The 144179-nt window shown below is 32.8% G+C and overlaps 1 protein-coding gene across 1 annotated transcript; it reads right to left on the reverse strand.

Annotated features, from left to right (window-relative positions):
• Positions 1-14323: 14323 nt before the first annotated feature.
• LOC114332409 (alpha-2B adrenergic receptor-like) lies at positions 14324-107484 on the reverse strand. Its single transcript, XM_050653117.1, has 3 exons — positions 107329-107484; positions 27819-28353; positions 14324-15039 (listed from the first exon to the last, which is right to left on the reverse strand). Exons 1-3 carry the CDS (start codon positions 107482-107484, stop codon positions 14951-14953), a joined length of 780 nt encoding a protein of 259 aa, XP_050509074.1. The 3' UTR covers positions 14324-14950.
• Positions 107485-144179: the final 36695 nt, after the last annotated feature.

The following is a 144179-nucleotide window of genomic DNA, read 5'->3' on the forward strand; positions in this document are numbered from 1 at the left end:
ATGTGATATGTAAAAGTGAAAAGCTGAGAAAAAGTTATAAAATATGGATTAAGAATATTACAAAAAATATAAAAGCTGACCCAGTAAAAAAATAAAATGTTTTGGAAATTTCTTTAAATCGCTCTCCTGTAAACTAAGCAAAAGTGAGTTACAATGTTTTTCATATCAGGTGTCGAAATGTAGACCAAACCAAAGAAATTAAGACACGTATTGAAATAGCACGTGCATGATTCAAACTTAAAAAGTTTTTTTGTTTTCGGGATATAAGGTTAGAACTACGCCTAAGGATGCTTCGATGTTACGTGTTCTCTACTCTTCTTTATGGCTTGGAAGCGTGGACATTGAAACAAGTCTATTTAAATAATTTGGTTGCCTTTGAATTTTGGTGTTACAGAAGAATCCTACGAATATCACGGATTCAAAGAATGTCAAACGTGAAAGTAACTAGAAGGATAGGAAATCAACCGGAAATAATGCTAAATATGAAAAGACGTAAACTTGAGTACTTGGGACATAATGTGATGAGAGGGCAATAATACTCATTATTACAACTTATTATGCAAGGGAAAATCCAAGGAGAGCGAAATGTGGGAAGACGAAGAACATCCTGGCTTAAGAACTTACGGGAATGGTTCGAATGCAGTAGTGCAGGGCTATTTAGAGCAGCAGTCAACAGGGTCCGCATTGCCATGACGATTTCCAACCTTCGATAGAAGATAAAACTTAAAGAAGGAGAAGACAAATGCCAAACAGTTTAAAATAATTATTCGGGTGCTACATTATCGGCTATCTTAGGAGATACAATTATAGCCGATAATGTAGCTAATGTATCTCCTGATTAATCTATCTGCCTACATACTCGAAAATGTAGCCCCCGAATCATTATTTTAAATTATTTGTTTAATTTTCAGGTAAATGTCAACGGCATCCCAGAATGTGCTGGATAGCATATTCTTCTTCGTCTTCTGAGCCTTCTATCGTCCACTTTTGGACATAGGCCTCTCCCAACTCCTTCCATCGGTCTCTATCCTGAGCAACCAATTCGTTCCGGCTACCCTTTTAACCTTTGGATGACCAAGGGGGTAAATTTGGACCCCAGCGTATATTTATCTTTAATAAATTTAAAAGTATTTTCAATTTTTAACTACTCATTATTTTTTTATTGGACTTTAATATCACTCTAGATATCCTCATATTTTGTAATAAAAAAAATTCCCTATATTTTACGAATAAAAAATATATTCTTAAGTTGATATTTAGTAAAATACCGTCTATTATGTGGAATTTCAAGTCGTTTTACTCTGCGCGTTATCAAAATCTATTTTTAGACTTTGGTGCCTGTTATGTACGAATCATGACATTCCTGTCTTCTACAGTTAGTCATTATTATTATTTCCTGACGTATATTATTATAGTTTCTTAGTATTTTGTGTACATATAAGATATGGCCCGCAAATGTCTTACTGAGCCTGAGTTACAAGAAATTGTTACTGCTAGCGATTTTTATGATGATATAGAAGATGAAATATGTAGTAGCAGAAAACGAGGATGTATTGTTAGATGAAGATTTAAATGCTGAAAACATTAATTCCAGGTCATTTTTGACTTGGGGTCACTTTTTACCCCCGTTGGTCATCCGTGTAACAAAAAAAGGTTGGTAATCGGAATGTTAATATCATCAACCCAACTAATCTGTGGTCTTCCTCTCGGTCGTTTCCTTTCGTAAGATCTCCAGTGTTGTATTGTTGCATTTCAACGTTGGTCTTTTTATTTAGTAGCGTGGCCTGCGAAACTGCATTTAAGTTTGGCAACCTTTTTTGTTATGTCCTCGACTTTTGTTTTTGATCTTAACCAGTCGTTCCTATTTTTATCTGACAGACGTATACCTAACATTGCTTTTTCTGTTGAAGCTCGTTTATTCTTATTTGCCTTAATTAGGGTCCAGGTTTGACATTTATATGAATCCAGGATAGCATATTAATGACCAACAAAAACAAAAGCACCAAACAATCACCGATGGTATGAGCTAACTGGTTTGATCTTATGGTAAAATCTAAAGCACTGCTGTGATACCAACTCAATTTTTGCGCAAGAAATGTTTTTTATGAATTTTATTTCATTTATTAGAATTATTTTTCTTATTAATTTTTGGTAACCAGTTTCACTTTTTACGAAATTACCCACAATATAAATATATGGAATTAGTTTTGCTTTAAAATTACTGCTTAACATAGAAATTAATATCCTCTACTTCATCAATTCGTGTCAAATCATCGTTTAGTCCAATTTTACTATTAAAATACCGTAAACAATAAATATACTTTATAATTTCGTATTTTTGGTTTCTAGAATATCTCTTTGCCTTAGAACAATACATCTATTTCTTTAAACACACAACTTTCAAATAAGATCAGCATGCAAAATTAAAAATACAACATTTACGAACACATTTACATTTGACCAGAAATAAACACATTGTGAAAAGCATAAGATATTAAACAAACCAGTACACGTAAAAATAATGTTAAAAATATGTTAGATAAAAATTTAATACAATTACTTGTGTTAATATCATTCAGTTTTGTTCCATAATAAAAATCTCCGAGTATATTGTAAACTGAAATGCCAAGTTTTCAGAAAAGATAAATCAAGGTAAACTAAAGGGTTACGAAGTGTATTTTTTATTCTGAGAACTATATAATAATTTATAATACGTTTACAAAACCTATACTGCAGTCTAGGTGTTCTAAGGTGGTGTGTTATTATCCATTCTTATTAAGGGAGCGGTAGGCACCCCTAAAATGACCAGGTACTGAGCACGGTGGGGTGAATGGCTAATTTCAGTCACACTTTATATTTTTGATGGTACTGAAAACGAAAATGAGGTTTATTTTGAATTTTATGTGGGGGAACATTGTCAAAATCGCAATTTTACCCTAAAAATAAAAAAAAATAAAATCCTGTTTTTTGAGTTTACCTCGCTACGTCTCAGTTTCAATTTTATATTTTTTTCTGAATTTACTATAACGTATAAATCTCGCCTTCCTGAACAAAATGGTACGTGCTTCAAGCTTTCAGTCCTATTCTAATAAAGTTTATGACTTTTTTAAAGAAAAACGTAAAGATTCGTGAATTGGAAAGTTTAATCGCAAAATTTGAGTGACGAAATTTAAAATTTAGCTTTTTTATCACGTTTATGTTAAAACATGGAGTACAAAGAAATTTTCTGGAAAGTTTCAGATCAAAATGTTTTATAGAAAAAAAAATGGTGCAACTTTTAACCCAGCACCTGCCACGTGGGGTGCTACCAGCACCCCATAAGACATTTTCATCAAATATTTGGTATTTCAAGTTTGTTAACCGTGCTGTGCGTCATAGTAGCTTTCTATAATATTATATAGCATAGATCTGTTTGCGTTTGAAGTGGTTATTTAGTGTCATTCTGAACTTGTACCTCTAAAGTCAAATCGGGGTGTCATTATCTGCCAGTTTTAAATTTTAGTTTAAAGTTTTAAATTTTTTTTGTGTTTTTGATAAACAGGTCAGATTTATATTTTTTATTGTAATAACTGATTTAAATTATTATTATAGTCTCTATACTCAATAAATCTTAATTTTTTTAGATATTTTACTTCACTTAATTTATTATGGGTTGGTACTCGCTGATTTGCTTATAACACCTTTTTAATTTTATTTTTTAAATTTTATAATATATTAGTAGCTAATGAGTTAATAAAACAAGTTTTTTTATATACTTGTGCAACTCAACACATTATTTTGTTTATAAACAAGTAGATCACAGAAAATTTTTAAGGGGTGCTGTGAGCACCCTACGTGGCAGTTGACGCCTTGCAAAGCCACGTGGCAGGTGCCGTGTTAATAGCGACATTATAAATACCCAAAATAACGCTTATGTTTCGAGATAATGACCATGTGTGGAGAATGGCTAATTTTAGTCTTACATTATGTTTTTGAATTTTACGTGGGAAATATTGTCAAAATCGCAAGTTTACCCTAAAAATAAAAAAAGAAATCAGGTTTTTTGCGTTTAACTCGCTACAACTCTGTTTCATTTTAATATTTTTTTCTAAAGTTTGGGAAAGTATATATTGCTCACCTTTGTGAAGACAATAGTACCTTAAGCTTTTAGTCTTATTCTAATGGATAACAGTTATAAATTTTTTAAAGTCAAAGGTGCAGATACGTAAATTGCAAAGTTTAATCGCAAAAGTTGAGTACAAAAATTTTAAATTTAGTTTTTTAATTACGTTTATGTTAAAACATAGAGTACTGAAAAGTTTTAGATCAAAATCTTTTATAGAAAAAAGTGGTGCAACTTTTAATATCGAAATTACCTATAAATCCCCAAAATAACGCTTATATTTTGAGAAACTGACCATGGATGGTGATTGGCTAATTTTGGTCTTACTTTATGTTTTGGATGGTGCTGAAAACGAAAATGAGGTTCATTTTAAATTTTATGTGGGGAGCATTTTTAACCTAAAAATAAAAAAAAATGAAGTCACGTTTTTTTGCGTTTAACTCGCTACAACTCTGTCCCATTTTAAAGTTGTAGTCTAAAATTTTTACAGCATAATATATCTCTCACCTTTGTGAAGACTATAAGATCGGTTGTAGCCTGTCAGTCTTATTCGCATAGAAGTTATAAATTTTTTAATATAAATGGTGCAGATTCGTGAATTGCAAAGTTAAATCGCAAAATTTAAGTGACAAAATTTGATATTTAGCTGTCTAATTACCTTTTTGTTAAAACATAGACTCCAAAAAAGTTTTGTGGGGAGTTTTAGATCTAAATGTGGCATAAAAAAAATTCTGCAACTTTAATTTTAAGAAAAACGTGATTTAATTTTTTTTTATTTTTATGGTCAAATTGCTATTTTGGCAATGTTCCCCCACATAAAATTCAAAATAAACCTAATTTTTATTTTCAGTACCATCAGGAATATAAAGTAAGACAAAAATAAGCCACTCAGCACCCGTGGTCAGTATCTCGAAAAATAAGTGTTATTTTGGGGATTTATAACGTCGATATTTAAAGTTGGACCATTTTTTATATAAAACATTTTGATCTAAAACTTTCCACAAAACTTCTTTCTTCTCTATAGTTTAACAGCCATGTGATTAAAAAGCTAAATTTCAAACTTCGTCACTCAACTTTTGCGATTAAACTTTGAAATTCACGAGTCTACACCTATTACTTTAAAAAATTCATTACTTTTATTATAGTAAGACTAAAAGCTTTAAACAGGTAACGTTGTCTTTTGAAAGGCAAACAACATTTTGTACTGTACAAACTTTAGAAAAAAATATTAAAATGGAACAGAGTTGTAGCGAGTTACACACAAAAAAACGTGATTACATTTTTTTTTATTTGTAGTGTAAAATTGCGATTGTGACAATATTCCTTCGCCTAAAATTTAAAGTAAACTTCTTTTGAGTTTTTAGCATCATCAAAAATATTGAGTGAAACCAAAATTAGCCATTCACCACCCATGGTCAGTATCTCGGAAAATAAGCGTTATGTTGGGGATTTATAATGTCGCTATTAAAAGTTGCACCACTTTTTTCTATAACACATTTTTATCTAAAACTTTCCAGAAAACTTCCTTGTAATCTAAGTTTTAACATAGATGTGATTCAAAAGCCAAATTTCAAATTTCGTCAATCCACTTTTCTGATTAAACATTGCACTTCAGGAATCTGCACCTTTCACTTTAAAAAATTTATAACTTCTATTAGAACAAGAACGAAAGCTCGAAGCAGGTACCGTTGTCTTCAGAAGGGTGAAAACTGTATACTGTAAAAATTACAGAAAAAAATATTAAAATTGAACAGAGTTGTAGCGAGGTAAGCGCAAAAAACTTGATTTTATTTATTTTTATTTTTAGGGTAAATGTTCCCCCACATAAAATTTAACATAAATCCCATTTTCGTTTTCAGCATCATCAAAAACATAAAGTATGAATAAAATTAGCCATTCACCTTACCGTGGTCAGTATCTCAAAAAATAAGCGTTTTTTGGGGGTGTGTCGCTCGTCTATATAGGGTGACTTGCGCAGCGTAATTTTTGTAGTATTTATTTCAAAATTTGCTATAGAGAGTTCTTTGTAATATTAATACAACCGCTGGTTAAACCTTCCCCACATACCATTGTCGCAGATTGGTATCGATAATATCCTTCTTAATATGTTTTTTTTTTCAAAAGTATTAATAGTTATTTCATTTTTGGATTGTTGCTTATTTTACTTAAACTGTTTTTGCTTTTATTATTTTGCACTTAATATTTTTCTTTTTAATTATTGTTATGCGAAGAGACATACAAACTTATTTGCCTTTTAAAACTGTTTATATACTTTTAGCCTTTTTAGAATTTTAAAATGATTAAAAATAATTGAATTTTTACCATTTAAAAACAAGACATATCCTGTCATATCTAGCTTTTGCCATATCCTATCATATCTAGCATTTATTTTTATTGATACCTTTTATATCTTCACATTCTTAAATCAAATGCAGCAAGGCATTATTTACCTTTTGAATCCAAAAATTACCTGTAAGATTATTCTGAAAATTTTCATTCTAGTTTCCAAAATACTTGGAATTTTTATAAAACTCGTTATTAAAAGTTACCTATACTTTTTTGATATACCTAAATATGTAATGTTTGTCGTTAGCAACATCATAAAATCACCGTTTTAGATTTTCCGTAAATATAAACATCTTCATATTATCTTTAGAAGTTATCTTTTGATATAAGTTCCATTAGTTTCAACCAATTTTGAGCTAACAAAAGAGATTTTAAAGTAACGTTAAAATTGTCTAGATTAAAAAACCAGGATATAAGTTTGTAACCATTCGCAACTATATTTATTTGTATATACACTACATTTTTGTATTTTGTATTTGCGAATAATTCATTCAAACCTTTAGTAGAACCATGTGGTATTAAATTTTTTGATATTACAATTTTAACAGGGGAGTTGTTATAGGTATTTAGTAGAAAGCATACATAATGAGTGTATAAAACACGATGTATAAAACAAATTGCTATAAAAATGTGGAGCATGTTATGCTCAAATACCACAAAAAACACAAATACAAATTAGTAATAAAATTCTCTTACGAACGAACTTAAAAAAAATTTGTCACGAGACGAAAATTAAGATTCTAAAAAAGGTTTTTTTATTTTTATCTGTTTTATTTAAGCCCAGTTTACATAATATGACTAATCTCACAGCAGTTAAGTTTTCGGTTACATTTTATTTGAATCTGATAAATTTTATTTTTTAAAATAACTTTTGGTCTTGATTCAGAAACATCAGAAACGAAGTATAATTTTCAAATACTAGTTTGTTTATGATTATATGTTAGTGATATCTATCGGAGGTTAGATAACATCATCGCTATTTTTATTTTGTTTGCTGCTCAGAGGAAAAGTTTGATTATATTATGTTCCTGATGCGATACATTTTCTGATTTTATTATTTGCAAAGTTGTACAACGCCTGTTGAAAGTGGTGCCAATATATAGGCATTTTCAAATCCATTTTTTGTCCTTTATAATTTCTGATTTATCCCCTCTGTGGCTTAGTGGTAAGAGCGCCTACCTTTGAACCCAAAGATCCTGAGTTCGAATTACCTGGGTGGAGAATTTGTCATTTATTAAAGATTAATAAATGAAAATAGTTTCTATTTTTGTGGGATCGCTACTCACCGGAGGGACTGCAGACGTTCGGATACAAATAGCGTCTCTTTACACAGAAAATGGCGTCGACTTTGCTAAGTAATAAGACATTTACTCAACACACTTATTACAATAGGTAGCTGATTGGAAAAATCCAGTGTACCATGCCAATGGCCGTTAGTAAGTTGTCGAGGCATTAAGCTAAATAAAAAAAAATCTGATTTGTCCTATATTCTTCATGTGTCCTTCTTTCTCTTTCGAGCCTTAATAGTAATGGTTTTCACATCTTTTATTCCTCTAAATTTCTTTCCGTAGCAGTTTATCTGTATCTGGTTCATACTGTAAACCTCTCGGTTATATTTATCAGCAATGTTGTTCTCAATATATTATGTCCAATCCATTATGTCATAGACAAAGCAACTTTATATTTTTTACAGTGTTGTTTTTCATGATCTTTCTTTTGAGTTTCAGATATATTTTTATATCTTATGCCTACTCCCGCTATTTGAGTTTCTCATTATGTTACTCCTAGTTAATCTCCAAAACTATAGCCTTCCGTAATCAGCCATTTATGTGTCGCTGTGTCTTCTTTCATATCATCCTATCCTTCGTTTTGTGTTCAGTTATCTATTATGATCTCTTTTAACACCTCGCTATTGGTGGTTTTCTCTTCTTTTGTCCACACAGTATATCAAGTATTCGTCTTTTGTTTTTAAATAATATTTTTCTTTATCTATTTTCTATTCTATGTGCTTTATATCAGTCTTCAATTGCCGCCAAAGAAGAAATTCATGGTTGAATAACTTGCGAGATTGGTGGGGTACTGATACAAGCATGATATTTAGGGTGGCAGTGAATAAAGTTAAGATAGCCATGGTGGTAACCAACGTTCTAAAAGGACATGGTACATGAAGAAGGACAATTGCCACCTTACACTTATCATCAAGCCCTTGGTTATTATTCCTTTCTTTTTTTCTAGCATAGATTTTGCTGCAATTGATGTAGTTTTGAAATGAATTCTCGATTTGAAATGACTCGATTCAAGCTGTCTGTTTAACCCAGGTATGACAATGCCAAAAGGCACCGCTAGGAAAATATTCCAATTTGCGGTTCAGAGAACCGCAGGTCTTATGGCTGTTTTATAGAATTTTCCCTTCAGCTTCATTCGAATTTTTCTGTCACACAACACACCACTCGCTTCTTTCCACTTCTTCGTCCAGCCCTAATCCTACTGCATGCATCTCCATCTATTTCTCCATTACTCTGTAATACCGATTGTAGATACTTAAAACTATTGCTTTTCACAATTATTTCACCATGCAAAGATACCATTTTATTTGTATTAACTCCATCTTTAAATGAACATTCCAAATACTCTGTTTTATTCTACTAAGTTTTAAACCTTTTTTCTCCAGAGCATGTCTCCACTGTTCCAGTTTTTGTTCTAAGTCTCTTTCACTATTTCCTATTAACACTACATCATCAGCATACATTAGGCACCATGGAATGCTACCCTGTAGTTTTGATGTTATCTGGTCCAAAAACTAATGAGAATAAATAGGGACTAAGCACCGAGCCTTGGTGCAATCCTACTTTCACCTGAAATTTATCAGTCTCTCCCACAACGGTCCTAACACTAGTCGATACTCCCTCATACATATTATCTCTCACAATTTTTACATGTTCGTCAGGGATTCCTTTCTTATTGAGTGCTCACCACATAATCTCTGGAGGAACTCTATCATATGCTTTCTCAAGATCAATGAATACCATATGAACTTTGGTCTCTTTATTCCTGTATTTCTTTATCAGTTGCTCTACAATACATCAGAGTTACTCAATATAAGGAAAGCATGATATAAGGCACCTTATGCTTTCCTTATATTGAGTAACTCCATGAACGTCTCATTCAATTTAAATGTACATACTTTAAATCCAGTTGATGTTTTAAGACAAATTTACTTTGTTTTTCTCTTTAACGATTATTGCGCTTATTATATTTACCAAATTTTTCAACTTCTGCTGAAATTCCAAACACATTTTTTACGTTTCATCTTATCTCTTTTTTGTGTATGTGATGCTATACATACAGTGGATATTATATCTAATTCCTTTTTACCAGAGATTTTGGTCGATTTACTTCTTCCAGTTTTCTAAATGTACTATCTATAGGTCAGTATACACATGCGAGGCCAACTGTTAGCGAACTGCTCGCGTTCAGTTTGTGGAAAATATATTTACAGCGAACTCATTGCAAACTCATCACGATCCATGGAAAGCGACGAACCAACATTTGTGCGAAGTTTTTGTAAATAATTCATTTAATTTGTAATTTTATCTCAAAGTCAAGTTTTAAACGTAAATAAAGACAGCGATTATTTGTAGTCAAATATAAATAAAAATTGATTAAAATGTGTTTCTCACGTTTCTTATGTCTATCAAGCTGCAGATGTTCACTTATAATACTTTTTCATTTAAACAAAACTTCTTTAAATGAAAAACTTATGTCGGCTTAAGTATATTTAGGTAAATTTAAAACGATTTCCCGAATTTTAAATTTAGAGTGAGATAGTTGTAATATGAAGGGTTAAGGGAAAAAACAAGGAATGTCAGGTTATGTTTGTTTTGAGAAAATAGGAAATTTAATGTTTGTGACTACATATCTTTAAACCATTACACCGAAGAAATAGTATTTATTTTTATTTAGTAAACTTAAAGTACATTGTTTTTTTTATTTAAGAAAGACAAAGTCGCATCCACCCGAAGGTTATTTATTAAATCAAAAATTGGTAAACATTAATTACAATCTGTAAACAATTAAATCTTTGGAGCAATAATTGGATTCCACGCACTAACACTTTATTTTTGAAATGAACTTTCAGATCGCTAGCGACACTCTCTTTCTGATACATCATTAGTGATAGCGTTACGCGCACTAGTATTCTGCTTGTTCATATTTCCTTCTATGCCTATGTGAGAGGGTATCCACAGGAAGATTCTTCTGAAACTTTCTTGAGCTTCCATTAAATCGACCTTGATTCTTTTCTCAATGGGGTGTTTGTGGTATATATTTTGCATAGCTTTGACTATGCTAAGAGAGTCGGAAAGGACTAGACAACAAGGGAGGTTTTTAATATTTACACGTTTGATGGCTTTAAACAAACCAAAGAGCTCTGCAATATAGATGCTGGAATTTAGAGAAAGATGTTGAAGCATAGCTAGGCGATGGATAAATCCATCAATATTCTTTTGAAGTAGAAACTTAAATCTTAATGTTGACTTAATTGAGAGGTGTCACTTTCCCAGTCCGATGCCTCCTCATTACCAAGGTGTTTAAAATTTTTTTTCTTTAAGGGCGTGATTTTGCGTTTTATAGATCTTTCCTTTAAATGGGGGTAAACCTCAGTGAGCATATCGGTTAAGGCTTCTAGGTCTGTGGTATATTCCTTAATCGTGGCTATATGATCTGTTGATCCCGTGATATTCGTTAGGAGCATGTCAAGTTGATCAAAGTTTAGAGGGAAAGGTCGAGGGTGATTTTCTATGAAGTTTTTGGCAGGGTCAAATAAGAGAGAAAATGAGCGTTCAGAAGTGCTTGCTGAACTAATTTTAGCTTTTTTAGATTTTGCTTGGACTTTAGGCGGTGGAAAAATATTACGTTCTTTTGAAGATGGGTCTGCTTCAGGTGAAATAATTTCATCAAAGTTACGTTTTGGTTGATTGAATATGTGACTGTCCTTATTTGATGCATCTACTTTGTTCGGTTCCTTCGGGACATTAGAAATAGACATTTGTTCACACTGAGAAGGGTTTGTATCATTGGGTGCTTGCGAAGATATATTTGTTGCGCTGGATACCGATGCTTCATTGTTTTGGTTAGTGTTTAGTTGAGCTAGTGGTTCAGACCAATGGGATGCAATGTGACCTGGCTTCTTGCATCTAAAGCAAACTAAACTGTCTTGAGAAATGAATATTCTATATATCGTGTTGTCAAAAACAAGAGTAAATATATCTGGTAGTGTTAGACTGTGAGGACTGATATAGATTTGTCTTCGAAAACTAAGGATGTGATTGTACTCAGGCATAGAAGCACTAATTTTGAGGAATGTCATGGGGGAGACAGGAACTATGCCGATTTTTTGTAACTCATTGATTAGCAAGTCGTGCGGTATTGAAGGACATACGCCGGAGAGCACAAGTCGTTCCGCTGGTGTAAATAACCTTCTCGCTCTGACAATTTCACCTTGTATTTCTATTTGACCATGATTATTCATAAAATCATCCACCGTTTGTTTACTGGGATAAATACATACATATGCGATTGTTAGATAATCTAGAAGAGAAGATTATATTTTTCGGTTGAATTATATTTCCAAGTGGGAGAAGGTAGTCTTGAAGTTTGGTGTTTTCTAAGGCACTAAAGATAATTCCTTGGGACTTTAAAGGAAATTGCACTCTCGACGCTGCCAAAGAGTATGACTGTGGTGCGTTTATTTGACTTTGATGGTCTTGTATTGTAGAACTGTTTTGTGATTCCATGTTTGAATTCATTTCGATAAACGTTAAGTGAAAAGTAAGTCCGACCCTGTACACCTGCAAAAACAGGTATATGGGTCTTTACTAAAAGTGGTTATTTTGCTGGTAAAACTGGATTTGTTTATTGACAACAATAACAAATAATTGCAATTTGCTGACTTCAATGCTAATTTAACTGGATATTAGGTAACGAGCTTGTACACTTACAGTTTGTTTCCATATATCACTGAGATTCACAATTTATAACTTATATTAAACTTTGTTAATATTAAAAATATTCGGAGCCCACATTGAATACAACATTATAGTTATCGATGCAGGACCGGTCTCTCTAAAGTACATTGTATTTAATACATAAACTCATTTTAACCAAATTTTTAAATAACAGAGATAAAAAAATTAAAATTTACCTAACTACAAACGACACGTCACTGTCCTGTGTGGACTGTCCAAACGTCACGTTGTATTTTACATTACAATATTATTTTACGTTATAAACATTAGTTGCAACAGCTGATAGAAAGGCTAAAAACAAAATTATGGCAACAAAAATAGCAACAAAATTATAACAAAAGACAATGCAATATTTTTTGATAGTCTAATGCAATGGTCGCCTGATTTTTTGACTTTTTGCGAGCAGACTTTTTAAAATTATAGAATGTCTGTGCCTTACGTTTGTGTAACTAATTTTGAATTGTTAATTTACGAATCTCTGCAGCAACCTTGTCATAATTTAATGATTTTAATTTCGCCTGAAATTCATCACATGCTGAACATGTGTCTGATCTTGGGTAACCAAATGACAAATTAAATTTCGTGTTAACAATTTGCCGATATGTAACGTAAGAAATTTTAATGGTCGGATGTTTTTCTTTGTAATGTTAAAACTCTCTAGTAAATACTTTTTCTTAGATTTGTGTAAACTGTAATGGGATAATCTAGTTTTAAAAGACTTTGTGGTTATATATTGCTTCACGCGATTCTGGATGCAACTTTCTATGCTGGCAACTATGCTTACCACGTTTGTCTTGTCCACAAGTCCCTGTAGCTTTTAAATTTTTTTTGTAGGTGTTCAATTTTGCCCTTAGTTACACCATGCATTGACATGAATGCTTTAAAACACACATTAATTTCTTGGGAAACTCCATTACGCTTAACTCTAACTTTATTGGAAGTGCCAAAGTCAGCAATGAAGAAGTACTACGGCTACGGAGGATGAACACAACCGCAGATTTAGTCAATATCGTGAAAGGCCGTACTTGGGACTTGAGAAATCAAGGCAGATACGAGCTACTCCAATGCAGTTTACAAGGTAAAATTGAAGAAAAAAGGGCCCCAGGACCAAGAAGAATATCCTGCTTTGCTAACCTGAGAGCATGGTATAGAAAGATCTTAACACAACTATTCCGTATAGCAACCAACAAAGTCATCATCGCCAGAATGATCCGCTAACGTTCGGAACGGACAGGTATCCTAAGAAATAAAAGAAACTTCTAACAAACATAAACAAAGGAAACTAAACGATTAACTTAAAATAAAAACGTAGTTAATTTTTGTTTTTTTTTTCAAGTGGACTCTCCTTGTTTTTACCTTTCACGCGTGGACATTTCCAGTTTTTATCCTTCGCACTATTATTTTAAATAGGCATATTTATCGGACGGTCCAAATTATTATGTACCAGTCTACTGTAAATAGTAAATACATAAAATATCTGTTAGATAATGTCACTATCTCAATTTTTTATAAAGTGTGACATTCCCTGTTTTTTTCCTTCACCCTTCATATGGTTTTTATGGAATTATATTGCTTTTATGCAATGATATTCCTTTATTTTGGTTATTGCAATAGGAGCAGTTTTTGGACAGGTTGTATATTAGTGCACCCAATAGCTTGACATGTAACTCCGTTGCCATATCCTCAAATTTTTCATAGTATCACAAAACATGCATTTAAGAATAGTTTTGAAATACCAATAAAGTAAAGTATTTTAATACAGAAAGCTCAAAAGGGGCATTTTAAATCAAAGTTAGTTAAAGTTGTTATAAAAAAGAAGATCAACTGATAAAACTTTAATTTATTGGTGATTCAAAACTATTTTTCAATTTATTAACAAGATAAAAAACTTTATTGGTGTTTCAAAACTACATATTTTTTAAATGCATGTAATTTGATAATATGAAAAAATTGAGGATATGGCAACGGTGTTACATGTCAAGATACTGGGTGCACTAATATACAACCTGTCTCAAATTTTTATACTTATTTACTTTGACATCCCTTCTTGAATGAAAATTAACAGTAACTTATCAATTACGTTAATTTTAAGAATAAAAATTATTTATTATTTATCTATTATACTTATCACTGATAAGTACACTAGACAAATAAACTAAAAGATTAGAAAATATTACTGAATAGCTGTAACAATAGTTTTGTGTGTGCAGTATTTTGTTAGGGAGTTGCTGTATCAAAAAAAGTTGATTCAAAATAATTTAAATACTGGATACTCCGCAGTTCATGTTCTACCAAAGGTTTCATCAAACTCATACAAAACATTATAACCGAAACTAAGTATAGTTTCCTAGGATAAGATTTGGATAAGGATTGTCGAATAATGTTAATGTCGATATAAGGCGCTAGGTGCGCTGCGAAACTGTGCAGTGCGGATCCTGTTACCAACGCACTTGTAGCAGCACACATAGGACATACATCACTTAAATAATATCCTTCTGAATGCTCTTCGGAAATCCTTATTAAAAATGGTATAAATAACGGGATTCAGTGCCGAATTCATGTAACCTGGAAGAAAAAAATTAATCATTATATTTCGGTTAAACATGGACCTTTCCGAAGAAATTATTAGAATAATATCCCAATTATTAATTTATTGTTTTCCACGAAATAATAAACAACAAAATATACAAAACTGGAATACATTGTAGACTGGATCCTAAAATTATTAGAACCGCCTTATGAAGTAAAACATTTTATTTAAAACTTCATTGTAGATCTCTTGTCCGAGAAATTTACAGTCTCGTTTCTTTAGTCCGATAACGTAAATATGTTAATTACGGCAGGTTATGTTTTGATTACGATTACGCTGATTACAAAATTTTGGACAAAAGTAACAGGTGTAAAATTTATTGAAGGGTCCTTTATACAATACAATTAATATAGCACTGTCTGATAAAAATTGGGTATCAGATAGCCAGTGCGATAAATTAAGAGGAAACAGTAGCGATCAACAGGTAGCCAAAACGCTTTCCAAGATTGCAGCTGTAATTTTGAATATTTTTTCGAGATATTTGGCACACGTATTCGTAATATAATAAAGAATGGCAGTACAGAGCCCAATTTGAAAAATATATTAATATGTGGAAATTACTCTTTAATTAAATACAATATTAAAAAAACGAGCCTGTACCGCCATTAAGAAGAACAAAAAAATACACTTTCTTCAAATAATTTTTTTTATCCGATGCCTAGATTTTGTGTCATTTTGGAACTACTAAAATTTTTTATTTCATTAGTAGTTCCAAAATGACACAAAATCTAGGCATCGGATAAAAAAGTTTATTTGAAGAAAGTGTATTTTTTTGTTCTTCTTAATGGCGGTACAGGCTCGTTTTTTTAATATTATATTTAATTATAGAGTAATTTCCACATATTAATATATTTTTCAAATTGGGCTCTGTACCGCCATTATTTATTATATTACGAATACGTGTGCCAAATATCTCGAAAAAATATTCAAAATTACAGCCGCAATCTTGGAACGCGTTTTGGCTACCTGTTGATCGCTACTGTATCACCTTAATTTAAAAATGTTTTGTCCTGACAATTTAACTATTTTATTTGTTTGTAAGCAAAATTGAAGATAATATTTTTTTATGGATTTGTCAAATCTTTATTTTGATTCTCGGAAAATAATGTGGTTCGTCGTCATTCACCACTGGTTTCAACTTTAGATAAAAAATGATTCAACTGATTTTTAGATAAATCTGGCAAGAAAGGGTTAGTGCCCTCTGTGAAATAAATCAAGTAATGAGGATAAGTTATTATTATAATTTTCAATGGACTACTTTTTAAGTTCTTTGAGGTTGTGAGACAGTGGAAGAGTTGACAAGTTTAAGTAACTTTAAAAGCTCTATAAATGACTATTATAAAACGATTATGATTCTATAGGAATAAATATTAGGACAGCCATCAAGATCAGCAATGCTTAAAGTCCATAAATAAGCCTATTACTAATTTTACAGAGAAAACTAGAAGGAAAACGAGAACCAGAAAGGCGAAGGATTTAGTGGCTGAAAAATCTACGTACGTGGTTCAACATAACAACCACAAATATTTTCAGACCATCAGTGTGCAAATTACTACAAATCGCTACAAGAAGAAGAAAAATAATTGAGATGCGAGATTTATCGTCGAATTCGTGGTTTTAGTCGGCCCACTGGGTGCTACCTATTATCGCTGGACATTGACGTAATCGTCTTGAATTGTGCAGAGAACGATTGGATTCGGGTAGAAATGGCATAGAGTTGTCTGTAGTGATGAATATTGATTCTGTTTAGGGAAGCATGCTTGGTGAGTGAGGCTCAGAAGACGACGTGGTAAACAAGGAAATCTAGGTTTCTCGTTTCTTGTCGAACGGTTATGATATTGGTTGCCATCTTTTATGATTCAAGGTCACTCCTAATATTTGTCAGAATATACATGACAGCTCATCGGTCAGTAGAAGAAATTCTGAAACTTCTATAATCTCATACCCTACCTTCAGACGTTCCAGCATCCAGTTATTTCGGCATGACAATGCAAGACCATACATGGCGAGATCCACCGTGAACTTCTTTGAATAATCTGAAATCAATATTTAGGCCTGGGCTTAGAGATCCTCAGATATATCTCCAACGGAACACATGTGGGACATGATGATTCGGAAATTTTTTAATTTAAAGCCTTCTCCTTAGACTTAGGGAGGAGTTAATTAGGACATGGAACGAGATACCTCAGGAGGATATTGACCACCTAATTCTGTAGCGAATCCAAGTGTGGGTTGCCTAACTAGGTGCATCAACATAATCTTATTAATTTACGCCTGTAATTTGTTTCAGTCATATTTAAATTTTAATCGTTTGATTATTTTGCCTGTGTAGTCTTATAAAAAAATAATTCTAAAACGTAATAATTTATAATGGGTGTTTGGATATACAAGGTGTTTCATTAATAATTGTCCATATCGTAACTGGGGAGACCTTAGCACAAATCATAAAATACGAAGATTTAACGCAAAACACTTAAATAAAATATTCTTTCTTACCGAGATACAGAGGGTTTTAATACAAATGTTCTAAAATGATTTTAGCCCATTGTTAAAGAACCTTTTAATATTTTTTGTTTAAACTTACACACACTTTACACATGTTAGGTTACTTTGACTAGTTTTAAAAGATAGTTTTCCGTTGTTACCAGAGGCGTGCCGTAGGGATATATATTTAATTTTCACCACTTTCCACTCTCACAATCTACGCCACTGTCGTAATAATCATTTCAGCAAGTTTTTTTTTATTTCTTGTTACTTTTTCTTTGTAACATTACAAACGTCATATCTTTGCTATTTTATTTTTAAATAATTATTTTACCTTATTTCATTAATAATTATCTTCTGTATTCGTTTTAACTTGTTCTTCCGTTAAAAACCTGTTTGGCGCCAGTTCTATAGGCAACTCTCTTTTCATCTAAGTCATACTAAACATACTTCATAATCTTACATTCTAGCATCTGATCTAGTCTTGTCTTATATAGTCGTTATTTCAAATTTTATGTTCTGTGTTGTGTGTTTCGCTGATATGACAGTGACACTTCATCGCTCGCTGAGACCAAATGGAAAGGGAGGTCTTATTCCTAAAAAGGGGCTTGAAGTTCGAATAATATATTTTTTTTTCAACACTTATTCTCTTGGGGTGAGTTTTTATTCCAAGCCTGTATTGATTTTTTATAGTCGTTCTTTTATAGTCGATTGTCAGGTCATGGAGTTGGGGTGTTTACATTGTAAAATGACGTGCACCCTACCCTTCGTGCTATGGCATGCTGGACGAGCCATACAGCCTGTAGTCAACACCCCGAAGTATGAGCGGGAACACAAAGTGTATTAATACTCATACGCTTATGAAACACACCTGGCGGATCATAAGGGCCTTCACATTTTACTTTTTTTCAACTAGTCTTAAGTGAAATGTCTTTAATCTTTCCTATCGGCCTCTCTTGGCTACCTCTTCTTCTTCCGACCCCGAATGGCTATTAGGTTTCCGAGGGCAGACGGGTCACTATATTTCTTTCTACAACCTACCTGCTCTTCACCGAATGATTGCCGGTATAAGCAATCCCCCACTTACTGACCAACGGCTTCGGGCGGATGAGTTGGTAAGTGGCAGGGCACTCTTTTGTCCTGAAACTGAGAAATCGGTTTCGAAAGCGGATGAACCCTACAGAATGGTCAACGGTATAAGAATGCAGAACGCAACGGGAAACCACTGCATTAAAGACTCATGGAGTATCCCTAGAAATCGTCATGGCTTGCAGAAATGACAATCAACAACCTACTAATCATGGTTCTCGGATGCCAAGATTCGGCAGGGGAAGAAACAACAGTAACGACAGGGCTTCCCAGGCCGTTAGTCAGCGAAATCCCTGTTCCCTAAATATATACAAATCCACCTACAAAATCGCTACATGGAATGTAAGAAGTATGTATGAACCTGGGAAACTGAGGAATATACAGCAAGAGATGATGCGACTAGATATCGATATATTAGGAATAAGCGATACAAGATGGGTCAGTTCTGGCGAACTCAATAGAGGCAATGGGCGAATCTATTACTCTGGAAGCAGCGACACCCAACACAGATATGGAGTTGCTATGATCCTCAGTGAAAAGGTAAAGAGATCAGTAACAGGCTTCGTTCCGGCGTCCGAAAGAATTATAATGTTGCAGTTATTGACAACTCATGGAAAAATGAACCTAATTCAGATTAATGCGCCAACTGCTGACAAAAATGAGGAAGAAATAGAAAACTTTTATAGCGAACTTCAAAAAACATTACAGTTCACAGCATCTAGAGACATAACAGTGATCATGGGTGATTTCAATGCAAAAATTGGCGAAGGAAAATGCTACCCTAATGTAGGGCCATATGGACTTGGCGAACGAAATGATAGAGGGGATCGCCTAATAGAATTTTGCCAGGAGATTAATGTTATAGTCGCAAATACATAAAGAATTACCTAATCGACGCCTTTATACATGGAAATCGCCAGCTGACAAAGACAACAAAATCGTCAGAAATCAAATTGACTACATCCTAATAAAGCACAGATATCGAAACTCAATTCAGGCAGTAAAGGCATATCCAGGAGCAGACGTATCTTCTGATCACAGTCTTCTTATTGCTAGGTTTCTACTTCAACTAAAAAAGATGCAAAAAAGCCACAACAACAATAAACTTAACATACAGAAACTTAAGTCAGAAGAAACAAAAGAAAATTTGAAACATGAAATCAACACAAATCTAGATAGAAACCCAGGAAATAATTGCAACGTAGAACAGCAGTGGCAATTCTTCAAAACCTCGATATTAGAGCCAAGTAAGAAAGTACTTACAACAACCAAATGTAAGAAAGAAGAATGGATGACGAAGGAAATTCTAGAGTTGATGAATGAAAGAAGAAAAAACAAAACAAATAAGACCCGCTATAAACAGCTTCAAAACCAAATAAGAAGAAAAATTAGGGAGGCTAAAGAAACCTACTTCTCTGAAAAATGTAAAGAAATAGAAGAACTTCAAAACAGATATGACAACTTCAACCTACATAAAAAAGTCAAAGAGCTAGCCGGAATAGGAAATAGAAGAACCTCAAATATATTGCTCGACAAAAACGGAAATATTATAATGGAGACAGAACGAAAACTACGACGATGGAAAGAGTACATCGAGGAACTATTTCATGACCAAAGAGAAGCTAGTACATCCGTAGATAGCCAAACCGGAGACGTAGGCCCAGAGATAACCAAATCAGAGGTTAGTCAGGCAATAAACTCTATGAAAACTAATAAATCTGCTGGTCCAGATGAATTACCTAGCGAGCTGATAAAGTTGGTCAACGAGAAAAACTTGGACATAATAGTAGAACTGTTCAACGCTATCTATACTACGGGAATCATCCCTAGAGAAATGTTGACATCAGCATTTGTGTGTTTGCCAAAAAAAGTGAATGCCAAAGAATGCAGTGACTACCGAACCATAAGCTTAATGTCACATACCTTGAAAATTCTGCTGAAAATTATCCACGTCAGAATACACTCTAAACTGGAGCTGGATATTAGCGACACTCAATATGGCTTCCGCAATGGTATGGGCACCAGAGAGGCATTATTCTCCTTCAACGTGCTGACACAGAGATGTTTGGATGTTAACCGTTCTCTTTACGTCTGTTTTATAGACTACAATAAAGCCTTTGATAAAGTAAAACATGACCGACTCATGGAAATTCTAAAAACTAAAAACCTAGATGAAAGAGATTTAAGACTAATAACACATTTCTATTACAATCAGCGAGCAATAGTAAGAATATAAAAAGAAACATCTGAAGAAATGGAAATAAAGAGAGGAGTCAGGCAAGGCTGCATACTATCACCTCTATTATTTAACGCCTCTTCTGAAGAGGTAATGCGAGAAAATCTTGAAAATGAAACAGTCGGCATAAGAGTAAATGGAGTCTTAGTTAATAACATCAGATATGCAGATGATACAGTAATAATAGCCGGTAGTTTACAAGACCTGCAAATACTCATGAGTAAAATAGTAAGGTGTAGTAGGGAGTACGGACTCTCTCTCAATATCAAAAAGACGAAGTTTATGAAAATTAGTAAAAACAACCATAATACTAACGAAATCTTGATAGTAGAGGGCCAGCAGATCGAAAGAGTAAAAAAGTACACTTACCTAGGAACACTTATAACTGAAAATAATGACTACTCTGCAGAAATCAAAGTCAGAATCGAGAAAGCACGTTCTAATTTTATGAAAATGAAAAAGGTCCTATGTAGCAAAGATTTAAAATTAGCTCTTAAAGTACGCCTAACAAAATGTTACGTATATAGTGTACTATACTATGGACTGGAATCATGGACGTTAAATGTAGAGACAGTGAGACGACTTAACGCCTTTGAAATGTGGACCTATAGAAGAATTATGAGGGTTTCCTGGGTAGATAGAGTTACGAACAATGAAGTACTGAGAAGAATAGGTAAAGAGAAGGAAGTTGAACTTACAATTAAAGAAAGAAAACTACAGTATCTCGCACATGTGAGATACATCTCGCGGGGCGAGAAGTATGGCATCTTGCGACTCACAATGCAGGGAAAGATAGATGGCAGAAGAAGCATCGGCAGAAGACGAATTTCATGGCTGAAGAACCTCAGAGAATGGTTTGGATGCAGCTCAAAACAACTATTTAGAGCTACTGCCTCAAAAATTAAAATAGCTATGATGATTGCCAACCTTCGTAGCGGAGATGGCACCTGAAGAAAAAGAAGTCGTTTTTTCCTATACCTAACCTTCCATGTCTACGAGCACATGGTCAATTTTAAATACGTATTTCTTACTAATTTACGTATATATACGTGTAAATCAAATTTTAACTAGCATCAATCATAATTCAATTTAATTTACCCGTGCCATCTACTAGTTTTTGAATACTATTTGGCAAAGGTACATTTTGGTTATAAAATTCTTGATTGTCACTTATATGCATTATATCTTCTAGGTTTTTGGGATAAAAGATCACCGTCCTCCCTCCGGGAGCTTCAACAATCCTCAATCGCCGGCGATACAACAACGAGGAACAAATCATCTAGACCAGTGATTTCCAACCGGGGGGCGATCGCCCCCTTGGGGCCGATTTGAGATTTTCAGGGGGCGATAGAGCGAAGGGGGCGATATGGGGGGCAATAGAGAAAAGGGGGCGATAAGGTGGGCGATTAGCATCTGGGAAACGAGAAATTGGTAATAGAGAAGAAAAAACAATATTTTCGATCGGATATCCATAGGATAATAAAAAGTAATTAAATGTACACCAATGCAGGTAATAATAACACAAACATCTCGTCTAGTAACAGAGGGCTATGGATCATGATACAATTTAATTCTATAGGTAAGTAATACATTATAATTAATTTTGCATTTTCCTTTTATCGAGCTTTCGTATTGGGCGAACATCCGCACAAAAGAGAAAGGGATAGAAATTGGATAAGAATGATGAGAGTAGGTACCGACCCTGCCGATCTGACTCTAACAAAAAGTGTACGGCCGAAATTGTGGTCGTTTTGTCATCTATCTATCTTTTGCCCTTCATTTGTCCAAAGTTGAGCGTAGGCCTCCCTCTTATTTTTCACTCTTCTTCGTTCAGTGCTAATCCTGTTCATCTGGTCACAGCGTATCTTTTTGGGTCATTCGACCATCTCATCTATGGTCTGCCCTTTCCTCTTTTACGGTCTCAAGGTCTCTAGTGGATTATCGCTTCATTCCATCTTCCGTCTTTTTGTCTGTTGTTTTGTCATGTTTTCCACTAGAGAGTAGCTGCATGTTTGTTTAGATCTTTCACTTTGGTTTTATTTCTGACCCATGTATTTTTATTTTTGTCACTTAGCTTGATACCCAGCATCTTTCTTTCCATTGCACTTTGAGTATTGGCCATCCTTTCCATATTTTTCTTTGTGAAGGTCCATGTCTGTGCTTCATATGTAAATATTGGTCTTGTCACAGATGAGGTAAATAAAATTAAAGCAAAACCAAAGAATGATGGAATATTTCGTACACTCTGACACTCTGTAAAGAAAATGATGAGATATTTAATACATTTCTACTCCAGTACTACATACGGAAGTCCGCTGGCTTTCGAAAGGGAATTGCTTACGGCGGTTCTGCAGTCTCATGGATACTGTTATAGAATTTCTTATAACTACTGACCCCACACTGAGTACAGCACTACAAGAGAAGCGAAATGATATCGCTTAACTATCAGATATTTCTGAAAAATTTAATGGAACGAATCTGGAATTACAAAGGAAGAACATAAATATGGCCAAAGCGAAGGGAGTAGTCGGAGCATTCATTGACAAACTATATATTTTTGAAGAAAATATACAGAGAGGAGATCTGACCAAATTCCCCAGAAATCATCATGTGGTTATTCTGAGGATCTTAAAACATATTGCCTCCACCTTGGAGGGGATTTGAGGTACATAGCTATTAACCAACATTGAGCCAGACATAAAGAAATTATGTTAGTATCACCAGGCCCAAGGGAGAAATTAACAATTATTACTAACCATGTTCACCAACACGTGGACAAGATGCAAGAGGCACAAGATCGAAATAGAGGGAAAATTATGAGAGAGATCTATGTCCAGCAGTGGACAAGCGAAGATTGAATGATGACTTACCATGTATCATTTTACGAAATGTAAAAATAAATCAATATTGTACTGATTAATTTTTTGTTTCAATTTAATTGGGGAGGGGGGCGATTATAGTATTCACAACTGGTGAAACCTGTCTAAGGGGGGCGATCATGGGAAAAAGGTTGGGAACCACTGATCTAGACTGCAACAACTAATCTAGACTGCAAGTAACCAACACCTGTAGGCCTGGTGGCCCAGAACATCCACGTCGCCAGAGCCAGTTGCAGAACCAACAGCAGTACCATTCGACATCAAGAAGTTAACATGGAAGCAGATACCAAACGCCATAAGTATAATCCAGAAATTGTTAGTTTTTGGCAAGAATTTGAATGTATTTGTTAATGCATTTAATAAGTCACATTTTTATTCTATCTTTATTGAACAATAAACATGATTGGTTAAAATATTGTTTTGTTTGCTTCCATTCTGAATTTTCATAGTTCATGTTTAAGATTAATACAAGACGAATACACAACTTGGGAGACTGAGCTAAGCTAGGGTGAACGATAGCTATATTGGTTGGTTCAAATATTATTTTCGAATGATATTTCAATTAGCTGGGGTAGTATATCGTGTCATTTGTTTCAACATAAATATCATCCTTTTGTCTCATTGCGATAAAGTAAGTAGTTGTCAAGTTATTTGCGTTTAACATTTAACTACACGCGCTAGCGTACTTTGTACGCCAGATATAAGAATTCTACTGGAAATACACACACCGGCAAAATTAGCCGAACACGTTAAAAATGGGACATGTTTGATGTCTCGTATTTCATAAACCAGTGGTCCGATTTGAGTTATTCTTTTAGTGTGTTATAGCCTTATTATTTAAGAATATCGCTGTAATAATATTGTTGCTAGACAGGTAAATACCATTTTATACCGGGTGTACCAATCATACTGTGTTTTTTTTCTTAAAGTTTGGAACACCCTGTGGAATATTCTAGCATATGTAAAATATTAGAATTAATACTCGATTGTAGACTTAGGCTTGATTAACATTTTCCTTTTCGATTCATTTACTTATATATACTCATAGTAGGGGAGGAAAGTATACTAAATTTGCAGTTACTCGAGCGTTATGGAAACCTATTGGATTGTGAAGGGTATGTGCTAAAATCAGAAAAAGGTTAAGTTAAGTTTTCCATAAAGTGGGGGACTTTTCATTTTTTAATTTAATTTTCCATTTGAAACAATCATTTTTCTCCGATTATAGCGCTATCTATCCATAATTCGAATAAATATGTCGAATAAAAGTTGCTTATTTTTACGTAAAGAATCGAAATCTACAATAAAAATTGGGGCTCCTATTTAAGATTTTAAATTAAATACCACACCCCACCTCCGTGGTGGCTCGTGACACCCCACGGAGAGGGGTGGGGGGTAAATTAAAAATTATAAATACGAACCCTGCGATATTTTGCGAAATGAACATCAGATCGTAAAACTGCAAAATACACCTATTCAATATTTTTCAAAAATCTACCGAATGGCACCAAACACGACCCCCCACGGAGGTGTGGTTGGGGGTTACATTAAAATATAAAATAGGAGCCCCAATTTTTATTGCAGATTTGGATCCTTGACGTAAAAATAAGCAACTTTTATTCGCAACATTTTTTCCTATTTTGGATAAATAGCGCTATAATCGGAAAAAACGATTGGTGGAAATGGAAAATTAAATTGAAAAATGGAGAGTCCCACACTTTATGGAAAACTTAACTTAACTTTTTTTGGTTGTAGCACCCACTCTTCACAATCCACTCCAGGTCACAAGATCGCTCGAGTAATTGCAAATTTAGCATACTCTTCTCCCCTACTATGAGGATTTATTGATAAAAAACATGGCTAGTTGTTAGAGCACATAACTTTTTTATTTTCCAACATAAGCAAATGAATCAAAAAAGAAAATGTTAAGAAAGCATAATTCTACAAACGAGTTTAAATTTTAATATTTTATATATGCTGGAATATTCTACAGGGCGTTCCGAACTTTAAGAAAAAAACACAGTATGCTTGTTACACCCGGTATAAAATGACATTTACCTGTCTAGCAACAATATTATTACACCGATGTTCTTAAATAATAAGGCTATAACATACTAAAAGAATCACTCAAATCGGACCACTGGTTTATGAAATACGAGACATCAAACATGTCCCATTTTTAACGTGTTCGGCTAATTTTGCCGGTGTGTGTATATTTAAAATTTTTTTGACCTTGCTTATTTTTCTAACCTCTCACTGGAATGTGCTTTATAATTTGGTTTTAGTTTCGTTATAATCGGCGTTCTGGAAAGATCGTAATTTACATTTTATTATTTGTTGTTTCCGGTGGTGGACAATATATCCCAGGATTATATTACTATAAGTCGTAATATAAGTACATATTTTAATTGTTTTTTAGTCATTATGGCAAAAAATATATTTTTCTTTATAAACAATACTTTTTCTCCTGTAAAAAATCACATTTAAAAAAAATTTTTATTAGTAATTTTATTTATCATGGAATCCAGTTATTCCATGATTCCAGTTATAAATCCCAATTGGCTTACTGAAAAGGAACTCCAAGTATTCACTGATGCCGAATAAGGTTTATAACAAACAACTAATCGTATTTTTTCAAAAAAAAATTAAACAAATCCGCTGTTTTTAAGTGTATTTTCTTGTGGCGTACAAAGTACGCCACGCGTGTAGTTATGTTATAACTTGATGCGCGGATAGTTAAAGGTTAAAGATAATGGATTCCATAATACTATGTATTTTAAACTACATTCAATAAGATTATGTGTCTAAAATACATAATTTTATTGAATCCATTACATTAAAATGCAAATAACTTGAAAACTACTTACTCTATCGCATTGAGGCAGAAGTACGATATTTACGTAAAAATTAACGAAGAATCAAAAAAACACGCTGAAATGACTATTACGAGAGTGGCGTAGATTGTAAGTGGGGAAAAGGAAGTATATATCCCTTCAGCACGCCTCTGGTAACAATGGAAAAATATCTTTTAATACTAGTTAAAGTATCGTGTAAACTGTGTGTCAAGTTTAAATAAAAAATAATAAAGTGTGCTTTATCAATGGGCCAAAATCCTTTTAGAACATTTGTAATAAAACACTCTGTATCTCGGTAAGGAAGAATATTTTATTTAAGTGTTTTGGGTTAAATCTTCGTATTTTGTGCTAAGGTTTCTCCAGTTATGATATCGATGGCTTAGTGTGAAAACCTCGTATCTCATTAAATTACAATTTTACAGGAGAGGCAAAAAACTGATTTTCTGCATAATATAACCTAAAAACAAAAATTACCGTTACATATTTTTAATTCGAGCAAATTGAGAGAAATATCTGATATTGGCCTAGATCTAAAAGTGTTAAATGTTGCTATTAAATTGGAAAAACAAATATTAACTATGAAAAACACGTAAATATCCTTTCAGTATATAGAGCCTCTGCCCAAGTAACTATGATAACCTCGTATATCTTGATATATGTGTTTTTCATCTTAAATGAGGTTGTGTTTATTATTATTTACGAGGTTTTCATTTTTCGTAGCTTATTGCACACCTCCAAATACTAGGTTGATACAGTACAAATCTTTTGATTTAAAGTTCATAAAATGTTTCTGTATGCAGGACTACCTTTTACTGTTCACAAAAAACATTTCTCCAAGTCGAATCTCTCAAACAAATACTCCAAATTAAGTACCAAAATCTTGGTTATAAATATACCTGGTATTCACACTAAATAAAGAGAGCAATTGATATACGTGGTTTCTTTTTTTTGGCTGTAGAAAATAGTCTAGTGTATTTGGATTTTTTCTAACAGTTGTAAATCGTGAGATACAAGGTTTTCAAACTAAAACCACCAAAATGTCATTTTCGAAAAAAAAAATGAGATACGAGGTTTTCACACTAAGCCATCGATATGGAAAATTGCTAATGAAACACCCTGTATATCTATGTCACTTAATATAATTAATGGGTGTTTGGATTTATATCTATATCACTTAATATAATAGAATTTATGTAAATTGTTTAAAAACTTACCTAACCAAAATGCTGTAGAAAAACAGATTGGAGGAATATCGTAGGCCAACCTTAGTATATACATAAAGAAGAACGGCAGCCAACTTGCTATAAACGAACCCATAATAAGTCCTAAAATGAGAGTTGCTCTCTTTTCTTTCTGCCTCGCCAAACGCCTTTTTTCCCGCTCGGGGTCCTTAGGTTTATTCACTCGCGGTACTACGTACTCTACTAAGACTTGTTCACTAGTCGGCGATTTGGGAGGCTTCTCTTCGTTCCTGCTTCGTGGCGTGGGATGTTTGTTTCTCCCGAAGATCGGTTTGCACAATCTGAGCTTCAAGGGCTTAATAGCTGCGCACTGCGCAACCACACCCGAATCGGAACTGCTGGGATCGAACTCGCTCACCATATCGGTGTCGATACCCATCGATGGCTGTCGACTTCGCGCAAGCGCCGCGGCCTGCTGCTGCAACTCGCCGTTGACTGACAGCGTCGACCCGCTAAATTGACATTGCGCTAAGGGGTTGCGCACTACTTGACAACCTGGTGTAAGAACCTGCAACAAAATAAAACATTATTAAAATGATGGTAGTCAACAATATGGAAAAATAATTACACTTTTTATAATAAAACGTTTTCATTATAATATAAGAGCTGTGAGACATTTTTGAGTAGGTATTTTAGGCAACCTGAAAATTTTTCAGGTGACTTTTCTATGATAGCCTAATACAAAAATGCCGGTCTGGCTGGAGGGTAGCGGTTATTTTCCCCAAAAATCCCCCCCAAAGTTAAAAAAAGGGCAAAAATTGATATTACAAAAAATACCATTGACGTGACTTTAAAGTAAATTTAAATATTCAAATATAAAGAAAATAAACAGACCAGGCGATTTGAGGGCGATTTTAACTCTGCAAGATACTTGCATGGGCGTCCCAGGATTATTTTCAGGGGATGCATCTGAACTTCACAAGATTTCATCTGAATCTGTACATACTATTAACGAGTATAAAATATACAACTATACATGCATAGCTATGTACACTCCTTCCGGGCAGGGAGGTGCAATTGTTATTTTGACAGGGTATTTTTTAATATTAAAAATAAATATTCTAAAAAAGACAGGTTTTTTTTGGTGAAATTTTCCAACTGCCATGTGATCAAACAAATTACGGGTGCATATAAATGAAAAGCGCTATAGGTAAGCACCAGTGTGAGAAAGAGCGTATACCGATAGCTGTTTGCGTCCTCTGTTCTAACTGAGCGAGTCCGTTCGCTCGAGAAAAATCACGTGACCTAGCGATAACCATGTTGTTGTAACTTTTTCTTAATTAAAGGAAAATAATACGTACTATACAATACAGTGATGAGCAAGCTAATAACCGGCAAAATAGCTCAAAAGGTTGAAAACATAACACATTGCGAAACAAAAAGAGTTTCATCTCTTTTTGTTTCGAGATGTATTATGTTTTCCATCTTTTGAGCTGTTTTGCCGGTTATTAGCGCGCTCATCACTGTAGATTTTGCAAATATGATAGAAAAAAAAAACAAATGTATTATTATAAATATATAGGTAGAAAAGTATTAAACTATAGACTAAATTAATTCTGTGTCTTGTACTTCTTCTTCAAACTCCTCATCTGAGCTTAAATATTCATTCTCTTTTTCTTTGTTAGACTCCCCTCAAGACTCAGATTCGTCTTCTACCTAATCTGTAAATAGTTATAATATGTATTTAGAGTTAATTAAAAGATTATTAGTGATTAATTAATTGAGTTGCTACGTATTCTTTCTTTTAAAACCAATACTTAATACTTTTCCTTATATAACCAATCACATCAGGTTTTTTATTTCTTAGTATATGACCAAAGTAGCTCATTTTTTTCCTTCATAGTGTTGAGTATTTCTTGTCTAATTTTCATCTTCCTTAATGTTTCCGCGTTTGTTACGTGTTGTGTACATTATTTTTTTACATTATTCGATAACACCACATCTCAACAATGGCAAGTCTTTCTTCAGATGCGCCCGTGGTTGTGCAGGCTTCGACTCCGTACAAAATGACAGAGAATACGTAGCAAATCAATTAATTAATCAGTAATTAATTTTTAATAAATTCTAAATGCATATTACAACTATCTACAGTTCATGTAGAAGAAGAATCTGAGTCTCGAGGGGAGTCTGACGAAGAAGAAAAGAATGAATATTTAAGCTCAGATGAGGAGTTTGAAGAAGAAGTACAAGATTCGGACACAGAATTTATTTAGTTTATAGTTTTATAATTTTCTACCTATATATTTATAATAATAAATTTGTCATTTCCTATCATATTTGCAAAATCTATTGTATAGTACGTATTATTTTCCTTTAATTAAGGAAAAGTTACTTAAAAAACTATAATATATAACAATTACTCTAACGTTTCGAGGCACAACAACATGGGTATCACCAGGTCACGTGATTTTTCTCGAGCGAACGGACTCACTTCGCTAGAACAGAGGACGCAAACAGCTATCGGTATACGCTCTTTCTCACACTGCTGCTTACCTATAGCGCTTTTCATTTATATGAACCCGTAATTTGTTTGATCACATGGCAGTTGGAAAATTTCACCAAAAAGCTGCCTTTTTTAGAATATTTATTTTTAATATTAAAAAATACCCTGTCAAAATAACAATTGTACCTCCCTGTCCAGAAGGAATATACATAGCTATGCATGTATAGTTGTATATTTTATACTTGTTAATAGTATGTACAGATTCAGATAAAATCTTCTGAAGTTAATATGCATCCCCTGAAAATAATCCTGGGACGCCCATGCAAGTATCTTGCAGAGCTAAAATCGCCCTCAAATCGCCTGGCTTGTTTATTTTCCTAATATTTGAATATTTAAATTTACTTAAAAGTCACGTCAATGATATTTTTTGTAATAACAATTTTTACCCTTTTTTTAACTTTGGGGGGGATTTTTGGGGAAAATAACCGCTACCCTCCAGCCAGACCGGCATTTTTGTATTAGGCTATTATGGAAGAGTCACCTGAAAAATTTTCAGCTTGCCTAAAATACCTACTCAAAAATGTCTCACAGCTCTTGGACCATTATTTATAGGACCCAATATAGAATTATAAACTATTTTGTTGTTTCAATTTCTGTCATAAAAGAATTTGGTAATCGACTATATTTAAACTCATATAAACCAAAGAAAATATTTAAAATGGTATATATAATATTTATAATATATAATAATTAACTTATAAAACATGAACTTTAATTATATTAACTTTTAATTATTTATTTAAAAAATTAAAAAAAGATATACAACAGCTGGGTTTCGAACTTGGGACCTCTCGATCTGCAGTCTAATGCTCTACCACTGAGACACCATCAATTTGTAATTATCGATTTGTTGACGTATTTTAATATGGAATCTAAATGTCATTGCATTAGTCACATTTTTAAAATAAATGGTAATCAAAAAAATCGATTTATCCATAATGAAAAACTGGAACAAACATGTAAACCGAATGGAACCAGATAGATTAGCGAACATCTGTAAAAACAACAAGCCATATAGCAGAAGACCCGTTGGAAGGCCGCCTAAAAGATGGAAAGACAATGTACAGTCAACAACAACTGAAACAGAATAAGAGGCAGACAAACAGGAGTAATCCTAGTCGCAAGAAGAAAAAGAAGAAGAAGATTTATCCATATAATAGCAGTTAAATATTACATCTTTAGCGAGTTCTGAGCTATTCTGAAAATTTCAGGTGCCTAGGTAGCCTAGAACTCTGTTTAAAATGGAATACAAAATTTGCGGTAACAGTGACAAAGACGAAGACAAGATGTAAAAACGTTTTAAAATATAATACAATGTTGCTAAAAGAGTTTAATAATTAAAATTTTATGCTGCAAAACGAAATCAAAAGACGTTCTATATTTCAGTTTGTTCAGACAACGTCATGAAAACCCATTCGTTTCACTCTCATTAGAGATTCTCAGAGAGTGTATACATATGTACATGAGTAGAGGCAGTCAATGAAGTTAAAACATTAGATGAGGTAAATATTGGGTAACAATCAACCATAGTATTTTAATTTCAGTTATGTTTTTGTAACATCAATTCATAAAGATGTACTGCAATGAAATGCGTTTTGTTAATTTTTTTTTTCTATTCTTAGGCCCGGTTGTTCAAACGCTAATCAAGAAGTTGATTATAATTAAGTCCTCTTAACAACCATCAAATAACAACATCCCTCATTCGTACGTCAACCATTTGATTGTAATCAATTATGTTAATTATCATTATGATAATTAACATAATTGACTGATTAATTAATTATTAATTATTAATATAATTCATAATTCATTAATAAATCTCATAATTGTAATCAATTATGTTTTCAGCAACCCAAACAAAGTTGACATTGACAGTTGGTGACAGTAATTAAATATTTGATAATGATCAGTTGATTCCATTTTTGATTAGCGTTCGAACAACCGGGACTCATACTTTCATATGTCACTTATGATTTCACTGCCTGTTTCATAATGTGCTTCATTATGATACAGATTTTCATTACGATACAGATTTTTAACCAATAGAATCGCGGTAAAGGTGGTACACGAGCAGTGACCAATGACAAGTCAAATACCATACTCTTTGACAGTTCTCAATATGTAAACAATCTCACTAATTTAAAAATTAAATATTTTTAAATCTTAAAATAGGGGATGATGAAGGAAATCCAGATTTAGAAATTTGAACCACAAAAACTTGTAAAGAATATAAATATCTCGGATTTGTAATATCTAAAGAAGGAACTACCAATAGGCCAAGAAATGAAGAATTTTGGCTCGCAATTTTTTCGTCCAGCATGGATTTACTTTAAATTTCCACAGAAGGTAGGGAACAGCCCAAGGATCATTTTTTATATAATGCCGCTGTATGCTAAAACCTTGGGGGGTGGTTGCCACCCCATCTAAGGGAAGGGAATTTTTTGTTACATTTTAATCATAAAAGTCGATGAAAAATGTGATTCTAAGCAAAAAATGTTCTTTGTGTTTTCTTCGTAAAGCTAATATTTATCGAGTTATTCGCGGTTGAAAGTAAGAGTTTTTCGACGAAAAAATCGACTTTTTTAGAGGGATTTTTGAGAATAACTCGAAAAATATACATTTAATCAAAAAAAATGGAATAAAACAATTATATCTTTTAGAAACAAAACAAAATCCTTTTTTTATAAATTTTCTATGACCAAGAAAAACCGAGATACGGCATGTTAAAGGTTAGCTTTTTTCGTCAAATGCATAATTTGAAATATTCAAAGCTAAATAACGGGAAAACTTTGCATTTTTCGAAAAAAACTTATACAATCTATTTTCAAGCATACAATTAGGTGTTTCAAAAAAAGAAAGAAAAAGTGTCTAGCATAACAATTAAGCGACTTATGATCAAAATAACGTCGGTACGGTATGTTTAACAGTAAATGGTTGAGTTCAATTAGTTACCACTATAAACATCCTAGATTAACCGATAATAGTATAAAAGGCCCGGTTTCAGGTAAAATTTAAATATGTTTTCTGGTAAAATTTCTTTGCTTTATTATGGGAGTACCGTCTGGTCAGTGTTAATTGTCAAAAGACCAACTCTGTCTACCTCGGTTGCTTATCGCTCCGGGTGGGTCTTAACAATGGGCCAGGTCAGATAAATTTAATAATATTTACGACCGCACTAATTCAACTCAACCATTTACTGTTGAACAAACATACCTACTTTCTTCTATGAAAGAATCAGTGAAAAGAACCCCCTAAATATCCTCCTAATTAAAATTGATCTTTACCCTTCTGTAATTATTTTTAAATATGTATTATCAACACAATCAAGAAGTTTGACCCATGTAAAAGGCCTAATTTTAGAAAATTTGGAGTTTAAAGACAAATTGATTTTTTGCAATTTCGTAACTTTTACATTTTTCTTCAAAATATCTCCGAATATACTGTTGATACGAAAAAAATTATAAAACACTAAATTGTAGCTTTTGTAATAGCTAAAATTGTCCTGTACACAGATTTTCTATACAGTGAAAATTTAGCGAAGTATTATAGCTGTTAAAACCTCTATTTACGAGCAAACACCCCTTTATTCGAGCCCTTTAAACTCACCCCACTTAAAAACTAAGAAATTTTACGGAATTTAATTTACATATCGTTATAGCTCTTCAAAAACCCTACAAAATCATATTTGAAAAAACTTTTTGTCACAAAAAATAAAGGAGATATATATGTTTATAAAACGAATTTTTTTTTCAAAAAATTCGAAAGCCCGAAAATTCGAAAGAAGACGAAGATGATATCGATCTCGATGAAGATAACTAAAAAACTATTTGTATTTGTATTGGTATTTATATATGTAAATTCGTATTTTTGTGTAAATAAATGTTTGTGTACGTAATTCTACTTTTCTTTTGTATCTCTCTCTCCTGTCGTTTCCCCATTACTGAGGATCGTGATTTCTTCCAATATTCCTAACAATGTTTCTCCATTGGTCTCTATCTTCAGCTGCTCTAAAAGCTTCGCAGAATGAGTTTCCAGCTGAATGCTTTATTTGGTCAGACCATCTAGTTGGTGATCGTCCTCTTGATCTTCTCCCCGGAACGTTTCCAGAAACAATTAATCTCTCCAAACTGTCGTCACCTCTGCGGAATACGTGACCAAAGAATTGCAGAATTCGTTGCAGACATATTGTGGACAGCCTTTTTTTTAATATTGAGTTGGTTTAGAATGGAAACATTTGTCCTATGAGCTGTCCAAGGTATGCGCAGCATTCTTCTCCAGCACCACATCTCAGAGGCATCAATTTTTTGGCGCTCGCATGCGCGAAGAGTCCCTTTTCTTTTCTTTTGTATAGATCTATTAAATTACTGTTAAGGGGTGAAATATTATGATATTATATCCTAAAGCATAAAACAATCATTATTTAACCAATCAAAACCAAATTTTACCCATATTAAAGTTTACAATGTTTTTATATAATTTTTAAATTGAGGGGTAGTTTACACCCCAAGAAATAATCAACGCCCTTAAAAATGATATAGAATATGAAATACAGGGTGAGATGATCCTAATCCCAAATTGTTATGCCAATCGATGCAAGCCGAGATCATGCTTTTAGGATAAATAAATTCTTTATATATAGCTCCAACAAGGGTGGTTTTAAGGGTTGAAATATTATGATATTATATCCTAAAGCATAAATTATTATTGAAATAATGTTTTACGTTATAATATCATAATATTTCAACCCATAAAACCACCCTTGTTAGAGCTATATATAAAGAATTTATTTATCCTAAAAGCATGATCGCGGCTTGCATCGATTGGCATAACAATTTGGGATTAGAATCATCTCACTCTGTAGTTCATATTCTATATCATTTTCAAGGGCGTTGATTATTTCTTGGAGTGTAAACTACCCCCATTTCAAAATTATATAAAAACATTGTAAACTTTAATATGGGTAAAATTTGGATTTGATTGGTTAAATAATGATTGTTTTATACTTTAGGATATAATATCATAATATTTCAAACCTTAATAGTAATTTAAGAGATCTATACGAAAGAAAAGTAGAATTACGTACACAAACATTTATTTACACAAAAATACGAATTTATAAATACAAATACAAATAGTTTTTTAGTTATCTTCATCGAGATCGATATCATCTTCGTCTTCTTTCGGATTTTCGGGCTTTCGAATTTTTTGAAAAACAAAATTGTTTTATAACCTAATACATCTCCTTTATTTTTTGTGACATATCTGACCATATTTGGCATTGTGAATAACATTTTAAACTATAATATTATTATACTTTAGAACGTTATTTTATAATTTTTTACAATTAGGGGTAGTTTTTGTCCTTAAAAACCAAATGCGTACAACGGTTCAATATAGAAAATGAACTAGAGGGTGAACTGAGCCTAATCCCAAATTTTTGTACAAATCGATGCTGGACGAAAAAGCTTCATTTTCTGGCCTACAAAAAAGACATCGAAAACAGAACGCAGCAGAGCAAAAAGAGGTAAACAGTCTAAGCTCTCTACTATGGTCTAAAGATATAAGACAAAAAACGAAATTGACAATCTATCGTACATTGGTAGAGCCTATTATGACTTATGGGGCAGAAGTTTGGCAGATCACGAAAAAAGAAAAAGGATAGAAGTAGTAGAAATGGATTATCTAAGGAGAGTGGTGTGTGGTGTATCCAAAAAAGATCACATCAGGAATGAGGATAAGAAAGAGGACAAATACTGTATATTTCAGTGTAGATAGAATTGAAACGAGACAAATAGTGTGGTATAGTCACGTGAAAAAAATGAATGAAGATAGATGGCCAAAGAAAGCTTTAACCTTTAGCTACCCGCGCATCAAGTTATAACATAACTACACGCGTGGCATACTTTATACGCCACAAGAAAGTACACTTAATAACAGCGGATTTGTTTATTTTATTTTGACAAAATACACTTAGTTGTTTGTTGTAAACCTTATTCGGCATCAGTGAATACTTGGAGTTCCTTCTCAGTAAGCCAATTGGGATTTATAATATATATATTTGCTATGTGATTTTTTACAGGAGAAAAGGTATTGTTTATAAAGAAAAATATATTTTGTGCCATAATGACTAAAAAACAATTGAAATACGTACCTATATTACTACTTATATTAATATAATCATTACGTATATTATCCACCACCGGAAACAACAAATAATAAACTGTAAATTACGATCTTCTTAGAACGCCGATTATAACGAAACTAAAACCAAATTGTAAAGCACATTCCAGTGATAGTTTAGACAGATATACAAGGTCAAAAATTAATTTTTTAAATATATTGGCAGTAGAACTCTTATATCTGGCGTATAAAGTACGCCAGCGCGTGTAGTTAAAGGTTAAATTACATACCACAACAAAGAAGAAGAAGGGGAAGGCCTTCAGTTGCCTGGGAAGAAAATGCACGGCGCATCATGAGAGATAGAGCCATCAAAGAAGACGAATGGATGGACAGAAAACGATGGCGGTCGAAATGCGCGAAGCGGCAGAGGCTGTAGGAACCTCGCTTATAGATAGATGGATAGAAATATTTTTAAAAAATATCTGAAGATGATAAGAATATTAAAAATTTTTCCTCAAATTCATTTTAATAATTGTAATATTGAAAATATAAATGTATGAACAAAATAATTAATTTAACCATATAACTACTTAATTTGTTTGCGTTAAAAAATTAATAAAGTTGACTATTTTTTTTTTGTTGTGAATGATCATAGAAAAAATAGTGTATTCAACTTGCATTTAATTATCATTACGAAGCTCATATTCTATAAGAAACTCGCTTCATAATGACCATCATTAAATGCTCGTTGCATAATATACTATTATGTATGCATATTCTCGATTATGCTACAATTTCTACAAATTTAATTAAACAATTGGTGAAGAAAATGCACAGGAATGGGAATAGAACTTGGAGACAAGTATATAACAAATCTTTTCTTCGCAGACGATCAAGTGATTATAGATTATAGAGCAGAGTGACATGGATTATAGATTCGAAAGTTAACCAAAGAATACGAAAATTGGGGACTCACAATCAATATAAACAAAACAAACTATCTTAGAATAAAGGACGAAGAAAAAATACCCACAAATCTCAATTCGAGATATAAAAAAAATCGAAGAATTTAAATACTAAATGACCGTCATAGCGAAGGAAGGAACATCGAAACGGGACATCCAGCAGAAAATACAACAGAGCCGAATTAATGTGGTTTAAACAATAAAATCGTTAATTTGGTCTCCTAAAGTAGTTTAGAAACCAAAATCTACAGGTTGGTTGTAGAATCAATTCTGATATACGGATCTGAATGTTGGTAAATAATAATAGTCCGTTCTTTAACGGTAAAATATTACAAAACCTCTAAATTTTAAAGAACCGCTTGGATTGACATGGAATTTGGCATACACATAGCTAACAAGTCAAACAAAAAAAGTGATATTGTGCCGATATGTGCTTTTGCCCTGGGGGTGGTTTTCACCCCCTCTTGGGGGTGAAAAAATATTCGTCCAAAGAAAGTCAGGAAATGGATAAACTGGCTAATTTTAAGTAACTTTTGTTCTATAGAGTTTTTTCACTATGTCAATACTCTTCGAGTTATTTGGCAGTGAATATGTTCATTTTTTCAACAAAATAACCACGCTTTTAGACGGTTTTTCAAAAATAACTCAAATAGTAAGTATTTTGTCGAAAAAATATTCTTAACAAAAATATATCCTGTAAGAAATTTAAAAAAATTGTGTATATATCACGTCTCTACACCTAGTAGAAGCAGAGTTATAGGTAATGAAAAATAGGTTCATATTCGTTAATTTCCAAATGCAATACTTTAACGTGAAATAACCAAAAATGAAGCATATTTCGGGGAAAACTCATTTTAACTTATTTAAAGTGTTTAAAAAAAGCTTCATTTTTGTTTTATAAAAAAAAATTCTAGCATCAAAATTAAACAAGTTTGCTCAGAATAAAGTTAGTCTCCCTTTTGGTTTTGTTAAAAAAATCGAGAAAATCACCCCCTAATTAGTATCTTAAATGAACTTCATCGTTACGACTTCACAAGTTTCTTGACTCGTGTATATATTGTTTATATTATCTGTAAGTTTCATCAGTTCAAAGGACTTATTATTGAAAGGGCTGTAGTTAAAAGGAGTTGAACGAGTCACTGATCACGAATGTATGCAAATTTAGAAACACCAAGTCTTAATCAATTTTTGTCTAACAGAAAAATAAAAAATACATGATATTCAGAAAAGCAAATCTGACTTTTTCTGTTTTTCGAGATTTTTGGTATCTCTAACAATTTTTAAGTTATTTTCAAAAAAAGCATATTTTTCAAAATTTCCATTTTTAAAAATTTTACTTTGAAACCAAATTTTTTCAAAAATAAGCACTTTGAATCGATAAAACTTACAGATCATATAAACACAACATAAGTAAAATAATTTGTGGAACGGTAACGATTAGTTTCATTTAAGTTGCTAATTAGGGGGTGGTCTTCCCGATTTTTTTTGCAAAAACAAAAGGGACCATCCTTATTTTGAACGTAACTTGCTTAAATTTAATGCTAGAAACTTTTTGTAAAATCAGAAATAAAGCTTTTCTTAAACACTTTAAAAAAGTTATGATGGATTTTCCCCAAAAAGTGCTTAATTTTTTGGATATTTCACGTCGAAATATTCTATTTGAAATTTGGTGAATATGAGACCTAACGCCTACACCATTTTTTTACTTTTTTGTGTGCTATATTTTTGCAACATTTTTTTCGACAAAATACTTACTTTTTGAGTTATTTGCGAAAAACCGTCTAAAAATGTGGTTATTTTGTTGAAAAATGAACATATTCACTCGCAAATAACTCGAAAAATGTTGACTTGGCGAAAAAGCTCTATGAAGCAAAAGTTACTTAAAATTAGTCAGTTTACCCATTTCCGAACTTATTTTGGACATATATTTTTTCACCCCCAAGAGGGGGTGAAAGTCACCCCCAGGGCAAAAGCACACATCGGCACAATATCACTTTTTTTTCTTTGACATGTAAGCTATACGTATGCCAAATTTCATGTCAATCCAAGCGGTTCTTTAAAATTTAGAGCAAAAACCGTGAAAGAATGGACTATAATGAATGAGAAGAAAAAACTGGAAGTAGTAGAAATGGACTATCTAAGAAGAGCGTGTCTGATATCCAGACTTGATCGCATGCCAAATGACGAAATAAGAAGAAGAATAGGAAAAATTTACAATACCATAGATACAATAAAATCCAAACAGCTTTTATGGTACGGGCATATAATGCGAATGAGTTATGACTAAAACAGGCCTTAAACTATATTTCATGGAAAAGAAGAAGGAGAGGAAGACCAGCACTGGAATTTTCTCCTTCCTTAGGTACTGGCTCCTGTAAGAAGGTTTTCAATCATCACTGCTCTTCTTACTTTTGAGATTTTTGCTCTAAACAAGTCGATGAAACTACAATTATACCACTTTCTCAGATTATTGGGCCAGGAGATGCGTCTTCTTTCTACGGAGATTTCTACGGCTGTCGCCGCCTCTCCATACCCAGTTTCCAATTTTTTCTATCGTAACACGTATCTTCATCTAATTGCCTCGAATCCATTGCGTCCTGAATATTGTCCCTCCAGCTTCTCCGTGGTCGTCCCCTTCTTCTTCTCTCCGGTGGGACCCACTCTAATATTTTTCTCGGCCAGCGAGTCTCATTCATTCTTTTAACGTGCCCGAACCATGTCAGCTGTCTCTTTTCAATATCGTCCATTATAGTTTTTTCCACCTTCATACGTTCTCTAATTGTTTCATTTCTTACATGTTCTTCTCTTACATAGTTCTATAATGGGGACACTATCATAGGCTTTTTCTAGGTCGATAAGAGCGATGTGGGTTTCCTGATTTCTTTGTATTCTTTTTTCTAGTGCTATTTTTAAAGTGAAGAGATTGTCTACCGTTGAACGTCCCGCACGAAAACCAGCTTGTTCTTCAGCTTGCTTTCCTTGAATTTCTTGTTCTATTTCATTTCTTAATAGCCTGGAGTATAATCTTCCAATTGTGCTGATGACTGCAATTCCCCTATAGTTTTTGGGGTTATTTTTAGGTCCCTTCTTATGTATGGGAGTAATATGTGATGTTAGGCATTCATCTGGTATTAGCCATTATGGTTTATGTCAACACATATTATTCCCTCTCATAACGTGGCCGAGATACTGTAACTTTCTTGTCTTAATCGTATGCATGGTTTCCTTTTTCATCTTTCTGAAGACCTCAATATGTTATTCGGTCAACCCAACTTATTTTTAATATTCTTCGGTATACACACATCTCGCACGCTTCAAGCCGATCTCTTATTTCTTTCTTTAAGGTCCAGGCCTCCACACCATACGGAGGCACCGAAAACACATATGAACGTAATATTGGTATTTTTAGAGTTGCACGTCCTACAAATATTTAGGGGTTGGCTTCACTGACACTAATGACCAGACAAGAGAAATCAAGAGGCGAATAGAGATAGCGAGACAATAGTTTGTCAAAATGAAAAAGTTCCTATGCAGCCGGGACATAAATATAAACTTAAGAACAAGAATGTTGAGGTGCTATGTTTTCTCCGTTCTGCTGTACGGCATGGAAGCTTGGACGCTGAAAAAGACAAACATCAAAAACATTGAAGCATTCGAGATGTGGTGTTACAGGAGAATGTGGAAAATACCATGGACAGAAAGAGTAACAAATCAAGATGTTCTGCTGAAAATGGGGAAGGAATGCGAAGTCATAAAAATCATACAAACAAAAAAACTGGAATATCTAGGCCACATAATGAGAGGAGAAAAGTACTCTCTGCTAGGACTCATCATCCAAGGAAAAATCTCGGGAAAGAGAAATGTGGGACGTAGGAGGATTTCCTGGTTGCGAAATTTAAGAGAGTGGTATGGGTGCAGTTCAATACAGTTGTTCGGAGCTGCAGCCAACAAAGTTAAGATTGCTGTGATGGTAGCCAACCTTCGATAGGAGATGGTACTGCAAGAAGAAGAAGAGTTGCAAACTAAGATCTCTACTGCACAATACTTTTCTCATCTTGTTAAATGTAAATGTAAATGAAAAATCACTGGAATGAAGAGAAGGAATCAGAGGAATAATGAGGTGGCCTGCAAAATCTCCAGACGTGAGTCCAATTGAATATGCATGGGATGTGCTCTCCGGAACTGTTTATGCCAGATGGAATCCTCCTAGAACCCATCATGAACTTGCAATAATTGTCTGTAGAGAAAAATGGAAGAATCTGCCTCTGGAAATGAGTGAACGATTTGTTAGCATATTAGAACTCGAATCCAGCCTTACATCGATGCCCCGGGTGGGAATACACGATATTTAAATTGTTAAATAAATTTTAATAAGAAAAAAAAATTAGTTTTTAATTTTTTATTTATTAAAAAAACAGGATTTATTTTAAAACAAAAAATATGTGTCAACGTTATAATAAATTTTTTATAACTGATCTATAACAGTAGTTTTGAAAATATGTATAGTGGAGTCACTGAAGGTGGATAATATGAGCTCTATTATCTTCGATTCCGTTCAACCTCCATAGATTTGCATGAAAATTGGTGAGTGGTTAGAGGATATCTCAAGAAACAAAGGTGACATGGTGCCAACTTGCGCTTTTACCCTGGGGGTGGATGCCACCCCTTCTCGGGGTGAAAATTATTTTATTAAAAATAACCCCACAATTAGATAGAAGGACAAATTCTAAGCAAAATTTGTTATATAAAGTTATTAAAATAAATCAAAACTTTTTGAGTTATTAAAGATCAAAAATTTTAATTTTTCGTAAGAAACATGCATGTTTTTAACCGATTTTTCATAGATAACTCAAAAACTATAAGTTTTTGCAAAAAAGTTATTATCACCAAAATTGAAGCTAATAATAAGTTAAATAAACGCCTTGCTAAAAAAACTTTTAGTATTAACTGAAAGTGAATTATAGGTAATTTAATGCATATTTTTTTCGGCAAGTACCCAAATCTAAGTATTCAAGCTTAAATTAGGGAAAAATGATCCATTTTATAAAATAAACTTATTAAACATTTGTGAAAGTACTTAGAAATATTTATCAAACGAGATAAATTTTTCAAACTTTATCTCTTAAAAATTTTTCCAAAAAATGTTATCGTTTTTTTTTTAATACCTCCCTTAATTTTTAAAATATTTGATTCACCTAAAACGGTTTGAAAGTTAATTCCAAAGGCTATTAAAACACGTTAAATATAATCTTTCAGACCCTTTGCTTTTTTAAAACTCAAAGATTAAATGACCACAGTTACATGGTTCTCGTAGCAAAATTTAAGCTTTTTTATTGTCTTCAATTTTGATAAGAATAACTTTTTTGTAAAAGCTAATATTTTTTGAGTTATTAGTGAAAAACCGCTTTAGACCATGCTTTTTTTTACGAAAAAATAAAATCTTTGATCTTTAATAACTCAAAAAGTATTGATTTACGTTAATAACTTAATATAACAAATTTTGCTTAGAATTTGTCCCTTTATCGATTTATGGTATTATTTTAAATAAAATAATTTTCACCCCAGAAAAGGGGTGGCATCCACCCCCAGGGTAAAAGCGCAAGTTGGCATCATGATATCTTTGTTCCTTGAGGTATTCTCTAACTGCTCACCAATTTTCATGAAAATCGATGGAGGTTCAACGAAATCGGAGGTGAAAACCTTCAGTGACTGCACTAGTAGAAATAGCGGAAATTTTGGGTGTTGCATATATTCTGAAACAATGTGTATTTATAATTCAGATAAAAATAATAGTTACAGCTCTAAAACTAAATACGTTAATTAATAGACCAGTTAGGACAAGTTCCCTATATTTAGTTGAGAAAATTAAAATATAACACTATAATGACACTATTGATGTAGGTAAACAGCAATTAGTCGACGAAGAAACGGAATGAATATGCAGTAGCTTAATAGACGGTTAGAGTTCAGTCAGTCCTACCTGGTCAATTACATTCTGTGTATACACGCATCCCTCTGTAATTAGTAGACGCTGTTCTGAATAATACTCTAAGACACCTTTAAGCTCTGGGGATAATGTTCTTAATTATTGTTGCTCCAGCGGGTATGATCCTTTACTAGGGCAGTCCGATAAGTACTTAGCTTGTCCGCCCGATGGCGCCACTATCGCAAATGAAGTGTACTGTCATTTAATGCGTTCTCGTAGACGGCTAATGTCAAAATTTCAGCCAAATCGAAATTATATTATTGTTGTGATTGCGTGTGAAAATCAGCGTGTCCGCGTGTTTCAATAAAATGGAAAAAGAGCAATATCGGTCGGTGACTCGATTTTTGTTTTTGGAAGGTAAATCACACAGCGAAATCAAAGAGCGCTTGAATGCTGTGTACGGTGACTCTTCTCCTTCGATGGCAACTGTCAAAAATTGGTTTAATGAGTTTCAACGTGGACGAACGTCAGTTTTTCATGAACCACGAGTAGGTGCCCCGAAAATGTCTACCACGGAGAATAGAAGAAATCCACCAACTTTCCAGAATAGAGCAGGTGCATCTAGTAACATAGATATAACTCTATCGAATGTCGCAGCAGCAAACCTAGTTCTAGACTGGGAAGTAGTTGAACATGCAACAACAAGTGATCACAATCTCATAACGTTCAAATTGAGTAACCTAGAGCCACGTAATACGGAAATGTCTTCGTTGAGGTACAATATAAGAAAAGCGAATTTTGAACTACTTAGGTCTGAATTCCGTGCACCACGTCTGATACAAAGAGGGGATAATATAAATACTGCGACAAAAGAATTAACTAAAGCAATTAGAAAAGCAGTGGATCCAGCAATTCCAAAAATATCCAATAATAAAAAAGTGAAAAAACTTTGCCTGGAAGGAAAACCTCACGAGAATGAGAAGCAGAGTAAGATATGCGCGAAAGCGATATCAACGAAGTAGTATCTTTCTCGAGAGGCAAATACTTCTAGGAGAGTATAGAATATTAAAAAACGAATATAAAGAAGAAATAAATATAACGAAAGCGAGAAGTTGGGAAGCTTTTGTTTCAAGACATTTAGAATTAGATATGTGGGGTGTCCCATACAAAATTGTATCTAAAAAACTTAAATGTCCAACAATGCTTTCTACTTTACAAAAAGCAGATGGTTCATATACAAAAAGTTGGGAGGATTCAGCTGATACACTACTAGATGTATTACTACCCCCTGACGACTTAGAAAATGAAACAATAGAACAAAAAAATATTAGAACACTGATGATACAAGAGTATGAGATTCCAGAAGAAAGACAGTTAGAAGAATTTACTGAAGAAGAAATATATGAATGTATGAAAAACATGAAAAGAAAAAAGGCTCCTGGGCCAGATAACATTCATGTAGAAATTCTTCAGGCACTTTCAGAGTACTTAATACCTATACTCACTTCTTTATATAATGAATGTCTAAGACAACAAAAGTTTCACAACAACTTTAAACAAGCTGAAGTTATAATTATAAGTAAAGGAGAAGATAAAGATCCAACTTTACCTAAATCTTATAGACCAATATGCTTACTAAACACAATGGGGAAATTACATGAAAAATTACTTTGTAAAAGACTAAATCAAATAAGACACGAAACTGGACTTCATCCAAATCAATATGGCTTTAGGGAAGGAAAATCAACAGAAGATGCTATCAATAAAGTTTTTAATATAATTGGGGGGAGCATAAAGAAGTATGTTTTGATGATCTTTATAGATGTTTCTGGAGCTTTTGACAATTTATGGTGGCAGGCATTATTCGAAAGACTTCGACAGATGCATTGCCCCAGAAACTTGTACGGAAGTTTCAGAAACTATTGTCAAGACCGATATGCCAGCTTAAGTTGTCAAATGGATAAAAAGACGAGACATATAACTAAAGGTTGTCCACAAGGTTCAGTGTGTGGGCCTATTCTTTGGGACGTAATGTTAGAAGAACTGCTGGAACGGTTAGCTGTGGATCCTGAAGTTCTAGGGAGCATAGCGTATGCGGATGATTTGCTGCTTATCATAGATGCTAATTCAAGAAGAGAACTAGAAATAAAATCAAATGGAGTACTTGAAAATATAAATGAATGGATGAAAAGAGTTAAACTAACTGTATCAGAAACAAAAACAACATATAGCCTTATAAAGGGAAGACTTGAAAGAAATCCAAGTATACAAATAAGGGGGAAAGCAATAAAAAGAACAAAAATACCTAGATATCTTGGTATCATAATCGATGAACCAAGACTCTTTACAAACCATATAAATAGTGTCTGTGAGAAGGCAGCGAAAGTCATGCATTGCATTGCAAGCCTAGCACAAAGGGAGTATAGAATTCCGTTCCAGCATATGCGCGTATACCTGAGTACGATACTTGCCTCAATAATTGTAGGGTACGGTACAAGTGTATGGGCACACAGACTAACAAATAATACAAATATTGAAAAACTGAATAAAGCACAAAGAGGTTTCCTTGTTAGAATGACAGGAGCCTTCAGTACTACAGCAACATCAGCTTTAACGGTATTGACTGGTGTAATGCCCATGCACTTGGAAACACAAAAACGTGCATGTAGATATTGGCAAAGAAAAGAAAATTATGAAAAAATAATACAATTACTGGGAATAGAAATCAGAACAAAAAGAGAATTAGAAGAAATATTAAATAGAAAATGGCAAAACGAATGGGATAATTCCCCTAAATCAAAACGTCTCTATAATTTTATTCCAAATTTAAATAATATACCAAATTATTTTAACCTAAAAAAAGGATTAATCCATTTTCTTACAGGGCACGGTCCGTACCCTACATACCTACATAGATTTTACTTAAAAGACAATCAATATTGTGAATGTGGAGATATAGGCACACCAGAACACATAGTATTTATTTGCGAAAGACAAACAAATACACAAGAAATACAAAGAATGAGAAGAGACCTTGTTGGCATAAATATAGAAAATATAATACAAAATGAAGAATTGTTTAATACACTAAATAATTTAGCGGACATAATACCAAAGAAACAATTAGAATTATATAATATTAGACGAAGAAGAAATCAAGTAAATAATATCCAACCTCTATGAATTATGAATAAGAAATTATAAAAAAAAATTAAAATTACGTATAAAAATATAAAATAAAATATTGGAATAACTAAATAAATATTTATATAATAAATAATTAAAAATTAATATCAAATATAAAATAAAATAAAATAAATCAAAAATCAAAAAAAAAATATTAATAAAAAAAAATAAACTAAAAACCTGAAATTTCAAAACTCAATGGTCTGAGGCTCACCGAAATACCATTGAGAATATCATAAAGTCGATTAGACCTGCACTTAAAATTATTCGTGACTATTTTTAGATGAATAGTGCTGGCATTTCTCATCTGAGAATGAGAAATGGGAGCACTTTTATAAAAATTATATGTTCAAAAAAAAGTAATAATTTATCTTTTGTTTATTAGTTTTTGTTTAGTTGTTATTATTTGTTCATTAGAATTGTTTATTAGAATTGTTTACAATTTGTAGTTTTCATAATTAGTAGTAGATTAGGGCTATTGTTAATTAGTCAAATAGAAAAAATTCTTAAAGTAATAATATTGTAATAAACTACTGTAATCCCATCAGGAAACGACCTGGATTAGTCACAAGAGGCCAGGTCAATTGTGTAGTACTATAAATAAATAAATAAATAAATAAAACCACGGAGAATAACGTGACAAAAATCCACGGTCTTATATTGGCAGACGTCCGACTGAAGGTGCGCGAGATAGCTGACACAGTAGGCATCTCAAAAGACCGCGCATGGTCATATCCTGCATGAAATTTTGGGCATGAGAAAGCTGTCGGTGCGATGGGTGCCGCGTTTGCTCACTTCAGACAATAAGCGCAACCGTGAGACCACTTCAGAGCAGTGTTTGACGCTATTTAAGTATGATCCAAAGAAGTTTTTACGTCGTTTCATAACCGTCGACGAAACATGGATTCACTGGTATACACCAGAAACCAAGGAACCATCTAAAGAGTGGACAGCACCCGGCGAACGTGCTTTGAAGAAGGCGAAGACTGTCCAATCGGCCGGAAAGGTGATGAACAGCATTTTCTGGGATTCAAAAGGTGTGATCTACATCGACTACTTGGAAAAGGGCAAAACGATCACAGGGCCCTATTATGCCGAAATATTGGGCCGATTCGACGCTGAATTAAAGAAAAAACGACCCCATTTGTCAAAGAAAAAAGTTGTCTTCCACCATGACAACTCACCAGCTCACAACTCCGCCGTCAGCATGGCCACATTGGTCGAATTAGGCTACGAACTGTTGCCCTATCCACCGTATTCTCTAGGTTTGGCCCCGTGCGACTACTATTTGTTTCTAAACTTGAAAAATACACTCGCTGGGCAGAAATTTAAGTCGAGTGAGGAAGTCACCGCCGCCACGGAAGCCTGTTTTGAAGACCTCGAGAAAAGGTATTTTTCAGACGAGTTAAAGAAGTTGGAGCCTCGCTGGGTCAAGTGTATCGAGCTAAAAGGAGACTATGTAGAGAAATAAATTGCCACTTTTGGAAAATTTTCCTTTTTCTTTTGTAGTACTTCTACAGTAGTACTTTCTAAGTACTTATCGGACTGCCCACGTACATAGGCATTTTTCAGTGCGTCACACATGATAGAAAAAAACGTAAGTCCTTGATAATACACATTTATAACATTTATTCTATCATATTTTAGTTAAATCTGACAGTTGTCACATTTTATTTACAATTTAACATAAAAACAAATCAATTGTGTTTATTGCATTGATCAAATGGTATTTTCTTATTTATTGTACAGATACAGATAATAGTAAATAATACAGATAAATAGTCTTATAAATTGTAAAGATTATATTCGTAGATATATTATATAATTCGTATAAGTTTTTTTTTCGATTATAACGCCATCTATCGACAACTAGAATAAATGTTATAAATGTCTGTAATCACGGACGTGCCTTTTTTCTGTCACATACAATTTAATGCGTTAGAAAGAAATCGAAAAACTGTGACGCACTATAAGATGCCTATGAGAAAAAGAATAAGTCCGTGATAATACACATTTATAACATTTATTCTAACATGAAATTTTAGTTAAATCTGACAGTTGTCAAAATTTTATTTGCAATTTGGCATAAAAACAAATCAATTGTGTTTATTGCATTTATAAAATGGTATTTTCTTTGATTTGTATAATTTTATAAATTGTACAGATTATAATCGAAGATATATTATATAATTCGTAATTTTTTTTTCGATTAAAGCGCCATCTATCGAAAACTAGAAAAAAATTTATAAATGTCTCTTATCACGGACGTGCCTTTTTTTCTGTCACATACAATTTAATGCGTTAGAAAGAAATCGAAAAACAGTGACGCACTGAAAGATGTCTATGAGAAAAAGAATACACATAAGCATTAGAATTATAAAAAAGTACCAAGCACTTAACTTTATTACAGTTGAGTACGCGAGTCTTTACCCGTGCGTCATCACTTAAAGCATACGAAATAAGTCGGAAATCTATTTCACGCAACAACAACTGACAGAAAGTGGCTACTGTTCCGATTACGGGTTTTATTATAAAATTTGACGTTATCAAATATATAGAATGTCAAATGTAAGTTTTGCTTCAAAATTTTTGCGCAGAATTACAGCTACATTTGAAGTAGCTTAATAAATTCTTTTATTATTATTGATTAATAAATAAATAAACAATTTATAAAAAAATCCAATAACATATTTTATTTTTGTTATTTTATTCACTTTGACGGAAATCTAAACACGGGCATTTCTTTACTGTGTGAATGACGTTAGCTTTGTATGTTTTAAATATTAATTGCCTAAATATAATTATTTACCTTAAAATTTCAAAGCCCAATATAAAATTAGTTGTGAAAACAACTGTTTGTGTAATACAAAGAAACTTCAAAACGCAAAAATTCGACAAAAACCGCAAAAAGTTCAACTGACTGACAGCCACAAAATTAAACAAATCAGAAACGTTAAACAAATTGTGCTTAAAATATGAAAACATACCGAATCGTCTTTTTTTGTACCTATCTCTTTTCAATGCACTGAGTCTAGATGGTTCATAAAAATAACATGTGTTGTTACTTAATAACAAACGGCAGCTGGTTTGTCATGAGTTTCATGCATGGAAGAGAATGATGCTAGATAAAACGTATGTGTTTTATCTCGTCAGGTATTAATGACGCACGGGTAAAGACTCGCGGACTCAACTGTATTATTTTATTTTTACTACAAATTGACCACCATGTCTTAAAAAACGATACATTTATCAATTTTATAAAAATAATAATGAATAACATTTTCATTTCGTTGCAACATGAACCCAAAGCCTTCTTATATTTCAGTTCGTTTAGAAAGCGCCACAACCACTCTGACCGAACGGTTTTAAAACTCGTTAGTTTTTCATCCGAGAATGCATATTATGTAGCTCTCTCTAAACCAAACTGAAATAACCCAGACGACTAGCCTCGTATTACAACTAACGAAATGGCCTGGGTGTTATAGCGACATCTTCTAGATGCAAGTCAAAGTTTTCAAGTTAATAAAATGAAAAATAATATTATTAAATTAAAAACCTTATTAAATTATAACAAATCAATTGTGTTTATTGCATTTATAAAATGGTATTTTCTTTGATTTGTATAATTTTATAAATTGTACAGATTATAATCGAAGATATATTATATAATTCGTAAATTTTTTTTTTCGATTAAAGCGCCATCTACCGACAACTAGAATAAGTTTTATAAATGTCTTTAATCACGGACGTGCCTTTTTTTCTGTCACATACAATTTAATGCGTTAGAAAGAAATCGAAAAACAGTGACGCACTGAAAGATGTCTATGAGAAAAAGAATACACATAAGCATTAGAATTATAAAAGAGTATCAAGCACTTAACTTTATTATTATTTTATTTTTACTACAAATTGTCCACAATATCTTAAACAACGATACATTTATCAATTTTTATAAAAATAATAATGAATAACATTTTCATTTCGTTGCAACATGAAGGCAAAGCCTTCTTATATTTCAGTTCGTTTAGAAAGCGCCACAAGCACTCTGACCGAACGGTTTTAAAACTCGTTAGTTTTTTATCCGAGAATGCATATTATGTAGCTCTCTCTAAACCAAACTGAAATAACCCAGACGACTAGCCTCGTATTACAACTAACGAAATGGCCTGGGTGTTATAGCGACATCTTCTAGATGCAAGTCAAAATTTTCAAGTTAATAAAATGAAAAATAATATTATTAAATTAAAAACCTTATTAAATTATAAAGTACTATTAAATATTATCAGACTATAACATTTAAGTTTTAATGCATTCACTATTCTTTTTTTTTTCATCTATTTTTTCATTTCCAATCATATCAGGCAACTTCCAATATCCATTTATCCCAATTTAAAATAATTTTTTCACATTTTACATTTGTTTGATTTCAGTTGCAATCACATACGTTCATAAAGTTCTGCACTTAAATATATTTCATTTAGTTCAGTCTGTTCACTCCACTATCACCAATAGAAATCAATCTCATACTTCTATATTTCATATACTTATTCAATTTATATTCTTCATTACATACTGACACCAACCCACAATTTGACTTATACTGGTAGCTCTCATTCTAATTACTTTATTCACTAATCTACGTTGGTAGCCTATCAAGATACATTACTTCCAATTCATTCAGTCCTTTCAAAACTACATAAAGATGAATTAGAATTTATGTCACACATTTTAATTTTATTATATTATTACATACTTTTATTCATTCCACAATATTATACACAATCATTTCCTTCACACATATATCTACCTCACTAACAGTAATCTTTAGTTATTTAATTTTGTCAACAATATTTTCCAACTTTTAACAGACATAATTATTCATTGCAATAGTATACTAATAAATTTAACACAATAAAGAGCCACCTTTTGCATTATACTGTTTTCTCGCAATATTCTACCGTTTACCTTCAACCTGTTGCCTGCTTGCCTTGTTAGGCAACCAACAGTACATCACATAAAAATACTCTTAAATTCTGGTTTTTTTGGTTTGTTTAGCTTTGTTTTTCCACGCAAGTCTAATTATCTTTTATTATGTAGGGTATTTCCTTGTTTCAACAAAACTCAACTTTCATCTTTCACATTCGATGACGTCACAACTTAAACCATGAAATATATCTGCATTAAATTTAACGAATCTATAAGTTATTCTGAAATAGAGAGTTGCTAATTTAAACTTTACAGTAGATTTTATTATTCAAATAATTTAAATTATTTTTGCAGACAAACCTTTGCATTTTTTTTTAAATCCAAAACCAAATGAAACTTTAACCAAAAATTGGCTTTATCTTGTCATGTCATGTCACTCTTGTCAAATTGTATATCCACTTCCTAATTTCTCAGTTGATCTGTGCCCATTGAATTGGCAAGTACCTAGCATCTTCGAGCAGGGAACCATGGCACCCGTTTAGCATGTGTTCCACTTTATCTATCAACATCGACTTGTAGTCATTAAATTTTAATATATTATATTATGTAAACCATATACAATGAGGTTAACACTATTTACAGTGTGCTAGTTTCAAACTACTCGGCAGGATGTAAGTATTCCCACATTTTTCATTTTAACAGTCACAATTTTAACCTTTTGCTTTAACTAACGTGGAAATACTTCATTCTAGGCACTGAAGATGTTCTGTATAGAACGAAAACGTTTTGCAATCCATGACATTTTATAGTTTTAAATAAACGATTTTATACCAGAATACATCTCGAAGTTTTTACTTCTGTATTGGTTTTTTAAACTATGGTATGCAGCCAACTATTGGGATTTTCCCATTGATTTCTTATTAAATTATAAAATTATCCATTTTTCTTTATAGTTGCATTGTTGCAATCTGTCCTAGACATGCATTCTTTTAAAATAAGATATACTTACATATTTAAATATTAATAAAAATTAACTTAATGAGCAGAAAAAAATGTATGCTTTACAATTTAATAATGCTTGAAAAAAGCATCAATTATAATCTTAACTTTGGTTTTTTCCCTTGTCAGAACCTAGAGTACCTATCTGCGTCATATTTTCATTTGTTCTCTTTTATTTTAAAACGTTTTTATATACAGTAAAACCTGCCATATCCGGATCAATGTGGCGACAGACCGATCCGGATATGAAAAAATCCGGATATCAAGACCACTACTTCTTTTACAGTCTCTTCTCCTTCATACATTCCAGTTATCAACGCGGTCAATAACTTTCGTCGATAGACACGTTTTATAGATTCTATAATACATTATTTCGCCATCTTTTAGTTCTTCTTTTAGTGCGTTGTCCAACAGCAGGACTGCCTTTCTCGGTAGATTTCGGTAGATCCGGACGGCGCAGAACCGTCCGGATATGGGGAGGTCCGGATATGGCAGGTTGTACTGTACTTGGCTTCGTCTTTGTCACTATCTCCGCAAATTTTGTAATCCATTTTAAACAGAGTTCTAAGCTACCTAGGCACCTGAAATTTTCAGAATAGCTCAGTTGCTAACTTGCTAGCAATGCAATATTTAACTGCTATTATATGGATAAATCTTCTTTTTCTTTTTATCGCGACTAGGATTACTCCTGTTTATCTACCTCTTATTGTGTTTCAGTTTTTGTTGACTGTACATTGTCTTCCACCTTTTCGGCGGCCTTCCAACGGGTTTTCTGCTATACGGCTTGTTGTTTTTACAAATGTTCGCTAATCTATCTGGTTCCATTCGGTTTACATGTTCGTTCTAGTTTTTCATTGTGGATAAATCGATTTTTTTTTAATTTCAAACTATTTTAAAAATGTGACTAATGCAATTACACTTAGATTCAATTTTAAAGTACGTCAACAAATCGATAATTACAAATTGCTTGTGGCTCAGTGGTCGAGCATTAGACTGCAGATCGAGAGGTCCCGAGTTCGAAATCCGGCTGTTGCGTATCTTTTTTTAATTTTTTTGAATAAATAAAATTAAAAGTTAATATACTTAAAGTTTATATTTTATAAGTTAAATATTATATATAAATATTATATATTATATTATACCATTTAAAATATTTTCTTTTAGTGTAGGAGACAGAGGTTGAACCTCGCAAAATGGTCACTAGTCCGGTTTTATTTTTTTTCTGGTATATCAAGGGGTGCTTACTATGAGACTAACTTTTTCTTAAAAAATTTCGCCCCGGAACCCCACATTTTCATCCCTTTAAAGAGTGTAATTTATGGTTTTTGCGAAACGTAGCCTTTCCTGTACGTTTTGCAAAAAATTTACGCAATAGTAAAATGAAGAGGACTATATTTCCTACTATTTCTTTCCCGACAGCTTATTATGTCTATCACCCACCATTTAGCGGGGGTGGTGCCCCAAAGTTGACAACTTTTTAAAAAAGATGTTTTAAAAAAATCATTTTTCCCTAACTGTAATGAAAATTAAGACAAAACCCTGCGGCGATTAATCACAAATAAGTGGCTGATTTTTTGGTATAGGTTTCATTTAAGAGCAATTGCAATTTTTTTAATTACAGTGTGTTACAATTTAAAATTTAAGAAACCCGTTTTTATACCATCTGAACCGCCTATGCTAAAGTAAAAAACCTTTTAGCGATTATCCATGTACTGGCTTTATGTACAAATTTCTATAATGCACCCCAATTTTTTTCCGGGACCACCCAAAAAAAAGGAGAATTTATAAAGAAAGAGATTTTCTTGGAATCCTTCACACACCATGCCTTTTATTAAAATGCTTCATATATCGTTTTGTGCACGTTCTTATGACCCATGCATGGACACCAAAAGCGATTTCTTGATGCAACCCATGTAGCCAAAAAAAATAAATAAAGAGGGGGTTGAAAAAAACTTTTTTTTGCTTTTTGACCCAAATGGACATATTATGCTCCATCAATAAAGGTTTTTCATAAATATATATGATTATTGCAACATCCCTGCGGAAACTACCCCTATCCTTGAAAATAAAACGGCAGAAACTACCCCTATCCCTTGGAGAGCATGTTTTTACGATTTTCTCATTACCTATGCATTTTTTTTTTAAACAAAACTTATACAGAATTACAGACCACTATTTTCTCTACAAATAAGGTCCTATTAGGCCAATCAAGTTAGGTTTTTACTAGACATAACGAAAAAGACGAGGTTTGAAAGTTGAATTGTGTAGTATTAGATATTACAAAAAAACTACCATCTTGGGATTCATCAATTTTTTAGTGGAACATTTTTTAAATAAACAATCAAAACGTCAAACTTAGTTTTTTGCTCATAACTTAAAAACTTGTTTATTTAGAAATTTGACGTCCACAGGTAACTTTTTCAGAAAAAGAAGATACATCGAATGAGATACGCTAAATGAAAATCGGTTAATAAACAAAAAGTTATTTCAAAACGGGTGACAAAATCACTGTTTTTAAATATTGTTAATAACAATTTTATTATTTATTAAAATATGTTTTCATATACCTAAAATTGAGGGCATTATGGTGTTTGAATGGTGTGCAAAAAATGGTCCAGATCTGTTAAATAGTTTTCGCAAAATTGAATTTGTTTATAAAATTTTTTGAAAAACGAGCTAATTTCTGAGGCTGGTCCAGTTAATATGGTTGAATGTTTCTCAATAATCCGGGGCTCATTTCCTTCGTTAAGATATATACTAACAGCCTATGAAAAAAAATAAAAAAAATACATATACGTACACAAAATTATATGTTAATAAATAGCAGTTTTTAAGCTTATATACAATTACAATAATTTCGTAGAGGTTACATCAAATTAAATGACAATAAAAAATACGGAAAGCTGGTTAAAATACACATATTCTAAAAGAAATTTTTGGGTCCTATGACCCTTGGGGTCTGAGATGGCCCCTTTTTTTGAAAAAATCACTGTTACGTTGGCGACCGGCAGCAACTCCTAAAATTACGTTATACCGACCACAAAAATCAACTTTAAGGTGAATGACAAATTTTCGTGATTCCATATGTTTTCGAGGTCTTTGAATCCGAATATGGAGTTTATTTTTTTCTAGAATTAGTGGAACATGTTCAAAAATCAAATTTTATGCAAAAATGCGAAAAATCAATTTTGATGATTTTTCAATTTTAACTCACTGTATTTTTGGTCGCTGTAAATATTTCCTTTTGAAAATTTTACTGTGTTATCTTTGAAGTATTTAGATAACAATGAGATTTGTTTAAAATGATTAAACACATTAAAAGAGAGGTTGTTAATTTTTAAAAATTTTGTCGTCAGATTTCGTTAGTTTCATGTTTACTTTAAAAAGTTTAGTGACAAACTTTTTAGTTTATAATTTTAACTAACACAGAAATAAAATATAATTCATGAAGAAGTTTTCCAAAAAAATTTATTTAAAATATGCAATAGGAAAAATGTTATGTGACTTTATAGACGAGCGGCACACCCCAAAAAAAGCTTATTAGACAAAGCGGAAACGGCGGGTTCGTTGGGAAAAATATTCCCATGAGATATTTTTGCATAATCACATTCGTGAGACATCCCAGAATAAGGTTCAAGAAGTCGCCCACGAGAAAAGTAGGCCAATTTTAAAAAAAAATTTTTTTTTAATCAAATTGCAAAAAATCCATATTTTTGGCCCGTACTAATTTTTTTTAGGTTTTTTGGACCATTCCGGACAAAAAAGGTCTCTTATATTTTTTCTCTAAAGTTGATCTTTTTCAAGTTATAAGCAAGTTAAAATTTGAAAAACGCGAAAATGGCCATTTTTAAGACTTAATAACTCGGTGAAAAATTATTATTTTGAAAGTCAGAAAGTGACTAAATCAAAGTTTAAAGTCGCCGCTACATGATCCTGAAGAAATCTGTGTCATTAATTTAATACTAAGCTGTTATTTTTAATTAATAACAACGAGTGGTTAGATCGTATTGACGCTGCTGTAAATGTGAGTGCGAGTAAGATGCACAATTGGACTGCTGGAATGGCTTCTCTCTCGCACTCAGCATTTAAAGCCCCGCACACGTGCATGGCGCTTATTAATATTACTTAAAAATAACAGCTTAGTAATAAAATAATGACAAAAATTTCTTCAGGATCTTGTAGGGGGGGCTTTAAACTTTGATTTAGTTATAGATTGACTTTCATAATAATAACTTTTAACCGAGTTATTAAGCCTTGGAAATCGCCATTTTTCGTTTTTTTCAATTTTAAATTGCTTATAAGTCGAAAACGATCAACTTTAGAGAAAAATTATAAGAGACCTTTTTGTCCAGAATGGTCCAAAAAATTAAAGAAAAAATTGTACAGGCCAAAAATATTGATTCTTGCAAATTGATTAAAAAAAAATGTTAAAAAAAATTGGCCCACTTTTCACATGGGCGACTTCTTGAACCTTATTCTGGGATGTCTCACGAATGTGATTATGCAAAAAAATATCATGGGAATATTTTTCCCTTCGAACCCGCCATTTTCGCCTTGTCTATATTTCTCGAGATACTGATACTAATTTTGGTCATACTTTATATTTTTGATGGTGCTGAAAATTAGGGTTGTTTTGAATTTTACGTGGGGAACATTATCAAAATCGCAACTTTACCCTAAAAATAAAAAAAAAATCACGTTTTTTGCGTTTAACTTGCTACAACTCTGTTCCATTGTAATATTTTTTTCTGAAATTTTTATAGTATATATTTCTCACCTTTCTGAAGACAATGGGACCTGCTTCAATATTTCTGTCTTGCTATAAAGAAAGTTATAAATTGTTTGAAGGAAAAGGTGCAGATTCTTGAATTGCAAAGTTTAATCGCAAAAGTTGAGTGACAAAATTTAAAATTTAGCTGTTTAATTAATTTGATGTTAAAATCTAGAGTACAGAGAAAATGTTTCATAGAAAAAAAGTGGTGTAACTTTTAATCTTAAGAAAAACGTGGATTTCATTTTTTTTTATTTTTAGGGTAAAATTGCAATTTTGACAATGTTTCCCCATCTAAAATTCAAAATAAAATTCATTTCAGTTTTCAGCACCATCAAAAACATAAAGTAAGACCAAAATTAGCCATTCACCACACCGTGGTTGATATCTCGAGAAATGAGCGTTTTTTTGGGTGGAGTACCACTCGTCTATAAGGTCGCGTAACTTTTTTTCTGTTGCATATTTTGACTTAATAATTTTCCAGAGAACTTCTTCAGGACCTATGTTTTAATGCTGCGTTGATTAAAATTATAAATTAAACATTTTGTCACCCAACTTTTATAAGTAAACATAAAACTAATGAAAAAATAGTTTAAACAATTTTTCGGCCGCGGTAGCTCTTGGTACCCTCTGGATTTGTTATAAGGAAGTTTTTTTTGAGTAAGTTTGTGCAAAAAATACGAATCGGAATAATTTAGCTAACGGGGTCGACGATATAGCCTGAACTACACACGGATTCAAAATAGAGAAGAAAAAATGGCCTATACCTACCAATCGGGTTCTACTGTACCAAGTTTACTATTTTTTTTATCTATTGTACCACATTAAAATAATAACATTTATCTTATTTTCATTGCAAAATTATCCAAAACAAAGCAGCTAATGGGATCTATAAACCTTTTTTGAAGTGGCCTTTTTATTGTTATTTTTTAAATTTATTTATTTAAAATATAATTTTACTAAATAAATGTGCAACATAATAATATTCACAAAATTCAAGTTTCTAGCAAAATATATAAATATAATATTGTTGTCGTTTATTTTGTTCTAATTTCTACGATATTATTGTAATTGTGTATAAGCTTAAAAACTGCTATTTATTAACAATTAATTTTGTGTACGTACATGTAATTTTTTTTACTTTTTTTTCACAGGATATTAATATACATCTTAACGAAGGAAATGAGCCCCGGATTATTGAGATACATTCAACCATATTAACTGGACCAGCCTCAGAAATTAGCTCGTTTTTCAAAAAAATTTATAAACAAATTCAATTTTGCGAAAACTATTTAACAGATCTGGATCATTTTTTGCACACCATTCAAACACCATAATGCCCTCAAGTTTAGGTATATTTAAACATATTTTAATAAACAGTAAAATTGTTATTAACAATACTCAAAAACAGTGATTTCGTCGTCCGTTTTGCAATAACTTTTTTGTTTATTAACCGATTTTGATTTAGCGTATCTCATTCGATTTATCTTTTTGTTCTAAAAAAGTTACCTGTGGACGTCAAATCTCTAAATAAACAAGTTTTTAAGTTATGAGCACAAAACTAAGTTTGACGTTTTGATTGTTTATTTAAAAATTGTTCCACTAAAAAATTGACGAATCCCAAGATGGTAGCCTTTTTGTAATATCTCATACTACTTATTTCAACTGTCAAACCTCGTCTTTTCAATTATGTCGAAAAACGGCTTATTTTTTACTAACTTGATTGATCTATATGCACTTTTTTCATATAAGCAAATGTTACGGCACAGTGGCGCCGTAAACTTCCGAAATGCTTTGGCGGGCTCCAGTTTTTGCTTTTTTTCGTCACCTATTTGTTTTATGGATAATGAACTTATGGAAAATAAAATAACACACCGTCTGCTACACATTATGACCTATGCATATTTTATTTTTTTTTGCACCCTAAAGCCATAGTGGTGGCCCAAAATCAATTTTTGATTATTTTCTTTATTAATTTTCCTTTTTTGTGGGTGGTTCCGGGGAAAATGTGGGGGGTGCATTATACAAATTTTTAAATAACACTCGTACATGGATAATCGCTGAAAGTTTTTTTACTCTATCATAGACGGTTCAGATGGTAGAAAAATGTGTTTTTTAAAATGTAACATCCTGTAATTAAAAAATTTGCAATTGCCCGTAAATGAAACCTATACCAAAAAATCAGCCACTTATTTGTGATTAATTGCAGCAAAGATTCTTCGTATTTTTCATTATAGTTAGGAAAAAATAATTTTTTTTAAAAACTTTTTTTTTAATTTGTCAAGTTTGGGGCGCCACCGCCGCTAAGCGGTGGGTGATAGACATATGCTGTCGGGAAATAAATAGTAGGAAATATAGTCCTCTTCATTTTACTATTAAGTAATTTTTTACAGAACGTAGAGGAAGGGCTACGTTTCGCAATAACCACAAATTACCCCCTTAAAGGGACGAAAAGGGGGGTTCCGGGGCGAATTTTTTTTTTAAGTTAGTCTCATAATTATCACCCCTTGATATACTAGAAAAAAAATAAAACCGGAACTTGTGTCCATTTTGCGAGGTTCAACCACTGTTTCCTACACTATTTGGTTTATATGAGTTTAAATCTGCTAGAGAAAATATGCCTCTCAAATAGTCGATTACAAAATTCTTGTATGACGGAAATTGGAACAACAAAGTAGTTTATACTTTTATATTGGGTCCCATAAATAATGAAAACGTTTTATTATAAAATTTCTTTTTTTACAAAAGTGTAATTATTTTGTATCAGTCATAAAAATATATAATACGTAGTGGTAAAAAAACAGCAAAATCCTTAAAGGTAAGATATATAAAAGATGCTAATATATAATAAAAAATGAACAAATTCAACATTGTAGTTTTGAGTAAATATTTCCACAAAAATATTCATATATTCATGCCCCTATAATATTCTCAAATCCATAAAAATACTTCAAGTTGACTCGTTTTTAAGATACGCCATGTCGTTAAAAAGCCTATTTGCTGAGATAACAAAATGTATCCCACAAATTTCCAAGTATGAAGACCCTTCAGTGGAAGCCTTTAAAGTACCATAATGGCCAATACAAAAGTGTACCCTTTATAAAGCCCTTCGAAGTGTCACTCGATATTTATGGCGCCAGAAGAATGATAATAATGTATGAGAAATTCGCAACAAGATAGTGAGCAAGCAAGGGCTCCGAATTGCAAAGTTAAGATTAATTAGATTTCATTTTTTTATGCCGGATTTAATAAAATTTTCAAATTTTCAAACTTGTCTGACAGAAAATGAGAGATTTATTTTGCTATAAATAAAACTAAATAATACACATAGTTTCAAACGTTATGAATCGCCTAAAATTTTTGCTATGATTAAATATTTTCAGAGACCATTTTTTATATTACTGTTATAGATCATTTTTATTAAAAAATAGTAGTAGATAATGTTTTTTTTCTACAACCGTGTTAAAAATGCAATTTTTAGCACTCCATACGAGCGTTAAAAATGCCACTTTAAGGCAGTAGTGCTTTAAAAAAATTTTAAGGCACTGCAGTTAATGTCAAAAAAATATAAAAATGGAATGTCAGTCAAGTTCAAGTAAAAGTTCAAGGATATAGAATGGGAAACAAAGAAGTAAAAATACTCTGCTACGCAGACGACGCAATATTGAAAGCCGAAGATGAAGATAGTCTGCAAAGATTAGTCCACAGATTTAAAATAACAGCAAAAGAATTCAATATGACAATTTCATCTCAGAAAACCAAAACAATAGTAATCAGTAAAGAACCAATCAGATGCAAAATAGAAATTGATGGTATCAGTATTGAACAAGTAATGGAAGTAAAATACCTTGAAATTACATTGTCAAGTTACGGAGACCTAGACAAAGAAGTGAGAAATCAAGTACAAAAACCAAATAGATTGGCAGGATGCCTTAATAACACTATATGGCAAAACCGACCTATTAACACTGAGATAAAGTCAAGAATTTATAAAGCCAGTGTAAGACCAATAATGACATATGCATCAGAAACAAGACCCGATACAGCCACAACACAAAGACTACTGGAAACGGCAGAGATGAGAGTACTGAGAAGAATTACAGGAAATACACTGAGAGATCGAAAGAGGAGCGAAGATACAGTTGAGTCCGGGAACCTTTACCCTTGCGTTATCATTTAAAGCATACGAATAGTCGGAGAGATAGAAGCGGATTTTGTGCGTGATAAGTAATATGGAAAAACTATACGGGGATATGTTGAATTAGTTGTGTACATGACTTTCACCAACAACCGGAAACCAGAGTTGTGGCCGAGGGTAGTTATAAGGGGTCAAAGTCGCAGGAACGTCGCAAAAAAACCCTTGTATTTTTTATATTCACCCCTACCCCCACCCCTTTGTCGACCACGCAGCGTGCCACCCCTGGAGATTTTACTTAGTTACGTCATGACCTACTTATTCCCAAATTTTGGTGCACTCTGTCGATCATGAGCGCCACAAAAAAAAATAATAAAAACGGCGACTTTGACCCCTTGTAACTTTACTTAGTAATGTCATGATCTACTTATTCCCAAATTTTGTTCCACTATCTCAATCAGGAACGTCGCAAAAAAACCCTTGTATTTTTTATATTCACCCCTACCCCCACCCCTTTGTCGACCACACAGCGTGCCACCCCTGGAGATTTTACTTAGTTACGTCATGACCTACTTATTCCCAAATTTTGGTGCACTCTCTCGATCATGAGCGCCACAAAAAAAATAATAAAAACGGCGACTTTGACCCCTTGTAACTTTACTTAGTAATGTCATGATCTACTTATTTCCAAATTTTGTTCCACTATCTCAATCACGAACGTCGCAAAGAACCCTTTATATTTTTTATATTTACCCCTACCCCCACCCCTTTGTCGGCCACGCAGCGTTCCGCCCCTAGAGATTTTACTTAGTTATGTCATGACCTACTTATGTACTTATTCCGACATTCTGGTGCACTATCTCGATCATGAGCGTCATAAAAAAATAATAAAATCCGCGACTTTGACTCCTTATAACTACCCTCGGCCCCAACTCTGGCTTCCGGCCGTTGGTGAAAGTCATGTACACAACTAATTCAACATATCCCCGTATAGTTTTTCCATATTACTTATCACGCACAAAATCCGCTCCCAGCTCTTAGACTAGAAATAAGTCGATGATAAGTCGAAAATTCAAATTTACTAAACGCAACAGCAAGTGACAGTAAGTGACTTGCTGTTGCGTTTAGTAAATTTCAATTTCCGACTTATGATCGAATTATTTCGTATGCTTTAAATGATGATGCACAGGTAAAGATTCCCGGACTCAACTGTATTATAAGACAATGTAACGTACAGTGTATAAACGAAGGGACACTAAATAGAAAAAAGAATGGATCAACCACATAACCAGAATGGGGGAGACACGTGTGGTCAAAATAGCACGAGATAAATCACCAATCGCTAGAAGAAGTATCGGCCGACAGCGCAGAAGGTGGAGTGACAACCTTCCATAGAGGTATCGATCTGCCAATGAACAAGCAGAATTGCTTATAAAGAGGAAGAAGAAGAAGAAGAACAATTTGATCAATCATTTCTTGTGGAATATTCTGCTATTCTTTTCTCCAGGCAATTGTAAGTTTATAATGGGTTCTAGGAGGATTCCTTCAGATATCAAGAGCTTTGGAGAGCACATCCCATGTATGTTCAATGGGGTTCATGTCTGGAGATAAAGCAGGCCCCTCCAAGCGGCGAATACCTTCTGCCTAAAGATGCGCTTGTGTCCTATGTGGGCGAGCCTAATCATCCATAAATACAAAATTTTCGCCCACAGATCCTCGTTATAATCTCACATGAAGTTCTAAAATCCGTGTGATGTATCTTTGTACTGTTTATACCGTCAACAACCACCAATTCCGTGCGAAAGGAAGTATGGGACGGGTATGTGCTGTCTGTGCAGCTCGTTATGGCTCTCGCCAAATACATACAAATTCGCCGGCTATCACTATGTAAATTGATTCTGGGTATGAAAACAGCGAAACGTTAAAAAGCTGTTGAGGGACCTGTAAGTATGTATTCTTGATCCCACTGGAGGCGTTGCAAAACATGTCTAGGTTGTAGCTGAGTAATTCTTATTGGTCGACGACTTTTCAAACCTGACCGTAAAATTCTTCTCTTTATTATTTATAGCCAACGATACTCTGACCCCTCTAACATGCCTCTTTGGAGGGCCGGCACAGACATAGAACAATTAAGTGGAATTCTGGTATATCTATTCTGTTACTCATTCGTAACTCGGGATAGACCAGAGCGAGCTGTATTATGTATCGAATTTGTCTCCAGAAATCTATTCGATATCAGTGAGACATCATTCTAAAAATACACATTCTTAACACGACGAAGCGCTGTGAATGGCCTTCTTCGACTAAAGCGATAATTCTAAAGCGATGACGTCATCACGCCCAGACGGATAACACCACTAGTATGTTATATGTCCCCCATCCCCATCCAATGGCACTACAGCCCAAATCGAGCCTTGGCCTCCTTCAATAAGCTTCTCCAATCATTTCGATTTACCGCTGTTCTTTTCCATGAACGCGTTCCCAGGAAGTTCGTGGCATCCTCATCGACTTCGTCTTCCCATCTCTTTTTAGGTCTTCCAACAGGTCTTCTTCCCTGCATTCTTGCATTCAGCAACTTTCTGGGGATTCTATTCTCATGCATGCGGGCCACGTGCCCTGCCCACCGTAATCTCTGCAGTTTAGTGTGTTGTGCTAGAGTTGGTTCGCTATATTGCTCGTATATTTCTCTATTATACCTAATTCGCCAGTTGTTATTTTCCCTTATTGGGCCCAGTATCCTACGTAATACTTTTCTTTCAAACACATCTAATGCATTGGCAGATTTTTGTGTCACCACCCATATTTCGCAGCCATAACTTACTATGGGCCTGATTATTGTTTTATATACCCGGAGTTTTGTTTTCCGGTGTACGTCTCGCGAGTTGAATATGTGGCCCATCGCGAAATAGGCTTTATTTGCCAGCACAAGCCTTCTCTTTATTTCCGGTTCTTCTTCACTGCTTGCAACCAGATCCATTCCTAGGTACGTGAATCTATTCACATGTTCTATATCGTCAATAAAGTGTTGTTGCGCCGGTCTATTTGATCTGGTTTGTATGAGTAGTTTTGTTTTATTTGTGTTTATTGCTAGCCCTACTGCTTCTGCACTCTGTTTCAACTCAAAGTAGGTTTCTTCCGCTGCATTCACTGTTCTGCTCATTATGTTTATATCATCCGCGTATGCCGCTAATTAGGTAGATTTGTTTGTAAGTATGTTATTTCCGCTTACCGTCAACCGTCTAATTACATATTCAAGAACAAGATTAAAAAGCGTTGGAGCCAGTCCGTCGCCTTGTTTCAGTCCTTGCGTTATCGTAAACGCATCAGTGATATGTCCTTGAATACATACTTGTGCTTCTGTTTCTGTCATTGTCATTTGCACTAGTCGTATTAATTTTGATGGTATGCCAAATTCTTCCAATATATTAGGTAGAATTGTTGTATCTATTGAATCATGTTATATGTATAAGCCAAAAAATCATAACTTAAAAAAAATGTTAACTTGTTTCGGGATTTTTTTCCAAAATAGCCCATTTACAAAATAATGAATTTATTCCATTTGGTTTTGTCACACGTTATATGGAATCTTAATAAAGGGGCGTGTGTTGGGGTCAGTCCGTAAAAAGATATATCCTTAGAAAAACTCGAATAGGTATATGAGATTAAGAGAAGGCAAGTTACATGAAGAACAGTGTATATTTAAAAGATCTTACAATTTGAGCGGGGCATAAGAAAATGGGTGTCACAAAGTTTCACAAAAATTGATTCTATCCACCATTATATTTCGGTGTTCAATGTTTTCATTTAACATCGACGTCACCAACGATGTTAACGAATACCTAATTATCGATGGCAAAACATCAACCATCGATCGTTCAACATCGATATTTTTCAAACTTCGATGAATATCCTGCTCCCCTATATCGTACTACTTCGTATAAAGAATAAAAAAATTACAGTAAAACATAACCCAATTAACAATAAACTTAGAATAGCTTAAAAAAGTCACTTTTACTTAAAATCTTGTTATGTTACACAGTTGGTTGTCGTTTTGATTTCAAACCCTTTCTAACTTAAAAAATGATTTTATTAACGTTTTGACTTCCACTTCGGACGTCGTTGTCAAAATACAAAATATGTCTAAATTAAACAAATATGTTGTTGTTTAGTAAAAAGTTCTTCTAATAATTTAATTTAATCTGTCTCATTCATATCGGCAATTCAGACACAAAAATATATTATACATTTTAAAATATAAAGAAAATTAGTGAAAATATAAAAATACCATAAAAATTAACCCTGAATGAAACAGATAGTAAACAGAGCAAAATCAAAGAAGCGGATCTAATTATGCTAAATGAAACCAACTGTGTCGCAAATTCCTATCGTCAATAAGTCAATAACATATCGAGGATAGTACATAATTTATATTTTAATATTATTTATATATCCATGTATTATTTCGATTATTTATAATTTAAAATAACATACATATAAAATCAGAATTTGGTATTAGCTTTGAGAATAAACTGGATCTAAGACCAAATACTTACAATGTCAAGATAGTATCCTGATGTTTTTTCCTGATTTTCCCTCGTAATTTACTATGGAATTACTAACACCAGAATTTTACTGTCACCATAGTATGTGGTTGTCTTTTTAAAGACAAATCACATGCTATAATTTTTTTGTGACGGATGTTCTTGAGTTATGTTAATTTCATGTAATCAAAAGAACTATCTTTCAATAACGTCGTCCCAGGAACCCAACTCATAAATATTACTTATACTTTAAACTGTATAATTACGTCTGAATTGCCGATAAGAATGAAATTAAATTAAATATTATAAGAAGAATTTTTTTACTAAGCAACAACATTTTTGTTTAATTTAGTAAGGTTTTGTATTTTTAAAACGACGTCCAAAGTGGAAGTCGAAACGTTAATAAAATCATTTTTTAAGTTAAATTGTGGCTTATTTCCCATTTAGAATAATAAATTACATAAATACCACAAACAAATAGCTTCAAAACAATATCAAAACCTTTCGTTTAGTTTTTATAGTTTAAATTATTTTTCTTCGAATGTTTTAAAAAAGCGCATATCTAAAGGACATACCGGTAAAAAGGTCCTCTACTGACATAAAAACGATTCACAACAACTGAGATAAAATATAAAAATTTAATCCGTGAAAACTTATAACAATCTCATAAAACTTTTTCTATTGAAGTTGAATAAGCCTTCGAGAAGAGAATTAATGCGACAGTTTTATGAATGCTGTAATGTTTAACTTTTATTACATGCTCGAGTTATTCCCTCGGGAGAACAACAACGTTTTTTTAAATTTTATTACAACAAAAACTAGTAATTAAATGTGGGACGCCTGGTTGCATAAATTTTTATTTCGCTCCCGTTTTAAAAATAAACCTTACTTTATTACATGGATAAAGTTTATTTCAGAGAGACAACGAATTTTATTTTATTGATTATAAAATATAAACCACACAGCAATAATGCAAAATTAAAACAGGGCATATTATGTTAATAGTGCAGTCAGTGAGGGTATTTGGCTCCGAATTCCATCCTACAGCATCAATGTATTTAATATTTTCACTGTATGCAGGGAATAGCTCATGAAACAAAGTCTACCCTATACCCAATATCGCTTTTATCCTGGGGCTGGTTCTCACCCCTTCCCGGGCGTGGAAAATTTTTTGGTCAGAAGAAACACGGAAATAGCTAGAGAACCTAATTCTAAGCAAAAACTGTTCTATCATTCTTTTTTGAAAACTAAAAACTTTTTGAGTTATTCGTGGTTAAAATTTGCCATTTTTGTTGAAAAATTAGTTATACCTTTTCGGACGGTTTTTGAGAATACCTTAAAAATTACGCATCCAACGAAAAGAAATATATAAACCCTTTATGTAACTTATAAAAAAATCAAAGCGATTAATTTCTTCATAAATCTTCTAATTATAGTACAAAAAGAGATATATGGTAAGTGAAAAAAGATATTTTTTTTGCATGCTCAAATCGGTGTATTAAACATAAAATATCATGTAGATGGTCAATTATAGGGGTTAAAATATCTTTGTAGTGCTTGAAAAAACCTTTAAATTGTTGAATAGTGTAATAAAAGCAAAAATGAGAAGTATTAATTTCCCTAGAATATTGTCAACATATCCCGGTATAGTTTGTCCCTATTACTTATCACAAGTAAAATCCGCTTCCAACTCTTGGACTAATAATCTGTTTTGTAATTTATTTCGGATAACTCTATATGGCATGAAAAGCGAAAGCTATTTCTGAACGATTAAAACAAAATAATATACAGTGCGTCCATAAAGTAACGCATAAATTCATTATTTCGTAAACCGGCGACTTTAAAGAAAAATCCCGAAACAGGTCGATTTTTATTTTCAATTTCCGATTTTTTGGCATATATGTCATACTAGTGACGTCATCCATCTGGGCGTGATGACGTAATCGATGATTTTTTTAAATGAGAATAGGGGTCATGTGATAGCTCATTTGAAAGGGTATTCAATTCTCTATTCCCTAATATAAACATTAATATAATTATTTATACAAAGTGTCCAAAAAACATTTTTTTAATTAAAATAATTGAGACAAAAAGAAGAATGTATGTAATTTATCTAAGTCAAAATACGTGTTAATGTTGTTAGAAAACAGGAAAAAAATGTTTATTTGACAAATAAATATTGTTTTTCGCTTAAATTCAATGTTAAAGCTGCCACCCACCTGCCTCTTGCCTCTTGCCAGTTTAAAGATTTCGTTTAAGCGAAAATCAATGTTTATTTGTCAAATAATTTTTTTTTCTGTTTTCTGACAGTAGTAAAAGGTATTTTGAATTAAATAAATTACATAAATTCTTCTTTTTGTCTAAATTATTTTAATTAAAAGAATGTTTTGTTAAACACCCTGTATCAATAATTATGTTAATGTTTACATTATTGAATAGAGAATTAAATACCCTTTCAAATGAGCTATACCATGACCCCTATTCTCATTTAAAAAAATCATTGATTACGTCATCACGCCCAGATGGATGACGTCACTAGTAAGACAAATATGCCAAAAAATCGGAAATTAAAAATAAAAATCGACCTGTTTCGGGATTTTTCCTTAAAATCATCGGTTTACGAAATAATAAATTTATGCTTTACTTTATGGACGCACTGTATAAAGATGCATTAGACATTGAATTTAATAAAGATATAAATAAACATCAATCGTTTATAAAATTACCAATGATTTAAAACTTTTCCTACACAATAAAAATATTCAAAAAGTTTAAAAGCATTAAAACTTTTAAATCGATCAAACAAAAATCATCATGGATGATAAATCATGGAAACCAAAATATAATAAAAACTTTCCAATAAAATAATATTCTCAGGGCTAATTGATTTTAATGCATCACCATTAGTTTGTGGCTTCTAGTATTTTCTCGTTGCTTACTTTATCCAGGATAAAACAGGGAAAATAGATATGCTCAAAATCATATAAATTTTATAAATATTATTTATTCTTATACTATACCATAAATATCAGATTCAAAATGTATGCTAAAACTTAATCTGTTGTGAAATTTTCTTATCTAATAAATTAATCTTTAATTCTGCTCTCTCCTTTTTTATTAACAAAATTTCATTTAAATTATTCGTTCTTCTTCTTCTTTAAGTACCGTGCCCAAATTTTTAGGCGTGGGTAGCTTCCATAACAATTTGCCGATATCGTTCTCGATCTTTTGCGGCATGTAGTAATTGATCTGCTGATAAGCCAGTCCATTGACGAAGGTTTCGGAGCCATGAATATTTCTTTCAAACAATTCCTCTTTTTCCGTCGATCTTTCCATTGAGTATTAACTGCAGCATCCTGTATCTGCTACCTCTCATTATATGCCCCAGATATTCAAGTTTTCTCTTTTTTATCATCTTCATTAAATCACCTTCGCCTTGACCTACTCTGTTTAAGACTTCTCTGTTTGAAATGCGTTGAACCCAAGATATTCTGAGCATTCTACGATACGACCACATCTCAAAGGCTTCTAATTTGTTCATCATGTTAACCTTCATGATCCATGTTTCACATCCATATAGTAATACAGGTTTCTCCCCCGATTCGAACTCCACATTGTCCTTCCAAGGCTTCATTAAAAATTATTTCTGAGTATACGTTAAACAAAGTTGGGGATAACACACAACCCTGTCTTACACCTCTTTGAATGCAAATTTTGTCTGTTTCTTTGCCGTCTACCAGAATAGAAGCTTCTTGATTCCAATATAGATGTTGTAAAAGTCTCAGATCTTTATCATCTATTCCAATCATTTCTAGATATTCAAACAACCTATCATGTTGAACTCTATCAAACGCCTTCTCAAAATCTATAAAGCAGACGTAAATTGGTTTCTGTACTTCCCATGATCGTTGAAGTAATGTTAACATTGAGAACAAAGCTTCCGTTGTTCCCAATCCTTCTCTGAAACCGAATTGTTTGTTTCCCATTGTCTCTTCACATTTCTGCTTGATTCTATTAAGAATTATCTTAAGAAGTAGCTTGAGAGAGTGGCTCATGAGACTAATTAGTCTAAAGTCTTTACATGATGATGTATTAGGCTTTTTTGGGAGTGGAATAAATGTAGACTCCAACCATATCTGTGGCATCATGCCAGTCTCGTATATATGGTTATAAATGTTTGTTAGTTGTGAGATATTGTCGTCATCCAGAAGTTTGAGCCAGTCTGATGGTATTTGGTCAGGGCCTGGAGATTTCTCATTTTTGCTCTGTTTGATGGCTTTCTCTACTTCCGCTTTTAAAATACTAGGACCAGTATTCGTATACTTTGTGGTGTTAAGTGGTGGCCTCGTATCCAGGAAGAGCTCTTTTATAGTTAGTCCATTCTTCCTTTTTTTCATCCAAGTCGAGAATTATTTTACGTTTGGAGTTTCTCATAAAGTGAGGAGTTCTTTTTCTCTGAGTGTAGGTAATTTCTTTTAGCTTTTTATGTATATTAAACTCGTCATGTTTTCTTTGTAGTTCTTCCATTTCACGACATCTCTGTTCCATCCAGTGCTCTTTTGCTCGCTTAACCTCGTATCTTATTTGTCGATATATCTCTCTATACCGAATCTCGTCTTTGTTTTTCCAATTTCTTCTTTGTTGAATAAGGTCTAGTATTTTATCGGTCATCCAATCCTTTTTCTTTATTGGGTCTTTTTCTGGTTTCAAAACTTCGTTTGCTATGGTGACCATGGCGGAATTCATGAGATCTAGATTTTGACCGATATTTTCTTGTTCAGATCTTTCTGTTTTTTAATCTCACGATTTATCTTATTTCCGAACTCATCTGATATTACGGCATTTCTTAGAAGTCGAGTATTAGGTTTCTTCTGCGTTGTGGGGGCTTTCATTCTTTTTAGTTTTAGTTTGAATCCATCACAGAGCAGATTATGGTTAGTTGCTGCGTCTGCACTTGGGTATGTTTTTGCAGATGTAGTACTGTTTCTAAACCTTCTATTAATGATAATGTAGTCAATTTGATTTCTGACTATCTTTCCCTCTTGATCAGCTGGAGATTTCCAGGTATATAGTCGTCCTCTTTCGTTCCTTTCTCCAAGTCCATACTTTCTGTTTATATCTTGTGTGATTTCGGCACCAACTTTTGAGTTGAAGTCTCCCATAATAATTGTAGCTTCATGTTTTTTGTGCTCCGGAGAATTTGTTTGTTAAAATGATTCGTTAGACTGTTCTTATTATTATAAAAAAACCAAATTTAATTTTCAAATTTTAAATAGATAACTTATATCTTCTATGAATTTATTAGTGGAGTCACTGAAGATGGATATGAGCTATTACCTCCGATTTCGTTTGCATGAAAATTGGTGAGCGGTTAGAGGATATCTCAAGGAACAAAGGTGACATGGTGCCAACTTGCGCTTTTACCCTGGGGGTGGATGCCACCCCTTCTCGCGGGTGAAAATTATTGTATTAAAAATAACCCCATAATTCGATAGAGGGACAAATTTCAAGCAAAATTTGTTATATAAAGTTAAAAAAATAAATCAAAACTTTTTTAGTTATTAGAGATCAAAGATTTTAATTTTTCTTGAGAAAAATGCATGTTTTAAACCAGTTTTTCATCAATAACTCAAAAAGTGTAAGTTTTTACAAAAATTATTGTTATCAAAATTAAAGCTAATAAAAAATGAAATATACCCCTTACCACAAAAACCTTTTAACGTTAACTAAAAGTGTGTTATAGGTAATTGAATGTATATTTTTTTCGGCGAGTAAAAAACTCCAAGTATTCAAGCTGAAATAACAGGAAACTGATGCATTTTATAACATAAACTTATTAAACATTTGTCAAAGTACATAAAAATATCTATTAAATGAGCCCCCGAACATGTTGATAGCGTTAAAATTTATGCTCCAAAATTTTTTCAAAATTTATCTTTTAAAAATTTTTCCAAAAAATGTTATTGTTTTTCTTTTTTAATATCTCTGTTCGTGTTCACGATATCAGGTTCGTCTAAAGACTGTTTGAAAGTTAATTCTAAGTGATATTTAAGCACGTTGAACCTAATCCTTTAAACCCCTTACTTTTTTAAAAATAAAAGGTTAAATGACACCGGTTGCATGGTTCCCACAGCCAAATTTAAGATTTAAACGTTTCTATCTCGGTTATTTTTTACCCTAGAGAAACAGTAAAACAGGTAGAATATTTGGCACAGAGAAAACTAAAATTGGGGTATATATAATTTTTTACGTGTATTGAGTATTTTTGGATTTATTATCAAAAGAATATGAGAATTACAATAATTTTAAAAATTTTGATTTTTTTAAATCATAACTTTTTTTCAACAATATGCATTCTAAACCGGTCAAAATTATCGAAAACATTACTTATGCTAATATAAAGAAGTTTTTGTAAGGATTACTATAAATTTTAATTTTTGTGGAAATGGCGTAATTTTATTTTTCACTTTTTTCTAAAAAATTCGAAACGGTTCTTTTATTTTCATTATAACTTGCTTAATTTTGACGCTATTACCTTGTTCTGAAGCTCATTTGATAGGTATTCCGAAGTACTTTGGCAAATCTTTAGCAGGAATATGTTATACATTGCATCGTTTTCCCGTTATTTAAGCTTGAATACTTATTTGAGTACTGGTCGAAAAAAATACACATTCAATTGCCAATAACTCACTTTGAACTAACATTAATTTAGTTCTTTATATGAGGAATGTATTAAATTTTTTATTATCTTCAATTTTAGTAATAATAACTTTTTTTTAAAAGCTTATAATTTTTGATTTATACGTGAAGAACCGATTTAAAACATGCATTTTTTTACGAAAAAATAAAATCTTTGGTCTTTAATAACTCAAAAAGTGTTGATTTATTTTAATAACTTTATATAACAAATTTTGCTTATAATTTGTCCCTCTATCGACTTATGATATTATTTTTAATAAAATAATTTTCACCCCCGAGAAGGACTGGCATCCACCCCCAGGGTAAAAGCGCAAGTTGGCATCATGTCACCTTTGTTCCTTGAGGTATCCTCTAATTACTCACCAATTTTCATGAACATCGATGGAGGTTCAACGAAATCGAAGGTGAAAACCTTCAGTGACTGCACTATACGAATGAATAAATTATGCTGTAAAACTGTTAAATTGACAAAAAACAAATATGGTATGTAATATACAAAAACTGTCTCATTTTCACAAAAAATCTGACTAACCTTTTTTATCTTCTTTACTTCTTCTCATGGATTTTGTTGTCCTCGGTTCTCCCGCACGTGCTCCTCAGATGCTGCTACGGTCTTTCTCCTTCAAACTGTTTCACAAACACAAAAAAAAGCACTCGCTCGAAATTTCTCCTCTATTTAGTCTCCGACTCGATACAAACAATATCAGTCTTTATAATTCCAAGATTTTTTCTCTCAGCTCGATATCTTGTGCAAAATTGATACAAACCGGCTACTCGTTCCAGACAGAAACTGGAATCTATTCGGAAACGAGGAGATGGTATTTCTCGACTCGATCACGATTTCGTCTCAACAGGAATCTGCTTACACGGCCACCAAATTCACCACTTTACACAAAATTACTATCTTTTAAACTTAACTGCTACCTTCTGATCTTAATTACACAGTAAAACTTTTTCCTTCATCAATCTTAGGCTCAACCACTCTGTTCTCCCTCCATCTATCTCTTCGCCAATCACAAGCATTCTCTCTACACATTACATCCCTACTTTCATTTCTTAAGAACAAATAGTGTTGTATACAAATTTTGTGTCTTGTCAAATTTCCAGGAGATATTAAAATTAAATGTTTTCTTATATCCTAGAAAAACACTATATTCTACAACTAAATAAAATGTTTACGATCCGTTTCTTTCTACGAAACCATTTAGAAAACACTCTATTGTCTACTCCAACCGCGTGTACTTTCACTTTCTAATCCGACCGTATTTCAGTTCATTGTTTAATTTGTATAAGTCCGTTTGTAGAATCTTTACCACTAAACATTTCCTCTTTCCACGAAACACTGCTTACGGCTAAATCATATTATTTACAAATTTTAGCTATATATAGGGCGATGAAAATTTTCGATCTCGTGGTCTTTGACATAAAATTAATTCTCTAAATTTTTCCCATAAAAATTATTTAACAATATATACATAAAATATATTAAATATCAAACAATTTAAAACCAAAACTGATTCTAGGTATCCTAACAAACATACAAAAATAAATTGAAACGAAGAACTTAAGTCCCCCTTTTGCTAATGCCATTAAGAAAATGGCTACTTTGTAATAAAAAGAACTGTTCGATTTGTAAATCCCTTTTTGCGACATAAGTATATATACTCGCAGAAATCTCCGATTTTTATCACGAGGACCTGTCGCAAAATGAACTTTGACAAACGATTTATCGAAATTTCAGTTCAAATCCTTATCAAGCCCATTGAGAGAAAATACCTACAGTATTACAAGGCCATTCATCAATGTATACAAAAAATTTATCAGTATTAGGTACGCTCGATTCGACACTGAAATAAAAAGATTCGTATATCGACATATAGATATTTCTTGGCATCTGTCGCGGACTACTCTGATCGATACTGATAAATGGATGAATGGCTGAATTGCTTTTATACAGGGTATTGGATATTTTTTAACATCCCATTTATTTACAATCTCTACTAATGATTACAATAAGTAAATTGTTTAATTAAATTAGAAGAGATTTGCAGGAGAATACCAAGAAAAAAATAACCAAATAAAAAAAAAAGAAATAGCATTTATTGTATTGGATATTTGAATACAAATTGGAGGACGTACAAAGTGGATTCAGGAAAGGACATAACACGCAAGACCATATATTCACCATACAACAAGTAATAGAAAAATCCTTAAAGAAAAATAGAGAAATACATCTGAGCTTTATAGACATGGAAAAAGCATTCGACTCAATCAAAAGAAAAATATATGGGAAAGCCTAAAGAAGAAACAAGTAAGTGAAGAACTGATAGAAGCAACAAAAAGTATATACATGAAAACAACAAATACAGTAAGAATGTTAAATATACAGTCAGAACCGTTCAAAACAACTCAAGGGGTTAGACAAGGGGGAAGTCTTAGCCCAGTGCTATTCATAAATGTAATAGATGAGATAGTGAAAGAATGTAAGAAAACTTTCAAAAAATACTGCATCGGTTGGAACAGAATGCAAATGATAAACGCTGAGATGTGTATATTTGCAGACGACATAGTGTTAATTGCGGAAACAACAGAAAAACTGAAATACAACTTGGAACCTAGAAGCCAGCAAATACAACTTAAACGTAGACAAAGAGAAGACTCAGATAATGAAAATATCAAGGAAACAAGGGACGGAAGATCAAATAGAAGTAATGATAGATCAACAAAAAATAATACAGACAAATTCATACAAATACTTAGGAACAGTAATCAACAACAAAGGGACATTGAGGACGATCTTAACAACAGAATGGAAAATACAGGAAAACTATTCCAAGCTCTAAACAGAGGATTCCTTAATAATAAAGAAATATCAACAAAGACCAAGATGAGAATATACAAAACATTATATAGACCTACGGAGACATATGGAGCAGAAAATTGGATATTAAACAAAAGACAGCAGATCAGAGTTCAGGCAGCAGAGATGAAATGCCTCCAGAAGAACGATCGAAGTAAAAAGAACTGATGGAATCAGAAATGAAGAAATAAGAGAAAGGCTCAAAATCAAACCGATACTCGACTCAATCAAGGAGAAAAAATTGGCACGGTTCGGACATCTAACCCGGATGGAAAATAATAGACAAGTAAAAAGAGTATGGGAAGCAAAACCAATAGGGAAGAACAGAAGAGGACGACTCATTAAATAATGGAATAGTGACGTCTCGCAGATACTACAGAGTAAGGGTAAGACTTGGCAGGAAGCTACACATATGGCATCCAATAGGAAGAAATGGAGAGAGTTCATTAAGAGCTAGGACACCTTAGGAAATTGTAAATTACTGTAATTTAATAAATTGTATTATAAACGGCCCAACACTGAAAGGTACAAGTGAGTTTACTGATTAAATAAGTAAGTAAGTATTGGATATTTTTTAACATCCCATTTATTTAAAATCTGTACTAATGATTACAATAAGTAAATTTTTTAATTAAAATAAAACATATTTGCAGGAGAATGCCAAGAAAAAACGAACCAAATAAAAAAAAGAAATAACTTCCTATAGAAGTCAAGGAAGAAATAACCAACCAAACTCAACTCACGAAAGGCTCCAGGTTATGACTTAATCTCGGCACAAGTACTAAAACAACTTCCTCGTAAGGCCATTATTATGCTAACAGTAATATTTAATCGCATGCTAAGCTTATCATACTTTCCAAAAATATGGAAATTTGCAGAAATCATAGTGATCCTTAAGCCAGGCAAAGCGCCCAATGAAGATTTTATCGACCCATCAGCCTACTCCCAATTGAAGTTAACAAAGTTTTTGAAATATTGCTGCTACAAAGAATATACGTAGATCATGACTTCCTAACATGACTACCAGAACATCAGTTTGGTTTTCGGGAAAATCACTCTCCTACACAACAAGTCCATCGAATAATAAATGATATATCAAAAACTCTCGAAGAAAAGAAATACTATAACATTGTATTCCTAGAAATATCACAAGCGTTTGACAAAGTTTGGCACAGAGGTCTCCTTTACAAAGTAAAATTAGCACTATCTAGTTACTATTTCCTCCTTACCAAATCCTACTTATCGAATAGATATTTCTGAGTTAAATTAATTCAAAGACCAACAATCCAGCCTTTGCCCTATTAACTCCGAAGTTCCTCAAGATAGTGTTCTCTGGCCGCTGCTGGTCTCACTCTATACAGCCGATATACCAGAGTCTCATAATATTACGATCGCTTCCTTTGCTGATGACGTAGCAATACTAGCTGTAAATGAAGATCACATATAAGCCTCACAAGATCTGCAACACCATCTAGGCATACTCAGTGAATGGTACACAAAATGGCGAACAAAAGTAAACAAAACAAAATCATCTCAAATAACGTTTACCAACCGCCACAACACATGCTCACTTGTAAAAATGGAAAATAAACTAATACCAATAGTAACAGATGCTAAATACCTTGGCGTCCATCTTGACCAACGTCATACTTGGAAGAAATATATCCAGACCAAAAGAAGACAACTAGACTTGAAATTTCGGCAAATTTATTGGTGCCTTGGACGCAGATCAAAACTCAACATCCCAAAACAAAATTCTTCTGTACAAAGCAATACTCAAACCTATTTGGTACTACGGACTACACTTCTGGGGCTGTGCAAAGTCAACAACACTGAATATCAGTCAAAGATTTCAGTCTAAAGTTCTAAGATCAATAGTGGTCGCACCATGGTACGTAACTAATCAAACACTTCACGAAGACTTAAATATACCTTTCATCAGAGAAGAAATCGATCGAGCCACGGAGTCACAAAATGAGCGTACCATTCACCATGACAATAAGTTAGTAAGGGAATTATTTCATAATGGCCCTGCCACAAGGAGACTAGATAGAACCTGGCATCAGGACCTATTTTAAAACTTAAACATAAATAGAATAAGATGAGACATCATTGGAAGTCTCTTCTTCATGCCCAAAAACATGGAACAAATTTACTTAATACTCTTTTAATGATGTAGATTGCAAATAAACATAATTACATAAAAAAAGGAGAATGCAAGTGTCAATGACCTTATTCTTCTTCTTCTTCTTTTTGTATAGACATCACTCTGTCTGTTACTTCAATGTGCCTCTAGTAAGTTGTCGTTCCATCGTTTTCGTGGTCTTCCCACTGATTGTCTTCCTATTGGGGAACCGTCTCTCGCTGTCCTGACTACTCTATTTGTTGTCATTCGGCTTATGTGGTCATTCCATTCTATTCTTCTGTTTCTTACCCAGTTATTAATGTTATCCACCTTGCATCTCCGTCGTATATCTGGACTTCTAGCTCTGGCCCATAGAGTCTTACCATCGATTTTTCGAAGGGTTTTTATCTCTGCTATTTCGAGCAGTCTTCATGTCGTCTCTGTGTCGGGTAGTGTTTCTGCCGCGTGTGTCATTATTGGTCTGATGACTGTTTTGTAAATTCTGCCTTTTATTTCTTTTCCGATATTTTTATTTCTCCATATTGTGCCATTCAGGCAACCTGCGGCCCTATTTGTTCCATTCACTTGATCTTTTACTTCTGTTTCGAGCCTTCCGTAGCTAGATAGCGTGATGCCTAGGTATTTAAACTCCATCACTTGTTCTATTATCTGACCTCCCAGCTCCAATTTACATCTTATTGGATCTGCTTTTACAACCATGCATTTTGTATTTTTTTTTTAATTAACTTTTTAAATTTTTTGGCGGTTATGTTAAATTGGTGCAGCATACGTTGTAAATCATCTTTACTTTGAGAGATTAGTATTGCATCGTCTACATAGAAGATTATTTTAAGTTGTTGGTCTCCCATTTGGTATAATTTTTTTAGTTCTTACTTTTTTTATTATTTCGTCCATGATCAGGTTGAACGCACAATAAAGTACTCAAGGAATCTTCCACTTTTACTTTTATCGTGTTGTTCTGGTAGATGTGTTCGATCGTTTTAATTATTCCTAGAGGTACCCCTCTCAAGTATAACAAATGAATGACCTCTTAAGTCACAATTTTAGTAACAAAATTATTTGTGACTCTCTAGTATGTCTACCTACAATAAATAAAAAAAACATTTAAAAATTTAAAAATATTGTTGGTAGATCGCTTGGAGTGTGGCGATTTAGCCTTATGTTTGCCTGGGGTCTCATTAGGTTTTTTCCAGCCTGTTGGGGTAGTTTTGAAGTCGTCTGTCATATTTTTGGAAGAAACTGGCCATTTCTTCTTTGAATGTCTTCATTTGTAGATCACGATTAATGTATTCATTGGCATATACCACGTTGCATTTGTGATAATGCGGAAGGTCTTCAATAGGTATCTCTCCAGGTTGTCAATATTACATCTCGATGCAGATCTCCATAGTTGGATTCCATTGGCTTCATCACTGACTTGCATACTAGAATTTTATTACACAAATTTAGTTGTGACCTTTTTCCTATTAGCCAGTACATTTTACTGAGTTTCAGACCCAACTGTTTCCTTTTCATGAATACGTGTTACTTCCACGTTAATCTGCCGTCTAAGTGCATACCTAGGTATTTATATCATCCTTTTTTGTAGTACTGGTTTTTAATGAGATGATTCGGCATGTACCTTTTAGATTAATGAATGTACTGACTTGATTTCGTTTACTTTAATTCGTCATGATGGTCTTTAATTTATCAAGATGGTCTGGAGCAGTTGCGAGGCGTTGTCGTTGTAGTACAGGTTTTAATAAGCTGCAGGGATTATTGTGTCATCTGTATATGTGGCTGTGATGATGTTTTGACTAGTATAAAGATCTGCTGTGCCGAGTGTAGAGAACTGGTCCAAGGACACCGACTAATGCCGATCTTTCACTTTTATAAGGAAATGGCAGTTGGAAAGCTAGGACTTGAGGAATAAAAAGTAGTTTAGGTTGAGAGGAAGGACTTGTTTTATTTTGCATAGCGGGCCAGTGTGCCAGATTTCATCAAAAGCCTGCGAGATATTAAAAAAGGCTGAAGACTCGATGAATTTGCTCAGTAGTACCTAGCATGTTTTTGTTTAAATTCAAACTGGTAGTTGAATATCAGCTGCTGTTCCATGGGAATTAGCTGTAATCTGCCTAGTAGTAGCTGTTCAAAAACCTTTGAAATCACTGAAAGTAGATTGATATGTCTATAGAACTTCTTCTACATGCTTTCCTGGTTTGGGTATTATGATGTTTTATTTGTGCTATTTTTTACAAAAGTGGTAAGTAACCATTTCTTAGGATTGCGCTAAAAATCTGTGATAAACATTGAACTAGTTTCTTGGGAAGTTTTTTTAGAATCGTTGCATTTATTATGTCGAACCCTGGGGACTTTTCCGAATTCAGATCTGTTTGGATTTTATTGAAAATTTGTTTGGCTGGGAATTTCTCCAATGGCGCTTCTAGTTGGTATGGACATTCTAAATATAATTGAATATTATCTTCTGAGTCAGGGTTGTTGTTTTGGGCATGTGATTCAACCAGTTCCTCCAGGTATTTGGCAAAGACTGTGGCTTTTTCTTTGTTGCTCTTAGCCCATCGTCCGCTACTGGCCCAGATAGGCGGATTAGAAAGTTGTGGTCGGTTACTCTTTCGTGTCGTCATCCATATAGAGTATTTGGAGGTTTCCGTGGCAGATAAATTTTTTTTAATCTATTTTTATCCTAGAGTGTGTAGGTTCTTTGCCATATTCTCATTTTTTTTCGTTTTTCTGCAATTTTTTCATTTCGTCGGGTAAGTTTTTTTGTATGACCAGTTTTGTTTTTGTAGGTGTTGACTACCAGCCAGCTTTCTGAATTATCCTATAAATGGCTGAATTGCTTTTATACAGGGTATTGGATATAGAATATAAAATAATAAAAAACTTTTTAAAACTATCTCTTTAAAGTTCTTAGTTCGCAAAGTTCTGATAACATGAAGAATGAAGCTTTTAATGTAGTCTTTGATATGTTGCTTTTGATATTTGGCTTTAACGAATCGTAATTCGGTAATTATTTAGAACTATAGTTTAGTTATTTTTTCGTAATATTCCCACTTTATTTTGTCTTTAAATACCATCTTACTATTTAAGTATAAGAAAAGTAGTTGAAAGGAGGGTACATTTTTATAGGTACAGTAAGCGCTTTCAAAAAAATTGTCATCATCAGAACTAATGGTCAAAAAAAGATAAAATAGCATCACTAATGTTCATATGCATGAATATTTTAACAATATCTATCTGCATTTCAATATACAGTGAGGATGTTTAGGTTGGAATAAATTCATTTTCTCAAGAATTGGTAATTTTGGAGATAGATCCCGAAACAGGTGGATTGTTATTTTTAAATAATTATGATAGTTTCGCATATTAGTATATATTTTAAACTAGTATAGTGACATCATCTCTCTGGGCGTGATGACTTGATCGATGATCTTTTTAAATCAGTGTCGTGTGATAGCTCATTTAAAAGGATATTTAATTATCTATTCAGTAATATAAACATTAACTAAATAATTTATACAGTGTGTCCAAAAAAACTTTTTTTTAATTAAATTCATTGAGACTAAAGAGAAGAATGTATGTAAATTATTTAATTCAAAATACATCTTCCTATTATCAGACAACAGAAAAAAATATTTATTTGCCAAATAAATATTGTTTTTCGCTAAATTCAATGTTAAAGCTGCCACCCACCTGCCTCGCGAAAAGCAGTATTTATTTGTTAAATAAACATTTTTTTCTGTTCTTTAACAGTAGTAAAATGTATTTTGAATTAAATAAATTACATACATTCTTCTTTTTGACTCAATTAATTTAATTCAAAAAAATTGTTTCTGGACACCCTTTATAAATAATTATGTTAATGTTTATATTACTGGATAGAGAATTAAATAAACTTTCTAATGAACTGACACACGATCCCTACTCTCATTTAAAAAATTCATCGAATATGTTATCACTCCCACATGGATGACGTCATTAGTATGATATATGCCAAAAAATTATAATTTAAAAATAACAATCGACATGTTTCGTGATTTACCTCCAAAGTCGCCCATTCTTGAGAAAATGAACTTATTCCACCCTAAATGCCCTTATTGTATAATCATGTATGCGTATTCAGTATATTTGCCCTCCGTACAACACCCAAAGAGAGAAAACAGGAAAAACGGCCACACAAACGTTACCGACACATTAAAACATTTTTCATGACGTAGGTCTATCACCCAACCATCATGGCTGAATAGAAATAGCTGAATATTTGAAAAAAAAAAAAAAATTGTTACAATTCACAATATCACGCAGGCCTGTCCTGACATCTCTATAATACGCTTCTGGAAACCGAATTGAACAAGCCGAGAACTAGGGATGGCGGTTTTTAACAAAACACCGGTTTTCGGTTATACCGGTTTTTTTTGCTTACGGTTTAACCTGGCGGTTATAACCGGCCAAAAAAAAACCGGTTTTTTTAATCCAATAGGTTACAAAGTTACATTTACAATGCACTTTAGTTTGCGATACTCCATTCGACTCGACATCAATATGATCAAAATTAGTACTATCGAAAGAACTTAAATATCAATATAAATAAAACACAATTTTTAATAAAACCATTTTATTCTATTAATTAATGTATTTATTTATTATTTTATTATTATTATATACATTATTATTATATTATATTATATTATATTATATTATATTATATTATATTATATTATATTATATTATATTATATTATATTATATTATATTATATTATATTATATTATATTATATTAAATTATATTATTATTAAATATAATATAGGGTAATATTAATATATACATTGGATCGAAATAAAATTTGATTTGTGTGAATCCCAAAGATTTGTGAATTTCAGTAATCAGATGTAGAGAACAGTAAACCAAAATTATTATTATACTACTGCTTAACAGAGAGCGCTGATATAATTCAGGTTTTATCGTCATTGAATATATCATGAGAGTAGAATATAATATACAATTATTGTATTCAATTAATGATGCAAAATTAATTTACCATTTAAAAATATAATCCTCTAAAATACCCACCAATTTTCCTCTCCTCCCAAAGACAAAAAAATCCCCAACCATTTCATCTTATAAAAAATTTCCCATACTCTTTGAAATAAGATTTGAAATATTTTACTGGAAAATAAATTGGATAATGCAATTTATCTTTTATTTTTACTACCATCAAAAAAAAATTATCATGTATTACTTTTAACACGTTTGTATATTTGTAGAATAGGTAGGTATTTACATTTTAACTCATTTAATACTTCCTGTATGGGTGTATCGTTTTGAAAACGTAGGGAAATTCTTGGAGATTCGTATTCGTAATCAGTAATTGGATATTCATAGTCAGAGCATTATTTTTGGTAATCAGAAAAAGTAATTCACCCACTTTCAATGTCAAGAGTTAAAAGTGTGAAAAATAGATGATATTTGCGTCTTCAACCAGATCACTTCTTATGTAAATATTATGATTAAAAATACCTTTTCAAGGAAATTATAAAATAAAACTTATAAACTCTTTCTGGCTGATGTGAGATTGCACTTTCAGTTTGCTTCTGTATTTATAAAATAAAATAAAATTTGAATTAAGGTTTTGTTTGGAATAATTACTTGAGAATAATAGTTATGATTGGGATCCAAAATAATACCTAACTTAATCCTAATCACCGTGAAAACCTAATAACCGGTTTTTACTTTAAAAAGAAAAAACCGGTTATAACCGGGACAAAAAAACAACCGGTAAAACCGGTTATTGCGAAGTAAAAAAACCGGTTTTAGGTTTAAACCGGTAGGTTTTTTCCGGTAGTTTGGCCTCTTTCGGATTCCCAGCGCCTTCACCATAAATGTAATGGTCCTCGTTTAAAGGATCCCCAAACCGACGCGAAACTTTTGCGACGCGAATTTTTCGTTGCGGAACATTCGCAGGCGAAACGGTAGCGGACAAGGCTTTCCCACATTGGCGCGGAACCTGACGCGACTGTTCGCCATACAAATATGAACAAATTATAATTTTAGGGCGGTCTTTTCATCTCCGGATAACTAATTAACGAGAAGTTTATCTGACCGATAACATAGTTACATAGTTACCCGGAGCACAATGGAACGGCAACCGCATTGCTGACCAGCTATCTAGGAAGGCAGTAGGCGTAAGAGTTATAGGCCTGCTGATCTTTTTGGCTGGTCAATTACAACAATCTAGGAAATTGCCAAAATGCCACTCCCGCACGCAAACCGTAAAAAGATGGGAACAAGGGCCTGAATGTAGACTTGTAAGGGAACACTAAAGAACCTTGAGAGGTCAGCATTAGAAAACTACTCGAGAATGACCAGGAAAAGCCTACGCTTGACAGTTGGTTTTTTAACTGATGTTATCTTTATTGATGTTATTATCTTTATTTCATAATCATTAATCAACTATTATTTCTGAGAATGGATGACGAGTTCATGAAAATTCATGCATTTTTACTAATTTAAAATATTTATTTTAATTCAATCATTTTCTCCCAATTCTAACCCTATACTATCCTAGATTTTATCCTTTTTTCTTATATTTTTCTAATCTTTACTTAAATCATATATTGTAGGATATTGTCTCACAATTTCAATGAGTTTTTCTGTAACAGACATTTTAATTCACGCGAAACTACAACGGCAGCGGAAAAAACCGTGCATGCAGCGTTTCATGAAAACAACGCTGATCTACCGCGACCGTTGCGGATATCGCCCCAACTAGTATGAACACGCTCATAAGTCGCCGTGCCTATCGATTCGCCGCGATTCCGCGTAGGTTGCGGTTGCGAAAGTTTCGCGTTGGTTTGGGGGATCCTTAACTGGTATCCACCAACAATGTATTTTTAACACGTTGACGGACAGAACGTCTATAAACGTCTAATTTCCATTGATGGAATGTGACACAACGTAAATAGACGTTGCATTTTTCCCTATTCTACTTTGCAAACTACATAATATGTATATTATAGTGTCACAACGCTTGCTTATTATACAGAGTGAGTTTTATGTATGGAAACACTTAATTATCTCAAAAACGGCGTACACGATTTTTATAGATTTTGGTAGGTATGGGTTTTCTAGTGCGGCCGATATTATAGTGCTAATTACATTATTATCATATTTTCCGTTTTTCTGGAAATCTAATGAACTTTCTTATTTCAAAAGGAACACCCTGTATATTTTTTGTGTTTTGAAGTCCCTCAGAAATACTGATAATTTTTCATGTTATATTCCCTATACCTGAATACCATAATTTCGGAGATATTGCTACCTTTATTTAAAAAAAAATTAAAAAAATTATAAAAATCATTTTTTTTGACCCGGGTAAACACTATTTTAGGTTGTTTGGATCATGGGGAACAAAAAAGATATTTTATAATTTTTCTCTAAAATTAATCGTTTCCGAGTTATAAACAATTTAAAACTGAAAAAAAAATCGAATAATGACGATTTTCAAGGTTCAAGAACACAAATAAACAATTTTATTTTTGAAACTACAAAGTACCCCAATTCAACCTAAAGCCTTTTCTTATCAGATACCAATAAGTAACTTAAGATTATTTCATTTTAAAACATTGTAATTTTAAATGGTAATGCATCCCGATCGCCCGTCCTCTCATATGCACTTCATTAAAAATTAAAAATCAATGTTTTAGAATAAAAAGAGACAAAAAATCTTATGGCAAGCTATCAGAAGAAGAGTTGGGCTTGAATTTACGTACTTTATAATTTCAAAAATTATATTTTTTACTTTTGTTTTAGAACCTTAAAAATCGTCTTTATTCGATTTTTTTCAGTTTTAAGTTGTTGATTACTCGAAAACGATTAACTTTAGAGAAAAATTACAAAAGACCTTTTTTGTTCCCAATGATCCAAAGAATCTAAACTAATATCCACCTGGGCCGAGAAAATTGATTTTTATAATTTGTTTAAATAAAAAAATTTAAAAATAAATGTAGCAATAACTCCGAAATTATGGCATTTAGTTATAGGGAATATAACATGAAAAATAATCAGAATTTCTTAAGGAATTCAAAACGCAAAAAATATATAGGGTTTTCCATTTGAAATAAGAAACTTCATTAGATTTGCAGAAAAACAGAAGATCTGACATCAATGCAATTAGCACTATCATATCGAGCGCATTAGAAAACCTCTACCTGCCAAAATCTATAAAAATAGTGCAAGCCGTTTTCGAGATAATTGAGTGTTTCCATACATAAAACTCACTCTGTATATTTGACGCACTGTCCGTCAACGTGTTAACAACGATATGAACTCAGAGGTGATCTTAGATATATCCCATGAGATGTTAGCAGAGAATAAATCTTGTTGGAAACTTTGCTTTCCAGAAGATATTACCTAAAACTTTATTTTCTTCTTCTTCTTTTTTCTCGAAACTCATTATGCCCCTCAGGGGCGTCGGATGTTTTATTCATTCTCTATCCATCTCTTCTATTTCTTGCGGTCCTTTGCTAACTCTTTTAGTGTTTGATGTGTTTTTCCTTTTTCCTGTCCAATTTCTATAACCTGATAGATCCATCGTTTCCTTGGCCTCCCTTTTCTTCTTTTACCCTATCTTGTTGATTCCATCACCTGCTTTTGTAGTCTTCCCTGGTCCATTCTGTTAATGTGTTCATACTATTTTAATTTTCTTTTATGGATCTTTGTTATTAGTAATTCCTGTTTCAGCCTTTGTCTAATATCCTCAATTCTTAATAAGTCCAATTCCGTTTTTCCTGCTATTTTTCTTAACTGCCCCATCTCCGCTGCGTTTATTGTACTGTTTATTTTTACATTGTTTACTTTTACGCATGTCTCACTTATTATATAGACCGGTCACTCTAGTAGAGTATAGGTCGCTTAGATTCATGAGCTCTCTTAATCAATTTCATGCAGTGGATTGGTCCGCATTAGTCCTCTTCATTATCCTTTATAAATTTTCGTGTTTTTTTCTTTCTCTGTGATTTGTTTCCATTCTTTCCTATTCTGTATTTCTTCCCTCCAGCCTGTAATTTCCATATTGGATATATCCTCTCGCAGTTGATCTTCCCATCTTATTTTCGGTCTTCCTCTAGGTGTGTTTATTACTGGCGTCCAATTTGTTATCTGCCTAATTAGTTCATCCACTCCTCTTCTTTGGACGTGGCCATACCATTTTAGTCTCTGTGCTTTAATGAATCTCACTATGTCTTCTCCTTCCATTAGATCTTTTTTTCGTGATTCATCAGAATTCGTATTTCTCCTTGATCTGTTTTAATTGGACCATGTATTCCCCTCATAATTTTTCTTTCTGTTATTCTCAGTTTTTCTTCATCTTTTTTTTGTAAGGCACATTGCTTCTGTTCCATAGGTGATGACTGGTCTAATTGCCGCTCTGTATATCTTTGCCTTTGTTTTCTTGCTCAGATTTTTATCTTTAAGTAGCTTGTGGTATTTCCAGAATGCCCTATTCCCTGCTTTAATTCTTTCATTTATCTCTATGCTTCTTCTGTTTTGACCATCTACTATCACTCCTAAGTATTTAAAGCAGTCAACCTTTTGGAATACATTATCACTTATTCTTATTTCTTTTATTCTATTTATTTGGTCTTGATTTCTCGTACTTATTAAGTATTTTGTTTTTTCTGGTTAATTATTAACCCCCTGATTTTTGCCTCTCTTTTCAATGTTAGAAATGCATCTTCTACACTTCTCTTGTCACGGGCTATCAATCCTATGTCATCTGCATACCCTATTATTTGTGTATAGCTTTGGATTATTGTCTTTTTTGTTAGCGCTGTGTTTCCAATTACTCCCTCCAAGGCTATATTAAAGAGAGTTGTCGATAGGCTGTCACCTTGTTTTACCCCATGTTCTATGTTGATATTCTTTGTTTCACAATCCACTGTTTTAACCTTTGTTGTTGAGTCCTTCATTGTCATTCTGGTCAATCTTACTAATTTTGCAGGTATATTCATATTTTTCATTTCTTTTAATAGTTGTTTTCTGTAGATGTTCTCGAAAGCCTGTTGGAAATCAATAAACAATATGTGCAATTCTATGCCATGTTCGTAACTTTTTTCGATTGTTTGCGTTGTTTTGCAATATTTTTACCAATTTTAATATATGTAAGTGAGACATGGCAAACAGCAACTATGTCTCACTTACATATATTAAAATTGGTAAAAATATTGCATGGTATACCTTCAGTTTTATTTCTTTGTCTATTTCTTCTTTTCCAAATATTGTATTATTTAGTGCATAGTAGTAGATATCATTTGTTTTTTTTTCGCACTGTATGAGATTTCTTGGTCTTGATTTCCATCTTTTGATATTATTACTCCCAGGCATTTAAGTGTCGAGACTGATTCTATTAATTCGTTTTTGCACCTAAATATAGTTTGGTTTATTTCTTCCCTTTTGTTTTTGGTTAATATAATGGTCTTCGTTTTCTTTACATTTACCTCCATTTTCAAACTTTCTATTTCTTCCATCCAGATATCGATTCATTTTTGGATTTTCTCTTTATTTTCTGCTATTATTAGTAGGTTATCGGCATATAGTAATCCCTCCATTCTCACTGGTACTAAATTCCTATACCCTATTGTTGACTGTAATTGCCTTGACCTTCTTTTAGCGCTATTTAATGCTGTATCCTTTAATAATATGAATAAAATTGGGCTGAGACTGTCCCCTTTTATATTCCTATCCTTAGGTTTATTATTGGCGATCTGTTTGCGTTTATTTGTACTTTCACGAGTGCGTTTCTATATGTACTTTTTGCCACATTTATTATCTTTTGCGGGATTTGCAGGTCTTCGATTAATGACCATAATTATTCTTAATTTATAGAATTAAAAGCAGCTTTAATGTCTATAAACGTGTAGTTTATCATAGTTTTCGAGATAAACGTGGTTAAACTTTAAAAAAATCGGAAAATTGCAATTTTTGAACCCAAATAACTTTTGATTAAAAAATAAAATAGCAATTCGGCTTGCAGCGTTTAAAAGTTCAAGTCAAATTATACCGGTTTTGATTAATTGCATTGCTAACAATTAATTTTTTTTATTGTTAAACAAAGCTATAAACAAACAGTGTTTGAGCGTTTCGTCGCATGTGCGCACCGCGCCAAGGATTAAAACCGAACGAAGCCGACTAAGTACAAGCACAAGCCGATTGCAGATCCTAGCTTTCTACGCATAATATGAAGTACGAATGGAATATTAAAGTTGATTGATATGTACTTATAGTGTTATTAAGGTACCAAGGGTATTAAAAAGATAATAACGCTTGAGGTCAATGGTGTTTATACCGAGGGCCTTAGGCCCGAGGAATGTACGTTGACCGAAATCGTTATCACCTATAACACCCGTGGTGCCTTCAACGTTTAATGTCCGACTAAATTATTCTTTTTATGCAAAAAATTTGAATGAATTTTGATTTAATTAGTTTTCAAATAAGTATATTTACCAGCAATAGTCGTAACATAATATGATAACCATAGTTTTACTTAGGTTATTATTTGTCAACTTGACAGTATTTAACTAATTATTAAAATTTAATACCCTAGAGCGATATTTTCCAAAATAACGCCCTAGGGCATTATATCATACTTAACTGACTTCGAAATCATGTCATTATTTGTCAAGCTGTTTATTGTTATTCCCGATTTCGATGAGATATTAGCAGAGAAATCTTGTTGGAGACTTTGCTTTCCACATTCCACAGATGTGATATCACATGAAACTTTATTTTCTAAAAATGCAATGTTGTCAATAACTTTTCTTTTCTAAAGATGTGATATTATCCGAAACTTTGCTTTCTAAGGTGTGATATCCCCAGAAACATTTTTTAGTTTCGAAATTGACGAAATCAAAACAGCATGCTTGTCGTCAAACACAAAATTTTCTGGATTATGAACCTCTCTTCTTTCAGGGCGTTTTTCAGACACCCTGAAGTGAATTATCAAACGCTTGAATTAAATTAGCATTTTTTCCAACATAATTAATTTTCCGATCTTCCAGCTCCAGATGTAAGTCTTTGATTTCCCTCTCATACACGGACACCTTGTTTACACAAATGATTTACCAATATCCCACTTATAAACCACTATGGTTTGTTTTTTAACCAAGAGGAGTGATTCAAATTTACCGCGCTGTATTGCTTGTTTGTAATTAGTCCAACCGCAAGCAAGTTTACTCCACTGTTTTAAAATTTTGACACTAATGACATTTATCAAATTTTGACCTAGTGACATTTCATAGGTTAATTAAGTTATATCGGCGATTTTTGTGTTTTCTGTGTTATTCCTTGAACTTTTAGATTGTTAGTCTGCTTTTATATAAAAAGCAGTTGTTTTTTGAACTTTTTAGCGACGTATGAATTTATTATAATTTTTGTGGATTACCATTGAGGGCCGAATAGATCAACTAAAAAATAAGATGTATTTGGTTATTATTCTAGTGACTTTCTTGGGTGTGAATCTGTCTTTTTAGTTTACTCCTGCTGGATAAAAAATAAACTATAGCCCCACTACGTTTTAACTACTAAGCATAGGGTTGTTTTGATTGTAATAATTTCTTACAAAATAAATAAACACTATATTTTCGATTATTACTTTCAAATAATTATTTTGTTCCCAATTTCTTTAGATTTGGAGGACGTCCGTAGTAAGAAGTCAGCGTTTGGGTAGGCAAGAAGACAGGAAACGTCAGTAAAAATGACAGCGGGACCATAATCACGAATATTACGCTATCGAAACCTCACCTTATTCCGAATTTTACACGGCGAAGACATTGTGTAAAGATCTATTCTCTCAGTCCTTTTACATGACGCGCAAATTAAGATGACAATGTATACCACGATAAAGTAAGTATGGGAGTGGTGAAGTACCTGGGGAGCTTATTTTTCATGAGATTTTTTTTGGGATGGTATAGTATATACATGCATGTCTCTTCATGCCGGGATTACTACTGTACATGCGTGTGTGCGTGTTGTACTTATGACATATTTGATATATTATAATTAAAACACATCTATTTATACTATAATAAGTCGGTCAATGTGAGGTGGCAACATTAATATATTATCCACATGACCCTTCATCCGAATTATTTTTTTCCAACTTACAGTGCTTGAAGTAACACTACTTTTGTGGTTTTTATAAACAACGGTTTATTATAATCACTGGTATTTGATGGGAAGAATACCAACAGCTGTTGTGCTGAGCGCTCTGGAAGGTCAAATGAAGTTATTCCCGAAAACATCGAAAAATCGCTGAAAATTATTATGGAAACCGCAAAGTAAAGGCAAACTATACTTGAATTCTACCAAGAAGTAGCTTTTTCAGTGAGGTATACGAACAGTTTAGTATAAGAAATCTGGGTAATATATGGTCCTTGCAGAGAAAACGTTATGGGGGTAGTGAGATGTATAAATGCTAATAGAGTAAGATGGACAAGATATTTATGTGAGAGACAGTAAAGACAATCGCCTTAGAGACAATGTGTTTTGGGAATGACCAGATCGGAGAAGATCTATTGGAGGACCCAGAAAAGGGTAGAAATATGTATTCAGAAAGATTAAAATCCATTCTCTTACCGCAAATTCCACAAGAAAAATGCGGATTCGTCCCAGGTAGGGGAACAAGAGAACAAATTCTTAATATTCGTCAAATTATCGAAATATCTCGAGAGTTTAACATAGAAACATATTTGTGCTTTTTTGACTACTCCAAGACCTTCGATAACGTAAAATGGGATAAAATGTGGCATATACTTAGAGAAATGGGTACGCTAGAACAATTAATCTATCTATTATAAGCACTTTATGTAAATAACACCGCCAATGTAAGAGTTAATAATGTGGTTTCGAAAAACTTCAAATTAAAATCTGGAGTGTGGCAGGGATGTATAATATCCCCCATTCTATTCAATATATATAGTGAACACATTATGCGTCAAGTTTTTAAGGAATGGCAAGGTGGAGCAACGATAGGAGGAAGAAAAATAAAAAACCTACGTTACGCTGATGACACTGTTATATTGGCGTTTTCACCAGAAGGACTGGAAGAAATTATGAATAGGCTAAGAACGGTAAGTACAGAATATGGTTTGAAAATAAATATACAGAAAACCAAAGTAATGATCATCGATAGAATCAGGAACAACCAATCGGAGATAAGAGACTTGGCAGGTTACGAATTGGTCAGACAATTTAATTATTTAGGCTCCGTTATTACTAACAGTGGATGATGCGAAGACGAGATCCGTAGGCGCATCATAATGGCCAGATCGGCAACAGCCAAACTCACAAAAATATGGAAGAATACTGACATTACAAAAAACAAAAAATTACGTCTTGTTCGAGCGTTAATATTTCCTATCGCCACCTACGTTTCAGAGACTTGGACCATCAAAAAAGCAGATTCAAAACGTATGATGGCATCTGAATGTGGATCTACCGGAGAATGTTGCGCATACCATGGACCGCACATGGCACAAATAATTCAATATTAGACAATAGACTCAGCACAACTATCAACCAAAATATACTGAGATATTTTGGACATATAACTAGAAGAAAAGAAGGCATGGAACAAATGATAGTTGAAGGCAACGTAGAGGGCAGAAGATTCAGAGGAAGATCTCCATTACGATGGTCGGACCAAATAATGGACATGACTCGTTTTCCGAAGCAAAACAACACGCACAGGAGAGAGAGGATTGGATAGAAATAGTCAAACGACTTACATGACGCCACTACATCCTTACGAAGGAGAAGAGATAGAGGATAATGTATTCAGAAAAAATCTGACGAGAACAAGAGCAATTCAATGGAAAAAAGGGGCACATACGCAACAATATTGAAAGACAATAATAAATACAGCAGACTGACATGTAAATCTATTGAAGAGGATGGCAAAGACTCACTAAATCCTATATCCTGTAATTTAATTATGGATGAATTCATAAAAAACTGTCAACAATTAAAGAGGATACAGAATATGGAAAACAAATAATCAACAATACTGTTACGCAGACGATGCAACATTTTCATAATTTCCAAATGATTAAACCCATAAAATTAGCAGACCCAGAGTTCGGACCAACTGCAATAAGAAAGAAAAAAATGCCCTCCTAAGTAATGCATATCCCGAAAATCTAATCGAAACGATGTTCAAATCACGACTAAACAAATTTTATAACAATACCAATAACAACTACTCTACGGTAGTGAAACGTGGACAGTGAACGACAACATCCGTAGTAAAATTCAAGTATGCGAAATGCGATATTTACGTGCGGTATCCGGGGTGACCAGACGTGATCGTATAAGAAATGAAGACATACATGAAAGGTGCGGTATTGGAAGGACCTTAGACAGACTTGAAACGAAACAGTTATCGTGGTTCGGACATATGGCGAGAATGAGTGAAGGTAGAACTGTAAAGAGGGTATGGAAAGCGGCATCTGACAACAAACGACGAAGAGGTAGGCCAGCAAGAACGTGGAACGCAAATATTGGAAAGGCTTGCTTAAAAAGAAATATTGGGTGGAGAGAAGCAGAAAGACTAGCTACTGGCCGAAAGGCATGGAGACGTCTGATCTCTCCACTTACCTCGACACCGTAAGGTACAAGAGGACGGCTTAAGTAAGTAAGTACCAATAACAACAAAAGCAACAGTACGAAGGCTACGTATACAACTCTTCCTTATATAAAAGGTTTATTTGAACAATTAATGTATCTGTTAGCCAAACATAAAAAACAGTGGCTTATAAAGGCAACAAACTTTTAAATGAATATTTCACCAAACTGAAAACAAAAATTTTAAAATTAAAAATCACATGTTGTTTACGAGACACCATGTACTAACACTGTCAAGGTGTCTATATTGGGTGGGAAAAGAAGTCAACTGCTTTAATTCAGAATTCGTTTCCACAAATTTACAAGAACAACACCATTGCGCTCACAAAGCACGAGAATGGAAGAAAGCATCAAATTAACTATAAAAACATAAAACTTTAGAGGCAAAAGGCTAGAGTCAAAAATAGTTTTTTCTACGGCCGTGCTGAAAGAGCCACTTTCACGCACGAATTTCGTTTCCGAAAGTTTCACTTTCCCGCACGGCGTGCGTGAAAGTAAATTTTCCGCACGGCGTGCGGGAAAGTAAGATACCTTTTAATATGGCATTATAATATATTATAATACATGCAATAAACTAATATTTAGATATTATTTACTAATGTATTTCAAATTTATCTTATTGTGTTCAGGTTTTAGCGAAATTAGCGCGATAATTCGATGAAATAAAATTATTTTGACATAATATTTAAAAGTCAGATCAGTAGAAAATTACAATGGTTTTGAATCGTCGTTAAAGAAACCAATGTCGTCGTCGTGGTAACCCATTATATTGAAAGTTTGGTTTTGACAACCTTGCCAAAGAATTAATTTGTGTATTTTGACTTCTAAATAAAAATTGATATAACTCTATTTTTTCTGGCTTTTTTCCAAACGTACGGCCCTAGAAAAAATATTGTTCCTAACTCATGCGGAAAGTGTCTTCCCCGCACTCGACTGCTTGCCCGAACTCCGCTATCGCGTCGTTCGGGTCAACGGCAGTCTCGTGCGTGAAAGTATCACTTTCCGCACTAGTTAGGAAAATAACTATTTTAAACATGCGATATTTTTTCTTTTGTCCCACAACTTTTTACCACGGCGGTATAAATTATAGGTATTGCTTGACACAAAAAACTTCTAACTTTTCTCTTTACAATGAGGTTTAGTAGAAGTCTTTAGAATTCAAATTATCTAAGATAGGATTTTTAGAAATTCGCCGCTTACTCACATTATTTTTGGGTCATTTTCCTATCCTTTACAAATTGTTCTATAACTTTTTCTGCACAGTTATTGGCATAAGCAATGAAATTTGAAAAATTTTATCTCAGATACTATAAGTCACAAAGTCTTCTACAGAACGTCATTTTAAAGACGGAGAATAGAACTTTATTTTATGTGAAGCAATGCCTACACCTATACCCTTCTATAAAGAAGTTATGGGACAAAAAAACGCGTTTTAACTTGTTTTTTCCTGTTCTTTTTTTTTGCTTCGTTTTTTTGAATAATTGTTGTCAAAAAATATTTTTTAATTTTGAAAAAAACATTTTGATAGGAGGATTAAATTTTATATAGATGGATATGTACACAAAGTGCGTAGTGCATATAATTCACCCTAATGCATCCTAGTGCATGTGGACTAATTCACCACTTTCTCAAAAACGCACCCCTTTAAATAGTAGCACACTGCGGTTTTTTCATATTTGGGAGACCATTGACTATGTAAGAAAATAAAATACTTTAAAAGTTTTAGTCTTCTTCTAAAGTACATCATCAATAACTTATTGCCCACGTGCTACTTCCCTTGTATCCCTTATATCTCGTGTACAGTTTGGATAATATTCGACCTATTACAACCAAGGCTGTCCTACGTAAATAACTTATTTTGACCAAGTACTTTTTTTTACTCTTTTTTCTAAGCAGCCTACGTCCAGTTTCACCAACAACAAATAAATCAATGAATACTTATTCGTCGATAAAATTTATTAGACGTTTGTATTTTTATTTTGTTTTAATTTAATTGTGATAATTTAAAGTTAAATTATTGGGATTAAGGGAACCATTCTCGTTGGAACTTTACCGCGCTGAGCAGATGGGACGTGAATTAGACATTGTAAAATTCCCTCATCTTCCTTAGTCTCAGCGTCCGTCTGGCTTGAAAATTGTAGAAGCCTCGGAGGTGTAACCAGAGAAGGTTCCCATTGTTTTCAGTCTGGTGGGAGGTAGAGTAACATTACGTTGTTTTATATGCTATTAAAGTGAAAACTTATTCTTTTTGTAGCCGTTGCCGCTAGGGCCTCTATGCCATTTCGTTCGTTGCAATCCGTGACTGCGCCGGGGTTTGTTTTGGTTGGATCTTGTTTTGATTAATCAGAGAGAGCTGCATATGTGCCTCTTGATGAGAGACTAATAAGTTTTCAAACCGGTAGATGTGCTCGCTGCACTCTCTGATTGGACTAGAGTATGATGCGACTATATTTTTGTTTTGCAACAAAATGGAAAATGGTTATTCATTTTTAAAACATATCCTATTTGATGTTAGTAAAATGGAGAAATGTCAGTTTATTGGTCGAGTAACTTTATTCACGGAATAAACTACTATTTTTCGTTGGTGAAACCGGCCATTAGAATTGTAAAAGAAGTATCAAATAATGACAGACAACAAACTGTCACACATAATAACCCTTAAAATTTTCCGATAGAAAAATCTAATGGTACAAACAAGCAGACTGGCTATATTGAACGACTAAGATAAATGGAGGCTCAGATATATCGAAATCCATCTGCATTTTGTAATTTCATTTTAAACGCATATATAAAACTCGGAATGTGTTTCCTGTCAGTTCGCTTTCGGAAGTGAATCCTGTCACTTTCGTGAACGAGCATCGAGTCTTTAAGGGCAAATTACTTTGGAAATTCCAAACCTTGGTAATGCTTACATGACAGGACCGAACTATTGATTTTGCTGCTGTGCCTTAAGGAAGAGGATTTTGTGTTCTCGTCTCGAAATCTAGAGATATTCTAAAAGACAGAAGTAATTTGAGTGAGTATTGGATAATGTTCAGTAAGAAAATGTAGTGGGTGGTGTGAATGAGATTCCGTATTAACTTTTAAATGCGTTTAAATGATATAAAGAAACATATTAAGGATGGTTCATAAGCTTCACAAAGGGACCCGCAACACTCCTTACGGAAAAGTGGTCCCGGTCAAATTTAACGAAATTTTTTCCCCTGGAAGCCGTCTGTTGTGAACCGGTTGTACTACAGCCACTTGGCTTATTGTACATCTTCCATTCGTTTATGAAACATATTCCAGATTTCTGGAATCCTGTACCAGCTTGTACATGTCTAGTGGGTGGGTGCCATATATATTTGGAGTCATTTCGATGTTTCCGAAAAGTGTTTGCCGCCTCCAATTCAATGCCTCACAGTCATGCAAAATATGGTTGACTGTTTCATGTTCTCTGTTACAGAGTCTGCAGCTCAAGTCTCCATGAAACAGCCCCATTGTATGCAGGTGACCCTTAACTGGTGCAAGTCCAGTGAGGAAACCTGTTATGACTCTGAGCTGATTCCTGCTTGTTTTCAGCAATAACTCAGCCTTACTAGCACATGTCCGTCCGATATACATCTTGCCATGTGTTTGACCGGGTACACTCTCCCAGTGCGAGCTGTGTTGGCTTCGGATCCAGGCTTTTTTTCGTTCGCGGACGGTACTTTTTGGCACTCTCACGGCCGTCTCTGGACCCAGGTATTTTGTAGCTGATGCTTTCTTGGCAAGTGCATCAGCTCTTTCATTGCCGTATATGCCCCGATGACCTGGAATCCATACCAGTATAACACTGTTATGTTGTGCCAGTCTGTCAAGTTCTTGTCGACATTCCCACACCAGCCTAGAGGTCACCTTAGGGTTTATAAGAGCCCCAATGGCTGCTTTTCTATCTGTGCATATGTTAACCCGCTGCAGTTCGAATCCTCAGGTTGTTTTCTCTTGCACATTGCAAGATTGCAAAAACCTCTGCCTGAAATACGGAGGTACATTCTCCCAGTGGAATAGACATTTTGAAATTTCCACCACTACATAATATTCCTGCGCCCAAACCGTCTGCAGTTTTAGACCCGTCCGTATACCAGGTGTAACCCTGCAGTCTCGTGGGCAAATGTCCACTTGAAAAGGTACTTCAGGCTTGTATATTGATGTCATATGGTCATAAATCATCATTCATTCGGCATCATTAGTTTCATTCGTTATTCTACTATGTCCTGATTTAACTGGTACGTTGCTCAGGTTTTCTCGCAGTCTATAATATCCCATTCTCGCCTCACCTCTTATTGTTATATTTGTAAAGGAGGGATATCCAGTAGTGTCTCCATAGCTGCCGCAGGTGTGACCCTCATAGCCCCTGTGATCCCGAGACAAGCAAGTCTTTGCACCTTGTTTAATGTGATGATGGCACTTTTTTGGTCATGCATTTATGGCCACCATACCACTAATGCATATGTTATTGTGGGTTTTACCACCATTTTATAAGTCCAATATACCATGTCTGGTCTCAAACCCCACATTTTTCCATGAGTACGTCTGGCTACCATTTACATAGTTGCCGCTCTGTTCGTTATTCTTTCTGTCTGCTGATTCCAAGTAAGTCTTGAATCTAATATTATCCCGAGATACTTTACTTCACACACCAAACGACTAAACGAAAGTTTTGTCAATGATATTTCTCGATGTGTAGATTAAAAAGGTCAGTGGAACCTGGGTCTAAATAACTACTGTTCTCGAGCTACAGCCTTTCGAAGTTATTGGATTCGAGTGCTCGGTTTACGTTAAGTGCACTAATTCACGTTCAAGTGAACGAAAATATTTATTGTTGGAAGAAGAGAGACTCATTTTCTTTATGCATACTTGCGTCTTGTATTCGCAGAAAACCTTCGAAAAGTCCTCAGAAAATTAAAGAAATGCGATATGAATGTGCTACTAGAGCGATATAAGAATTATCATGTTTTCATGAATGCTTCACAGTTATGCAATACCAGCAAAGCCGCAGTTCCGCCTTATCTTTAGAATACTACAGAACAGTTGCGGATCTAGAGGGGGTGGAATGGGGAATTCCTCCCATAACGTGATCCAGAACTAAAGAAAAATTTGTCGAAACATAAAAAATATATTAGCTGACATGAAACTTGTCCCGCATATCATATATGTATAAAACAAGTAGAGAATATGGACTTGATCTCAATACGAAAAAAAGAAAGTATCTGGTAGTCAATAAACGCTAAATGTTAATTACAATTGTCTATGGAAAATTCAAAGAAAAAGAGAGGGTAGAAGAAGCGTAGGAAGGAGACGAGTTTCCTGGTTGAAAAACCTGAGGGAATGCTTTTGTTGCAGCTCAAGGCAACTGTTCAGAGCAGCTGCCTCGAAGGTCAAAATAGCCATGGTGATTGCCAACCTTCGTCGCGAAGATGGCACTTAGAGAAGAAGAAAGAAAATGGAAAAATCGGGTTTAAGTCATCTTTGACTATCTGTCCGTTAAGATTTTGCTGATTTCGGTTAGATGCATCATATATGTCGTATTAACTAACGACCTATCAGGATACTTAACATTGGGTTAATGTCTTGCAAAGCCTAAAAACCATAACACACTGGTTATATGAGCACAAGTACCCACAGTTCTCGCACAAGATTGACAGGTACAGTAGTATGGTCGAAGCGAAGATCGGTGGGATATGCGCATTTTATCAATGAAATTCGATATTTTTAAGACATTCCAGAAGCCGCTACAGATAAAATGTTTTAACAACCTATTAATCATTCAGAATTACTCGACGGATATTAGTACAGTTAAAATAATTAAGACGATAAACGGACAATAATGATTTAATGAGTGAAATTTAAAGTTTTTTTTTTTAATTTAATGACAAAAAAGCAAGCTCATTAGCAGAACACAATTAAAAATTATTTTGCACATCATATGTGCAACATTATTTGGTTGAAAAATCTCATTTTTGTTGACAAAAAAAATATATTAATTTGTTTGGACTAAATTACAGTTGTGTTTATCTTAAAAAGGATATGTTACTATCAACATTTACACAGTATTGCCAAACTGAATTTTGTTATTTTGAGTGGAAATTTTCCCAGCGATCTCCGAGGGTACAATACCCGCTAATCTGTTCTTCTGCAGGCTCATCTTCATCAACTGTGTAGGAAATGAATATTTGGTGTTTTGTAGCTTGCCGAATCCTAGAAAATATTCGAACTCTTATGAATCCTGGTTCATCCATATTCTCATTAATTTGCATCTCTTCATCATTGTCTCTAATTATTTTATCTTCTATGTAAGACGGTGCCAGTTTAATTTGATACATCTCAATCGTTAGGTCTTTTAGGTATTCTAAGTCAAAAGTAGGAAAGTTGGCTTTGATGATTATGAAGCCTTCCCCATTGACCATTTCTTCTAATAATATTATCAGTCTCAACTCTAGCTTGACAACATTGGGAATTAATAACCTCTGTAATAATTGTTGAGCATCTTCAGCTGTAGAACCTTTGGTCGACCTCGGCTTGTTCAAGAATCAGCTTCCATTTCTTTCCATCCTTCGTTTTGGTTTTCCAATTTCGTACTCTTAATACCCGCAACTCGTCTTCCACCTGGTCCTTAAATCGTACTCTGGGCCTACGTATTTTCCTCACACCCTCCGATCTCTGGTTATAAATGTGTTTTGACGGCTCCATCTCGTTCATTCTCGTTAAATGAAGAAAAATTGTTTTCTTTAATTCTTGACATAGGCGTAACCAGGGGTGGTTTTGGGGGTTATAACCCCCCCCCTTTTGGATGTACTTTGAGCTCTATATGCTTAACACCATTATTATTCCATACCCCCCAGAGTAGGGTGGAACGAAAAAAATGTTTTTATAATTTCGATGTGTAATAGTGATAGAAAGTTCCCTATACCCATTGTTAAGACACAAATAAAATATTTTTCCAAATAAAATATTTTTAGAGGTGCCGCAAAAGGGTTGAAAGTTAGAATGTTTAGTTAAATTTTGCGAATTTTTATGATTTTGGTTTGGTAAAAAATAGCTATTATAATGTCTTAATTCCTATGTAAAGAAGTATTTAATAGTAAATATGTATTTCATTTCTTAAAAAAATTTAACTTTCTAACTATAGTAGAAGAGTATATTTCAATAGCAGAGGAACCTGGATCAACGTTCCTAGGGCATATAAGTTCTGCTTCCGAAAGAGGTGAAGCTATAAAAGATAGCGTAATGGAGCATTTTCAAGGTGACAATCCTTTGAACATTTCCAATATAATAGCTGCCAGATTTGATCGCACTGCCACTGACACCGGTGTTAACAAAGGTGTAATTGCTTTAATAGACAAAAAACCTAAATAAGCAGTGGCTAATTTTTTGTTCTATACCAATAAATTGCCTTTGTGTCATTTGTTTTGCACATTCGATGGAAAGACTAAAGGCCCTAATGAATTTGGAGGGCTTTTAGGCAAAAAACTTGAAATCTGTAACCAGATTCCTGTGGTTAATTTCGCTCTCATACAAAACAACCTCCCCATTCTAGAGATTAAGGGTGATCTAAGCACGTATTACAAATATTTACTTGAAATGTGCAAAGCAATCTCCAGTGGTATATGTCTTTCTGATCTTTTTTTAAAAACCCCTGGGAAATTAGCTCATTCACGATGGCTTACGTTGGCCTTCTAGCCAGAGCCTCATAAACAATTAAAAAGTTTGTAACCATTTTTTGACCACTCGGATTGAAATGCACCCTCGAAATTCGTAATCAGCAGCCAAAAATCGATAAAAAACCGTTGAGTTTGTCCATCAGAATTGAAAAGGACACGGTGACCTCTATTTGACTTACCCTTCGGTAAGTATGTATTATTAAACTTTCTTTGCATTCATTTCGCTGCTGCAAATTTAATTTTGTATTTACTCTGTGTGAAAACTGTACTTTAAGGAAGTTAACTGGACTGTTACCGTACATATTTTTCTTTATTACACAAGAATTCAAACACGACTCTCTTCATTAAAAAGGTCCCTTGGTGTGCACTTGTTATGCCATATTATGGAATATACAGTTCCATATTTTGTCCCAGAAGTGCCTTACATGGATAATGTAAACAGTGACAGTAAAAGTTAAGAGAATAAAGGACTCAGGAGACAGATGTCCTTAGGAGAGTCCTAAAGAAGACTGTTAAAAGCACCACGCTATCACAGTCGACGCGGTCGAATGCAAAATGCGAGTAAAATGGTGTTTCTTAATATTATAACATCTCATCTTTTTTTTTTTAGTTCGTATAAGTATAGAAAAATTCTTCCATCAATAACATATACATAATAAATTATACTGATGGCAAAAAAATGCAACACCTAGAAGGACAAATTAATATATTTTTTAAATATTTATGTATGGAAGTACTTATACACATTAATAATATTATTTAACGCCAACCGATACTAAAGTCATTCATTATTGTACTCATTTGCCCTCATTTGCGGCAGTAAAGTAACAATTTATTGTACTGAAAGAAGAATTTTACTTTACCTGCCGCGATTAATCAAATTAACCGAGATTGAATGTAAGTGGTCGATGACAGTAATCGAATGGCGATGATTTGAGTGGACGTACAATTTACTTACTTTAATTATTAAAAATACTGTACGCAATTTGCGATATTATCCATTAAATTTATGTCAAAAAGTGAAATTCTGTAGTATTTTGCAATTATATTCATATAAAATAAATTAAAACTTTACCGATTTAGTAATTATTCAATATTGATAACTATCGATTAAAAATCGAAAGCAGCCATCTTGCAAGTTATCTGTCATCACTGTCATTAAATTATTATGCCGCCAAAATTTAAAAAGTTCTTAAATTGTAAATTGCAAGAAAGTGTTAAAACCAATATCAAATTATGTTGACAAATATTATTTTATATCAATAAAACCTATCTTAACCGATTTGTCAAATATACCAGCATACGAGAAGTAAACTCAAACTTCCCAGGGACATATCTGAGCTTCTTAGAGGCAATACAAATATCAAAAATATCATACAGTTTTTAACGGAAATAGGAATAAAAGACATTTAATTGTATCACAAATTTTTTAGGTATACTTTTTGTTAGTACATAATATGTATTTACTTCATATTACAATCTCTTTTTATTTTTAATATGTATTTTCCATTGTTGTCGTTTTTAACCCCAGTGGTTAGGACGACATTAAATTTAAAAAATATATGTTGGCGATAAAATTTTGTATACACCACGTCAGTAAAGACTCCTTATCGAACTCGTCTGTAACTCGCCTCGCTCGCTACGCTCGCTCTTCTCGTAACATCAAACTCGTTCGATAAAGAGTCACTTTACTGACTTGTTACATAAATAACTATTATCGCCAACCGTCACTAAAGTCATTCATTATTGTACTCATTTGCCCCCATTAAACATAAAGTAACACTTTATTGTACTGAAAGAAGAATTTTACTTTACCTGCCGCGATTAATCGAGGTTGAGTGTAAGTGGTAGGCGGCAGTAATTGATTATTTATTTGAGTTAACTTACAATTTATTTACTTTAATTATTCAAAATATTGTACCTACAAAATTTACATTGTTAATTAAATTTGCGTCAAAAAGTGAAATTCTGTAGTATTTTGTAACTATATTCATATAAAATAAATCAAAATTTTACGGATTTAGTAATTGTTCAATACTGATAACTATCGATTAAAAATCGAATGCGGCCATCATGCAAAAGTCATCTGTCATAACTGTCACGAAATTTTTATTATGTCTAAAATTTAAAAAATTCTTAAATTGTAAAATTGTAAGTAATACTTTGGGCTAATTAGCAAAATTCATGGAAAAGTTATTTACCAGAAATTTTATTGCTGGAATCGAATTATAAGATCCTATATATTAATAATATAGGTATGCAAAGTCCGCACATGGTGTGCTACTTTTTTTATAAACAAAATGGCGCCGACAAATCGTATTTTTTTCAATTATTGCTCTATAACTCCGAATATTTTAACTTTTCAACAAAAATACTCAAATAAAAATTCACCGCAATTAAATTCTGCATAGAGATATATTTTTCCCGATTTGCTCCGACGAAAATTTTCCTTGGAAAATGCGGGTTTTCCCAACAAAAACTCCAATTTTCAAATAAAGTTTTAGGTAAGAAATTATTAATCAATAATTAACTAACCTAGTGACATCAAAGCTTTCTTGGTATAGATTGTAATTCCAGAAGCCGGTGAAAATTAAACGAATATTTTAGCACCAATTCAATTGTTAATTATCAATTTACGATCGCTATAATAACCAAAATTATCATGATACATTGATCTAACTTATAAAGATTATAAAGATGAGATGCTTGTTTAATATTTTATCGACAAAATATAAATTTTTCGTTTTTTTTTGCATAATCTTTAATTTTGAAAAAAAAAGTTATAATACGCTGGTCTAATTAGTAAAGTACAAAGAAAGGTTATTCACCTTATTGCTGGAATCGAATATTATGATCCTATATATTAATAATATAGGTATGCATAGCCCGCATATAGTGTGCTACTTTTTTTTATTAACAAAATGGCGCCCCCAAATCGTGTTTTTTCAGTTATTGGTCTATAACTCCGAAGATTTTAACTTTACACCAAAAACACTCAAATAAAAATTCATCCCAATTTAATTCTACATAGAGGCATGTTTCCCGATTTGCTCCGATGAAAATTTTCCTCGGAAAATGTGGGGTCTTCCAACAAAATCTCGAATTTTCAAATAAATTTTTTGGGCAAGTAATTATTTATCAATAAATTAAATAACTTGGTGAAATAAAAGCTTTCTTGGTATAGATTATTACTGCAGAAGCTGGTGAAAATTAAATGAATATTTTGGCAACAATTCAATTGTTAATTAACAATTTGCAGTCGCAATAACAACCAAAATAATCATGAGATATTGATCAAACTTAGAAAGATTATAAAGATGTGATGCCTATTTAATATTTTGTCGACAAAATATAATTTTTTTATTTTTTTGCATAATCTTTAAATGTTTAAAAAAATAGTTATAAACAAATTAGCATTTCTCAGAAATTGTTTATTATATTCTAATTTTAAAAAATACTTAGGATGCGTATTTCAAAGGTCTTGAAAATGAATGCTTTAAAAAAATTTTCCAACCATTTGCAAAAAAGTTATCAAACAGCAAATTAAATATACGATTGTTCGTTGTTTATAATTTGTTTTAATTGTTTCAAAGCTTAAAAGTGAGTATGTGGTACATTCTAATTACTAACAAAGAATATCAAATATTAGTAAGTAAGTAGGGTATGCTTTATTGTCAAAAATTTTTTACAATTTGTGAACAAAGCTTATACAAAATAAAAAACACAATAAAAAACCAAAAATAATAAAAACTACAAACAAAATAAAAACAGAAACAGACACTAAATAAATGGCGTGAGTTATACTACTTAAATACAATTTTATAGTTAGTAAGTACACATTAAAAAATTTTAAAAATTTTGCAAACAATAGGTATACAACGTCAGAGCAAAAAGATGGCGAACGAGGAAAAGGGAAAGGGAAAGTAAATCAAAAGATCTATGACGCTGCAAATATGTACAAAATTACTCGAAAGTAATAATCCTGCAAGTCAGTTTGCTGAATTCAAATCGTTTATAAAAAAGTCATTCACTGTATAAAAAGCTCTCTCAAGCAAATAAGCTTTCAAGGCCTTGCGAAAAGCGGGAAATGCTGCAATAGATTTGATGTTAGATGGCAGGTGATTGTGCATTTTTCTCGAATTGTATAGTATAGAGCACTTAACCAGCTCAGACCGTGGGGTTGGCAGATAAAGATTATGCTTCACATTTCTAAGGGGATAGTTGTGAGTGGGTCTCTCTGGACCTTCTGATGCATGTTTGCGGATTAAACAAACGGATTCAAAAACAAACAAAGAAGAAAGAGTTAATATTTTAAATTTTTTAAAGAATTCCTGGCAATGAACTCTGCTATTGAGTATCAGGGATTAACGAAGGGCTCTCATTTGTAGTTTAAAAATATGCTCAAAGGTCAATGGTTATATTTTAATCAAAGATGAAAAATACTTTTTTTTGTAATTTTTAGCGCGGAAGTGGGCTTGATACAGAGCCGGAGCTAAAATGTTCACTCGAAGCGACTGACACGCAGCATACATATTACTATAATTTTATTTATTAAGTGTACGTCGCGCGGGCGGTTCTCGCTTCGAGTGAAAATTTTAGCTACAGTATTGTATTAGTCTACTTTCGCGCGTGTAAATTACAAAGAAAAATATATTTATAATCTTTAATTAAAATATAACCATTAAACTAATAATCGATATTTTTTGTAAATAATTAGCTTGTACTTTAAACTCACTTTTACGCTTTGAAAGAATTAAAACAAATTATAAACGACGTAGTAATCGTATGTTTATTTTGCTGTTTCATAACGTTTTTGCAAATGGTTGCAAGAAGGTTTTAAAGCATTTATTTTCAAGATATTTGAAATACGCATTTTAACCATTTCTTAAAATTAGAATATAATAGAAACTTTCTGAGAAACGTTAATTTGTTTATAACTATTTTTTTTAACATTTAAAGATTATGCAAAAAAAATAAAAAATTTATATTTTGTCGAGAAAATGTTAAATAGGCATCTCATCTTTATAAGATTTCAAAGTTTGATCAGTGTATCATAATTATTTTGGTTATTGTTGCGACCGTAAATTATTAATTAACAATTGAATTGTTGCTAAAATATTCGTTCAATTTTCACCAGCTTCTGGAACTATAATCTAAACCAAGAAGGATTTTATGTTACCAAATTATTTAATTATTGGTAGAAAATTACTTATCTAAAACTTTATTTGAAAATTAAGCGAAAAATTTTCGTCGGAGCAGATCGGGAAAAACATATCTCTACACAGAATTTAATTGCAGTGAATTTTTATTTGAGTGTGTTTGTTGTAAAGTTAAAATCTTTGGAGTTATAGAGCAATAATTGAAAAAAAACACGATTTTCGGGCGCCATTTTGTTAATAAAAAAAGTAGCACACTATCTGCGGACTTTGCATACCTATATGATTAATATACATAAGCATAAGCTTCGATTCCAGCAAAAACATTGCTGGTAAATAACTTTTCCCAAAAATGGCCTATTCACCGATAATCAGCCCAGACTATAGGTGCTAAAACCAATATCAAATTTTTGGCGATAAAATTTTGTATGCACCACGTCAGTAAAGACTCTTTAACGAACTCGTCTGTTATTCACCTCGCTCGCTAAGCTCGCTCTGCTCATAATATCAAACTCGTTCGATAAAGTGTAACTTTACTGACTTGGTACATAAATAACTATTATACGTTTTATACCGCTAACGTGGCATTGGGATTATAGCAGGGTAGTCTCCTATCTATGCGGCTTACGGTATACAAGGTAACAGGGCCAGTGCTACGCTTCAACGGCCTATCATTACCCCTAGTTTTAACCAAGGTACTTATTTTGTTTAGGTTGGGTCGACCTGGGACTTATAGACATTTTTAAAAATGTCTAGATGTTCTTGCCGGCGCTTGGATTCGATGGTCGGCCTTCTGGGTGGAACTCGGACATCCTACCGCCTGAGCTATCCGGCTCATAAGTATACATAATACTCTTATTATTTGATATTATAAACAAATTTACAACGTTAATTTCGTCAAGAAATTAATGAGTGGCTCCCCCTCAATTTTCTATACATTTAGTTACTCTATGGGGCATTGATAGAGTTAAGTGATCTATATCATATTGAGGAATACTCATCCAGGTTCTTCTTATGACATGCCAAAGGTCTTCGAAGTTTGCTGGAAGACGTGGCAATCGGTTTACGTTTCGACCTACGTATTACAAACATGTTCGATGGGTGACAAAACAGTTGATCTTGATGGCCATACCAAAATCTCTGTAGCAGACCATTACATGAACATGTTTTCACGGGCTATATAAGAACTTACGTTATCGTGTAGAAAAATCGCCTTTGGAATGGTTTGTAGGTAGGGATGCAAAACCAGTTGCACTACTTCACCAAGAGCTGTAAGAGTGCCGTTAATAAAAACTAAAGGTGATGTGCTTTCCAAACATATATAACCCCATGCTTGGCTGTATGACATCCAACAGCCAAGTCTATATTTCGTCTCTCACCTCGAAAACGTCTTACCCTTATGCACCCATCAGAGCCATTCAAACAAATCCTAGATTCATCACTGAAGCAGACAACATTTCATTAGCCATACCAGTTTTGCCGAGTTTTGTAGCATTCTAAGAGTCGAGTCAAAAGGTAACAACAAAAGCTCTTAGTCACATTCCAATGCATTTTTGATAAACTATTTTTCATGAGAATACCCTTCTTGAATACGAATGCTGCGGTGTTATGTCTCTTCTACCCCGTTATATGGAGTTGATGCTTGGACACTAAAACAGTCACCATAAAAAACATCGAAGCATTCGAGATGTGGTGCTATAGGCGTATTCTCAAAATATCATGGATGGACCTCGTCACTAACATGCAAGTACTCCAAACTTTAGACAAAAGATGCGAAATTATTAATGAGATGAAAACTAAAAAGATGGAATATTTGGGGCTTATTATAAGGGGTGAAAAGGACGAACTTTTAAGAAATATCATGAAGGACAAAAGTGTGGGAAGAAGAAAAATATCGTTCGGGTGTAGTTCGATTGAATTTGCTGCCCAATTTTACATAATTCTTTTCACCGTGCCCCCTCGTACAATAACAAGTACAATGCTCAAGGAAGTCACTAATTTGCATTAACCCTAGAATACGGGACATTCGTAAATTTGACGACGCTCATAATACATCGGGCATTTTCGCACACTATCGTTTATTTTAACGATTTCTCCAATTGAGTACCTTCCTGATTAGTATCGAGCTTGATAGTGTAGAAGACGGTTGTGATAATTTCCAATTCTAACACCATTTTTCGTCGCTTGTTTCGTAATTTTTACGAAAGTCCCGTGTTTACGTTCTTATGGTTTGTATTTTGATTTTGGGTGTTTTAGTAACAAAAAATTAAGGTAAAGTGTTTTTTCGCTCTCATTACATAATATACTATTTGCGTTTTTCTTATTAGGATGTCAAATACAAAGTCTTTGTCTGCAAAACAACTGGAAGAGGAAGCAGCACGTATTATGAATGGGGAAGAGAGTGATCCAGACCCGTTTGAAGATAGTGGTAGTGACTGGGAAGAGGACAATTTGGAAGCTGAATCCTCTGGCTCCGATAGCGAGACTGATTCAGAAAACAATTCGTTTGTTTCTCCTGTTCGCCTTATCCAAGCGGGATGGAACAGGCCAGTACCTTACCAGATACAACACTGCAAGTTTACGTCGAAATATTCGCCAAGATATACCTAGCTGATATCTCCAATATACCTAAAGAAAATGATGTGAATATAGCACAAGAAAAGAAGAGGAAGACTTGTCATTACTGTGCAAGCAAAAAAAGGCGCATGACGACCAACTATTGCAAGGAGTGCAAGAAGCCAATTTGCGGAGAACACCGAGGAGATATTTGTACACTATGTTCCTAAAAATACCCAAATATGTATTTTTTCATAATTTTATGCTTTTGTTTTTATACTAAGAATCTTAATTGTTTCATATATAATGAATAAAAAATTCAAAGTAAAAAATATAGGCTTTTTTCTATGGGGTAGTAAAATTTACTATAGTCCCGTATTTACGTCTGGCAAAAACGGTCCCATATTCTAGGGTTAAACTGGTTGATAATTAATTTAGTATTCAGTGATCTTTATAATTATAGCTCCTTATCAGTGTTCATGTTTCTTTTATTTTTTATTTCGTTCGTCAGAATTTGTTTTTCATCGATTTTAGTCAATGTGTGTTTTTTTATATGCTCACGCCTCCCCATTACTAAAAGTGCGCCCCCTAGGGGGGTGCGCCCCACAAGTTGAGAATCACTGGATTAGCTTCAACTCTTCGTGAAATTTCCTGTAAACCAAAACTGTCCTCTTTCATGCCTGCAATTAATGTTGCCCAAATGCAAGACCAAGACGAGACTTAAAGAGTCTTGGTCTTGGTCTTGCACCAATACACCTGGTCTTGGTCTTGGTATTGCACTCCCGGTCTTGGTCTTGGTCTTGCAGCAAGAGTCTTGCACGTCTCGCAGTTGCCCACTAGCATATTACTATTTATTAATCGTTACTTTAGATCTTAGAACAACGTAACAGTATAGGTACATTTTCAGCTTGACTTAACATACAGGGTGAGGCAGATAAACTTTCCTATTAAAAATATCTCCAGAACTAAAGAAAACAGAATCATGAAAATTGGAATGGAGTGTTTTGAAGAGTGGTCTATTTAATGAAAATATTTTATCTATTTCCTACTTTCAGTTATACCGGAAGTTGCTTATAACTTCGTTTTTTAAATGGAACACCCTGTATATTATTACATTTCTGAATTCTCTTCCATGTCTTCTTTCTGAAATATGAGGTTTTGTAATATTATATAGGGTAGTTTAAAAGATAATTACGTTTTCTTATTAATTTCGTAGCAGATTTCACACCCTGTAGATTTGGTTATTTGACATCAAAAACTTTATTTATGTTCAAATTATTTTTAATATAATCTACTATTGTTAAAAATTATTAGTGTAGCTAAATGTTGAATTTGGTATACAGGGTTGGTCGAAACTCGGAATGAATATTTTCTGAGTTTTGTTAAATGGAACACCCTGTATTTTAGTATTGTAATGAAATGATATTTTATGGTACTTTTTATTTCTTAAGCATTCTCTATACCTAACTGCTTTAATTTGTGCTTAATTGTTAATCGCACTAACAATCTTAACTACGTAGGTATTTTAATAGCTCAACAATTATTAGTAATTTTTTGGATCAGTCTAGACTTCTAGACTCTAGATTAATATGTATCTATTTCCGAAAAATTATTTCCTATTGAATTATTTGCGAACATTTTATGTTCACGGCTAACCTAATAAAATTTCACATATTTTTTGTTGCAAATAATATTTGGCTTGAATCACCAATAACTCACAAACTAAAGCAGTTAGGTATACGAAATGCTTAAGAAATAAAAAATTACCATATTTTATCATTACAATACTAAAATACAGGGTGCTCTAATTAAGCAAACTCAGAAAATACTCATTCCGAGTTTAGACCAACCCTGTATTCTAAAATTAAAAATTTAGCTATATGGTGTATTCCACGAATATACGACTGTTTTGTACCTATTATCGCGACGACGAATATTTTAGTACGCAACATAAGAAGTACGAAAGTATTTTGCTCTAATATATACTCCAATAATTACTCCAGTAAAATATTCGTTGTCACAATAATACAAGAGAGTCGTATATTCGTGGACTGGGGTATACTAACAATTCTTAACAATAGTAGATTATATTAAAAATCATCTGAACATAAATGTAGTTTTGGATGTCAAACTACTACAATTCTACAGGGTGTGTATATTGCTGCGAAATTAAGAAAAATAATGTAATTCTCTTTTAAACTCCCCTATATAATATTACAAAACATTTTAACAACGAAGACATCGAGGAGAATTTAAAAATGTAGGTAAAAATATACAGGGTGTCCCATTCAAAAAAATGAAGTTATAAGCAACTTCCGGTATAACCGGAAGTAGGAAATAGATGAAAATATTTTCATTAAATAGATCACTCTTTAAAACCTGTTGCCTCTAGTTACAAAATCAACCAAATTCATAAATGTATAAACAATTCACATCGGGTGGGGCTTGAACCCACGATCTAAACTATCCCTGCCTATAGCTATCTACGATGTCCCATGGGAGTCAGTCTGTTTCTTAATAAACATTTGCATTTAATGACCTTACATGTGCTAAAGCATGGTTACAACACAAACAATCCAATAAATGGCATAAACTTGACTGTATTAAAGAACATTTGTCTAGAATGGTATTTTGCTTGACCCATTGATATAATTGCACACTCTGCAAAAAGTTTATATACCTACGATAACGATAGTCTTTAGTCTTTAAACTGATAAGGAAAAACAATTGTGGCTGTCGTATTATATCAGCTTTGGTGACATCATAACAAGTTTCAAAAGGGTATTTATTACTGTCGGCGTCAAAACACAAGATTATTTTATGAAAGGACCTATCCTCAAAATCTACACAATTACAACGAATTTCAGAGCGAAGGCGTCGTCTGCTATATAAGAAAGAATGTATTATAAAATATTTTATTTTTACATTGTACAAATTTATTATGACCTCTGAGTACGTGTCAAATAAATATGTCACGTAGTCTTTTAATGTATATTTTGATTCGCTATGTATGCTTATTGTATTGTTCATAATGCGCATAAGTCCAATTTTCCAAATTTTTTTTACCTTTTTTGCGTCTCATAGTCTCTAAGCATATACCCGAACTACTACAGTGCGTCCATAAAGTAAGGCATAAATTCGTTATTTCGTAAACCGGCGACTTTAAGGAAAAATCCCGAAACAGGTCGATTTTTATTTTTAAATTACGATTTTTCGGAATATATATCATACTAGTGACTTCATTCGTCTGGGCGTGATGACGCAATCGATGATTTTTTTAAATGAGAATAGGGGTCGTGTGATAGCTCATTTGAAAGGTTATTCAATTCTCTATTCACTAATGTAAACATTAACATAATTACTGATACAGGATGTTCCAAAAAACATTTTTTAATTAAAATGATTGAGACAAAAAGAACAATGTGTGTAATTTCTTTAATTCAAAATGCGTTTTACTACTGTCAGAAAACCGAAAAAAAATTTATTTGACAAATAAACATTGATTTTCGCTTAAACGAAATATTCAAACTGGCAAGAGGCAGGTGGGTGAAAGCTGTAACATTGAATTTAAGCGAAAAACAATATTTATTTGTCAAATAAACATTTTTCCTGTTTTCTGACAACATTAAAACGTATTTTGAATTAGATAAATTACATACATTCTTCTTTTTGTCTAAATTATTTTAATTAATAAAATGTTTTTTGAACACCTTGTATAAATAATTATGTTAATGTCTATATCATGGAATAGAGAATTTAATACCCTTTCAAATAAGCTGTCACATGGCCCCTATTCTCATTAAAAAAATCATCGATTACGTCATCACGCCCAGATGGATGACGCCACTCGTATGATATATATATATATGCTAAGAAATCGAAAATTAAAAATAAAAATCGACCTGTGTCGGGATTTTTCCTTAAAGTCGCCGGTTTACGAAATAATGAATTTATGCGTTTCTTTATGGACGCACTGTATATTCCCTAAAACGACACTCAATCCTAACTGCAAGACGCAAGAGTCTTGCAGGCTTAGTCTTGTTCTTGCTCAAGTCTTGCACGGTCAGTCTTGGTCTTGGTCTTGCTAAAATAAAACGGTCTTGGTCTTGGTCTTGGTCTTGCGAAAATGCAAGAACAAGACCAAGACTGCAAGACCAAGACCGATTTTGGGCAACACTACCTGCAATGTGTCCTTGTTCGAAGTCGCTTACAACCACCGCGACCTATTATCATTTTAGATTTTTTAAGTAAATCAAAAACAATCTAAAATGACTAAAAATTACAAATTAACTAGAGTTAAATACACAGAAATAAAGTTTCATATCTTTTTTGTTTTCGCGAAAAAAAAAAAAGAAAAAACTTGAGTTAAAGGAAATATACCTAGGTAAAAACTTTATCGCATGTATATTTATATGTTACCCTTGAAACACAAAAAAAACTAACAAAGAAACACTTTTGATCCAAATAAATAACTGGGTACATAGTGTAGGAAACAAAAGTGTTGAACCTTGCAAAATGGACACAAGTCCGGTTTTATTTTTTTTCTGGTATATCAAGGGGTGCTTATTATTAGAATAACTTTTTCTTAAAAAATTTCGCCCCGGGACCCCCTTTTCATCCCTTTAAAGTTGGTAATTTGTAGTTTTTGCGAAACGTAGCACTTCCCGTACGTTTTGCAAAAAATTTACTTAATACATAATAAAATGAAGAGGACTATATTTCCTATTATTTATTTTTCTACAGCATATGTCTATCGCCCACCCTTTAGCGGGGGTGTCGCCCTTAAGTTGACAAGTTTTAAAAAAAGATGTTTAAAAAAAATATTTTTCCCTAACTGTAAAGGAAATCAAGAAGAAACCCTGCGGTATTTAATCACAAATAAGTGGCTGATTTTTTGATGTAGGTTTCATTTAAGGGTAATTGACTATTTTTTAATTACAGGGTGTTACATTTTAGAAAACCCCTTTTTATACCATCTGAACCGCTTACGCTAGAGTAAAAAAACTTTCAGCAATTATCCATGTACTATTGTTATTTACAAATTTGTATAATTCATCCCCATTTTTCCCCGAAACCACCAAAAAAAAGGATAATTAATAAAGAAAGTGATTTTCTTGGAATCCTTCACACACCATGTCCTTTATTAAAATGCTTCATATATCATTTTGTGTACGTTCTTATTACCCATGCATGGATACCAAAAGCGATTTCTTGATGCAACCCCTGTAGACAAGAAAAAAAAAATAAAATGAGGGGTTGAAAAAAATTTTTTTTGCTTTTTGACCCATATGGGCATATGCTCAATCAATAGGGTTTTTCATAAATATACATGATTATTGCAATATCCCTGCGAAAACTACCCTATCCTTGAAAATAAACTGCAGAAACTACCCCTATCCCTTGGCGAGCATGTTTTTACGATTTTCTCATTACCTATGCATTTTTTAAAAACAAATCTTACACAGAATTAAAGACCACTATTTTCTCTACAAATAAGGTTCTATGCATTTTTTTCGTATAAGCAACCGTTACGGCACAGTGGCGCTGTAAACCTCAAACATGCTTTGGCGGGCTCCAGATTTTTTTTTAGCCACCTATTCATTTTATTGATAACGTACTTATGGAAAATAAAAGAACACACTGTCTGCTACACATTATGATGTATGCATATTTTACTTTCCTTGTACCGTAAGCCACAGTGGTGGACCAAAATAAATTTTTGAGTATTTTCTTTATTGATTCTTCTTTTTTTTTGAGGTAGTTCTGGGAAAAATATGGGGGTGCATTATAAAAATTTGTAAATAATACTTTTACGTGGGTAATCTCTGAAAGTTTTGTTACTCTAGCATAAGCGGTTCAGATGGTATAAAAAGTGGTTTTTTAAAATGTAACACTCTGTAATTAAAAAATGGGCAATTACCATTAAATGAATCCTATACCAAAAAATCAGCCACAAATTTGTGACTAATTGCCGCAGGGTATTTTCTTCATTTTCGTTACAGTTAGGGAAAAATAATTTTTTTTAAAACATATTTTTTAAAAACTTGTCAATTTTGGGGCGCAACCCCCGCTAAACGGGGCGTGATAGACATATGCTCTCGGGAAATAAATAGTAGGAAATACAATTCTCTTTATTTTACTCTTCAACAAATTTTTTGCAGAACGTACAGGAAGGGCTACGTTTCGCAAAAACCTCAAATTACCCCCTTTAAAGGGATTGAGAGGGGGGTTCCGGGGAGAAATTTTTGAAGGAAAAGTTAGTCTCATAATAAGCACTCCTTGATATACCAAAAAAAAAAAAAAAAATAAAACCGGACTTGTGTCCATTTTGCGAGGTACAACCTCTGTTTCGAACACTAACAAAGTTTTGCATTTTTTTTTGGATATCAGTATATTCGCTTATGATATTCATATTTCACTTTACTCGTGGAATATATCAAGCTTTTATGCCATTGCCTCTATTTGAATACATTTTCTAGTTAATTCAGTATATCAATTAATTTATATTTAGTCAAACCACGTAACCATCAAGTGAATTTCGTAGTAATGTGCTTTTAACGATCTGCATTTGTGAAAGAATGTTCATTTCCGAAAATAAACTGACATATTCAGAGAAATTGCAAAATTGATATATCTGTACAACGATTTATCTTAGTAGTCCAATACTGCCACTCTGATAACCAAATCGAATTTTGCAATGGAAATTTTTAGGGATTATTATGTTATATAGTTTGTGTGAACATAATTTAACTTCAGTTGGAACATATCATTAGCATTTAAAAACATGTAAAGATTTAGGCTGCAACAATTTTGCTCTATCTGCTGGTATTATACGGATACAATAAATCCATTAAGTGGCTTACTTTCTTTTGTGTTTTTCTTTAAAAAGAAAAACAGTTACTCTTTATTATTGTGATATATATTTATTATTTTTGTGTGTGTGTTTATAATTTTATAATGATACTGAAGATGGCATTGCAGTGATCCATTTTCCACAAAATTTTTTAATGCCAAAATCTTATTATTCTACTCTGCTTTTAAACTTGGACTGCAATTAGCAATTTGGAGTGCAATTTGGACATAAATTTAATGCCGAAAATCCTCAAAACTGCAGATAACGTGCCTTAGCAGTGAACCTGGGCACCAGATGGTCCGGTGGGCGGTTCTGATGGCGTATTCATCTTCAGCGACACCAAAAACATTTTTGAATGCCTATTTTGCACGTTAAAATGTAACTTAACATTTCCACCCACTTTTATATAGTAAACTGTTTTTGACATTATACTGAACATAATACACAAAGTTGCAAGTTTCTAGGTGCTGCATTTAGAAATCGATTTATTGTGTGCTAATTGCCCTGGTCTAACATTGAAATATCAGGTAAGGTAATCATGATATGGAAACCTAAATATTTATTATAAATAATAATAGAAGAGAGATAGTGTGCATAAATAAGCATTTTTTTTTTTTTTTTTTTTAATTTGGCTTAGACTTACCGTCATACTGCCAGACACATAAGGAATACAAGTTATCAAGTTATACAAAACAGGTTTAAAACAAAGATAACACCTAAAAGGTATTAAGTAACACTAAGCTTAACAGCTAAAACTACTAACTACCAAAGGTATTAATTAAAAATGTTTAAGGGAATTATAATGATAATTTGCTGTCTTTTAAAAAGTTAATTAAAGAGTTGTATACATCTACAGAACCAAGTGATAATAAATATAGTATATTCCAAGGAGTTACTACTTTACATTTTAATAAATCATTTATTAATTTAGATGAGTAAATTGTATTTTTAGAACAACCAAAAAATATATGATCTAAATCACTTTCCTCTTCACAATGCTCACATTTATCATTATCCAAAACCTGTATTTTAAATAAATGCTTTGGATAACATGCGTGCCCGAATCGTACTCTAATAATAGAAGTTATGTACTTTCTAGAAGCTCTACAAGACTTGTACCAAGGAAATTTGGGAATATCGGGCTGAATTAACGAGTATCTATTTTGATTCACAAAAGAGTATTCCTTCCACTGGTAGCTCCACTCCCGATGCAGTGTTGACTTGAAAGAGATTATACTATCAGTCAGTGTTATTTTATGTAGAATACTGGTATCGGATGAAACGCTTTCTTTGGCTAATAAGTCGACATACTCATTATGTTCAAATCCTGCGTGTGCTTTAATCCAGATAAAATGTACATTGATTCCTTTGGTTAAAAGATTTTGTTTAATATGTTTAATTTTATAAATGTATGGGCAGTCTTGGATGTTTGGGGGTCCATATTTACCAAGAGATTTCAATACTGCTAAGGAGTCAGACAGAATTATAATATGGGCGAAATCAAATTCAGCTACATATAGTAAAGCTTCATATATTGCAATAGCCTCTGCTGTATAAATCGAAGTCTCCGGTTTCAGTTTGAATTTCTTTTCTATATGTCCCGATGGTATAAAAAAGGCGCATCCAGTTCCATCTGCAGATTTAGACGCATCTGTATATAGAGCTATTGACTCATTGTAACTATTCGTTATGGATAAAAGAATATTTTTATTTAAATATATGTTTTCACTATAATTTGGTACAATAATATCTGTAGGAGAAAAGAAAGAAGAGTACGCGTAGTTTTTGAATAAGTCGTTCGTTTTATCTATATTTTTTAAGAGTACTATATTTTGATTATAAGCTTCACACAGTAAGGGAGATTTCTTTTTTTGCCAATATTTATTGGTTAGATCATGGCAACTTAAAGTCACTATTTTTTGGTATAGAAGAGGGTTAATTAAGTATACTTTCATTAAATATTTTTTGGACAAAAAAATTCGTCTTAGATTTAAAGGAGGTTCCAAGGCTTCCAAATATAAAGCTTGTACTGGAGTGGATCTCATAGCTCCTAGACATATTCGTAAGGCTGAATTCTGTAAAACGTTGATTTTGTTTAGTAGTGCATTACTTGCTGATCCATACAAAACACTGCCGTAATCGAAAATAGATCGTATGTAAGCTTTATAAAATAATAAACTTACTTCAACATCCGATCCCCACCAAGTTCTATTAATTGATTTAAGAAAGTTTATTCCCTTATTACACCTGTTCAACATGTCGTCAATATGTAACTTCCAGGTCAATTTTTGGTCGAGTATCATTCCAAGATATTTAATTTTATTTTTAAAAGAAAATTTATGCCCACCTAAGGTGATTGTGCTAATATTAGGAAAGTTATGTCTGGTAAATAAACAAACTTGTGATTTACTGCATGATAATTCAAAGCCATTTTCAATAAACCATTTTTTATGGAGACCATAGACACTATTCAAGTTTTCAATGGATTGCTGATATTTCTTGTGTTCTGTGTACAAACAGAAATCGTCAGCATACTGTACAACATTAAATGCAATATTGTTAATAGTGATGTTGTGTAGATCTGCTGTGTAAATGTTAAATAAAATAGGGCTCAAAACGGAGCCCTGAGGTAATCCTTTATTATTAAGGCTAGGGCCTATAAGAGTATGATTATTTTTTAAATAAATTATTCTATTTTTATACAGGTTTACAATGTTAGAAGCAAACTGTGATGGAATATTAAAAAATGTAATCATTTTTTCTTGGAGAATTGAAAGAGAGACAGAGTCATAAGCACCTTCGATGTCTAAAAATAAAGCGGGCACATAACTGTTCCTGGAAAAACTGTTCTGAATGTCTACAACAAGAGTTGTTAAGGAATCTAAAGTTCCATAACCTTTTTTAAAACCATGTTGGTTAGCGGGTAAAGGATTTTGATCCCTTAGCCACCAATCCAACCTAATCTTAACCATCCGTTCGAGAGTCTTCAATATACATGATAATAATGATATCGGTCGGTAAGCTTCAGCTAATTTAGGGTCTTTCCCCGGTTTGGGAATAGGAACGACTATAATACGCTTAAAATCTATTATGCTGTTGCCTTCAATAATTATCTGGTCAAATATATTTAAAACTAATTGTTTTGCGTTATCTGGTAAATGTTGTATCATAGGATATTTGATTGCATCGTATCCTGGTGAGGTACTAACGCGATTATCAAGGGCAAATTCTAATTCAGTTCTCGAAAAAGGTGTAAGGAGAAAATGATTCTGATAAGATGGAAGCGTTTAAGAATTAATAACATCTAACTGGTTATTTACGTAAGGTGGAGCTATTTTATCGAAAAAATCGTCTACCCATGAATTACTTAGAGGTAATGAAAAATTAACTTTTTTCCTATTCATTTTTCTTGCTTGATTCCAAATAAGACTAGATGGAGTTTGTTTATTTAATTTTGAACACCATGCAACCCAACTTTGTTTGGCCTTTAATTTCAGGAATTTTTTGACACGAGCATTTACTTCTTTGCATTTACAAAAATTTTCAGGAGAAGAATTGTTTTTATAGTTTATTAATGCCTTCTTTCTTTCTGCAACGGATTGATCACATTCCGAATCCCACCACGGAGGGGGAGTCCGTTTGCATTTAAATGGTTTATATTCTGAAATAGATTGTTTAGAAGCTTCATTAATACAGTCAATAAGGAAATTATATTTTTCTTGGGTATTTAAGGATGTGTGAGGTTTTTCGTTTAATAAGGTATCAACAAGCTGAGAGTATAATGACCAATTTGCTTTTTTAATGTTCCACTTAGTACTGGGATAAATGGTATTAGCATTAGTTCCCAAGACATCGATCACAACCTTTATAACGAAATGATTTGATCCCAAGGTATCAAGATCTACAGACCACGAAGTTTTATCAAAAAGGGATGGTGAGCAAAACGTGACATCAATCATGGAATCTGAGTTTCCTGGACTCGTTTGGCAAGTTGGTTGTCCATTATTCATTACTACATAATCTAAATTCTGAATTGTCTCCACAATTTGATGGCCTATATTATCATTTTTATATGAGCCCCACAAAGAATTATGTGCATTTATATCTCCTCCAATGATACAAGGGTGTTTTAGTTGAGAAAATAACTTATCCCAATCTTCGGTTTTGGTTTTAGTTTTTGGGCACCTATATACAGAGAGTAAACTTAAATAACTTTGTTTATAGTTGATTTTAATACCACAAGCAAGCAAGTCTTGAATATAATTTTTTTTAATTGTTATGCGCTCAAAAGGAATACCAGTTTTAATTAAAATAGCAACTCCAGAATAGCCGTCATCGCGATCTTCGCGTATCACATTATAACCTCTATAAATATATACAACATTCCGTTTAAACCAAGTTTCACTTATTAAAGCTATGTCAATATCTTCGGTTATTAAAAAGTTAATAAGGCTGTTTTTGTTAGCAACAGCTGATCGAGCATTCCATTGTATTATTTTGAGTTTAGATTTGTTCGTCATTAGATGAGTTATTTTTTAAAATATTATCTAGAACATTATTAATACCTTTGGCTAACAAATTCATGTCAAGTGATTTTGCCTCTTCTAAACAATTAATATTTTGAATAAAACTTGAGAAAAGAAGTACTAAGGAATCTACTAACTTATTTTTATCATTGTCTGTATTAGGAAAACTTTCCTTATTTAAGGGAGGTAAAGGTTGAGACGGTCCAAATCTGAAAGGGATGAGATATGGTGTAGGATCTTCGGAAGTTGGAGATGATACTTTTCTTTTTTTATTTGCACTATACTCAGTGCTTGATGTACTACAGCTTGGTTGGCTAAAACTTTTGGGTTTCTGTAGGTGAGGCCTCAATGGCTTGAAATAAGGAGATGTACTAACTTCAGAGGGGTTAGTTAATTTTGGAAATTCTTTGTCTGAATTTGACAATATTTCAAATCTGTTATTAGAAATAAGACCAGAAAATGATGAGTCACTCAAATTTTTTGCCTCCAAATATGAGATTTTATGTTCAATCATGATATTTTTTATTTTTTTTTGATGTTCGAAAAAAGGACAGTTTTTAGAGATCGATATATGCTTATCAGTTTTACAGTGTATGCAATACTTTTTTGTTTCATCACATGTATGTATGTCATTTTTAATTTGTCCACATTGTATACAGTATTCCTGTGTACCTTTACACTGTCTAGAAATGTGTCCATATTTGAGGCATTTATAACATTGCGTCACTTTACCCAACAATTTTTCCACTTGGAAAAATACATAATTTATCACAACATAGTTTGGCAAACAATTGCCTTCAAAAGTAATTATAACATTACGTCTAGGGACGTATTCTGTATTTCCATCCTTTTCTACTTTCCTGTGCATTCTTTTAATATCAATAATTGGTGAACTAGAGCTCATATATTTTTTCAAATAGTCAATATTATATTTGGTATCAACATCGCGTATCAGTCCTTTGATTTCCAAGAGGTGATTTGGAATGTACGCTTTTAAATTATCGTCCTTTAAGTGACTATTATTGACTAAATTGTTTGCATCCAAAATAGATTTGAGGATTACTTTAACACGGTTTCTTCCTATACTTTTAATTTGCTTAATATTATTAATCTTTAATTTTTGATGTAAAATATCTGCAACAACCATTGGATGCAAACGGGAAATATTCTGATCATTGGTCTTCTCAACATAAACACAACAATTTTGAAAGTCGTAACTATTACAATTAATATTAAAAAGTTTTACCTCCCTTGTAGCAGAAGAATTTGTGGTGATAGTTCCTGTATCCATGTATTGATTACTATCACTAATAACTTCAGCAGTATTTAGTTCGCACACTGGCGTCTTTTTTATATTCTCCCCCATCTGGGGAGAATATTTTCACTTTTGTATCACTATTCTACAATATGTAAATGTTTTTACCCACGATGAAATTTAAATGTTTTAATTGTCACAAAAACTGCGAGCTGAATGTCAATATTTAGGTACGTTTAACCATGGCCAAATTTTAAACTGTTCACACAAAAGTTAAACACCGTGAAAAGAAGCCTAGGCTGTTTAACCCATAGGACTGAAACTTCTTATCAATGATAATTAAAACCACTATAAAATTAATTTAAGTTAAACTACTAAAAAATTAATTTTTTCTGGAGCTATTTTAGATACAACCGTATTTGACGTTTATTAATGTCGATCTGTAAATAAGCATTTAATAATGACAACAAGAGTTTAGAAAACATGCGTTCGAACAACATTTATCTATGTGACAGAAACAACACCTATGTGACAAAAAAGGTCCTAAAAACAGATGAGATAAAGACATTAAGATTTAGTGAGATAAAGAAGAAAACGAATAAATTTTAATTAACATGTTACCAGAATGGAATAATGGGAGCAAATGGGAAACCAAACGGAATAACGCTTCGACAAAGGACACCAAAAATGTGGCAAAGCAGCTAGTCTTTGGAATCAAAAATAGGACTAAATATTACCCAGAAAACACAGGCCATACATCTAATGTGTGAGTAAGAAAAAAAAAAATGAAATAGTATATGTGATGTCATATTATTATTAAATGTGAACGTGACCGAACAAATTTAAACGAAGAAGTACATTGGTGCAGTGGTACCAATAAATTTAAACCAGTACTCTAACTCATGTAAAGTGTATGTTCAGTGTGTAGCAATAATAAAAACGATCAAAATTATTGACTCCACTCCGTTTTTTGTACTTAACAATATACATTATTTAAGTTGTGATGCTTCTTCTACTGGTGCCATACACCATGCAGCGTGTTAGGAATTTATACCTACTGGTGGATTATGAGTTAGGATACTTTTTCTGCTCTTCTTATTACTGTATGGATATTCGCTGTGAGGCACTTTCTTACGTTTCTGAACCTGGATTAGTGTCATTTGCGATCTGGCACCATCTGACTTTAAATTGTGCCCACTAAAATGGTTTTTAAAGGTTATGTTTGCGCCTTTTAGAATATGGCCAAATATGAGACCTTTTACTGATACCCCAAGGAGGCGTTGAGAAAGGCAGTTACTGAATATAATCAAAACAGGTATCGACTAAGAGCCGCTATAGGTGAAATTTCGGACATCTTGGCTTTTAAGGCACCCTATGTAACGCACAGCTGGCACAGCTGAATGTGGCTGCATTTTTATGTTTGTGCATCACAGTGTTGCCATGATGTTTTCTATATATTTCTTTCATAATTTCAATCAATGTTAAATATACCTACAAGAATAATAGAATAATAACATTTACTTCTCCGTCATTATACTAGATATAATGATAAATGAGGTGTCAAATTAAAGCTTATAATCCAAGGATAGTACTAAAGGTAAGAAATTAGACCTAGGTTGTCTGTCCGTCTGTCTGTCTGACCTCGAATATAACTCCTCCGTTACTATACCAGGTAGAATGACAAATGAGGTGTCAAATGAAAGCTTATAATCCAAGGATGGTACTAAAGGTGAGAAATTTGACATAGGCTGTCTGTCCGCCTGTCCGTCCAACCACGAATATAACTCATTCGTCACTATAGCAGGTAGAATGACAAATGAGGTGTCAAATGAAAGCTTATAATACAAGGATGGTACTAAAGGTGAGAAATTTGACATAGGCTGTCTGTCCGTCTGTCCGTCCGACCGCGAGTATAACTCATCCGTCACTATACCAGGTAGAATGACAAATGAGGTGTCAACTGAAAGTTTATAATCCAAAGATAGTTGTAAAGGTGAGAAATTAGACCTAGGTTGTCTGTCCGTCTGTCTGTCTGTCCGCGAATATAACTCCTCCGTCACTATACCAGGTCGGACGGACAGGCGGACAGACAGCCTATGTCAAACTTCTCATCTTTAGTGCCATCCTTGGATTATAAGCTTTCATTTGACACCTCATTTGTCATTCTACCTGGTATAATGACGAATGAGTTGAGTTTGCAAACAGACAGACAAGACGGACGGACGGACAGACGGACGTGGACAATTCAATGTTTTCACATTTTTTCAAAATTGGTGAAAACAACAACATAATAAACTTTACTTAATTGGTGTTTCAAAACTACTTACTTTTAACACATTAGGTCAGTGGTTTCCAACCTGTGGGGCGCGCCCCCTAGGGGGGCGCGAGACAATTGCAAGGGGGGCATGCAGCTGTTTCCAAAATATTTTCGAATACAAACCAAAAAAGTCGGGACATCTTGGTATTAGTGCACCCTAATAATATGTCTGTAGATTTTGGCATTTGATCCGACCATCACTTGTAACGCCGTTGCCGTATCCTCTATTTTTTCATACTATCACGTTACAATTTTTTGTGATATTATACACGAGCGGGACACCCTCAAAAAAGCCCTTAGTTTTCGAGATACTGACCACGGAGGGGCGAATGGCTAATTTTATTCATACGTTATATTTTCGAGGGTGCTGAAAACTAAAATGAGGTTTATTTTGAATTTTACGTGGAGGAACATTGTCAAAATCGCAATTTTAACCTAAAAATAAAAAAAAATATGAAATCACGTTTTTTGCGTTTACCTCGATACTGTTCCATTTTAATATTTTTTTCTAAAATTTTTACAGTATATAGATAAAGGTACGTTCTTCAAGTTTTTATTCTTATCATGAGAAAGGTTATGAATTTTTCAAAGAAAAAGGTGCCGATTTGTGCATTGCAAAGTTTAATCGCAAAAGTTGTTTGACGAAGTTTAAAATTTAGCTTCTTAATCACATTTATTTGAAAGTAGAGAGTACAAAGAAGTTTTCTGGTAAGTTTTAGATCAAAATGTTGTATAGAAAAAAAATAGTGCAACTTTTATTGTCGACATTAGAAATTCCCAATATAACGCTTATTTTTTGAGGGACAGACAATCCAGGTCTAATTTCTCATCTTTTGTACTATCCTTGGATTATAAGCTTTCATTTGACACCTCATTTGTCATTCTACCTAGTATAATGACGGATAAGTAAACGTTCTTATTCTATTATTCTTGTAGGTACATTTAACATTGATTGAAATTATGAAAGAAATGGCATGGTAACACTGTGACGCACAAACATAAGATTCAGCTGTGCGTTATGAAATTTGTTAGTTATTAAAATGAATCTGCAAAAAAGGTATACGTAATCCACAATCCTCGCCGGGAATTTTTCTGGTAATGCTAAAACATCCATCCAAACTGTTGCTGGAACAAAAACATCTCGCTTTCGCGTTTGGAGCCGAGCGCCAAATCTTCTTATTCTTATGGTTGTTGTAGATATGTCGATCTGTTAATTCCGACGTTGAAATATTTCTTGAGAGGTAGACTGCCAGATATCCCTCCCGGTGGTCTCCCCGGTACTCCCCATACCTTTTGGTGGTCTCTCCGGTGGACGCTTGCCAGCTGGTTTTCCTTCTAGCGCAATTCTTGGTAGTCTGTGCTCCTCCATTCTTTTTACATGACTGAACCATTCTCTTCGTCTTTGTCTACTCCATCTTGCTACATCTTGCACGCCACATTGTTCCCTGATGATGTTGTTCCGTATTCTATCCCTTCTTGTCTTCCCTGCTATGGCTCTTAGCATAACAGGTCATAACAGGTCAGATGCAAGTTTTATAAATTCTAACTTTGCTATCCATCCTCATATACAGGTTATTCCAGACTACATCTCTCAAACATCCGGACATGACTGCGGCCTTGTTTATTTGTCTTCTTAGGTCTCATGATAACTTGATTAGTCTACACCTAGATATTTGAACTGGTTTAGCTGTTCTATGGGTTTCCCATCTACCACGAGCTTGCATACAATTGGATCTTTCGCAATGGCAATGCATTTTGTTTTCTGCGTGGATATGCTCATGTTGAGTGGTTGACATGCTTGGTAGAATCGATAAAGTTCTCTTTGTAGGTCATCCTCATCTTCCGCATCATCCGCATATATATTCGCAAATATACTCGTTTTGGCTACGAGTAAAGGACGATTTTCCTACTTTGACAAAGTTTTAGAAATTTTATTGACATTTGTAACATCTTACCTATGTGAAACTGATTTTTTTACAGTAGCTGTCTTAAACAATGATTCCACGGTTTGAGAAAATGTGTGCTGAAAAACAAGCTCAATCGTCGCATTAAATTTTTATAATGTTTTATTAATTATATATTATTTTTTTGTATTTTTGTAAGATTTGTTTTTATTACATTTAAAATTAATATTTCTTATAATAAATAATTATTTTTTATGTGTATTTTTATATCATATTTTATATTATTTTGTAGCCCATTAAATAAATTACAATATCAGTTGAGTATTTAAGAAATTAGATTGTTTGAAAAATTAAGGGGGCGGAACAATTTTTTCTTTTTAAAGGGGGGCGCAAGTCCAAAAAGGTTGGAAACCACTGTATTAGGTACACAATATTACAAGGTTTCTAGCAAGTTAAACGTCACAATGATTTAAAATAGTCAAGTAAAAACCTATATATACATAACATATTAGAACATACCTAAAATACACAAAAATGATACATTTCACACACAAATATAATATCACAAAAAATTGTAATGTGATAGTATGAAAAAATAGAGGATACGGCAACGGTGTTACATGTGACGGTCGGCACGGGTCGGATTCAATGCCAATTCTACACAGGCATATTTTAGGGTGCTTTAAAATCCAAGATGTCCGAAATTTCTTAATCATTTTAGGCACGATGTAACCCTATAACTTAAATAGTAGAACCTAAAAGAGAAGGTTTGAACACTGTGCCGTCTCTTTTCAGTGGCACATGCGTCGACAGTGGTGCATCAAACTTTCCACTTATGGACGGGATACATAAATTAAAAAATACCTTCCCTTACTACCAGAATTCATTTTTTTTTCATTTATTTAAGTTCTATGTGATCGAGACATAAGATTCATCGTAATTTTAACACACCACCTCTTTCCCCTTGCTCCCACCATCAGAAAATTTATTTTTCGATATTATTTTTTTGGTGGGATGCAATCAATTTTAAAATTTCAAAAAATTTACACGCATAGTTGAGGCTTTTATAAAAACCTCTATTTTTTATAGACCTGTAGGTTGAGTGTACACAACCTCCAAAAATTAAAAAAGAAAATTTTTTGGAAAAAAGTAAATAACTTTTTTGGGGATAGCTGCAGATATAATTTTTTCTTAATCTTGTGTAATTTATCAAACACTATATTTCTAATTTTTTTTAGATTTTTCTGTAACGCTGGTCACCTTAAAAAATTCAAAAAACTGTTTTTAAGGGGGTTTTGGGGGGTTTGAACGTGTTTCTCCCATTTTTAAATATTCTAAAAGACTCAATTACTTCAAGTTACATACAACCTATAAAATAGAAATTGATTTGATATATTATGAAGTCTATAAAATAGGGAAAATCCCCCAAAACCCCCCCAAAGCAGTTTTTCGGATTCTCGAAGGTGGCGAGCCTTCGGAAAAATCTGAAAAAAATTAGAAATATAGTGTTTGATAAAACACACAAGATTAAGAAAAAATTAAACCTGAAACTAATCTCCAAAAAAAGTTATACGCTTTTTTCAAACAATTTTTTTTTTTAATTTTTGAGGTTATGTACACTCTACCTACGGGTCTTTAAAAAAATGTTTTATAAAAGCCTCTGCTATGCGTGTGAATTTTTTGAAGTCTTAAAATTGATTGAATCCCAGCAAAAAAAAAGTAAAACGAAAGATGAAGTTTTTGATGGTGGGGGCAGGGGGAAGGTGGTGGTGGGTTAAAATTACACTGAATCTTATGTGTTAATCACATAGAACTTAAAAAAATAAAAAAAATTGAATTCTGTTAGTAAGGGAGGGTAACTTTTAATTTATTTATCCCGTCCATAAGTGGAAAGTTTGATGCGCCACTGTCGACGCATGTGCCACTGAAAAGTGACGGCACAGTGTTCAAACCTTTTCTTTTAGGTTCTACTATTTAAGTTATAGAGTCCCATCGTGCCTAAAATGATTCAAGAAATTTCACCTATAGCGGCTCTTAGTCTAGTATATCTTCTCAGAGGCATCTTTCAGTGCATCACAGTTTTTCGATTTCTTTCAAACGCATTAAGTTGTAAGTGACAGAAAATAAAGGTACGTCCGTGATTAAAGTCATTTTATAACATTTATTCTAGTTGTTGATAGATAGCGCTATAATCGATTAAAAAATGATTTATGTATTATCTATACGACTAAAATCTGTACAATTTATAAGACTATACAAATCAAAGAACGTTCCTTGTTATAAATGAAATAAACACAATTGATTTGTTTTTATACCAAATTATGATTACGATTCAGACACCTGTCAGATTTAAAAGATCCACAAGGAAAAAGTTTTCCTGTAGTTGGCTGTATACCATGTAATACAAAAAACAGTAAAATCCTTTATAAAAGGTATATTTTTTTCATATAGCACGCTTAATTATTTTCCATGCTTAATGTAGCATTTTAAACCGATGTTTTCTTGACGGACTACTTTTACAGGCCTTTGACCAACATATTTTTGTTAAATTATATCTTGGTGGTTAGCATGTACATGTCACATAAGCACTGATGATGACTGGTAAACCAGTCGAAAACTAGTTATGTGATTGTGATGTAGCCCCCAGTTTTAGGGAATTTAAATATACCTTTTATAAATGATTTTACTGTTTTTTGTCAGATTTAACTAAAATCATATATTACATCATTAATGACACACTGAAAGACTGAGAAGAACTTTAAATTATAGTCATATACAGGGTGATCAACTTCTGTGACAAAGTCCAATATATCTGTTATTATAAAATATATGAAAAAAAGTTGTTAATAAAAGTTATAGACACCATTAATGTACACATTTTAAAATTAGTGAGAAATATACAGGGTCTTCCATGACACGGTGCCAAACCAAAGTTATGTTTTTTTAAATGGAACACCCTGTATTTTATTCAAAATCTGGTTTCTCTACATTTTTCTGATTAAAAAGATATAACACTTGTCTAGGGTTATACTGAGTGTTTCAAAGTTATGAGCACTTTTGTAGTGCACATTGTATACAGGGTAAGTCGAAATAAAAATAAAATATTTTCTTCATATTTTTAAATAGAACACCCTGTATTTTATATTACCATCGAAGAGTTATTTCATTATACATGCATATCTTTTAAATATTCCCTATACCTAAAGTTATTAGTTTTCGAGATATTTTAGTTTTATTGTTGATAACTCATAGATACGTCTATTACAGTAAATTAATTACCCTTAATATTAGAAACCTCCGATGAGTTTGTTAATGATAATTAAAATTATACTGCATTTCATTTTTTCTCCAAGTTTATGGTAAATTCTATACAATAACGACAATTTTATATTTACCAACAAAATGATATTAATTTTCCGCGAAGAAATGGGAACTATAAATTGTTGCAAGGTCTTGCTTAACGTGGCTTTGAAATATTTGACACAAGAACTGTCAGATTTAAGATTTTAATTATCTGTACGTTTTTACTTTTGTTATTGATTATAGTTGTTTGCAATATATAGTTTGTTACAATTGTTATGTAACAATGAATTTTAGTCGTGAAGAAATGACAGACATGATATGGATTTTAGGAGATTGTTTCAAAAACTCATTAGTTGCCACAAGAATTTATAAGGAACGATGTCCATAGCGTCAACAACAAAATAAGAGAGCATTTGACAACTTACTAGATAGGTTTAATCGTACTGGTTCTGTTTATGAAGCAAAGGAAAAAATAAAAATCATTATTACGGATGAACATGAATTAAACGTTTTACTGCCTGTTACAGAAAATCCTCATACAAGTATTCAAAATATCACAAGAGAGCAAGATATAAATTATGGATCTATCCAAAACATACTCAAGAAAAACAACATGCACCCATATCATATACAATTACATCAGGAACTTGTTGGGGATGATTTCGAACGAAGAGTACAATTTTGTCAATGGTCACAACAACAAATAGATATACAGAGAGATTTTTTGAGTTTGTTCTTTTTTTTTGAGACGAGGCAACATTCCACAAAAATGGTAGTCTAAACAGGCACAATTTTCATTATTATTCCACAACCATTCCGCACTGTGCTCAGACACATAGTCAAACGAGATAGTCCTTAAATGTTTGGGGTGGAATCATAGACAATTACGTTATACGTCCATTTTTTCTTTGAGGAATCGGTAAATGGTGAGGTTTACTTAAATTTTCTAGTTAATAATTTACCTATTCTACTTGAAAATGTACCATTAAACATCCGCCAACATATGTGGTACCTTCACGACGGAGCCCCTGCTCACCAAAACGCACTTGTCAACGGTGAACTCGATGAACTATTTCCTGAAAGATGGATAGGAAGAGATGGGCCAGTTCACTGGCCACCCAGATCACCAGAATTAAACGAAGTTGACTTTTTTTTTGGGGTTATATTAAAGACGTAGTATATAGCACACCTCCAACCATAGTTGACGATATGAAAATAAGGATTCAAAACGCCTTTCAAAGTGTCACACAACAAATGCTTACAAACATCAGTAGGTCTTTCGAAACTCATCTCCAGGCTTGCGTAGACGTTATGGGAGGTCATTTTGAACACCTTTTATAACATAAGAAGTACATTGAACATTTTTTTATTTAATTTAGTTATTTTAATAAATTAAAGTATTGTTATTAATAACTACCTAAGTAATTCATGCTGTTATCAACAATAAAACTAAAATATCTCGAAAACTAATACCTTTAGGTATAGGGAATATTTAAAAGATATGTAAGTATAATTTTCGATAATAATATAAAATACAGGGTGTTCCATTTAAAACTACGAAGAAAATCTTGTATTTACATTTTGACTTAACCTGTATACAATTTGTGTAGTTATAAAAAAATTGTACATTGTTGCAAAACTACTTTAATATTGACAGTCAAAATCATTAAAAAAATAAGTTTATATTACACCGTTAGAAATATACAGGGCGATCAAATCAGTATGATTTTATAATAAAAGTGCTCGTAACTTTGAAACACTCAGTATAACCCTAGACAAGTGTTATATCTCTAGAATCAGAAAAATGTAGAGAAACCATATTCTGAATAAAATACAGGGTGTTCAATTTTAAAAAACATAGCTTTGGTTTGGCACCGTGTTATGGGGGACCCTGTATATTTCTCGCTAATTTTAAAATGTGTATATTAAAGGTGTCTATAACTTTTATTAACAACTTTTTTCATATATTGTATAATAACAGATATATTGGACTTTGTCACGGAAGTTGATCACCCTGTAGATATGCAATAGTCAATAATGGGTAAATACCTAAATCTTTTTTCAGATTATAGCGCCATCTATCAACAACTGGAATAAATATTATAAATATGTTTGTATCACGGACCCACCTTTTTTCTGTCACTTGTGACGCACTGAAAGATGCCTCTGAGAAGGAGATTAACTATTCCTACTCGTACCTTCACTGTTGTTACATACGAGATTGCCTGCTGATTATTATTAATTTCGTTCTTATGATGTTAATTTTAAGACTATAGTCATCTCCCAGAGTATTAATATCTATCTCTTGTAATTATTCTATATTTATTGTCCGCTACGATATACAGACTAAATTAAGAGAAATATGAAGATATGCCAGTATGACCTTAGATTCAGTGTAATTTTTGCTTTTATGTCACCAGAGCGTCTTCTACTCTTGTCAGATAATTCAGTTTTACTTACATGCTGGACGTCTTTACTCGATGACGGATTTGAAGCCACTGTGTAACGGTCGACCCGTTATAATATCATTTTTAGCGCTTTAATTATTTTTATAATTATTTTCTTTGGTCGCGCAATTAAATTCTCTAATTTTGTCGTAATTAAATATTTACGTGACGTCACGTTCTGCACGGAACATATTCTACGCCTCTGTTGGTAAATTTAATTCGTGTTCCGTGGTAGTTGACGTTCTGATCGTTCTGAAAAATTGACAAAGCAATCGTCCGTTACTTGGTTGTGAAGTGTGCTGGAATTCGGTCGACGAACTTTTGGTTCCATAATGGCGGAAAGTTTCATTTCTTAAGCCATTTTATTTGGAAAAATACGTTCAACTGAAGTAAAAATGGTATCCCGTGGTTTTCCCAGAATCCATCCAGAGTTTCTAGAGGGACAGTAAATGAACAACTGACCTATCCGGTAAATAATTTTTTTTTGACATATGTATAAAGGTGAGGGGATATTACATCTATTTTCATTTAAAATATTCTTTCTTAATTTGGTTTCTCTTAATCACTCCACTGTGTGTAATATGTGTTTGGAGAAAATTCTCATAGTCATAATTTTTTTGGGGTAGTAAAGTTTAAAGTTAGTCCACACCCAATATTTGATAAATTGTGAATAAAAAAATCTAATGCTATGCTCATATCACACTGGCCATATAATTATCCTATAATCTTTTGTTCTCAATATCATATTCTGTATTTAAAGACTACATCAAGGTCACACACAATATCTTCTTACATCTGATAAGCATTGCTAATTGATGTTTTTTATTGCTGTTCATTCTAAAAACCTCTTCTTCATTACTTCTTCTGTTGTTTTTTTATTCACACATGTTCGAGTGTAAAATAAACTAAAACTGGGAATGTTTTTTAGCCATTTGGCAGAAATATTAAAACATACCATGTAAATCCTTCAACCACCTGGAAGGCGTCGATTCCAGCCACGACCACAGCCAAGTCACTATTGGGGTTTTGGGGAACAAGCTTTTTGGGGGCATTCCAGCTCCTTTTCGTCCTGCCACCTGGGCCTACGAAGGGCATGGGGGCGCATCATCCTGATGCTCATTTCTGAGGATGCAGCAGCAACTTCTTTGGGAGTCGTTTTGGTTTGTTTGGGAACAATTAGTGTACTTTAAGTAACTATTGGTTTTTACGTTTCAGACATTTGGTTTAATGCACTATTAATTTTTTTCCAGATTTATTTTACCTCTCTTTTTTTATATGACATATTTGTATACTATTGTATTAGGTTCCCAAACTTATTTACGATCTATGGTAAGTTATTTGTGTACACAAGGTAATAAGCCTAGAAAATTCCATTTTTATATTTTATTATTGGTTTGATATCTATTTTTGTAATATTACTTGCTTGTTTCCCAAATATTTTATTGTTATTCGCTTTATTTCATTTGTTCGGTTAATTCATCGTTACTTTATTTCATTGCATTTGCTCGGTTAATTTAGGTCATCGGTTCGGTATTTATCTTAACTTCATTACTATAACTTTTATTTATTTGTATATTTAACTTTGCTTATTCGTTATTGTATTTTCTCTTAGTGAGGCTTGGGCCTATTTATTTGTATTATTTTCATCTTCGTCGGTTTCAATTTAGTGGTACGTAGCAAGCGTACTATAACCATTTGGTAGAAGACTCATGTGAGTTGTACAACTATATGTAAGTAAGAGGTACTTATATAATTTTGTAACAGATAACATTATTGTAGTTATTTTAAATATAACTTTGCATAACTTATGTCATTTTAGAGTCACATGATATGCACTTGATCTAACTCAGAGATTGTTAAAAATCTGGTAGTTAATTTTAATAAATATTTATTTATTTTGTATATCATTTATTCTTATTTCCTTTATAGTTCCATATACTCATATCTTTAATATATTTAATATTTGACAGCAGTGTAAGATACCTGGAAGAATGATCGAAGATCATTTTCATGGCGCCCATGATTAGTTAGTTTTATTTATTTTGTTCGTCTTTAGCAATTATTCATATTCATTCATTTTCAGTACATTATTCTTATTTTATTATTTCACCTTTTAGTCAAACTATCTATTTAGAGCTACTGTTCTTCGACAGGCCTGCAAACAAGCCGTATCCATCCTTGAATGTCAAGTTGTTCTCTTGCATCTCTTGCTAGCCAATTTTATTCCGTTTGCCTCTGTCTCTACATCCTTCCAGTTTCCTCCACCAATACTACTGGAAAGTAGCATTTTTCCTACTGCGGCTTCTCCACGTTGAAGCCACTTCACTCTCTTCTTTACATCCAATCTCTCTTCATTCTTGCCCATTTTGTCCCATTATCTATATCTAGTTTTTTTTCCTTACTTCTGTTGGAGTATATCCTTCCCTTTACTTTCACTCCAACAGAAGTTCTTTCTTCTTTTGTTATAACTGGTGTATTTCGCACTAGATCTATCTTTGAAAAACAAATTGGCCACTTCCACGTAAATGCATACCGGCCCAATGTCATCTGTCGGATTTTTATTCGACTATATTAAATGGCGGTTTGACATAAAAATAGAAAAAAAAAAATTTTTTGACACCAAGAACTCGAAAACTCAATTTTTGCAGATAATATGCCGGTTTAATTTCACGGCGACGATTTGTATTCTGTTTGTGAAGCTAACTACACAACATTTTAAAATTGACCTAAAACTTTTATTTACAATTTACCTGCACTATAGCCGGTCCTTTTTAAATTGAATTAAATTTTGGCCGCCAAACCAAATGTACGTGCTTAAATTTCGGCCGGCAAAGATTTGATTTGTTACCTTAAAAGCCCGTCCTTTGTTAAAATTCTTTTAGTGTGCCGTATACGCATTTTTTGTTGCGACTCTTGGTAAATTGCGGAAAAGGTATTAGAAGTCGGGAAAGGTCCTTGTCAGTAGTCTTCAAGAACTATGTGGCATACCAAACGTCCGTTTTTATTTGTTTTTTTGTCAAGTTAGGGTGAACAAAATAAGGCAATTATAGAAGGATACAGACGTAGTAAAAATAACGGTTTACTTTACTTTTTAGGTCATTTGTTAGAAAATCTTTTATACAAACCAAGCAAATACAATTTTTATTGTCGCACGATGTTTTTTCTAGATTAGTGTAGAAGTGGCAAATTTATAGCTGAAAATATATAGCTGGAAATGTAACGTAAAACCGTGGAATAAACTTTGTTTAACGATTAATTCATCCCATAATACTATTCCTATAACGAAAAAAATAAGTCAATTCTAAATATCTTAAGTCTGGAGTATTTAGAGAAAGATCAAATATCAGATAAATAATGACGTATCGAATTATAATAGGGCTCAATCAATAGGGACTCAGAAAAACTTGGTATTACTAATACCTCAGGCTGTGGATGAAAAAACGTGATATAATTCAGGAATTTTTGAAACCTATCAGGTGTTGTAAAGGACGATGCCAGGAATAGCTTCTACTAAAATGTGACCAAAAATATTGTGAGCTTTTTTATTTATTGCGATTTTCATTTGTTACATTTGCAATTTTTAAAGATTTTTAATTTTGCAGCTTAGGATATTGATTCTAGACAAAAACTTTTTAATAGAAAGTTGTAGTAAATTAAAAAAACCTACAATTTGAGCTATAATAAGTTTAATTTCGTTTATTGGTTATGGCAAAACAGCCTGCGAAAGGTCCAAAATGGTCGTTTTTTACAATTGCGTTATTTATTGTACAAATAATTTTTTTATTTTTTAAAGCTTTAAAATGAAGACCTTTCAATTCCAAACATAAAAAAAATTGTAAGGCCGGATTAACGAATTTGTTGCTTCGATATTATAAATTGATTATCCCAAGAGGTCAAATGTCGAAGGATATAACTTTTTGAAAAAAAAATCATAGAGAGTTGGTGAAACATCCAATCTCCTTCTAAAGAGTCGTGTTTTCATATTCTGATGTAAAAAAATGCGTAAAACATTTTTAAACCTCTAATTTTTGGGTTTGAAAATAAAGGGGCAAATTTCGTTATAAACATTTAGAGCTGAAGCGGCCCTGTACATCCTCTGAGTTTCTAACTTACAGATTATTGTTGCTGAAGACAAAACGAAGATTTACAAAAAAATAAAAAAATTTTACGACCAACTGAAGCCGAGCTAAATGTTGGATTTGAAAATAAGGGGGCAAATTTCGTTATAAACATTTAGAGCCGAAGCGGCCCTGTACATCCCATGAGTTTCTAACTTACAGATTATTGTTGCAGAAGACGAAACGAAGATTTATAAAAAAATAAAAAATTTTCTACAACCAACTGAAGCCGAGATAATTGTTTCTTTTTCTTAAATCGTAGTGCCTTTATTTATAACAATTAAGAAATTATTTTAGTCATTGACTAAAGAAAGACTTATGTTATTTTAAAATAAAAATTACTATAAAATATAGTTACATTTAATTATTAAAAATTATTTTTAAAATCGGTGCTTTTGCGAGCAACCGAATTTTGCAAACCACCCGGCTCGATTCAAATCCGCGCGCTCGGAAAATTTTTACGTAACTTGTATTAAATTTTGACGAAAACAATTTAATAATATTACCATTATAATATAGTCTATTTACCACTGTATTTGTTTTTCTTGATACAATTTTATATGTGAAATCTCATTTCTGAAGAAATAATATTACAAAAATGATACATATATATGAAATATATGACTATATTTTTAATTTTTTCATTGTTATATAAACATAATAATAATAATGTTACTTGTTATTATACAATATAAAACTTTTTCTTCTTGTAGTGACTATCCGTTTTAGATGTTGGCGATATGGCAATTTGGCAAACCCCATTTGGAAACTAAAAACCAGGAAGGCGAAGGATTACCTTGCTAGAAAATTTACGTACGTCGTTCAACACAACAACTACAAATCTTTTTAGAGCAGCAGTACCGATTTAGTGTGCAAGTACAGATTGCCATGATGGTCACCAGCATCCAAAACGGATAGTCACTACAAGAAGAAAAAGTTTTATATTGTATAATAAGAAGTAACATTATTATTATTACATTTATATAACAATGAAAAAATTAAAAATATAGTTATATATTTCATATATATGCATCATTTTTGTAATATTATTTTTTCAGAAATGAAATTTGACATATAAAAGTTTATCAAGAAAAACAAATACAGTGGTAAATAGACTAATATTATAATAATAATATTATTAAATTGTTTTCGGTCAAAATGTAATACAAGTTACTTAAAAATTTTCCGAGCGCGCAGATTTGAAGCGAGCCGGGCGGTTTTCAAAATTCGGCCGCTCGCAAAAGCACCGATTTTAAAAATAATTTTTAATAATTAAATGTAACTGTATTTTATAATAATTTTTATTTTAAGATAATATAAGTCTTTCTTTAATCAATGACTGTAAAATAATTTATTAATTGTTATAAATAAAGGCACTACGATTTAAGAAAAAAGAAACAATTATGTCGGCTACAGTTGGTCGTAGAAAATTTTTATTTTTTTATGAAGCTTCGTTTCGTCCTCAGCAACAATAATTTGTAAGTTAGAAACTCATAGGATGTACAGGGCCGCTTCAGCTCTAAATGTTTATAACGAAATTTGCCCCCTTATTTTCAAACCCAACATTTAGCTCGGCTTCAGTTGGTCGTAGAAATTTTTTATATTTTTATAAATCTTCGTTTCTTCTTCAGCAACAATAATCTGTAAGTTAAAAACTCATAGGATGTACAGGGCCGCTTCAGCTCTAAATGTTTATAACGAAATTTGGCCCCTTATTTTCAAACCCAAAAATTAGAGGTTTAAAAATGTTTTACGCATTTACTTACATCAGAATATGAAAACACGACTCTTTAGAAGGAGATTGGATGTTTCACCAACTCTCTATGATTTTTTTTCAAAAAGTTATAGCCTTCGACATTTGACCTCTTGGGGTATTCAATTTATAATATCTAAGCAACAAATTCGTCGCATTACAATTTTTTTTATGTTTGGAATTGGAAGATCTTCATTTTAAAGCTTTAAAAAATAAAAAAAATTATTTGTACAATAAATAACGCAATTGTAAAAAACGGCCATTTTGGACCTTTCGCAGGCTGTTCTGCAATAACCAATGAACGAAATTAAACTTGTTATAGCTCAAATTGTAGGTTTTTTAATTTACTATAACTTTTTATTAAAACGTTTTTCTCTAGAATCAATATCCTAAGCTGCAAAATTAAAAATCTTTAAAAATTGCAAATTTAACAAATGAAAATCGCAATAAATAAAAAAGCTCACAATATTTTTGGTCACATTTTAGTAGAAGTTCTTCCTGGCATCGTCCTTTACAACACCTGACAGGTTTCAAAAATTCCTGAATTATATCCTGAAATCGATCTATTTTTCACCCACAGCCTGGAGGATAAATAGATTAAATTAAATATTCGAATAGAAATTATTTCAGTCCTAAAGATAAGAGATAGGGAGATACAGGGTGTAACAAAAATACAGGTCATAAATTTAATCACATATTCTGGGACCAAAAATAGTTCGATTGAATCTAACTTACCTTAGTACAAATGCGCACATAAAAAAAGTTACAGCCCTTTGAAATTACAAAATGAAAATCGATTTTTTCCAATATATCGAAAACTATTGGAGATTTTTTATTGAAAATGAACATACGACATTCTTAATTTGTAGTATGTATCTTAAGAAGAAATTATAGTGAAATTTAGACACCCCATAAAAATTTTATGGGGGTTTTGTTCTTTTAAACCCCCCCCCCCAAACTTTTGTGTACGTTCCAATTTAATCATCATTGTAGTACCATTATTTAAACACAATATTTTAAACATTTTTTGCCTCTTAGTACTTTTTCGAAAAGTCAGTTTTTATCGAGATATTTTGCATATTTGTCAAATCCACCACATAATATTTGTATATAGTATACATCCAAAGTGAAAGTTATCCTTCAACACCAAATTGTTCTATGTGGTCCACACAATGTCCAGAAAAAAGTCACACCATTTTGAGCGTCGGGTTTGGGGGGGGGGAGAGGGGGGAGAAATCGGTAAATTCGTAGTTTTTTAAGTTTTTCGCCAATATTTCTAAAACTATGGCGTTTAGCATGAACAACCCTCTATACAAAATTGTTCTACATTAAATTAGAAATAAAAAAGGTCCTATGCATAATCTTTCTAAAATGAATGGTTCCAAAGTTACGGAGGTAGTATAGTATAACTGGTCCAAAAAAAGGCCTAACCCAAACATCCAAAGTAAAAGTTTTCCTCCAACACCAAAATGTTCTATATGGTCCACATATTGTTCAGTAAAAAGTTACACCATTTTGAGCGTCCGGTTTGGGAGGGAGATGGGAGGGAAGCCGGTAAATTAGTAGTTTTTTTACGTTTTTCGTCAATATTTCTAAAACTGTGCTTTAGCGTAAAGAATGTTATATACAATAATGTTCTACATTAAATTTAAAACAAAAATGATGTATACATAATCGTTATAAAATCAACGGTTCCAGAGTTACGGAGGGTGAAAAGTCGAGGTTGTCGATACTTTTTATATTTTTTGCGCAATATTTATGATATAACTATAACAAAAACCCAGACATCCAAAGTGAAAGTTATCCTCCAACACCAAATTGTTCTATATGGTCCTCATAATGTTCAGAAAAAAGTCACACCATTTTGAGCGTCGGGTTTGGGGGGGAGAGGGGGAAGAATTCGGTAAATATAAAAAGTATCGAAAACCTCCACTTTCACCCTCCGTAACTCTGGAACCGTTGATTTTATAACAATTATGTATAGAACCTTTTTTGTTTTAAATTTTATGTAAAACATTTTTCTATAGAACATTCCTTACGCTAAAGCATAGTTTTAGAAATATTGACGAAAAACTTAAGAAAACTACTAATTTACCGATTTCTCCCCCATCTCCCCCCCAAACCGGACGCTCAAAATGGTGTAACTTTTTACTGAACAATATGTGGACCATATAGAACAATTTGGTGTTGAAGGAAAACTTTTACTTTGGATGTCTGGGTTAGGCCTTTTTTTGGACCAATTATACTATACTCCCTCCGTAACTTTGGAACCGTTCATTTTAGAAGGGTTATGCATAGGGCCTTTTTATTTCAAATTTAATGTAGAACAATTTTTTGTAAAGGATTGTTCATGCTAAACCGCTTAGTTTTAGAAATATTGACGAAAAACATAAAAAACTACGAATTTCCAGATTTCTCCCCCTCTTCCCCCCAAACCCGACGCTCAAAATAGTGTGACTATTTTCTGAACATTATGTGGACCATATAAAACAATTTGGTGTTGGAGGATAATTTTCACTTTGGATGTCTGGGTTTGGGTCTAACTATACCATACTAATATGGCTAAGTATGATAATGGAGACACGAAAATTTATTTAAGATTTACATTTTTAGGTATATTTTGAACCATATTAAAAAAGAAGCCACATCTCGATAAAAGGTGCCTTATCGAAAAAATACAAACAAGCAAAAAAGTTTTAAAAACACTGTGTTTAACTAATGGTATCGCAGCAACAGTTAATAGGAACGTACACAACCATTTGGGGGGTTTAAAGGAACAAAACCCCCATAAAATCTTTATGTAAACGTATTAGAAAAGAAGTCGCAACTCGATAAAAACTGCCTTGTCGAAAGATACCAAGAGCCGAAAAAGTTTTAAAAATATTGGATTTAACTAATGGTATCACAATAATAATTAAATTGGAACGTACACAAGGGAGGGGGGTTAAGGGAACAAAATCCCCATAAAATTTTTATGGGGTGCACAAATTTCACTATAATTTTTCTTTAAGATATTCCTGCCATAAAAATGCCACATTTCTATTTTCAATATAAAATCTCTAATAGTTTTCGATATATTCGAAAAAATCGATTTTCATTTTGTAACTTCAAAGGGCTGTAACTTTTTTTATGTGCATATTTGTACTAAGGTAAGTTAGGTTCATTTGAACTACTTTTGGTCCCAGAATAGGTGATTTAATTTTTGATTATTTTAACGAATAAACAATTTATCTAAACAATGATTTGAGGATAATGGAGAAGAAAATATAGTAGAAAATTAGAAAAAAGGCACAAGAATTTCGAAATCGTGGTAAATCAATAGAAAAGGGGTTTTCAAAGGTCACCCATATGTCGCAGAGTGCGACGACACCGAACAGTAGGAAATATAGAACAACCAGCAAACTATTGTTAAGTATCATGAGGGATCCAAATGATGGAGATACTGGTAACACAAGTTAGAACAGAGCGCATCTGTAAAAATATTAGTACATTTGGACGTTAAGAGGTGACTCACATTTTTTTGCAGAAATTGCTTGAAAATAACTCATATAATAATAATTAAGTTATCCTTCCACTCAAAAAGGTCCGGAACATTGTTTAAATAATGAAAATGTCAAAAAATTAAGGACAAATTCGATTTTCTTTGGTTTTTTCATTATAACTGTAAAAGTATTTTCCGAGAAAGGCTGCAATGATATAAAAGTTGCTCAATTAAAATTTCTACAATATAGCATTAGATATAAATTTTAAATACTGTCACCCTTGTTGAAAAATAACACTAATTGCGAAACAAAACATAAAAAAACAAACAAGTATTCGCATTTTACGTTTTTCAACCATTTATGCTACATATAGGACCTTCATGTTTTACCCAGAAAAACTATATGATATAATAAAACAATACTGTAAATTTCATTAAGATCGGTACTTTTAGTAAAATATTTTATATATTTAATAACATAAGATGTTCAAAATGAGTTGAGTGAATGAGTTACTTACACTACGAAGCATTTGTAAATTAACACTTTGAAATTACACTTTGTATTCTATTTTTCATCTCATCCCTTTTTGTTGGAGACATTTTATAACCTTCATCCTTAACGATACCCCAAAAAAATCAGTCCAGTTTATTAAATTTTGGTGATCTAGGTCGCCACGCTACTGGTCCATTGAAAAATGAAGATATCTCGAAAACTAATAAATTTAGACATAGGAAATATTGTATACAAATTATACTAAAGTACGATAATGTTACTTTTTAATAGTGATATAAAATGTAGGGTGTTCTATTTAAAATTACTGAGAAAATAATGTACTTGCGTTTGGACTCACCCTGTATTCGATATAAAGAAAATTAGCAATGTCAATCATTTTTAAAAATTTTGACAATAGATAAAAAAATACGGAATCAATAAAGCATCGCCGTTGTGCTTATTTTTATTTATACAAGGAGCTGATCTTGTTACGATTTTCATAGAAAATTGGCTATAACTTTGTAAATACCCTGTATAACATAACAGACCTTTACATTTTTGTAATGGGGAAGTTAATAAGATTTCGAATATAAGGTAAAAGTAATATAGAGTGTTCTATTTCAAAAAACAAAATTTGGTCTGCTACGATGTTATCGAACACCATATAACATTCTAATTAATTTTAAAATGTGAAGCTTAAAGTTGGTTACAATTTTTGTTATTAACTTTTATTGCTATCTATTACTGTAGCAGATCTATTAAGCTTTACCCCACTAATCAATAACCCTGTATAGAGAATAAATGGCAGAAATTAAAAAAAATAAATTATTATTGTATAAATTTTTGGAAGTGAAATATTCATTCAAAATACTTGTAATAAAATTGTTAAAAAATAATTTTTTTTCTATCCAGTGTTCTTGCTTTTGCATTTATTTTTCTCATAAACTAATCACTACAAGCATCGTGTGTTATTAACGAGTAGAATCTAAATAATAAATAAAAATAGGTGGTAGTAATTTAAAAAAAAATTAAAGGATGGTACGGGGGGTGAGGGGGTGCATTTCCCAGCAAGCTTAAATATGGCATAATGTCTCCCCCTTCAATTATTAGTTGACATATTTTTTAGCTTTTCCCAAAAATCAGTGGTTCAAAAGTTATTTAAAGTGGATAGTTTTATCTAAAGTGCACTGTATACATACAACGTTATTAGGAGCCAACGCCCTTTTGGTAGGGATCTATGGAGGAGTATGACCAAGCCGCAAGCCCTTATCCCTTGCCAAACTGCTCCCCTATAGGCCGATCAGACACCAGCTTATTCCAGACTAAGCCGTAGAGTCTTAGAATTTTTGACTACTCCGTTAGCCTTATTTTTCTATACACCAGACCGGGGCTTGAACCTCGAACGCAAATCCAGAAGATTCGTCGATCGAGCATCTCAAACCGCTTGGCTATCTGACCGAATATAGTGGATTATGAAAGTCAAAATAAATGTATATGAGCCCTTGAATCCTCTTAATTTAAACTTTTTAAAATGAACAAGTGCTAAAATGTATTATTGGGTTTTTGAAGTTATACTTCTTTAGGCACGAGGGTAAATTTTTATTTTACTGGGCGCATGCGCACATCGACAGTATGGTATAAACGTTATACGGGATCTGTTTGGCTGCTAAAATCATCTGTCAATAATTTTTCAATATGGAGATTTTGGATAAACAAATTAATGTTGTGTATATTAGTTTTTATTGTTGTGATGGCAGAGAAAAAGGCAAGTTTATAATATTGTAGTGACTTTTTAAATAGTTTGTAAAAGCGACAGGTACGTAATAATTATAAATATTTCAGTATCCTAACAAAAAATTTCATAGGTACCTACCTATTTGGAAAATTTAAAAATAACCTACCAAAATATGTAGTATTTAAGGCTTTGATTTACATAATTTGATTACTATCAAAATGTCTATGAATATTCACCTAATATATATTGTTTTCTTACTCTATGTTTTTTTTGTATTTCAATATTTCTTTCAATTCTAAATAATTTCAATTCAAAATCAAAATAATTTGGTTAAATTCAGAACCGTCAAAAATTTAATCCGTTTAGTTAGTTGATCTTCGCACTTGATGACACATGGTCTCCGTGGGTAAAAGTTTAAGGTGAATGAATTTCAATACTAACTGCGCTTATAAGCGGGTTCGAACCCCAATGAAAACTTTTATTTTTTTTAATTTTTTTATACATTTTATGATTGTAAGTTTATTTATTATATAATTTTTTTTTCAGAAAATACGTATTTAGTTAAAATTCTTTCCTACATTGTTCAAAAATCATTTGTGGCATTCTTCAATGTGTTTGTTTGTGTGCTTTATTCTTTTATTATTTTAATCTTTGGTATTGTTTTAATAAACATTTTTGAGAAGTATTAAATATTAAAATTTGTTTAATATTTAAATAAAATATAAATAAACTGTTTAAAGTATATTAATTTCGTTGAAATCATATAATAGAGGTACAATTTCTTACGTGCGTACAAAGTACACACACATTCTTTTTTTTTTAGTATAAAAGATTCGACACTTAATTAAAATCTAATGGATTCGTTTACAAATCTATTTTTAGTCAAGTTAAACAAAAAGCTCAAAGGCACATATTGCGTACGTGCGTAAGATTCTTCAAAATTCAATCGTGCGTAAATGCGTTCAAGTTTACCTACACATGTATGCTGAGAGCTTCAGACCTGATCCGAATTTTCAATACGAATGACTGTCTATATCCGGTTCCGTATCCCTTCCTGAATTACTCTTTTTCCTGTAAATATAAAATCAGGGATGCGTTATTCCACACACTCACACCGGACATAATGAATGGCGTGTTCTAAATAGAGATTTGTCCAGAAAGAATCTCTATTCTCCTTATGTGTTCCTGCAAAATGGTAAATATTTCAGACGATCTAAAGAAGGGGTAGATATTCTTGTACAATGTAGGGTACATTTACTTGAGAAAAAAAATTATAACTTTTATTTCATTTTGATGAACCTC

This window comes from Diabrotica virgifera, chromosome 6, assembly GCF_917563875.1.
Source record: "Diabrotica virgifera virgifera chromosome 6, PGI_DIABVI_V3a".
Classification (NCBI taxonomy): Eukaryota; Metazoa; Arthropoda; class Insecta; order Coleoptera; family Chrysomelidae; genus Diabrotica; species Diabrotica virgifera.

What these genes read in the sequence shown, in the direction of transcription:
- LOC114332409 (XM_050653117.1), bottom strand. Translation starts at nt 107,484, where the DNA reads ATGTCATACAGCCAAGCATGGGGTTATATATGTTTGGAAAGCACATCA. An exon ending in CGATTTTTCTACACGATAAC is followed by an intron (nt 28,354 to 107,328) that starts GTAAGTTCTTAT and finishes ATTTTGTTGCAG; the next exon opens with GTTCTTACACCAGGTTGTCA. An exon ending in TTCTACAGCATTTTGGTTAG is followed by an intron (nt 15,040 to 27,818) that starts GTAAGTTTTTAA and finishes TTTTTCTTCCAG; the next exon opens with GTTACATGAATTCGGCACTG.